This window comes from Tachyglossus aculeatus, chromosome Y3 (assembly GCF_015852505.1).
Source record: "Tachyglossus aculeatus isolate mTacAcu1 chromosome Y3, mTacAcu1.pri, whole genome shotgun sequence".
NCBI classification, from domain to species: Eukaryota; Metazoa; Chordata; class Mammalia; order Monotremata; family Tachyglossidae; genus Tachyglossus; species Tachyglossus aculeatus.
This window is the reverse complement of record NC_052095.1, coordinates 709,096-853,274: the sequence shown is the minus strand read 5'-3', so window position 1 is coordinate 853,274 and position 144,179 is coordinate 709,096. Positions and strand designations below refer to the sequence as shown.

The window sequence follows — 144,179 nt, the reverse complement described above, 5'->3', positions numbered from 1 at the left end:
GGGAAAGTAAAACTGATTTAGCAGACGTTCTCTACCCACAAGGAGCTTAGAGTTCAGAGAGGAGGACAGACACCAAGAAATAAACTGCAAATATGTGGGGTTGAGGGTGAATGAATATCAAGTGCTTACAGGGCACAAATCCACATACATAGGTGACACATGGGAGAGGGAGTAGGGAAATGAGAGTTTAGTTGAGGAACACCTCTTTAGAGGAGGAGAAGTGGTTTTAAAAAGATGTGGAAAGTTGGGGGTGAGTGGTGGTCTTTCAAAAATGAAGGGGGAGGGAGATAGTTCCATGCCAAAGGATGAACTAGGATTCTGGCATGAAGATGGACAAGCTCTAGATATAAGTGAGTAGGTTGACACTGAAAAGAATGAAATGAGCCCCTTTTAGACTGTGAGCCCACTGTTGGGTAGGGACTGTCTCTATATGTTGCCAATTTGTACTTCCCAAGCGCTTAGTACAGTGCTCTGCACATAGTAAGCGCTCAATAAATACGACTGATGATGATGATGATGATGAAGTGGGCTGGCTGGGCTATAGTAAGCAATCAGGAGAGCAAGATATGAGGGGATTTAAAGATGATGGTATGAAATTTCTGTTTGATATGGAGGTGAATGGGCAACCACTGGAAGTTCATGAGGTGCGAAAACATGGACTGAAATTTTTTTTAGAAAAATAACCCAGGCAGCAGGGTGAAGTATGGAATGAAGTGGGGAGAGAAAGGGGTTAGCAAGTAGACACCTGCAGTATTCAAGGCAAGATGGAGTAAATATTTGGACCAGCATGAAAACATTGCATGGAGCTGAAAAGGTGGATTTTAATTATGTACACACTGTGTATCTGGGTTGAATGAGAGAAATGAGTGAAGACTACAGGTGTGTGAGATAGAAAGGTGGTGATGATGTCTGGTGACAACAGCCCAGCTTTTTACATTACCATCAGCTGCCTGTCATCACATTAACCCACATCTATGTTTACTCCTAAATATTCTTTATTCTCAAAGAACCAAAGATCTGCTTTAAATTCAGCAATTTAATCACGGAAGTACTGGATTAAGATGTTGACAATCTCTCTTTATTACCCCTAAGTGACCCCACCAAGTCTCCTCAATGCCCTCCCTCCAATCATCCTGTCCTCCCTTTCCAGCACCACCCCATCCTCCTCCAACCAGCCCCTCCCCATCCCTTGTGGTACTCCATCCCCCCTTCCAATACACATTATCCCGTTTCCAAGCTGCCTCTCATCCCACTTCCCACCATAATCCCTGGGCCAAAATGTCATCTTACTCCAACGGCTAAATCTGCCCTTTCCTCTCCATCCAAACTAATACCACACAATATCCAGGCACTTATTGTATCTGAACTTGACTATGGATTCAGCCTCCTTGCTAATCTCCCTGCCTTCTGTTTTTCCCCTCTTCAATCCATACTTCACTCTACTGCCCGCATCATTTTTTCCTCAAAAACACTCATTTAGTCTATGTTTCCCTACTCCACAAGAACTTCCAGTGGTTGCCAATTCACCCTGCCATCAAACAGAAACTCTTAACCATAGGCTTCAAAGAACTTCATGCCCCCATCTACCTTACCTACCCAATTTCCTAGTTCTACCCAGCCAGCATATTTTGCTCTCCAAAGCCAACCTACTCATTGTACCTCAATGTCACGTACTCTCCCCTAACCTCTCAGCTACCTGATGCCTCTGGCCCACAAGTGTCTCTCTCTTCAACAAGAACATGGATGAAGGATAGTTTTCCCATAATGAAGCAGGAGTTTCAAAGGCGACAAATGGCTAAGGCTACTGGGAGGAAGTTCAGATGAAGGGGACGGGGAAGGGTTGGGGAAGTGTTGGATGGGATTGACCTGACAGGGCTGAAATGGGGTGAGGGAGAAAAGAGGCAACACTAGGATAGGATAACAGAATGGAATGGAGAGTCAGTGGGAAGGGCTTTGATAAGCAGAATTGAGTAGGGATGCTGGGAAGGAGGAACAGATTGGGTTGATTAGGGTGGAGACTGAAGGGACAATGTGGGGCCAGATAATTTTTAGGGATATAGGTGAGAGTGTCAACTCCTTAATCAAGAGGCTGTGTTGATTAACTGCTGAACTGAATGCAGGTCCCAGACTGATTGATTATAAACTCCTGGGTCACATCAGCCATGTGTTTTGGACAGATGTTATGTCAAAAAAAGGTAATGAATCAGCTTGCACCAGGGATGTTAAGTTCGTAGTGATAACACAAAGCTAATTTGCTGCCCCAGAATTCTGCCTCCTAGACAGCACGACTCATGCGACACTAGACAAGAGAGCAGAAAATTTCAACAAGAAAGCCAGCATGTACTGGAGACAGTAAAACAGTATGTACCAGGAGCCAGTCAAAACTAAAATCCTTTTAGAATTGTAGTTCTGTCCTACCATTTCAAACGCTGAGAAAACTGGACTCCATGTAGACTCAAAAAATGTCTCCTTAAGAAATTCCATTAGTGTCATAAGCTGTTCTCAACAGCAGATTGTAAGAAAGGATGAAAAACAATAGAGTTCTTTATGAATTATGTGACCCACACCTCTTCACCTGCCTTTGTCCCACAACCACTCCCCTCAAATCTGTTTCCTCACAGAGACCTCTGATCTTTTGATCCCATCCAATTTTCTCATCATCATGCACTGTTTAGTCTCCATACCCAAATTACTTTCTCTTGACACACAAATTAACACTCAACACCTCCCTCTCCACTGAACTCTACTCACTCCCTGTCCCTCCACCGATTTTGTACTACTAACCAACAGCCCTAATCACCTCCACAGTACATTTCATCTGCTCTTGTAGATGAGCTGAGAAGCAACACTGGCAGAAATCTGGACACCAAGCTGATCTTACCCATCTTAGATTCATTCTCACCTGTTTTAATTCTGCCCTCTCTTAAGACTGACATTATTTCTTCATACTTCATACTTATTGACAACCCTTGCCAATTGCCTATGACAGTTAACTCCCTCCTCAAAAGCCCAACTCTTCTATTACCCATCTCTTATTAATACTACTATCTCAATCCTGAAAAAAAAAACCCTTTCTTGACTCCCATCTACTTCCTCTCACTAGAGTGGTGGGGAAAAAGAGATAAAGAGAGATAGGCATCTCAGCCAGTCATAGCTCTCTCCTGCAGTGTTAATCCATTGGATAGGGCTGGGGATACATTTGCCATTTGCCCATCCCCACTCCAATTATAATAATGATGATGGTATATGTTGTGTGCCAGGCACTACACTATGTCCTTTCCCCCCCTTCTAACTGCTACTACATTAACGTAAGCACTTATCCTATCCTGCCTTAATGATTGTACCAGCCTTCTTGCTGACCTCCTAGCCTCCTGTCTCTCCCTACTCCAGTCCATACTCCGTTCTGCTGCCCAAATAATTTTCCTTCAAAAACATTCAGACCACGTTTCCCCAGTTCTCAAGAAACTCCAGTGGATGCCTGTCCACCTCTGTTTCAAACAAAAATTCCTCACCATTGGCTAAGAAGCACTTGCCCCTCCTAACTCAACTTGCCCCCTCCTAACTCAACTCACTACATTCCTATTACAACCCAGCCCACACATTTTGTTCCTCTAAATGCTAAGCTTCTCACTGTACACTGATCTTGACTATCTTTCCACTTACCTGTTGCCCACAGTCTACTTCTGGCCTGGAACACTCTTCCTCTTCACATTAAACAGATAATTGCTCTCCCCCATTTCAAAACCTTATTGAAGGCACATCTCCTCCAAGAATCCTTCCCTGACTAAGCCCTCCTCTCCTCCTCTTCCTTGCTCCTTCATTCATCCACCCTCCCATTCTTACAGCACACATGTATATATCTGTGTGTATTCATATTATTTATTTATTTGTTCTTTTATTTATTTATCTACCTATCAATCTATCTATTTATTTATATCATTAATGTCTGTCTCCCCCTATAGATTGCCAGCTTACTGTGGGTGGAACATGTCTCTTTGTTGTTATACTGTAATCTCCCAAGCGCTTAATAGTGCTTTGCTCAATACATACTATTGAATGAATGAATTAGTACAAGTAAATTGGGTTGGGTATAATCCCTGTCCCACCTGTGGCTCACAGTCTCAATCCCCTTTTAAAGATGAGGTAACTGAGACCCAGAGAAGTGAAGTGACTTGCCCAAGGCTGCAAAGCAGATAAGTGGGAGAGCTGGGAATAGAATCCATGATTGTTCTGACTTCCAGACCCATGCTTTATCCATTATGCCATACTACTTCACTAAAGATGCCAATGGGCCGGCTATTTCAAGGATTTAGTTTTCCGCCAAGAAAGCAGTAAATGGCAATTGACTTCCCCTGACCTCACCCTGGGCTTCAAGGCTGTCCATCACCTCGCCCCCTCCTACCTCACCTCCCTTCTCTCCTTCTACAGCCCAGCCCACACCCTCCGCTCCTCCGCCGTTAATCTCCTCACCATACCTCATTCTCGCCTGTCCCGCCATCGACCCCCGGCCCACGTCATCCCCCAAGCTAGCTCTCTTCCTCCCTTCAAGGCCCTACTGAGAGCTCACCTCCTCCAGGAGGCCTTCCCAGACTGAGCCCTTTCCTACCTCTCCCCCTCGTCCCCCTCTCCATCCCCCCATCTTACCTCCTTCCCTTCCCCACAGCACCTGTATATATGTATCTATGTTTGTACATATTTATTACTCTATTTATTTATTCATTTTACTTGTACATATCTAGTCTATTTTTTTTTATTTTGTTAGTATGTTTGGTTTTGTTCTCTTGTCTCCCCCTTTTAGACTGTGCACCCACTGTTGGGTAGGGACTTTCTCTATATGTTGCCAATTTGTACTTCCCAAGCGCTTAGTACAGTGCTCTGCACATAGTAAGCGCTCAATAAATACAATTGATGATGATGATGATCTCTTACTGCCAGACTAGAGTTGAGAGGAAGGGTGTGGGGACAGAACAAATTTTAAATGGGAGGGGCTGGGTGGGTAGCAGGTTGGGAATGCTGAAGGATTGGGAGGAAGGAACTGGGAGAGGGAGGAGCCCTCAGATCCAGTCTCTGTGCCTCCTGACCATCACTGAAACCTGCTCTCCACAACCATATTGTCTCCCCTGCTGCTCTCTCCTGACCAGACCTCATCTTCTCTCACTCCTAATCATTAGAAAAGCGAAGAGAGTTGGCCTCCTTAACCCAGTGATACTTGCTCACCATCTCTTCCTCTCTCATTTTCTATTCTTTTGAAGACCATATCATCCGTCTCTATCTTCCACTCCAATTACTGGCTGTCATTATCTACTGCTCACCAATTTTCTGAATCCTTCTGATGTAATTCTTAAATTCCTTCTTCCCTGCACTGAGCTTCAGAAAATTCAATATCCTTGGGCGTGTTCCTAACTGCCCCCTTCCCTCACTCTACAATTCAACCAACCTCATGCTCTATCCTTCTTCATATATTCATCAATTTGTACACATGATCTTTAGTCACCTTACAATCTCACCAAATTTGAAATCCCACTCTCCTTCAGGCACCCTCCACACAAAACTGTTCCTTTCCCACACAGAGACCTCATCATCTCCCTCCTTGCAACTCAGGCAATCAAATGCTTCTGATTTCAAGACTGTAAGCTCACTGTGAACAGGAACTGTGTCTACCAACTCAGCATTCCCATGTGCTAAACTGCTATGCATCATTAAGCGCTCAATGTCAATGATTGACCAATTGACTTCCACAACATCATCATCATCGATCGTATTTACTGAGCGCTTACTATGTGCAGAGCACTGTACTAAGCTCTTGGGAAGTACAAATTGGCAACATATAGAGACAGTCCCTACCCAACAGTGGGCTCACAGTCTAAAAGGGGGAGACAGAGAACAAAACCAAACATACTAACAAAATAAAACAAATAGAATAGATATGTACATAGAAAATAAATAAATAAATAAGCAGAGTAATAAATATGTACAAACATATATACATATATACAGGTGCTGTGGGGAAGGGAAGGAGGTAAGGTGGGGGGGATGGAGAGGGGGACGAGGGGGAGAGGAAGGAAGGGGCTCAGTCTGGGAAGGCCTCCTGGAGGAGGTGAGCTCTCAGTAGGGCCTTGAAGGGAGGAAGAGAGCTAGCTTGGCGGATGGGCAGAGGGAGGGCATTCCAGGCCCGGGGGATGACGTGGGTCGGGGGTCGATGGCGGGACAGGCGAGAGCAAGGTACGGTGAGGAGATCAGCGGTGAAGGAGCGGAGGGTGCGGACTGGGCTGTAGAAGGAGAGAAGGGAGGTGAGGTAGGAGGGGGCGAGGTGATGGAGAGCCTTGAAGCCCACAATTGTTCTCACTTCTCTTGATGCAAAATCCACACCCTCACCTCCACTCTCTCCACTGATGTATCATCTACCTCTAATACCCACTCGAACTATGAGTCATGGTCACCTACTGCCCCCTAGGCTGCTCCCCCAACTTTCTGAACCATTTTGATCCCTTTATCACATTCCTCTTCTCATTCTCCAGTCCTGTTGATCCTTGGGTACTTCAATACTCATGTGAATGTCCCCTATGACTCTTCCACTATCCAACTCTTCTCACTCCTCTTCTCCAGTGACCTCCTACTCCACCACAACTCACAAACTCATGAACTGGGCACACAACTGATTTTAAATCTCTGCTCACCCCACTCTTCAAAAAACTCCAGTGGTTGCCCTTCCACCCCAGCATTAAACAAAAACTCCTCACCACTGGCTTTGAAGCACTCCACCACTTGGCTCCCTCCTATCTTACCTCACTACTCTCCTCTACAACCCAGCTCGCACACTTCGCTCCTCTAATGCCAAACTTCTCACTGTGCCCCAGTCTTGCCTATCTCACCGCCAACCGCTATCCCACATCTTGCTTCTGGTCTGGAACACCCTCCCTCTCAAATCCAACAGATAACTACTCACCCCACCTTCAAAGCCTTATTGAGGTGCATCTCCTCAAAGAGATCTTTCCAAACTAAGCCCTCCTTTCCTCTTCTCTCACTTCCTTCTATGTCCGTCTGCCTTGCTTCATTTGTTCTTCCCCTCTCCCAGCACCAGAGCACTTATGTATCTGTCACTTATTTATTAACGTCTGTCCCCCACTTTAGGCTCACTATGGGCAGGGAACGTGCCTGTTTATTGTTGTATTGTATTCCCAAGTATTAGTACAATGCTCTGCACACAGTAAGTGCTCAGTAAATATGCCTGATTGAATGAATGACTGCTCACCGATTCTACCCTTACTAATTCTGAAATTCCTCTATCAGAGCACAATCTCCTTACTTGCTTTCTTTTTCATACACCCCTTTCTGCAAATCTGTCCTCTTCCCCAACACATTACTACATTATTTTGATCCCCTCCAATATTCTATAGCCATCCTATTCCATTTGTTCTCCATACCCAAACTAACTTCTTGTCTTGTGCCTCTTGGAGGAGTTGTGCCTTCACTGAGCCTTTGAAGAGAGGGGAGAGTAATTGTTTGTTGGCTATAAGGAGGGAGGGCATTCCATCGAGTCATCTTCGACCCATAGTGATGTCTTGGGCACACCTCTCCCAGAACACTCCACCTCCATCTGCAATCATTCTGGTCGTAAATCCATAGAGTTTTCTTGGTAAAAATATGGAAGTGTTTACCATTGCCTCCTTCCATACAGTAAACTTGAGTCTCCGCCCTCCATTTTCTCCCATGCCGCTGCTGCCCAGCAAAGGTGAGTTTTGACTTGTAGCAGATGGCCTTCCACTCACTAGCCACTGCCCAAGATAGGAATGGAATGGATATGCCTCTGTCTGACTCTCCCTCCCACAGTCGAGACTGGGAGTACTACCTTCACTGACACATAAATTGATGACCTCAACATCACCCTCTCCACTAAATTCTACTCCCTTGTTCTCTGGAAACAGGCAGAATCTCCTCACCCTCGGCTTCAAGGCTCTCCATCACCTAGCCCCCTCCTACCTCACCTCCCTTCTCTCCTTCTACAGCCCAGCCAGCACCCTCCACTCCTCTGCCGCTAATCTCCTCACCGTGCCTCCTTCTCGCCTGTCCCGCCGTCGACCCCGGCCCACGTCATCCCTCTGGCCTGGAATGCCCTCCCTCCGCACATCTGCCAAGCTAGCTCTCTTCCTCCCTTCAAGGCCCTACTGAGAGCTCACCTCCTCCAGGAGGCCTTCCCAGATTGAGCCCCCTCCTTCCTCTTCCACTCACCCCCACCTCCATCTGCCCGTCTTACCTCCTTCCCTTCCCCACAGCACCGTATATATGTATATATACTGGTACATATTTATTACTCTATTTATTTATTTATTTTACTTGTACATATCTATTCTATTTATTTTATTTTGTTAATATGTTTGGTTTTGTTCTCTGTCTCCCCCTTCTAGACTGTGAGCTCACTGTTGGGTAGGCACTGTCTCTATATGTTGCCAACTTGTACTTCCCAAGCGCTTAGTACAGTGCTCTGCACACAGTAAGCGCTCAATAAATACGATTGATTGATTGATTGACTTCACAGATACGCTCCTCTCCTGACTTTCCTCTTCTCTTTCTGAATCCTCCTTCTAAGGGTCCTCCTCTATTCCCTACCCCAAAACTTTGGGATTGTCTTATGGCTTAGTTATGGATACTCTTCTATTCTCCCTTTACACCCACTCCTTTTCATTCATTCATTTATTCAATCTTATTTATTGAGAGTTTGCTGTGTGCAGAGCACTGTACTACACGCTTGGGAAGTACAAATAGGCAACATATAGAGATGGTCCCTAATGAAGCAATCAATCAATCAATCAATCAACCAATCAATCATATTTATTGAGCGCTTACTGTGTGCAGAGCACTGTATTAAGCACTTGGGAAGTACAAGTTGTCAACATACAGAGACAGTCCCTACCCAACAGTGGGCTCACAGTCTACAAGGGGGAGACAGAGAACAAAACCAAACATATTAACAAAATAAAATAAATAGAATAGATAGGTACAAGTTAAATAAATAAATAAATAAATAGAGTAATAAATATGTACAAACATATATACAGGTGCTGTGGGGAAGGGAAGGAGATAAGACGGTGGGGATGGAGAGGGAGGCGAGGGGGAGAGGAAGGAGGAAGGAGTCTGGGAAGGCCTCCTGGAGGAGGTGAGCTCTCAGTAGGGCCTTGAAGGGAGGAAGAGAGCTAGCTTGGCGGATGTGGGGAGGGAGGACATTACAGGCCAGGGGGATGACGTGGGCCAGGGGTAGACGGCGGGATAGGCAAGAATGAGGCACGGTGAGGAGGTTAGCGGCAGAGGAGCGGAGGGTGCGGGCTAGGCTGTAGAAGGAGAGAAGGGAGGCGAGGTAGGAGGGGGTGAGGTGATGGAGAGCCTTGAAGCCGAGGGTGAGGAGTTTCTGCCTGATGCGCAGATTGATTGGTAGCCACTGGAGATTTTTGAGGAGGGGAGTAACATGCCCAGAGCGTTTCTGGACAAAGACAATCCAGGCAGCGGCATGAAGTATAGATTGAAGTGGGGAGAGACACAAGGATGGGAGATCAGAGAGGAGGCTGATGTTGTAGTCCAGACGGGATAGGATGAGAGCTTGAACGAGCAGGGTAGTGGTTTGGATGGAGAGGAAAGGGCGGATCAATGGGCTCACAGTCTCAAAAGGGGAGACAGACCAAAAAAAAAACAGTAGACAGATGTCAATACCAACAGAATAAGTAGAATTATAGCTACATATACATCATTAATAAAATAGAGTAATAAATATGTATAAATATGCAAAAGTGCTGTGGGGGGGAAGGGTCAGGGGGCAATGGGGAGGGGAGGAGGAGGAGGAGAGGAAAAAGGGGGTGCTCAGTCTGGGAAGGCCTCCTGGAGGAGTTCAGCTCTCAGTTTGGCTTTGAAGGGAAGACTTTTAGACTGTGAGCCCACTGTTGGGTAGGGACTGTCTCTATATGTTGCCAATTTGTACTTCCCAAGCGCTTAGTACAGTGCTCTGCACATAGTAAGCGCTCAATAAATACGATCGATGATGATGGAAAGAAGAGAGCTAGTTTGGTGGGTATGTGGAGAAGGGCATTCCAGGCCAGAGGTGGAACGTGGGCCAGGGGTCGAAGGCAGGACAGGTGAGAATGAGACACACTGAGGAGGTTAGTGGTGGCAGAGGAGCGGAGTGTGCAGGCTGGGCTGTAGAAGGAGAGAATGGAGGTAAGGTAGGAGGGGGAGAGGTGATGGAGAGTTTTGAAGCCAAGAGTGAGGAGTTTTTGCTTGATTCAAAGGTTGACAGGCAACAACTGGAGATTTTTGAGGAGGGGAGTGACATGCCCAGAGCATTTCTGTACAAAGGTAATCCGAGCAGCAGAGTGAAGTATAGACTGAAGTGAGGAGAGACAGGAGGATGGGAGATCAGAAAGGAGGCTGACGCAGTAATCCAATCGGGTTAGGATGAGAGACTGAACCAGCAAGGTAATGGTTTGGATGGAGAGGAAAGGGTGGATCCTGGCATTGTTGTGGAGGTGAGACAGGCAGGTTTTGGTGACAGATTGGATGTGTGCGGTGAATGAGAGAGCAGAGTCAAGGATGACACCAAGGTTGCACGCTTGTGAGACGGGAAGGATGGTAGTGCCATCTACAGTGACCAGAAAGTCAGGGAGAGGACAGGGTTTGGGAGGGAAGATAGGGAGCTCACTCTTGGACATGTTGAGTTTTAGATGGCGGGCAGACATCCAGATGGAGATATCCTGAAGGCAGGAAGAGATACGAGCCTGGAGGGAAGGAAAGAGAACAGGAGTGGAGAGGTAGATTTGGGTGTCATCAGCATAGTTGAAGCCGTGGGAGCGAATGAGTTCACCAAGGGAGTGAATACAGCTGGAGAAAAGAAGGGCACAGCTTCAACTCCACACAGATGACTTGCAAATCTTCTTTCTTCACCCTGGTCTCATTGTTCATTAGTTCATTTAGCCATTCAATCATATTTATTGAGCAGTTACTGTGTGCAGACCACTATACTAGCACTGGGGAGAGCACAGTACAACAATGAACAGATATGTTCCCTGCCCACAATGAGCTTAAAGTCTTCAGAGAGAGACAGACATCAATACAAATAAATTACAGATATGTTCATAATTGCTATGGGGCTGGGAGTGGGGATAAATAAATGGAGCAAGTCAGAGTGACACAGAAGGTTTGGGAGAAGAAGGGAAGGATCAGTCAAGGAAAGCCTCTTGGAGGAGTTATGCCTTCACTAAGCCTTTGAAGAGAGGGGAGAGTCACTGTCTTTTGGAAGGAGGGCTTCCAGGCAGAGGCAGGATGTGGGAGAAATGTTGGAGGTGAGATAGATGAGATTCAGGCACACTGAGAAGATCAGCATTAGAGGAGCAAAGTGCTCAGGGTGGATTGTAGCAGGAGAATAACGATGTGAGGAAGGAAGAGGTAAGGTAATTGAGTGCTTTAAAGATAACAGTGAGGAGTTGTAGTTTGATGAGGGGAAGAATGGGCAACCAGGGCTCGCTGTCACCTCACCCCCTCCTACCTCACCTCCCTTCTTTCCTTCTACAGCCCAGCTCGCACCCTCCACTCCTCCGCTGCTAACCTCCTCACTGTGCCTCATTCTTGCGTGTCCCACCGTCGACCCCCGGCCCACGTCCTCCCCCTAGCCTGAAGTGCCCTCCCTCCGCACATCTGCCAAGGTAGCTCTCTTCCTCCCTTCAAAGCCTTACTGACAGATCACCTCCTCTGGGAAGCCTTCCCAGACTGAGCCCCCTCCTTCCTCTCCCCCTCCTCCCTCTCCCCATCCCCCCACATTACCTCCTTCCCCTCCCCACAGCACCTGTATATATGTATATATGTTTGTACATATTTATTACTGTTTATTTATTTATTTTACTTGAACATATTTATTCTATTTATTTTATTTTGTTAATATGTTTTGTTTTGTTATCTGTCTCCCCCTTCTAGACTGTGAGCCCGCTTTTGGGTAGGGACCGTCTCTATTTGTTGCCAACTTGTACTTCCCAAGAGCTTAGTACAGTGCTCTGCAAACACTAAGTGCTCAATAAATACGACTGAATGAATGAACCACTAGAGTTTCTTGAGGAGTGGGGACACATGATCTGAATGTTTCTGTAAGAAAATGACCTGGGCAGCATACTGAAGTATATACCGGAGTGGGGAGAGACAGGAAGCAGGGAGGTCACCAAGGAGGCTAACAGAGTAAACAAGGCAGAACAGGGTAAGTGTATGGATTAATGAGGTAGAATTTGGGATGGAAAGGAAAGGGCAGATGTTGCGGATGGTGATGTTGTGAAGGTGGGACCAACAGGATTTAGTGATGGATTGACTCTGCAGGTTGAATGAGAGAGGAATCCAGGGTAACGTCAAGGTTACGGGCTTTTGAGACAGGAAGGATGGTAGTGCCGTCCACAGTGATGGAAAAGTCATGGGGAGCACAGGGTGGGAAGATAAGAAGGACAAAATTATCTGTACCTGTTACCCCATCTGCAAAATGGCAATTAAGACTATGAAACTTTACTTAAGGGATACATATCCGAATGGAGAAGTGATGCAGAAGGGAGAAGGAGTTGGAGAAAAGAATGGTTAATACTGCATAGCATAGTGGATAGAGCTAACCATTATCCATTATCCACTAGGGCCTGAGAGTCAGAAAGTCATAGGTTTTAATCCCAGCTCTGCCTCTTGTCTGCTGTGTAGCCTTGGGCAAGTCATGTCACTTCTCTTTGCCTCAGTAACCTCATCTGTAAAATGGGGACTAAGACAGTGAGCCCTATGCAGGACAGGGACTGTGTCTAACCCAATTTGCTTGTATCCACCCCAACACTTAATACAGTGTCTGGCACACAGTAAGCACCTAAGGATAATAACAATAAGGCTGTGAGGGTGGGGAGAGTGATGGTTTAGCACATCTGGAAGGGGAGGGAGTTCCAGTCAAGACAGAAGACATGGGAAAGGGGTCGATGGTAGAACAGACAAGACTGGGATACAGTAAGCAAGCTGGGCTCTGTAACATGGGACATGGACTATTTCCAATGTAATTAGTATGCATCTATCTCAGTGCTTAATACAGTGCTGGCACTTAGTTATCACTTAACAAATCCCATAAAAAATAAAATTAATTAAAAAAAAACAAAAAAACTAAGACTATAGATGGCAAATTTCTGTGGAAGGAAGGAGGCACATCACAAACTACGAAGATACGTTTTCATTATTATTGTTTGAAACTTATCCCTGCAAAGTCTGAAGTGTTCCCACACTCTGGCATAACGGGGTTGGTTCATGTTTATTATGCTGGGTACAGTCCCTGTCCTGCAAGGTGCTCAAAGTCTACATAAAAGGAAGAAACACAGTTAATCCCCATTTAACAGCTGGGGAAATTGAGGCACAGAAGAGTTAAGTGACTTGTCCATGGTCACCCAGCAAGCAGTTGGCAGAACTGGATCTAGAACCAAGGTACTCTGATTCCCAGACCCGGGCTCTTTCCACTGGGCCACACTACTTCCCCTTTCCAAATGGCAAAGTGGTGATGCCCCACAACTGGTGAGAGAGTGGGAAAATGGTATGCCTCAGCTTTGGGAAAAGGGGAAAATGATTGGGAGAGTGTGGGGGGCGAAAGGCGGGGAGAGGAATTTTCTGACCCTCCCAGTCAGAAAAATTGCGGATGAGTTGTTCAATATTGGTTTATACAGAAATTTAGGGATGTAGAATAGAATGGCTAGAGGTGTCAGATGGCCAGTCCATAAGATGCAAATCAAGGAGGGCATCACACAATTCCATCAGACATCATGTTCCCACTGTTACAAACACATTGGGCTAATATAGCACTACACTTGTGCAGTAATAATAGGGCTATGTTCTTCAAATTAAGATTTAAACCCAGCAGCATTCAGGCTGGAACTCATTCTTACCAAACACCAAATTTTAAATTAAGAGAGAAAGTGAGAGAGACAGAGAGAGTGTGTTTGTGTGTACCCTTGTGGGTGAACTCTCTCTCTCTCTTTCTCTCTTTTAATTTCAATTATATACATATATTCACCATTTTCTGTAGCTCTTCTGCTCCTTCCAGAATTCTCTCACGGTCATTGCTATCAACAACAAAAATGAGACCCTAAAAGAAAAAAAGTGCTTTTAATAAACACGTAAAATCACATTTAAAGGGGGAAAAAGCCACACTATTTCCTTTTAGTCTTAATACTACTACTAATAATAATGATGGCATTAGTTAAGTACTTACTATGTGCCAAGCACTGTTCTAAGTGCTGAGGAGGATACAAGGTAATCAGGTTGTCCCACAGTGGGCTCACAGTCTTAATCCCCATTTTACAGATGAGGGAACTGCTCTATGCACTACGCCTGTATCTCCCTCCAATTACTCCATCACGGTCCTCCACTGCTGCCCCAAATTCCAGTCAACTCCATCTTATCCAACCTTTCCTGACTCCTTGGACCACAAATCTCTTTTCCATCCTGACAGCCAAACAGTCAACTAATCAAACAATCAATCAATGGCATTTATTGAGCACTTACTTTTAGAGGGCACTGTACTAAGGACTTTAGACTGGACAATAAGTCTCTGTCTTTTGATGCAAAAATGAGAAGCACCATGGCTTAATGAGTAGAGCACGGGCCTGGAAGTCAGAAGTCTAATCTCGACTCCACTATTTACCTGTTTTGTGACCTAGGGCAAGTCACTTAACTTCTCTGTGTTTCATTTACTTCATCTTTGTAACAGGAATTAAGATTACAACCACATGTGGAACAGGGACTGTGTCCAACCTACTGGACTCAGGGAGTATTTCCCTACTCCCTGACACCTAGCACTTAGAACAAACAGTGCCTGACACAAAGTAAGCACTCAACGAATACAATAACAAAATCCATGCCCTCAATCCCTGCTCCCGAGGAATTTACCATCCACTTGGGGAGACACACACTGAAATAAGTTACAAGTTAAGTGAAGGTGATGTATTCAAGTACAGTGGTGGGGAGGGACTGAAAAGAATACCTAGATGCTTAGCCGATGGGACTAAGTGCATGGATAGGTAAAAGGGAGGGAAAATAGAATCAGGGATTGAGAGTTTAGTTCAGGAAGGATTCTGGAAGAGATACAACTTCAGTCCCAACCAAATGCAGCCTGTGAAACTCGTGCTCTAAGGTAAGCACGCTCCCCTTCATCCTTAACAGGTTGAAGATCCAGTCACTGCTCCTCTTCCCCATCACTGATTCCTGGCTCTCCCCAGACAACACCTTTCGCTTTAAACTCTCTCCCAATGGGTAAAAATAATAACAGTATTTGTTGAGCGCTTACTATCTGCCAAGTACTGCTTTAAGCCCTGGGGTGAATGCAAGCAAATGGGATTGGACACAGTCCCTGTCCCACATGGGACTCACAGTCTCAATCCCCATTTCACAAATGACGCAACTGAGACTCAGAGAAGTGAAGTGGCTTACCCAAAGTCACACAGCAAAGTGGCAGAGTCAGAATTAGAATCCATGAAGACTCTGATTCCCAGGCCAGCACTCTAACCACTAAGCCAGGTTGCTTCTTTTCTGTACTATACTGTACTTTACTATACTAAGTGCTTGGGAAAGTACAATACAACAATGAACATTGACATTCCCTGCCCACAATGAGCTCAAGTCTAGAAGTCGGGGAGACAGTCATCAATACAAATAAATAAAATTACAGATATGTACATAAGTGCTTTAGGGCTAAGAAGGAGAAGAGCAAAAGGATAAATAAAGTTACAGATACACACATAAGTGCTTTGGGGCTGAGAGTGGGGAAGAGGAAAGGGAACTAGTGAGCGTGACGCAGAAGGGAATGGGAGATGAAGAAAAGTGGAGCTTAGATGGGAAGGCCTCTTGGAGGGGATGTGCCGTCAATAAGTCTTTGAAGCAGGGGAGAGTGGTAGTCTGTCGGGTTAGTGGAGAGACAGGATGCTTCAAGCAAAAAGCAAGACAGGTCGGCTACAAGACAGGTGAGACAGAGGCACAGAAGATTAGCACTACAGGAGAGAAGTGGGTGGGCTGGGTTGTAAAAGGAGAGAAGTGAGGTGAGCTAATAATAATAATAATGGTATTTGTTAAGCACTTACTATGTTATGTGCCAAGCACTGTACTGAGCGGTGGGGTGGATACAAGCAAAGAGTGGGCAAGATGATAGAGGTGGATGAGCAACCACTGGAGTTTTTTGAGGAGTGGGGTTACTTGTCCTGAACGTTTTCATAGAAAAATGATCTGGGAAGCAGAGTGAAATATGAACTGGAGTGGGAATAGAAATGAGGCTAATGCAATAATGCAGGTGGGATAAGATGAGTAACTGTATTAGTATAGTAGCAGTTTGGATGGAGAGAAAAGGGCAGATTTTAATGACACTGTGAAGGTGAGACCGACACAATTTGGTGACAAACTGAATATGTGGGTTGAATGAGAGGAGTCAAGGATAATGCCAATGTTATGGGCTTGTGAGACTGCAATGATGATGGTGCTGTCGACAGTGATGGGAAAATCGGGGGAGTACAGGGTGGGACCCCATCCCAGTTCTCCTTTCTCATCGCTACCCCTCTTCCCACTGTCCCCGCCCAGGCCCCTGCCAACTCATCCCAATCCAAACCCTCCCCACCCCTCACACCCTTCCCCCCACCCCCTCCCTCCACAGCTGCTGCCAAGTGCGTGGCCTTTGGAACCCTCGCTCCATTATAGGTAAGCTCCTTTTCATCCTGGACTTATAGGAATAGGTCTCTATAGGTCTCCCTTCCAGCTCTCTACTCCTTCTCGCCCTAACTGAAACTTGGCTGTCTCCGGATGACTAGGTCTCTTCTGCTGCTCTCTCCAGTGGAGGACTCTTCTTCTCCCAACTCCCCCAGACTCACCGGAAAAGGAAGTGTCGGTTTCCTTCTTGCCCCCCAATGTCGCTTTCGCACTATCCTTCCCCCTGCTTCCCTTTCCTTCGCTTCCTTTGAAGCCCACATTATTTGCCTCTACCACCCCCTCCAGATTCTTGTAGCCGTCATCTACCGCCACCACTGGCCCCACCTCCAACTTCTTTAACGATTTTGACCCCTTCCTCACCATCCTTCTCTCCTTTTCCATGCCCACTCTCATCCTCGGGGACTTCAACATCCACATGGATATACCTGGTGACTCCTCTGCTGCCCGCCTTCCATCTCTCCTTGACGCTTGCCAACCTCCTGCTCCACCCCACGTCGCCCACTCACCAACTTGGTCACACCCTCGACCTCATCATCTCCCACTGCTGCACTATCTCCACCCAACCAACTCTAAAATCCCTCTCTCTGATCATAACCTTCTCACCTGCCTCCTAACTCACACTCTTTTCCCCTGTAAATGTATATTACTACCTCACAGAGACCTCTGCTCTCTTCACCCCATACACCTTTCTGAGCGCCTCCCACCCCACCTTGCCTCCCTTTCCTCTCTACCCAATCCTGATGATCAGATTACTGCTCTCAACTCTACCCTTTCTACTTAGCTCGACTCCCTCGCTCCCCTTTCCTTTCGCCGCTCTCGTACCACTAAACCACAGCCCTGGATCACTGTCACTGTCTGCCTCCTTCGCTCTTATGCTTGAGCTGCTGAACGCTGCGGGCGAAAGTCTAAACACCAAACCAACCACGTTTACTTCAAGTTTATCCTTTCCTGCCTTAACTCTACCCTCTGCTCTGCCAGACAAAACTACTTCTCCTCCCTTACTGACACTCATGCCCATCATCCCCGTCAGCTCTTCCGTACATTTAACTCCCTTCTCAGGCCCCCTGTTCTTCCCCCTCCTCCTCCCCTCACCCCCAACGATCTGGCCTCCTACTACATTAGTAAAATTAACTCCATCAGGTCTGAGCTCCCCAAAGTCACTCCTCCCCCTTCTCCAACTCCCCAGCTCTCAACCCTCTCCGCTACTCCCCCATCCTTCCCAGCAGTATCCTCAGATGAGATCCCCGGCCACCGGTGCTTCTGACCCCATTCCCTCTCATCTTATGAAATCTCTCACCCCGCCCCTCCTCCCATCCTTAACTTCCATCTTCAACTGCTCACTCCCCACTGGTTCCTTCCCCTCTGCCTTCAAACATGCCCAGGTCTCCTCCATCCTAAAAAAACCCCTCTCTTGAGCCCACCTCCCCTTCTAGTTATCTCCCTATCTCCCTCCTACCATTCCTTTCCAAAGTCCTTGAATAAGTCACCTACACCCGCTGCCTTGAATTCCTCAATGCCAACTCTCTCCTCGACCCCCTCCAGTCTGGCTTCCATCCCCTACATTCCACCAAACCTGCCCTCTCAAAGGTCAACAATGACCTCCTGCTTGCCAAGTCCAATGGCTCCTACTCTATCCTAAGCCTCCTCGACCTCTCAGCTGCCTTTGACACTGTGGACCACCCACTTCTCCTCCACACTGAGGGACGCAGGCACCCGGGATGGACCCCCACCGTGGCCTTCTTGATCCCGGAATTTTCCCGGAGGGCCCCGCAGACCGGGGGTGGCACTGAGCTCCAGTCCAGCCCCACTTCCAGCACGGCCTTCCTAGGCTGAGTCCCCTTTTTCCTCTCCTCCTCCCCATCCCCCTGGCCCTACCTCCTTCCCCTCCCCATAGCACCTGAATAGATGTTTGTACAGATTTATCACTCTATTTTACTTGTACATATTAACTATTCTATTTATTTTGTTAATGATGTGCATTTAGCTTTAATTCTATTTGTTCTGGTGACTTGACATCTGTCCACATTTTGTTTTGTTGTCTGTCTCCCCCTTCTAGACTGTGAGCCCATCGTTGGGTAGGGACCATCTCTATATGTTGCCAACTTGTATTTCCCAAGCGCTTAGTCCAGTGCTCTGCACATAGTAAGCGCACAATAAATACGATTGAATGAATGAATGAATGAACACACTATTCAACCTTGGCTTCACAGACTCTGTCCTCTTCTGGTTCTCCTCTTATCTCTCCGGCCATTCATTCTCAGTCTCTTTTGCAGGCTCCTCCTCCCCGTCCCATCCCCCTACTGTAGGGGTTCCTCAAGGGTCAGTTCTTGGTCCCCTTCTGTTTTCTATCTACACTCACTCCCTTGCTGAACTCATTCACTCCCATGGCTTCAACTATCATCTCTATGCTGATGACACCCAAATCTACAACTCCCATGGCTTCAACTATCATCTCTATGCTGATGACACCCAAATCTACAACTCTGCCCCTGCTCTCTCTCCCTCCCTTCAGGCTCAGGTCTCCTCCTGCCTTCAAGACATCTCCATCTGGATGTCTGCTCACCATCTAAAACAAACATATATACATATAAACAAACATATATACATATATACAGGTGCTGTGGGGAAGGGAAGGAGGTAAGATGGGGGGATGGAGAGGGGCACGAGGGGGAGAGGAAGGAAGGGGCTCAGTCTGGGAAGGCCTCCTGGAGGCGGTGAACTCTCAGTAGGGCCTTGAAGGGAGGAAGAGAGCTAGCTTGGCAGATGGGCAGAGGGAGGGCATTCCAGGCCAGGGGGATGACGTGGGCCGGGAGTCAACGGCGGGACAGGAGAGAATGAGGCACGGTGAGGACATTAGCTGCAGAGGAGCGGAGGGTGCGGGCTGAGCTGTAGAAGGAGAGAAGGGAGGTGAGGTAGGAGCGGGTGAGGTGATGGAGAGCCTTGAAGCCGAGGGTGAGGAGTTTCTGCCTGATGCGCAGATTGATTGGTAGCCACTGGAGATTTTTGAGGAGGGGAGTAACATGCCCAGAGCGTTTCTGGACAAAGACAATCCAGGCAGCGGCATGAAGTATAGATTGAAGTGGGGAGAGACACAAGGATGGGAGATCAGAGAGGAGGCTGATGCTGTAGTCCAGACGGGATAGGATGAGAGCTTGAACGAGAAGGGTAGCAGTTTGGATGGAGAGGAAAGGGCGGATCTTGGCAATGTTGTGGAGCTGAGACCGGCAGGTTTTAGTGATGGCTTGGATGTGAGGGATGAATGAGAGAGCGGAGTTGAGGATGACACCAAGGTTGCAGGCTTGTGAGACAGGATGGATGGTAGTGCCGTCAACAGGGATGGGAAAGTCAGGGAGAGGGCAAGGTTTGGGAGGGAATACAAGGAGTTCAGTCTCGGACATGTTGAGTTTTAGGTGGCGGGCAGACATCCAGACGGAGATGTCCTGAAGGCAGGAGGAGATGCGAGCCTGGAGAGAGGGGGAGAGAGCAGGGGCAGAGATGTAGATCTGGGTGTCATCAGCGTAGAGATGATAGTTGAAGCCGTGGGGGCGAATGAGGTCCCGTGGCTCAGTGGAAAAAGCCCGGGCTTTGGAGTCAGAGGTCATGGGTTCAAATCCCTGCTCCACCACTTGTCAGCTGTGTGACTTCGGGCAAGTCACTTAACTTCTCTGGGCCTCAGTTCCCTCATCTGTAAAATGGGGATGAAGACTGTGAGGCCCACGTGGGACAACCTGATCACCTTGTAAATTCCCCAGCACTTAGAACAGTGCTCTGCACATAGTAAGCGCTTAATAAATGCCATTATTATTATTATTAAGGGAGTGAGTGTAGATCGAGAACAGAAGGGGACCAAGCACTGAACCTTGGGGCACAGTAAGCGGATGGGAGGGGAGTAAGGGGATGGGAGCGGAGGGGAACTCCACAGAGTTCCTCCTCATTGGCGGTCTCCAGGGAAAAGTGCCCAAACTAGATTACAAGAAGTCAGAGTTTCCAGGAAGCTGCAAGGTTGATGCAAATGGAGAAGGAGAAAAATGAAGAGCAGAGAGGAAAAAAAGGCCTCTGGGAAGTCCCAGAAGGCACTGTGAAACGTTTCCACTGGTACAGAGAGTCTCCAGAAAGCTGGAGGGAGAGGAGGAAGCGGGCAGGGGTGATGGGGAAGGTTGGCTATATTTTCCAGCTGTTTGACTTTTTCTCATTTTCTACTGGTTTTTGATAACCATCTCCCATTGTCTTTATAATGCTGTGTACTTCCTCACTACTGCTGGACCTGAACCAAACAGTGCTCGGCCTTCTGCACTTTCACACTGAGGAGTTTCTCACATACAGTTTCAGGGATGGCTTCCCGTTTCTGATCCCTTTCCAGAAAGGTTATAATTCCGGGCATCCCATATCTTCTTTTTCAGATGATTGAGAAGTAGTATCTTTAGGTCATTATGCAGAGCAAATCAGCCACCTCCTGCTGAACAACCTTGTAGTATTCTCCTTGCTGGATGTCCTCTGGCCAGAGTCCACTGACTGCCATCCCATACTCGGTCACCTTTCCCACTGACATACTTGACATAAAGTATGGTGAATGCTGCCATTTTTCCCTCTCTTGGTTTTCTTTCCATTTCCCATTGCTTCACCGGAGCTTTTGCCAAGCATGATTTTCCTACCTTTTGAAGTTTCCAAAGGAGCAGGTGCCTTGGCAGATTTACTGCCTGGATGGTCTGCAGGATCATCTGGCCTTGGGCTTCTAATTCCTTTCTCAGGTGAAATTGCCTTGCCGTTCTGAGGACTAGGTTTGTGTGGTTTCTTAGAACCTAATTGGGAGGTTGGAGCACTATCCAGATCTGGTGTTTTTTGTTTCAGGAGTTCTTGCAGTCCTCTCTGTTTCTGAGGGTCAAACCACTTTAACTTTAATTAAGTAGGAGGGAGAACAGGAGAACTGAGGTATAGAGGAGTGAAATGATTGCACACCAAGCAATCGGTGGAACTGGAATTAGAACACAGGTCCTCTAACTACTAGGACTGTGCTCTTTCTATTACTACTACTACTAATAATAATTGTGATATTTGTTAAGCACTTACAATGTGCCAGGCACTGTACTATGCATTGGGGAGGGTTCAAGCAAGTAGGATTGGACACTCTCCAATGGGCTTATCTTATAACTCCCCCAGAACTTGGCACTCTGTTATACTGGACTTTCCTAAGCATGGAGCAAAATGCCCTGCATACAAAAAGTGCTCAATAAATATCAGTGATTGATAGTAAGCCTTTAACAAATGCCACAACTACTCCTCTAGCTTATTGTAAGCAGGGAACCTGTCTACAAAATCTACTACACTGTATTCTCCCAAGTGCTAAGTACAGTGCTTTGCATATAGTAAGTGGTCAAAAAATACCTGATTGATTGATTTGTACATTTTACATACATCACCCTCAGCCCCAAAGCATTTATGATCATATCCATAATTTATTTATTTATATCTTTGTCTACCTCCCTCTCCAATATGAAGATCATTGTGGGCAGGGAATATATCTAACAACTCTGGAATACTGTACTCTCTCAATCACTTCGTATAACAGCTTTGCACACATTAAATGCTCAATAAATCAAATAAATGAATTGGCAGCAGAATGGCCTAATGGATACAGCACAGGCCTAGGAATCGGAGAGAACTGATTCTAAACCCAGCTCTGCCAATTGTCTGCTGTGTGATCTTGGGCAAGTCACTTAACTTCCCTGTTCCTTGACCACTTTATCTCTAAAAAGGAGATTAGTACTGTGAGCCCCATGTGAGACATGGCCTGTGTCCAATCTCAATAGCTTATATCTACCCCAGTGCACAATGTCTTGAAGATCTTAGGGTGCTTAATGAATACGATCTAAAAAAAATCCACTATATTAAACAAATACAACTGACTGAAAGTATGGTCTGAATTGCCTTATATGCTTCTAAAATAAGCTTTCATGTCTAAGATTAATAAAAATACTAATTTTTATTGTTATAAAATGGGTAAACTTACTAAAGGAGGAAAGATAGTGGTGAAATGGGTGGAGGATGCTTGAGCAGCATGACCTGGTGGACAGAGTATAGGCGAGGGTGGAAAGAGCACAGGCTTGGGAGTCAGAGGACATGGGATCCAATCCCGCCACTGCCTACTGTCTGCTGTGTGACCTTGGGTAAGTAACTCAACTTCTCTGTGCCTCAGTTACCTCATCTGTAAAATGGGGATTAAAAATTTGAGCCCCACGTGGGACATTGTGATTACCCTGTATCTACATAGGAAGGGCTTAATAAGTACCATAACTATTATAGGGATTCATAGGACTTGGGTTCTAATCCAGGCAATGTTACTTGTGTGCTGTGTGATTTTAGATAAGTCATTTGTCCTCTCTGTGCCTTAATTCACTCATCCACAAAAATGTAGATTTAATAACATTCTCACTTCTACTTAGATTGTTAGCCCTATGTGGGACTTGATTAACTTGTGTCTATCTCACTGTGCTTGGCACATTCTAAGTACTTAACAAATACCACAGTTATTATTATCATTATTATTATTATTTTGGTCCCATTTTATTTTCTGTCTATTCCAACTCCCTTATTAGTATTAATAACTAAAATAATGGTATTAGTTAAACACTTACTATATGCAAGACACTGCACTAAGTAAGTGCTGGAGTAGACAGAAGATACTCAGGTTGGACACAGTCCCTTGTCCCACATAGATGCTCCCAGTATTTAATCCCCATTTTACAGATGAGGTAACTGAGGCACAGAGAAGTGAAGTGACTTGCTCAAAGTCACAAAGCAGACAAGTGGCAGAGCCAGGATTAGGGCTCTGGTCCTTCTGACTCTCAAGCCAGTACACTAACCTCTAGACCATGCTGCTTCTCACTAGACTAGAAGTGCTTATCTCACTTCTCTGGAGAAATCATTCATTACCATGGTTTCAACTACCAACTCTGTACAATGATTCTCAAACTTACCTCTCTAATCCTGATCTCTCTTCTTCTCTGTGGTCCTGAATTTCCTCTTGCCTTCAATAAATCTCTACTTTGATGGTCCACTGGCACCTCAAACATAGCACATTCAAAACAGAACTCTTCACCTTCCCACTCAAATCCTGTCCTCCCCGATTTTCCCATCACTACAGACAGAATCACCATCCTCCTTGTCTCATAACCCTATAATCTTGGTAATAACCTTGACTCATCTTTCATTTAGCCCATATATTCAATATCCTACCAAATCCTGTCAGTGCTACCTTCACAACATCACTAAAATCTGCCCTTTCCTCTCCATCCCAATGGCAACTACATTGATCCAAGCAATTATCTTATCCCACCTTGACTACTGCATTTGTCTTCTCCTTGATCTTCCTGCCTCCTGTCTCTCCAGTCCATAATTCACTCTGCTGTCTGGGTCATTTAAAAAAACAAAAATTTTTCAGTCCAGGTCTCACCACTCCTCAAAAAACTCTGGTGGTTGCCCATCTAAAACCGCACCAAACAGAAACTCCTTACTATCAGCTTTAAAATACTACTTCAGTTTGCTCCTTCTTATCTTATTTCACCAATCTTTGCCGACAACCCAGCTAATTGAGCTTGCTCAGAGAGTAATGTCACTCTGCACCACTCTTTAACTTTGTAAAGCAACATTACATCTCCATCATTATTGACTTCATGCCTACTGCCCTCACCAGTTGTTTCAGATGTTTTACTCCCTCCTCAAACCCTGCCCCTCACACCTATTGCTCCTAACTATAATAATAACAATAATGATGGTATTTGCTCAGTAGGGACCATCTCCATACATTGCAGACTTGTACTTCCCAAGTGCTTAGTACAGTCCTCGGCACACAGTAAGCGCTCAATAAATACAATTGAATGAATGAATGAGTATTCACTCACAATTCTCACAATTCATTCATTCAATCGTATTTATTGAGCACTTACTGTGTGCCGAGCACTGTACTAAGTGCTGGGATAGATACAAGGTAATCAAGTTGACTCACTTGGAACTCACAGTCTTCATGCCCATTTTACAGATGAGGTAACTGAAGCACAGAGAAGTTAAGTGACTTGCCTAAAGTCACACAGCTGATAAGTGGCGGAGCGAGGATTAGAACCCACAACTTCTGATTCCTAAGCCCTTGCTCTTTCCATTACGCCACACAGCTTATCGCTGTTTCCTAATGACCTGGCCACATACTTTATTAAGAAAGTTGCAATAATCAGATTGATGTCCTTACAATCTCTCCTATTCCTCGCCGGTCCCTCCTCTTCCTGCCCCTTCTTCAATCTCCCATCTTTCTCAGCAGTTTCTCAAGAGATCTTCCACCTCCTCTCAAAATCCATCCCCTCCAACTATGCCTCCAAAGCCACTCTTCACACCTTATCAAAGTGTCTCCCCACTCATTTCTCCCCTCCCTGCCTAGCACCCTCAACTGTTTGCTCTCCAAAGGCTTCTTCCCTACTTTCAAATATATTCATGAAAAAAATCTATTCTAAAAAATCCCTTGTTTGAACCTAAGGTTCCCTTCAGTAAGTGCTCCATCTCCCTCCTACCACGCCTCCCCAAACTCCTTAAACAAGTTGTCTATACTGACCGTCTCCACTTTCTCTCCCGCAGTTCTCTCCTAGGATTCTCCGAATCTGGCTTCCACCCCCTTCACTCCAAAAAAACTGCCCCAAGTCATCAGTGATTTTTTTCTTGCCAAATCCAATGGCCCTCTACTCCATCCCAAACCTCTTCAACCCCTCAGCTTCCTTCAAAATTGCTGATTACACCTGTGACTGCACTGATGGTGCCCACTCCTGATTTCCCTCAACTCTCTGGCCATTTTTTTTCAGTCTCTTTCCTGGACTTCTACTGCCGTCCACACGCTAATAATGTGGGAGTCCCTCACGACTCAGTTCTGGTCCCCTTCTATTCTGTTTACACTCACTCCTCTGGAGAATGCATTCAGTCCCATGGCTTCAACTACTATTTCTATGTGGCTGATGATTCTTAAATCTACGTCTCCAGCCCTGATCTCTTTCTCTCTCTATCTCTGAACATTTCCTCCTGCCTTCAGGATATCTCTACATGAAGATCCACTGACACTTCAAACTTAAAATGTCTAAGACAGAACTCTTCATTTATTCATTCATTCATTCATTCGTATTTATTGAGCGCTTACTGTGTGCAGAGTACTGTACTAAGCGCTTGGGAAGTACAAGTTGGCAACATATAGAGATAGTCCCTACCCAACAGTGGGCTCACAGTCTAGAAGGGGGAGACAGACAACAAAACATAATAACAAAATAAAATAAATAGAATAAATATGTACAAATAAAATAAATAAATAGAGTAATAAATATGTACAAACATATATACACATATGCAGGTGCTGTGGGGAGGGGAAGGAGGTAAGGCAGGGGGGATGGAGAGGTGGAGAATAATAATAATAATAATAATAATAATAATAATAATAATAATAATAATAATAATAATAATAATAATAATAATGGTATTTGTTAAGCACTTACTATGTGCCAACCACTGTTCTAAGCGCTGGGGTAGATACAAGGCAATCAAGTTATCCCCCATGGGGCTCAGTCTTTAATCCCCATTTTACAGATGAGGGAACTGAGGCATAGAGAAGTGAAGTGACTTGCCCAAGGTCACACGGCAGACAAACGGCAGAGCTGGGATTAGAACCCACGCCCTCTGACTCCCAAGCCTGGGCTCTTTCCTCTAAGCCATGCTCCTTCTCATGTGCACAGCACTGTACTAAGCGCTGGGGTAGATACGAGCTAGACTGGACACAGTCCACGTCCCACTTGAGGCTCTCAGTCTTAATCCCCATTTTACAGATGATGTAACTGAGGCACAGAGACATGAAGTGACTTAGCCAAGGTCACACGGTAGAGAAGCAGAGGAGCCAGGATTAGAACCCACATTTAGATGATCAGTTACTGACTCCACATCATCATCATCATCATCAATGATATTTACTGCACACTTACTATGTAAAACTAGACTTCTAGACGTGAGCCTGCTGTCAGGTAGGGACCGTCTCTATATGTTGCCAACTTGGAATTCTCAAGCACTTAGTACAGTGCTCTGCACACAGTAAGCGCTCAATAAATACAACTGAATGAATGAATTTAGATAATCAGTTACTGACTCCACATCATCATCATCATCATCATCAATGGTATTTATTGCACACTTGGACTGTGAGCCCACTGTTGGGTAGGGATCATCTCTATATGCTGCCAATTTGCACCTCCCAAGCACCCAGTACAGTGCTCTGCACATAGCAAGCGCTCAATAAATACGATTGAATGAATGAATGAATAATAATAATAATGATGGTATTTATTAAGCACCTACTATGTGCAAAGCACTGTTCAAAGCACTGGGGAGGTTACAAGGCGATCAAGCTGTCCCATGGGGGGCTCACAGTCTCAATCCCCATTTTACAGATGAGGTAACTGAGGCACAGAGAAATGAAATGACTAGCCCAAAGTCACACAGCTGACATTTGGGAGAGCCGGCATTCGAACCCATGACCTCTGATTCTTAACTAGACTTCTAGACTGTGAGCCCGCTGTCGGGTAGGGACCGTCTCTAGATGTTGCCAACTTGGACTTCCCAAGTGCTTAGTACAGTGCTCTGCACACAGTAGGTGCTCAATAAATATGAATGAATGAATGAATAAATGATGAGCACTGTACTTCCTACCCAAATCCTGTCCTCCTAGACAATCCCATCACTGTAAACAGCACACCATCCTCACTCACTCACAAGCTAAAATTCTGTTTATTCTGATAGTTTTGACATCTGTCTACTTGTTTTGTTTTGTTGTCTGTCTCCCCCATCTAGACTTTGAGCCTGTTGTTGGGTAGGGACTGTCTCTATCAGCTGCCAAACTGTACTTCCCAACTGCTTAGCACACTGCTCTGCACACAGTAAGCACTCAATAAATATGGCTGACTGAATGAATGAATGAAGCCTGTAAGCTCAGTATTATCCTCAACTCACCTCTGATTACCTTGTTTCTACCTTAGCACTTAGTACAGTGCCTCCAATATAGTAAGTGCTTAACAAATTCATTCATTCATTCATTCAATCATATTTACTGAGCACTTACTGTGTTCAGAGCGCCGTACTAAGTGCTTGGGAAGTACAATTCAGCAACAAGAAGAGACAATCCCTGCCCGGGGATGGGCCCTCGACAAGGCCTTGATGGTGGGGACAGTAAGTGTCCTCTCATTCCTCAGGGACTTGTGTAAAGGCCGCTGGCCTGAGTTCCGCCCCAGGCCCACCGATTCCACCCACTTCCCCTTCTCCAGACACCCAGCATGGCAGAGCCGGAGCCAGACCCTGCTCCGCCGCTGGGGAGAATATCCAGATTATTATTATTATTCAACCCCCATATTCAATCTATATGAATCCATATTCACTCACCAAATCTAGTTGGTTCAATCTTCACAAAAATGCTAAAATCCACCCTTTTCTCTCCAACCAAACTGCTGCCACATTAATTCAATCCCAACTGGATTACTGTATCAACCTCCTTGCTTACCTCCCTGTTTCCTGTCTCTCCACATTCCAGTGCATACTTCATTCTGCTGCCTGGACATTTATCTATAAAAATGTTCAGTCCATTCTTCCCTACTCCTTAAGAACCTTGAGGAGGTTGCCCATTCACCTTTGCACCTAACAAAAACTGCTTATTATTGGCTGTAAAGCATTCAATCACCTTGCCCCATCCCACTTTACTTCACTGGTTTCCTACTACAACCCAGCCCACACACTTTGCTCCTCTAATACCAAACTACTCACCATACCTCAATCTCAGTCTTAACTCCAGTGGTTACCCATCCACATCCACATCAAAAAAGACTCCTCACTACTGGATTTAAAGCACTCAATCACCCTGCCCTCTCTGACCTCACCTCGCTACTCTCCTACTATAATCCAGTCCATACACTTCACTCCTTCCCACACTTCTCCCTGTGCCTCGTTCTCATCTCAACACTGACTCCTTGTCCACAGCCTGCCTGTGTCCTGGAATGCCTTTCCTCCTCAAATCAGATAATTACTCTCCCCCACCTCAAAGCCTTATTGATGGAACATCTCCTCCCAGAATAAGCCCCCTTTCCACTTCTTCCATTCCTTTCTGCATCCCCCGACTTGCTTCCTTCGTTCTTCCCCTGTCCCAGCCCCATTCATTCATTCATTCAATCATATTTATTGAGTGCTTATTGTGTGCGGAGCACTGTACTAAGCGCTTGGGAAGTACAAGTTGGCAACATATAGAGACGGTACCTACCCAACAGCGGGCTCACAGTCTAGAAGGGGGGGACGGACAACAAAACTAAATATACAAACCAAATAAAATAAATAGAATAAATATGTGCAAGTAAAATAAATAAATAAATAAATAGAGTAATAAATACATACAAACAGGTGTTGTGGGGAGGGGAAGGAGGTAAGGCGGGGGGATGGGGAGGGGGAGTAGGGGAAGAGGAAGGAGGGGGCTCAGTCTGGGAAGGCTTCCTGGAGGAGGTGAGCTCTCAGTAGGGCTTTGAAGGAAGAGAGCTGGCTTGGCGGATGTGCGGAGGGAGGGCATTCCAGGCCAGGGGGAGGACGTGGGCCGGGGGTCGACAGAGGGACAGGTGAGAATGAGGCACAGTGAGGAGTGGAGGGTGCAGGCTGGGCTGTAGAAGGAGAGAAGTGAGGTGAGGTAGGATGGGTCGAGGTGATGGAGAGCATTGAAGCCGAGCACAGCACTTACCTACATATCTGTAATTTATTTATATTAACGTCTCCCACAACAAACAGTAAGTTCAGTATGGGCAGGGAATGTGTCCATTTATTGCTGTATTGTTCTCTCCCAAGCACTTAATATAGTGTGCTGCATATAGTAAGCACTCAATAAATACGATTAATTGAATGAATGAATGAAAGCCCTCTCACCCATATCCTGGAACACCCTGCCTCTTCACATCTGGAAAACAATCACTCTCCCCTCCTTCAAAGTCTTATTCAAGGTACGCCTCCTCCATCCCATCCCTTGCCCCCAGTGACCTGGCCACCTACTTTGTTATAAAAATTGACATTACTAGGCGTGAGCTCCCTAAAATCTCCTCTGCCCCTCCATAATCCCTCTCTGCTCGAGTCCCCTCTTCAGCTCTCCCACCCTTCCCAGCAATATCACTAGAAAAGATCTCCTGTCTCCTCTCACAAACTATCCCCATCTGACCATTCCTTCCCTCCTTCCCACCTTAACAACACTCTTGCCCTCTCCCTCTGCTCTCCCTAACAGTCATTCTTCAACTGTTTGCTCTCCAGTGGCTTCCTCTCCACTGCTTTCAAATGCCCTTATCTCCACTATCCTAAAAAAAACCTCCCTTGACCTTACATCTCCCTCCAGGTACTGCTGCATCTGCCTCCGACCATCCCTCTCCAATCTCCTTGATCAGTGTCTACACCCACTTTCTCAAATTCCTCTCCTCCAATTCTCCTCTGGACCCCTTCCAATCTGGCTTCCATCCCCTTAATTCCACTGAAACTACCCTCTCAAAGGTCACCAATGATCTCCTTTCCGCCATATCCAATGACCTCTACTTCATTCTAATCCACCTCACTTCTCAGCTACCTTCAACACTATCGTCCAACCCCTTCCCTTGGAAACATTATCCAACCCTGGCCTCACTGACACTGTCCTCTCCTGGTTCTCCTCTTATCTCTCTGGGCTGTCACTTTCAGTCTCCTCTGTGGGCTTCTCCTCTGACTCCCTCCCCTAACTGTGGGGGTCCCTTAGAGAACTCATTGTTTCCATGGCTTTTATTACCACCTCTGTGAGGATGGTACACAAAACTACATTACCATCCCTGATGCCTGTCCTTCTTTTCAGTCTTGCATTTCCTTCTGCTTTCAAGGCATCTCTACTTGAATGTCCTCCCATTACCTCAAGCTAAACATGTCCAAAACAGAACTCCTTATCTTCCCAACCAAACCCGCCCCTTGGCTTTCCCATCACTGTAGACAGCACTACCATCCTTCCTGTCTCACAAGTCCATAACCTTGGTGTTACCCTTGACTCCTCTCTTTCATTCAACCCACATTTTCAATCCTTTCAGTGCCACCTTCACAATATCACTAAAATCCAAATTACTACTATGTCAATCAATCAATCAATCAATCAATCAATCAATCGTATTTATTGAGTGCTTACTGTGTGCACAGCACTGTACTAAGCGCTTGGGAAGTACAAGTTGGCAACATGTAGATACAGTCCCTACCCAACAGTGGGCTCAGTCTATACAATCATTCATCCTATCCTGCCTGGATTACTGCATCAGCCTCCCTGCAGACCTCCCTAGCTCCTGTCTCTCCAAACTCCTGGCCATACTTCACTTTATGGCCCAGATCATTTTACTAAAAAATGTCCAGGCCATGTCTACCCGTTCCTTAAAAAACACCAGTGCTTGCCAGTCCATGTCTGCATCAGGAAGAAACTTCTCATCATTGGCTTTAAGGCATTCAATCACCTCGGCCCTTTCTACCTCAACTCGCTCCTGCCCTAATATAACCCTCCGCACTCTTCACTTCTCTAATTCTCCCTCATTCTGCTTCGATCTCATCTATCTCACTGCCAATCCCTCGCCCATGACCTGCCTCTGGCCTGGAATGTCCTCCCTCCTCAAATCCAACAGGCAATTATTATCCCCCACTTCAAAGACTTATTGAAGGCACATCTCTTCCAAGAAGCCTTACCTGACTAAGCCCCCTTTCCACTTCTCCCACTCCTTTCCACATCAGCTTGACTTGCTCCCTTTGTTCTTCCCTCATCCCAGGCCCACAGCATGTATGTACATACCTGTAATTTATTCATTTGTATTAATGCCTGTCTCCTCTCCTCTAGACTGTGAGTTTGTTGTGACAGGGAATGTGTCTGCTTATTGCTGTACTGTACTCTCCCAAGCACTTAGTACAGGGCTCTGCAAATAGTAGGCACTCAATAAATGCAACTGAGATAGATGGACGGATGGAAGAATGAATGAATGAAGAGGATTTCCCTAATTAAACCCTCATTCTTTCTTCTCCCACACCTTCAGCATTGCCTTTGCACTTAGATTTGCACCCTTTACGTCTCTCAAGGCCGCTGTTATTCATGATTTATTAATTTACATTAATATTTGTCTCCCTGTCTAGACTGTATGCTTGATGTGGGCAGGAAACAATCTATTAACTCAGTTATATTGCACTCTCCCAAGCATTTAGTGTAGTACACTCTAAAGAGTAAACTCCCCCCAAAGATTAATACATTGATAAATGCTAAATAGTAGTCCTGAATATATAATACTTAACCTACAAAGGAAGAAATTAAATGAAATTAAATCATACCTGTGTATTTTGGAAGTAATGTCTCCAAAGAGGTCGAATTTTATCTTGGCCTCCAACATCCCACACTGTGAAACAAATGTTTTTATATTCTACTGTTTCAACATTAAAACCTATGATGAAAACAAAAAGTGGTCATTTCAATACCTAGATTTCGTTTGTAAGTCCTAATGATTTCTTGGAATTAACTGAATCAAATTCCAAAAGTTCTCAGATTTTTGACAAAATTGGTAACTATAAACTGTATAAATATGAAACACTGAAAGTTAGAGCCATAAGGAATATAATTAACAGGGAGCTTGATTCTTGAATAAAATTATGAATTACTGTAGCAATGAATGCCTACTCGATGCATGAAACTGCAATTAAAATATGAAGAAAAATAAAGGAACAAGTTTCAAAATCTCAAGGAGCTTATCCTCTAATGGGAGGGACAAATATAAAGATATATTCATCAAAGGAGATTTACCGCTCCTTTATTATGGGCAATAACAGAATAAAAAACTAGCTGCTGTGTGGACAGTTGAAATTGGGAAACTGAAGCAAGGAGGGAAGAAGAAAAGCTTAAGAACTTGGTAAGAAGGAATCCCAGGCAACTGCTATCCATGTTCCAGCAGAAACCTGGAATCTGTCTGTCCATCCATTCAACCAGACAATCATATTTTTGGAGCACTTCCTGGGCGCAAAGCACTTTACTAAATGCTTGGGACAGTATTCACTCATTCATGCATGCATGCATTGATTCATTCAATCGTATTTACTGAGCACCTACTGTGTGCAGAGCACTGTATTATGCACTTAAGAAGTACAATTCAGCAACAAATAAAGACAATCCCTGCCCACAATGGGCTTACAGTCTAGAAGGGGGGTAGACAGGCATCAAAACAAGTAAACGGGCATCAGTGGCATCATTATAAATAAACACTATTATAGATATATGTACATCATTAATAAAATAAATAGAATTATAATTATAAGTATGTACATTCATTCATTCATTCATTCAATTGTATTTATTGAGCACTTACTGCGTGCACAGCACTGTACTGAGCGCTTGGGAAGTACAAGTTGGCAACATATAGAGACAGTCCCTACCCAACAGCGGGCTCACGGTCTAGAAGGGGGAGATGGACAACAAAACTACACATACAAACCAAATAAAATAAATATGTAGAAGTAAAATAAATAAATAAATAGAGTAATAAATATGTACAACCATATATACATATATACAGGTGCTGTGGGGAGGGGAAGGAGGTAAAGCAGGGGGCATGGGAAGGGGGAGCAGGGGAAGAGGAAAGAGGGGGCTCAGTCTGGGAACGCCTCCTGGAGGAGGGGAGCTCTCAGTAGAGCTTTGAAGGGAGGAAGAGAGCTAGCTTGGCAGATGTGCGGAGGGAGGGCATTCCAGGCCAGGGGGAGGACGTGGGCCAGGGGTCGAAGGAGGGACAGGCGAGAACGAGGCACAGTGAGGAGATTAGCGGCAGAGGAGCGGAGGGTGTGGGCAGGGCTGTAGAAGGAGAGAAATGAGGTGAGGTAGGAGTGGGCGAGGTGATGGAGAGCCTTGAAGCTGAGGGTGAGGAGTTTTTGCCTGATGTGTAGGTTGATTGGTAACCACTGGAGATTTCTGAGGAGGGGAGTAACATGCCCAGAGCGTTTCTGCACAAAGACGATCCGGGCAGTGGCGGAGGGGAATAATAAAAATGATAATAGTGATGGCATTTATTAAGCCCTTACTATGTGCAAAGCACTGTTCTAAGTACTGGGGAGGTTACAAGAAGCATTCATTCATTCATTCATTCAATCATATTTATTGAGCGTTACTGTTTTCAGAGCACTGGACTAAGCGCTTGGGAAGTAGAAGTTGGCAACACAGAGAGACTGTCCCTACCCAACAACGGGCTCACAGTCTAGAAGAAGTGAGAAGCAGTGCGGCTCAGTGGAAAGAGCGCAGGCCTTGGAGTCAGAAGTTGTGGGTTCCAATCCCAACTCCGCCAACTGTCAGCTGTGTGTGACTTTGGGCAAGTCACTCAACCTCTCCGGGGCCCAGTTCCCTCCTCCACCAAATGGGGATGAAAACTGAGAGCTCCCCGTGGAACAACCTGATCACCTTGTAACCTCCCCAGTGCTTAGAACAGTGCTTTGCACATACTGCTTAATAAATGCCATTATTATTATTATTATTACAAGGTGATCAGACTGTCCCATTGAGGGTTCACAGTCTCCATTCCCATTTCACAGATGAGGGAACTGAGGCTCAGAGAAGTAAAGTGACTCTCCCAAAGTAACACAGCTGACAAGCGGCTGAGCTGGGAACCCACGACCTCTGAATCCAAAGCCCGGACTCTTTGCACAGAACCATGCTGCTTCTCAAAGAGGGGAGGGGAAGAGAGGATGGAAGAGAGAAAGAAATGGGGGGAGGGGAAAGATGGGAGGGGGGAAGGAGGGAGAGGGGAGGGGGAGGGGGGAAGGGAAAAGAGGGAGGAGTGGGGAGATAAAGAGGGGAGGGGGACAGAGGAAGGGGAAGAGAGAAAGAGGGGAGGGGAAGGGGGAGAAAGAGGGGAGGGGGACAGAGGAAGGGGAAGAGAGAAAGAGAGGAGGGGAAGAGAGGAGGGGAGAAAGAGGGGAGGGGGACAGAGGAAGTGCAAGAGAGAAAGAGGAGAGGGAAAAAGAGGATGGAGAGAGGGAGAGAGAGAGAAAGCGGGGAGAGGGCAGATGAAGGGGGACAGAGAAAGAGGGGAGGGGGAGAGAGAGAAAGAGGGGAGGGGGACAGAGGAAGGGAAAGAGAGAAAGAAGGGAGGGGAAGAGGGGATGGGGAGAAGAGAACGGGGAGAGGGGAGGGGGAGGGACAGAGAGAGAAAGAGGGGAGGGGGACAGAGGAAGGAGGAGAAAGGGGGAGGACAGATGAAGGGGGACAGAGAAAGAGGGGAGAGGACAGGAAGGAGGAGGGAGAGGGGGGAGGGGACAGAGGAAGGGGAAGAGAGAAAGAGGGGAGGGGAAGAGAGGAGAAGAGAGAGAGACAAAGAGGGGGACAGAGGAAGGGGAAGAGAGAAAGAGGGGAGGGGAAGAGAGGAGAAGAGAGAGAGACAAAGGGGGACAGAGGAAGGGGAAAAGAGAAAGAGGGCAGGGGAAGAGAGGAGGGGAGAGAAAGAGGGGAGGGGGACAGAGGAAGGGAAAGAGACAGCACACAAGTGCTGTGGGGTGGGGAAAGTGCTTGTGGAACAGGGAGTACAAAGTGCTTGAGAAAAAGCTTTATAAGGAACATGAAAAAGACAAAATAGACACAGGGTCAAGTCCTGGGAAAATAGGCAGGCTACCATAAAAAATAGCTGCTTGTGTGCTCAATAAGGACAGGAGTATTACTACACCATGTTGGCCTTTTCACCCTCAGAGGCACACTCAGGAAAACTGCATATATGAGAATTAGTAAGATAAATGATTTGGCTCAGAGTCCTAAGAACTTAATAAGGAAAGATTTGGCAGAAGAGTTGAGATTTAAGGGAAATGGGGAGGGGGAGAGCTGTGGTCTGTGTAATGTAGGGAGAGAGGGATTTTAAAGTTGAGGAAGGGAATGGGTGAGCCAAGAAAACACAGCAGGAGAGTCTAAAGTGGGACAGCAAAATGGCTGGCTTGGGAGGAGCAAAAATAAAGAATTGGGGCACAGCAAATGAGGACAACAAACAGAAAAAGATGAGTTATGAAGTGGGAAGCCTTGAAACAGGTGAAGGGTTTTGAGGAGATGAGAAAATCTCCAGAGCTAATGCTACAAAGGAAGCTACTGCTATTAAGCTGGTCAATGTGCTCTGAAATTAAAACTGTATAAAATATGATAAACTGTCATTACTCTAAACTCAGCACCTCTAAATCAGAATTATAACTTGTTTGGACTAACTAGAAACTTGTCTGAATTTTAAAATCCTTCCATTTTTATTCAGATAAGTAAAATAAACCTTTACAGGGAGAGATTAATTATTATCTTCTTACCTATAGTCGGAATAGTCGTAACGATCTCCCCTAACTTCAGTTTATAAAGAATAGTTGTTTTGCCAGCAGCATCCAAACCAACTAAAGAACAAGAAAAATTAATTTTAGTTCCAAAGAATGCATTTTACTTTGCAACATCTACTGTGCTTGTACTTTGAAAAGGGGCACATATCGTCTCCAGAAATAACTGATCAAATGAGAATTATGGTCTTACTTTTTTCTGATTCCCAATTTCAATGCATACTTCAAAAATAAGGATACAAAAAGTAAACTGAAGCTTTTATTCTACACCTGAACAACTTTTGATTTTAAAGTGTTTGTAACAACAAACAGACTTATCAAAATTAACAAATCTGTGCTTTCAAGACGCTATAAAGATTTGGGACATGAAAATGTAAGGCATAACCCATTTCATCCCACAGGATCTCCACAATCACATACTGCCAGGACCCTAAGCTCAATAATAATTAGTAGTAGTACTAGTAATAATAATAATGATAATAATAATAATAATGTTTATTGTATGGTTACTGAGTGTAATGCACTGGTTCTGGCATTTGTGAAAGTACAACAAAAATACATCACACATTTCCTGCTCCAAAATATGTTTACATCTTAGAAAGGGAAACAAACACCAATGGCTTTTGGAAGGAAAACGTTATGTACACCAAGTTTGCTAGGGCACGAGGGGATGTGTGTACTAAAATTATTGTACTAGACTGTGAGCTCACTGTGGGCAGGAATGTGTCTATTTGTTGCTATATATACTCTCCCAAGCGTTTTGTACAGTGTTTTGCACACAGTAAGCATTTAATAAATACAACTGAATGAATGAATGAGCATGAGACCTCTCTCCTTCTACTCATTCATTCATTCATTCATTTATTGAGTGCATACTATGTGCAGAGCTCTGTGCAGGGCTCCGTACAGTTACATTCCCTGCCCATACCAAGCTTACCCTCCCGTGGGCAGGGTTTGTGTCTATCAACTCTTTCATATAAATACTCTTCGAAGCACTTAGTATAGCACTCTGTACACAGGAAATACCACTGGTTGGTTGATTGATTGACTTATTCTGGACAGTTACGCATTTCCTCCTGCTTTCAGGACATGTTGTTGCCTGTCCTGCTGAAAACTCTTTTTTTGTGGCATTTGGTCAGAACTTATACTATTTTCCAGGCACTATGTGTCAGGCTACATTCCTTTCTGCTGCCTGCTTATTTTCCTAAAACACAGTTCAGCTCATATTCCCCCACTCCTCAAACCTCCAGTCGTTGCCCATTCAACTCTTTCATTCATTCAGTTGTATTTATTGAGCATTTACTGTGTGCACAGTACTGTACTAATAAGCACTTGGGAGAGTTCAATATAACAATAAAAACTGACACATTCCCTACCTACAAGGCGCTTACTTAAAGTTTATATGGGAAGACAGACATTAATATAAAATAAATTACAGATAAATACTAAATGCTGTGGGGTTCGGATGAGGGATAAATAAAGGGAGCAAGTCTGGATGATGAATAAGGATGATGAATAAGGGAGTGGCAGAAGAGGAAAGGATGGCTTATTCGGGAAGGCCTCTTTGAGATGTGCCTTCAGGAAGGCTTTGAAAACAGAGAGAACAATTATAAAACCTCCTTATCCTGGACCTTATGGCACTAAATTAGCTCTTCCTCTCTCTCCTTCCTTACCTCTCTGATTTCCAACTACAACCCAAACCACTTCACTCCTCTGACATCCAAGTACTGACAGCACCTCGATGTTGATTTGAAAAGCAGCATGATTTAGTGGAAAGAGCACAGGCTTAAGAGTCAGAGATCATGGGTTCTAATCCCGGCTCCACCACTTATCAGCTGTGTGACTTTGGGCAAGTCACTTAACATTGGGCAAGTCACTGGGTCTCAGTGACCTCATCTGTAAAATGGGGTTTAAGACGGTGAGCCCCACATGGGACAACCCGATTACTTTGTATATCCCCCAGTGCTTAGAACAGTGCTTGGCACATAGTAAGCACTTAACAAATACTATTATTATTATTATTCATTCAACTGTATTTATTGAGCACTTACTGTGTGCAAAGCAGTGTATTAAGTGTTTTATTATCTGTCTTTCCAAGAACACTTCCTTATATACTAACTCTAGGGGTTGGAACTCCCACCTCCTTCATATCAAACAGCTACAACTCTCCCCAGCTTCAATGTCCTTCTAAAATGACCCCAGTCCATGAGGTTTTTCCCCTTAACTAGCCCCCAGTTCTATTTGCCTTTCCTTCTGTGTTGCTTATGCACTTGGATACCTCCCCCTTAAACACGTGCTATTTAACCCAACACTGTGGCTACAAGACTTACGTATATATGTCCTTACACTCTCCCATTTCCCCTACGAGAATTTTTTTCTGTCATTAAAAAAATTATTGTATTTGTACTTTCCAAGCGCTTAGTACAGTGCTCTGCACACAGTAAGTGCTCAATAAATATAACTGACTGAACGAATTGAATGAATGAAGGAAGGAAGGAAACAGGGAATTCCTCATGAGTAGGAAATATGTCTATCACTGTACTGTGTTATTTTCTCCCAAGTGCCTATTACAGGGACAAACTTTCTCCTTAAACTCCCTAACCCCTTGCCCTCTTCAAGTATCCCTCATCCTAAAAAACACTCCCTTGATCCCTCCAATTATCAGCCCATCATCCTGACCCCACTTTCTTTCCTCCAACAATCTCCTGTAATCAGACTTCCTCCCCCTTCACCCCATGGAAACCACTCTTACTATGGTCAACAATAACCTTCTTCTTGCCACACCCTTGGTCACTACCCAATTCTAATCCTCCTCTACATTTCTGCTGCCTTCGACATTATGAACCATTTCAACAACACTGTCCAGGAGTATAGCAGGTAGATGCTCCTCACAGATATGTCTTTGTTTTCCTATAATAACAACAATAGTAATGCTGGTATTTGTTAAGCACTTACTTTGTGCCAGGGACTATTCTAAGCACTGGGGTTGATCCAAGGTCATCAGGTTGGACCCAGTCCCTGTCCCACATGGGACTCAGTCTTAATCCCCATTTTACAGATGAGGTAACTGAGGCACAGAAGTGAAGTGATTTGACCAAGGTCACACAGCAGACAAGCGGCGGAGCTGAGGTTAGAACCTTCATCCTTATCATTCCCCAGCCCATGCTCTATCCACTAAGCCATATTACCGTGCACCTTAATTTGTTCTGAAGAGTTCTTAGATTTGGGAATGTTAAAAATGAAGATCCCTCTAAATTTCACTGAGATGTGTAGAAAAAGATGGTTATTCATCTTTTTTCATGTGCATGTATACACATATCCTTCAAAATGATCCTTCTCAGGTACTGAGGACTTGCTGAAAATGATCATTTTTCTAAAAAACATGTTTCCTCACTCCTCAAGAATCAATCAATCAATCGTATTTATTGAGCACTTACTGTGTGCAAAGCACTGTACTAAGAGCTCAAGAACCTCCGGCAGTTGCCTATCTACCTCAACAACAAACTAAAAGTCATTATTCATTACTTCAAAGTACTCAAACACCTTGCCCCATCCCAATTTATCTCCCTGGTTTTCTTCTACAACCCAGGATGTTCCTCTAACCACAGGCTACTCACTGTACCTGGATCTAGTTTATTTTATCCACATCCTGCCTGTGGCCTGGAACTCCCTCACGCTTCAGGGGGTCACTTTTCCCTGCTCAAAGCCTTATAAAAATCTCATCTCCGCCAAGAGATCTTCCTCAACTATGCCCTCTTTTCCTCATAATTAAATATTACAAATTAGTTATTTATACTAATGTCTGTCTCCCCCATTAGGCTGTAAGCTTTTTGTGGGCAGGAAATGTGTTGTATAGTACTCTCCCAAGTGCTTAGTACAGTACTCTGCACATGGTAAGGCTTCAATAAATACCACTGGTTAACTGATTGCTTGATTCTTCTAATCCCTCTCACTTTTTTATAATCCTTGGAGGAAGCATGGTTTAGTGGACAGAGCTTGGGCCTGGGAGTCAGAAGGATCAGGGTTTTTATCCTGGCCCTGCCACATAAGAATAATAATAATAATTATGGTATTTGTTAAGCCCTTACTATGAGCCAAGCACTGTTCTAAGCACTGGGATAGATACCGTTTAATCAGGTTGGACACAGTCCTTATCCCACATAGGGCTTCCAGTCGATTAAGAGGAGGTAATTGAGGCCCAGAGAAGTTAAGTACTTTCCCAAGGTCACACAGCAGAATGTGGTGGAGCCGGGATTAGAACATAGATCCTTCTCTCAGGCCCAGGCTCTATCCTCTAAGACATGCTACCAATGTCTGCTGTGTGACCGTGGGCAAGGACTGATTAACCTGTATTTTCCCCAGCACAATAACAGTGCTTGGCAAATAGTAAGCACTTAACAAGTACCCATAATTTACTTAATGGCAAATGATATTTGTGAAGTGCTTACTATATGCCAGGTAGTGTACTAAGGGCTGCAGTAGACTCAATCAGATTGGACACAGTCCCTGACTCACAGTCATAATCTCCATTTTAAGGATGATATAACAGGCACAGAAAAGTTAAATGACTTATACAAGGTGAAAAGGCAGACAAGTTGCGGAGTCAGAATTAGAACCCAAGTCCTTCTGACTCCCAGGCCTGTGCTCCATTCACTAGGCCACATCTGTTTTTCCCTCTAGTTGATAAGTTCCTTGTGGGCAGAGAATCAACTCTGTTATATTGAACTATCCCATATGCGTAGTACAGTGCTTTGCATACAGTACGCTTTCAATAAACACCACTGATTGATTGACTGATTACCCTATTACCACTCACTTTCGTGTCATACTTGCACTTGGATTTGTACCCCTTATTTACCCCAACCTCAGCCCCATAGAACTTACAGTAAGTACTACTGACTGACTGACTGAATGCTTGCATATTGTAGTAAATGAGAGGAATTTTGGTGCAGTTTTGAAGCCACTCAAATGAGAAGTGCCCTCTCCCCTTCCACTTTCTAAAAGACTTTGATAAGTTTTAAAAGCAGTGTTTTATTATTAATAATAGTGATAATAATAATGATGATGGTATTTCTTTAGAGCTTACTATGTGCCAAGCACTGTTCTAAGCACTGGGGTAGATACAAGGTAATCAGGTTGTCCCATATTCATTCATTCATTCAATCACATTTGAGTGCTTACTGTGTGCAGAGCACTGTACTAAGCACTTGGGAAGTACAAGTTGGCAACATATAGAGATGGTCCCTACCAACAATGGGCTCAGGCTCATCATCATCATCAATTGTATTTATTGAGCGCTTACTATGTGCAGAGCACTGTACTAAGCGCTTGGGAAGTACAAATTGGCAACATATAGAGACAGTCCCTACCCAACAGTGGGTGCACAGTCTAAAAGGGGGAGACAGAGAACAAAACCAAACATACTAACAAAATAAAGTAAATAGGATAGATATGTACAAGTAAAATAAATAAATAAATAAATAGAGTAATGAATATGTACAACCATATATACATATATACAGGTGCTGTGGGGAAGGGAAGGAGGTAAGATGGGGGGATGGAGAGGGGGACGAGGGGGAGAGGAAGGAAGGGGCTCAGTCTGGGAAGGCCTCCTGGAGGAGGTGAGCTCTCAGTAGGGCCTTGAAGGGAGGAAGAGAGCTAGCTTGGCGGATGGGCAGAGGGAGGGCATTCCAGGCCCGGGGGATGATGTGGACCGGGGGTCGATGGCGGGACAGGCGAGAACGAGGTACGGTGAGGAGATCAGCGGCGGAGGAGCAGCGGGTGCGGGCTGGGCAGTAGAAGGAGAGAAGGGAGGTGAGGTAGGAGGGGGCGAGGTGATGGAGAGCCTTGAAGCCCAGGGTGAGGAGTTTCTGCCTGCTCACACTTTTAATCCTCATTTTACCAATGAGGTAACTGAGGCACAGAGAAGTTAAGTGATTTGCCCAGGTTCACACAGCAGACAGGTGGCGGAGGTGGGATTACAACCTACATCCTCAGACTCCCAAGCCCACGCTCTTTCCACTAACCCATGCTGCCTCTCTTTTCTTATATAAAATCAATTTATCAGTTCTTGTAAGAAGATCACAAATATGAAAAATGGAATAACTGATTTGGTAGCATAATGATACCTATGTGTTAAAACTTAGGTGTTGGATGCTTTTAAAATATAGATTTTCAGAAAAATACTTTCCACAGCTTTATAAATTTATAAAAATCCTTCACAGAAATATCATCATCATCAACAACATATTTACTGAGCAAGGAATGCAGAGCATTATACTAGGTGGTTGAAAGAGTACAGTACAATAGAGTTAGTAAACACACTCCCTGCTCACAATAGCTTTACAGTCTTGTGGGGGGAGACATACATTAATAAAATATAAATAATTTACAATACGTAATTTTCAAATTTGTACATAAATGCTGTGGGGTTGAAGGTGGGATTGAAAGTAAATCCTACAAATTAACCAAAACCTAACATCAACACTGTCTTCCTGATTTCAAACTACTCATATTAGCTTTTTTTAAAGTCCAATATTTTTTATTTGTTTCTAAGACCTGCAGAGAAATGGAATATCAGGAAGGAAAAAGGAAGCAGATTGATAAACCCTGGGCCTAAAAGCCAGGGAACCTGGTTTTTAATCCCAGCTTTGCTATTTGTTTGCTACGTGCAAGTCACTTAACTGTTTCCTGCATTCACCTGATCGTATTTATTGGGCACTTACTGTGTGCAGAGCACTGTACGAAGCACTTCAGAAGTACAAGTCAGCAACATATATAGACAGTCCCTACCCAAAACCGGCTCACAGTCTAGAAGGGGAAGACAGACAACACAACAAAACATGTAGACAGGTGTCAAAATCGTCAGAATAAATAGAATTATAGTTATGTGCACATCATTAACAAAATAAACAGAATAGTAAATATGTACAAGTAAAATAAATAGAGTAATAAATCTGTACAAATTTATAAAAGTGTTGTAGGGAGGAGGACAGGAAAAAGGGGGCTCAGTCTGGGAAGGCCTCCTGGAGGAGGTGAGCTCTCAGTAGGGCTTAGTTTCATCAACTGCAAAATTGGGATTTTGCTCTCCGATAACAAGGCCATATTAACTTGTATCAACTCCACCTTTAAACAGTGCTTGACACACACTCTACCAGCTTAATAAACACCCAAACGAACAAATACCCAAAGTACATATGTTTCTCCCTTCCCTAATGAAGTAACATAAAGTCTTGCCATTACTCCGCTTTGCTGAAGCCCAACTGACTGAAATTGGTATATGTGGAGATAGAAGAGTTACACTTCAGAAGTGTACTGAAGGCACCTAAACCCTGGCCCTATATACACTGCTCCTGATGTTGAATGATGAGGCACACACTTTAATCACTTTTCGGGAGCCATGTTAGCTTCTTCTACAAGGAGCAAGAAGCTGGGCTTCCAGGCAGCAATGGAAGGCTAATCTCCACTGTCTCTCTTCAAGGGCTACTCTAGTTCATGGAAAGGTATGGTAATTACGTATGTATGTTACGGATTGGGGCTACTGCCCTCACCCATAAGGAAGTCCCACCCTCAACACTTGCAAATATATATGTATATCTAATTGATTTATTAACTTCATCTATTTTAGTTCTTTTCCACAATGTATTACGTTGCTAAGAAATTTCAAGTATGGCCTACATTCCAATATCATTCAAACCCAAATTTGCTGTTTGCCTTCTACACTGCCATTGAAACATTTCTCATACAGTTAGCTGGGGGCTCTAGTCAGGCACTTTTCTAAGAAAGATGTATAGCCTAGGAAGGCAATTCCCTGATATTTAAACATATTGCATAAAAAGTGGAGACTTCAATCCATTAAAGTTTTTTCCCATCATTTCAATTCCTACAAATCAAAAAAAGAAAAAGGTTTAGGATACTTTTCAAGAGCCACAATCCTTTTGCAGTTATATTTTAGCTTTAGAACAATCAACCAATCAAGGTATTTATTGGGCGCTTACTATTACTTTTACTGAGAAGCAGTGTGGTTCAGGGGAAAGAGCCCGGGTTTGGGAGTCAGAGGTCGTGGGTTCTAATCCCGGCTCCCCTACTTGTCAGCTGTGTGACTCTGGGCAAGTTAACTTACTTCAGTGTGCCTCAGTTCCCTCATCTGTAAAATGGAGATTAAGACTGTGAGCCCCCGAGGGACAACCTAATCTCCCTGAAACCTTCCCTGCGACTAGAATAGTGCTTTGTACATAGTAAGTTCTTACTAAATGCCATCATTATTGTTATTATTATCCTCTGTGCCTCAGTTCCCTCATTTGTAAAATGGGGATGAAGCCTGTGAGCCCCATGTGGGACAACCTGATCACGTTGTATTCCCCCCAGCGCTTAGGACAGCGCTTTGCACATATTAAGCGCTTAACAAATACCATTAATCATTCAATCGTATTTACTGAGCGCTTACTGTGCGAAAAGCACTGTAATAAGCCTTTGGGAGACACAAAACAACAGAATGCCTATTTTCACTTTCAAAAGCCGTAACTCCACCCAATCCTGTTTACCCATATAGCAACAATGTCATGAGAAAACGACGCGGGGGCTAGAGGGCTCAGCCGGAATATCAAATTGGCAGGAGTTCGGCCAATAGAATTATCTGAACTCTAATCGGACGACATTACCTACTTCTTCCTCTCCATAGGTCTTAGGTTCCAGCATTCCCTGACACTCACCCATTAGAATGCGCATCTGCTTCTTGCCGAAAAGCCGGGAAAAGAGGGAGGATATCGTGAGGCCCATCTAAAACAGCGCGAATCGACGTCGCAGTTGGCGGGGAATCTCCTGGTTTTCTCACTTGGTTTCTTGGGAGAAGTAGGAGGAAAGAAGCGCAATACCGTTGCTGTGAAAGGCGCTGGGAAACTCCGTGAAACCGTAAAATGGGTCTCCGTAAAGCTAAAGCTACTACTGCATTGGCGAGTTGAAGCTACTGCTGAAGATGGGCCCTAACGCCGGCACTCTCTTCAAGCTCGTCACGTCACAGCAGCAATGAACGCCTTAAGCGTGGTTTCCTTTTCCTCAACACTTCCTACGTTTCACTTGAATGCATTAGAAGCTCATACGCCTGCGCATAATTACGCCACGTGTCCTTCGTTTCAGCTATTGGGTAGAGGAGGAAGGGAAGTTGCAGAATGGAGGAAGGACGCAACGTAACCGGGGAAAGAAGTACGCCAGTGTTTTCTCCCTTTGGAAGATGATTAGATTTGACAACATCGCCAGACTACAAGTTTAGTTATTTTTAATGGTAAATGTTAAGCGATTACTATGTTCATTCAATCGTATTTATTGAGCGGTTATTATGTGCAGAGCACTGTACTAAGCGCTTGGGAAGTACAAGTCGGCAACATATAGAGACGGTCCCTACCCAACAGCGGGCTCACAGATGTGCTAAGCATTTGGATAGATTCATTCAATTGTATTTATTGAGGGCTTACTGTGTGCAGAGCACTGTAATAAGCGCTTAAGTACTAAGTGCTTAGATGCAGTAGTAATAATGGCATTTGTTCAGCGCTTACTATGTGCAAAGCGCTGTTTTATGCTCTGGAGTGGGGGAATACAAGGTGATCAGGTTGTCCCACATGGGGCTTACAGCCTTAATCCCCATTTTACAGATGAGGTAACTGAGGCTCAGAGAAGTTAAGTGACTTGCCCAGGTCACCCAGCTGATGTGGCGGAGTAGGGATTAGAACTCATGATCTCTGACTCCCAAACCCATTCTCTCTCCACTGAGCCACACTGCTTCTTTAATCAGGTTGCAAGCTAATAATAATAATGATGATGATGGCATTTGTTAAGCACTTACTATATGCAAAGCACTGTTCTAAGCTCTGGGGTGATATCTCTCACAGTCTCTCCTTTGCTGCTTTCAAACGTGCCTAAGCCTTCTGCATATTAAAAAGACCTCTCTGCCACAACCCCTTTAGGGATTGCCCCATATCCCTGCTTCCATTGCTATTTCAACTCTAAGAATAGGTAGTTTACGTCTGTTGCCATTATTTGTGTTCTACCTGCCTTGCCTTTTTTAAATAGTATCAGTTAAGTGCTTATTATTTGTCAAATACTGTTCTAAGTGCTGACATGGATACAGGTGAATTAGGTTGGAAACAATCACTATCCCACATGAGGCTCACTGACAAAGTAGAAGGGAGAATAGGAGACTGTGGCACTGAGAAGTGAAATGACTTGTCCAAGGTCACTCAGAAAGTATTTGGCAGAACTGGGATTAGAAACCAGGCCCAACTCCCAGGTCCATGCTCTTTCCACTTTGCCATGTTGCGTCTTTGCTTTAATTGACTGACTGCTTAGTTCAGCACTGTGCTCACAGTGTGTTCAATAAATATGATTGATTGATTGATTCTTTGCAAAGATTAAGTGCTCAATAAATACCATTAACTAAAAAAAACTTCCCCTCTAAGCTCAGGGAATGCGTACTAAGTCTTTATATTGCACTCCTTCAAAGTGCCCAGTATAGTGTTCCGCACACATTAAATGAATACGATTGATTGATTGATTCTTGGCAGTGGCTATATGGGAAAGCTGGGAAGCAAGATAGAGGAGAATGATGTTTGATATAAAATGCCAGCAAGAAATCCACATTGAAATGTTCTAGAGCAAGAAGAAATGCAAGGTTTACAACTGATATTATGATGGGTAAATTAGGTAGATTTTAGAATTAAACTGATTAATAATAATATTTTCATTAAAGCATCACTAGTGACACATCTCCAAGAGGCCTTCCCTGACCAAGCCCCACTTTCCTTGCCCCCCTCTCCCTTCTGGGTTGTCTATGTCCCCTTGGATCTGTGACCTTTGGATTTCTGATATTTGCCCCTCCCCCACCCCCATGCAAACCCACAGCACTTACGTACATATCTTTAAATTATATACTGTAATTTATTTGTTTATATTGATGTCTCTCCCCTTCTGTAAGCACATTATGGGAACCCAGCAGTGTCCTCAGAGGAGCTCTCCTCCCTCCTCTCAAGTGCTACTCCGGCCACCTGTGCTTCTGACCCCATTCCCTCTCATCTCATGAAATCTCTCGCTCCATCCCTTCTCCCCTCCTTAACTTCCATCTTCAACCGCTCACTCTCCACTGGTTCCTTCCCCTCTGCCTTCAAACATGCCCATGTCTCTCCCATCCTAAAAAAACCCTCTCTTGACCCCACCTCACCTTCTAGTTATCACCCTATATCCCTCCTACCATTCCTTTCCAAACTCCTTGAACGAGTTGTCTACACGCGCTGCCTAGAATTCCTCAACAACAACTCTGTCCTCGACCCCCTCCAGTCTGGCTTCCGTCCCCTACATTCCATGGGAACTGCCCTCTCAAAGGTCACCAGTGACCTCCTGCTTGCCAAATCCAACGGCTCATACTCTGTCCTAATCCTCCTCGACTTCTCAGCTGCCTTTGACACTGTGGACCACCCCCTTCTCCTCAACACGCTATCTGACCTTGGCTTCACAGACTCCGTCCTCTCCTGGTTCTCCTCTTATCTCTCCGGTCGTTCTTTCTTAGTCTCTTTTGCAGGCTTCTCCTCCCCCTCCCTTCCTGTTACTGTGGGGGTTCCCCAACGTTCAGTGCTTGGTCCCCTTCTGTTCTCAATCTACACGCTGCTCTCTCCCCCTCCCTCCAGGCTCGCATCTCCTCCTGCCTTCAGGACATCTCCATCTGGATGTCTGCCCGCCACCTAAAGCTCAATATGTCAAAGACTGAACTCCTTGTCTTCCCTCCCAAACTTTGTCCTCTCCCTGACTTTCCCATCTCTGTTGACGGCACTACCATCCTTCCCGTCTCACAAGCCCGCAACCTTGGTGTCATCCTCGACTCCGCTCTCTCATTCACCCCTCACATCCAAGCCGTCACCAAAGCCTGCTGGTCTCAGCTCCGCAACATTGCCAAGATCCGCCCTTTCCTCTCCATCCATACCGCTACCCTGCTCGGTCAAGCTCTCATCCTATCCTGTCTAGACTACTGCATCAGCCTTCTCTCTGATCTCCCATCCTTGTGTCTCTCTCCACTTCAATCCATACTTCATTCTGCTGCCCGGATTATCTTTGTCCAGAAACGCTCTGGGCATATTACTCCCCTCCTCAATAATCTCCAGTGGCTACCAATCAATCTGCGCATCAGGCAGAAACTCCTCACCCTGGGCTTCAAGGCTCTCCATCACCTCGCCCCCTCCTACCTCACCTCCCTTCTCTCCTTCTACTGCCCAGCCCACACCCTCCGCTCCTCCGCCGCTAATCTCCTCACCGTACCTCGTTCTCGCCTGTCCCGCCATCGACCCCCGGCCCACGTCATCCCCCGGGCCTGGAATGCCCTCCCTCTGCCCACCCACCAAGCTAGCTCTCTTCCTCCCTTCAAGGCCCTACTGAGAGCTCCCCTCCTCCAGGAGGCCTTCCCAGACTGAGCCCCTTCCTTCCTCTCCCCCTTGTCCCCCTCTCCATCCCCCCATCTTACCTCCTTCCCTTCCCCACAGCCCCTGTATATATGTATATATGGTTGTACATATTTATTACTCTATTTATTTATTTATTTATTTATTGTACTTGTACATATCTATTCTATTTATTTTATTTTGTTAGTATGTTTGGTTTTGTTCTCTGTCTCCCCCTTTTAGACTGTGAGCCCACTGTTGGGTAGGAACTGTCTCTATATGTTGCCAATTTGTACTTCCCAAGTGCTTAGTACAGTGCTCTGCACATAGTAAGCGCTCAATAAATACGATTGATGATGATGATGATGATGAAGAGAAAATGTCTAATAATAAAAATAATAATCATGGTATTTATTAAGCACTGACTTTGTGTCAGGTACTGTAATAAGCACTGGGGTGGATACAAACAAATTAGGTTGGGCACAGTCCCTGTCCCATGTGGGGCTCATAGTGTCAATCCCCATTTTGCGGATGAGGTAACAGAAACACATAGAAGTAAAGTGACTTGCCCATGGTCACACAGCAGACAAGTGGTGGAGCCAGGATTAGAACCATATTGCACTGCGCTCTCCTTAGTGTTAAGTACACTGCCCTGCACAGAGTAAGAGCTCAATAAATACCACTGACTGATTGATTGGATGGAGAGGAAAGGGCGGATCTTGGCAATGTTGCGGAGCTGAGACTGGCAGATTTTGGTGACGGCTTGGATGTGAGGGGTGAATGAGAGAGCGTAGTCGAGGATGACACCAAAGTTGCGGGATTGTGAGACGGGAAGGATGGTAGTGCCATCAACAGTGATGGGAAAGTCAGGGAGAGGGCAGGGTTTGGGAGGGAAGACAAGGAGTTCAGTCTTGGACATGCTGGGTTTTAGGTGGTGGGCGGACATCCAGATGGAGATGTCCTGAAGGCAGGAGGAGATGCGAGTCTGGAGGGAGGGGGAGAGAGCAGGGGCAGAGATGTAGATCTGGGTGTCATCAGCGTAGAGATGATAGTTGAAGCCGTGGGAGCGAATGAGGTCATCAAGGGAGTGAGTGTAGATCGAGAACAAAAGGGGACCAAGAACTGAACCTTGGGGAACCCCCACCGTAAGGGGATGGGAGGGGGAGGAGAAGCCTGCAAAAGAGACTGAGAATGAATGACCGGAGAGATAAGAGGAGAACCAGGAGAGGACGGAGTCTGTGAAGCCAAGGTTGCATAGCATGTTGAGGAGAAGGGGGGTCCACAGTGTTGAAGGCAGCTGAGAGGTCAAGGAGGATTAGGATAGAGTATAAGGCGTTGGATTTGGCAAGCAGGAGGTCATTGGTGACCTTTGAGAGGGCAGTTTCCGTGGAATGTAGGGGATGGAAGCCAGATTGGAGGGGGAACAAGACAGATTTGCAGGGAGGGAGTGGGTGGGAAAGCAGGCAGGTTGGGGAGGTGGTCAGATAGAGGGATTTCACAGCTGGTGAGTTTAAGGAGGCTGCAGTATTGAAAACATGGGCACAAACAGATAAGCTTAGAGCTGCTGCAACAGTGAATACATGCACACAGATAAGCTTTAGGAGGCTGCAATACTGAAAACATGCCCACAGATAAGCTTATGGAGGCTGCATTGACTGTTGAAAACATGCCCACAAATGAATACGCTTAAGACGGCCTGACAGTGAAAACATGCAAACAGGTAAACTTAAGGTGTCTGCAACATTGAAAACATGCAATCAGATAAGTTTAAGGTGCCTACAACATTGAAAACTTGCAGACAAACAGAGAAGGCTTTGGCAGTCACCACCTCGAAAACACACGAACAAATGGGTAAGCTCAAGGCGGCACCCGATCACAGAGTGTCCGAGGAGTGGAAATTTGGCTCAGCCAGCACAGTAGCAAATCAAGGTGATAGAGAAGGGAGTGAGAAGAGGAAAAGAGGGCTTAGTCAGGGAAGACCTCCTGGTGGAGATGTGCCTTCAATAAGGCTTAGAAGTTGGGGAAAGTAACTGTCTGTCAGGTATGAGAAGGAAGAGCATTCCAGGCCAGAGGCAGGATATGAGTGAGAGATTGGCAGTGAGATAGACAGGATCATTCATTCATTCATATTTATTGAGCACTTACTGTGTGCAGAGCACTGCACTAAGTGCTTGAAAAGTAAAATAAAGACAATTCCTGCCCACAGTGGGCTTACAGTCAAGGGGGGGAGAGAGACATCAAAACATGTAAACAGGCATCAATATAAATACATAGACTGTAGATATACCTCTCTTATGAATCATGCCTTACTGTGGCAGAAGAGTTCATGAAGTCCAATGAAGCTTAGAGCTATGCCATTGAGAGATACTCTCACTAACGTTTCCCATAATGGAAAGGTCTAAGAGGAAGCGTCAGACAAAGTTAATTCACCTGTGCTGGGCAGCAGCAGTATGGGAAAGCATCAGAGGTAGTTGATCAAATGATCAAAATGTTAATCAAAAACAACACCAGACTCAAGTTTTCACTGTGTGGAGGGAGGCAATGGTAAAACTACTTCTGTATTTATACCAAGAAAACTCTGTGGATACACATTCCAGAATGACTAGGGATATAGTGCTGGAGGATGAGCCCCTGAGGTTGGAAGGCACTCAATGAACTAGTGGGGAAGTGCACACAATGTATCAGAGTGTTGTAAGTGTTTACGACATGGCCAAAATAAAGCCTTCAGGACCTCTGGTCGCTGATGTTGCCATATGAGTGATCCGAGGCTGTAACGACAGCCTTATTATTGGAACATGGAATGTGTGTAGTATGAACCAGGGAAAGTTGGAAATAGTCGAGAATGAAGTGGACTGATTGAAGATCAACAGCCTAGGAGTAAGTAAAGTGAAATGGACTGGTATTGGGCATTCCCAATCGAATAAGCATATCACCTACTACTCTCCCATGCTGAAAAAAGAAGAATTGGTGTAGCTGTATTTGTGACAAAGAAAATTGCTAAGAAAGTTATCAGGTATAATGCTGTCAATGACCAATTGATATCTGTTTGATTCAGGGGAAAACCATTCAATATGAGGATACTTCAGGTGTATGCCCCAACAATAGATGCAGAGCAAGAAGAAATAGATAGGATTATCGATGAAGTGCAGAGAGAGATTGAGAAAAGCTATCAGCAAGGTGTGATGATTATCATTGGGGATTGGATGCAAATTTAGTAATGGTATGGAAATGAAGGTTGTGGGAAAATATGGCCCTGAAAATTGGAATCAAGCCAGGGACTGATATTGGTTTCTGTGAATCAGATTATTTTTTATTGCCAACACCTTCTTTATCCAACCTAAACGATAACTGTAAACATGGAGTTCACCACATTGACTATATAGAAATCAGATAGACTATATTATTTGCAGAAAGAGATGGAGGAGTTCTATTTTGGCAGCAAAAACATGGTCTGGAGCTGACTGTGGAACAGATCATGAGCTGCTAATGTGTAAACTCAGGCTAAAATTTAGAATGATCAATTATGCCTTATGGCTGCCCAAGTATGATCTGAAAAATATCCCCTTTATATTTAAGGATCATGTAAAAAATAGATATGAGGCACTTAATCTCACAGACAAGGTACCAGAGAAAATGTGGACGGAGATTAAAAATGTCATTAAGGAAGAAAGTGACATAGAATTGCAAAAGGTCAGGAAGAAGAAAAAGCCAAAATAGATGTCAAATATAATTCTGGAAGTAGCCAAAAAAAGGAAGGAAGCAAAAATCAAATGACAAAAGAACCTGGTTAAAGAACTGAACCGAGAATTCCAGCGCTCTGCCAGGAAGGGCAATCAGGAATAATATAACAGCATATGTAAAGAAATGGAAGTCAATAACAAATGTGGGTGGACAAGATCACTATTTCAGAAGATTAAGGAAATTGGAACATTTTGTCCTCATATTGTCTTTGTCAAAAACAAAGATGGACTGACAATAAATGATACCAGTGGAATCAAACAGAATTGGAAAGAATACACACAGGAACTGTACTAGAAAGACAGCAATGTACAAGAGGTATTTGAAAAAGCTTCTTTTGAATTAGAGTCACTCATCATAGAAATTGAAGTTAGATCAGCTTTCAGTAAGGCACCTGGCTTTGATAGGCTTCCTATTGTGGTGTTTGAGGCAGCTGGACAGGAATCAGTTAAAGTCCTTTCTAAATTATGTCAACAGGTATGGCTAATCATCCAACAGCCATCTGACTGGAAGAGATCAGCTTATGTTCCAATACTGAAGAAAGGAGATACAACTAAATGCGACAATTATAGTTTCCTTGATCTCACAAGACAGTAAAGTACTGCCAAAAGTTATATACTGTCGAATGGAGACCTACATGAAACGTGAGTTGCCCAGTGTTCAAGCAGGATTCCGGAAAGGACGAGGGACACGAGACATTATTGTTGATGACCGTTGGATAAGTGAAAGGACAAGCAAGTATCAAAAGGAAGTCAGCATATGCTTTATTGATTATAGTAAGGCCACTGACTGCTTGGTTCATGAGAAACCAAGGAAAATGGCATGCCAGACCATTTAATTGCATTAATGTGGAACCTTTATGACAAACAGGAAGCTACAATAAGAACAGAATATGGAGAAAAAGACTGGCTTCCCATTAGTAAGGGTGTGAGACAAGGAAGTATCTCATCACCTTATCTGTTCATCCTTTACACCAATTACCTAATGAGAGAAGCCAGATTGGATGAAGATGAATGGGGAGTAAAGATTGGAGGAAGGAATATAAACAACCTTCGTTATGCTGATGATATGACCCTACTAGCCTAAAGTGAAGAAGGTTTGAAGGGCTTATCATTAAAAGTTAAGGAACAGAGCAAAAAGATGGGCCTATATTTAAATGTCAAGAAAACAACAGTCATGACAACTGGAAGCTTTAATGCATTTGTAGTTGGACAGAGAGAAGATTGAAATAGTTGACAATTTTTCTCTCCTGGGATCGATATTCAATAATAAAGGAACTAGTAGCCAAGAAATATATTGAAGATTAATGTTAGGAAGACTTGCTATGAAAAATCAGGAAGAAGTCATGAAATGTGCTGATGTTACAATTGCCACAAAAATACAAATTCATTCATTCATTCATTCAATCGTATTTATTGAGCGCTTACTGTGTGCAGAGCACTATACTAAGCGCTTAGGAAGTACAAGTTGGCAACATATAGAGATGGTCCCTACCCAACAACGGGCTCACACTCTAGAAGGGGGAGACAGACAATAAAACAAAACATGTGGACAGGTGTCAAGTCATCAGAATAAACAGAAGTAAAGCTAGATGCACATCATTAACAAAATAAAGAGAATAGTAAATATGTACAAGTAAAATAAATAGAGTAATAAATCTGTACAAACATATATACAGGTGTTGTGGGGAGGGGAAGGAGGTGGGGGGGGGGATGGGGAGGGGGAGAGGAAAGGGGGGCTCAGTCTGGGAAGGCCTCCTGAAGGAGGTGAGCTTTCAGTAGGGCTTTGAAGGGAGGAAGAGAGCTAGCTTGGCAGATGTATGGAGGGAGGGCATTCCAGGCCAGGGGGAGGACATGGGCTGGGGGTCGACGGCGGAACAGGCGAGAAAGAGGCACAGTGAGGAGGTTAGTGGCAGAGGAGCAGAGGGTGCTGGCTGGGCTGTATAAGGAAAAAAGGGAGGTGAGGTAGGAGGGGGCAAGATGATGAAGGGCCTTGAAGCTGAGAGTGAAGAGTTTTTGTTTGATGCATAGGTTAACTAGTAGCCACTGGAGATTTTTGAGTAGGGGAGTAACATGCACAGAGCATTTCTGCACAAAGATGATCCAGGCAGCAGCTTGAAGTATAGACTGAAATGGGGAGAGACAGGAAGATGGGAGATCAGAGAGGAGGCTGATACAGTAATCCAGTCGGGAAAGGATAAGAGATTGAACCAGCAGTGTAGCAGTTTGGATGGAGAGGAAAGGGCAGATCTTGGCGATGTTGTGGAGGTGAGACCGGCTTGTTTTGGTGACGGACTGGATGTGAGGGGTGAACGAGAGAGCAGAGTCGAGGATGACACCAAGGTTGCGGGCTTGTGAGATGGGAAGGATGGTAATGAATGTCATCTACAGTGATGGGAAAGTCAGGGAGAGGGCAGGATTTGGGCAGGAGGATTGTCAACTCTATGGTGCTTCCAGTAACAATGTATGGATCCTCCGTGAAAAAACAGGATAGAAAGAACATTGATTCTTTTGAAATGTAGTGTTGGAGAAGGCTTTTGTGAATACCATGGACTGTCTGAAAAACAAATAAATGGATTTTGGAGCAAATTAAACCAAACTGGTCTTTGTAAGGCCAGATGACTCGACTTATTTTGGACACATAATCAGGAGGACTGGAGAAGACAATAATGCTAGGAAAAGTCCAGAGAAAATGTGGAAGAGGAAGACTAGCAGCTAGATGGATAGAGACCATAATAATGATAACAGAAAAACAATTAGAGAGGTTACAGATTATGGTAGAGGACAGGATATTCTGGAGAAAGTATATCCATAGAGTCTCTATGAATCAGAAATGATTCAACATCTCTAAATAATAATAGATATATACATTCCTCTTTCCTTTCCATCCAAACCGCTACCTTGCTGGTTCAGTCTCTCATCCTATCCCGACTGGATTACTACATCAGCCTCCACTCTGATCTCCCAACCTCCTGTCTCTCCCCACTTCAGTCTATACTTCACTCTGCTGCCTGGATCATCTTTGTGCAGAAATGCTCTGCGCATGTAACTCCCCTCCTCAAAAATCTCTAGTGGCTGCCTGTCAACCTAAGCATCAAGCAAAAACGCCTCACTCTCGACTTCAAGGCTCTCCATCACCTCACCTCCTCCTACGTCATCTCCATTCTCTCCTTCTACAGCCCAGCCTGCACCCTCCGCTCCTCTGCTGCTAACCTCCTCACTATATCTCATTCTCGCCTGTCCCTTGTCAACCTGCGGCCCATGTCCTTCCCCTGGCCTGGAATGCTCTTCTTCCACACATCCACCAAGCTAGCTCTCTTCCTCCCTTCAAAGCCCTACTGAGAGCTCACCTCCTCCAGGAGGCCTTCCCAGACTGAGCCCCATTTTTCCTCTCCTCATTCCCATCCCCCCATCCTACCTCCTTCCCCCCCAACAGCACTTGTATATATATTTGTACAGATTTATTACTCTATTTATTTTACTTGTACATATTTACTATTCTATTTATTTTGTTAATGATGTGCATTTAGCTTTAATTCTATTTGTTCTGACGATTTTGACACCTGTCTACATGTTTTGTTTTGTTGTCTGTCTCCCCTTTCTAGACTGTGAGCCTGTTGTTGGGTAGGGACCATCTCTATATGTTGCTGACTTGTACTTCCCAAGTGCATAGTACAGTGCTCTGCACACAGTAAGTGCTCAATAAATACGATTGAATGAATGAATACATATATACATAAGTGCTATGTGACAGGTGCAGGGGGAGAGCAAAGGGACCGAGTCAAGGTGGTGTGAAAGGGAGGAGGAGCAGAGGAAAGGGAGCTTAGTCTAGGAAGGCCTCTTGGAGGAGTTGTGCCTTCAGTAGGGCTTTGAAGGCGGGAAAAGTGATTGGTGGATTTGAGGAGAAATGGTGTTCCAGGCCAGAGATAATACAGTGAGAAGATCAGCATTAGAGGAGTGGAGTGTGTGGGCTGGTTGTAGTAATAGGGAGATTAGCACAGTCAGGTGGGAGGGGACAAAGTGATTGAGTGTTTTAAAGCCAAGGTTAAGGAGTTTCTCTCTGATGCAGCAGTGGATAGGCAGGCAACCACTGGAGGTTCTTGAGGAGTGGGAAAACTTGATCTGAAAGTTTTTTCAGAAAAATGATCTGGGCAGAAGAGAGAAGTATGAACTGGAGTGGGGAGAAACAGGAAGCTTCTCCATCTGCTGCAAAGATCATTTTTCCAAAAATAGTTCATCCGTGTAATGTGTCCAAAACAGAACTCCTTATCTTCCCACCCAAACCCTGTCCACTCCTTGACTTTTCCATCACTTTAGATGGCACCACCATACTTCCTATCTCACAAGTCCATAACCTTGGCTTTATTCTTGAATCTTCTTATTTAACCCACATATTTAATCCATCACTAAATCATTTCAGTGTCACCTTCACAACATCGCTAAATTCCGCCCTTTCCTCTTCATCTAAACTGGTACCATGTTAATACAATCGCTCATCCTATCCCACCTGTATTACTGCATCAGCTTCCTTGCAAACCCCCCAGGCTCCTGTCTCTCCCAACTCCAGTCCATGTTTAGCTCTGCTGCCCAGATCATTTTTCTACAGGAATGTTCAGAACATGACTCCCCACTCCTTAAAAATGTCCAGTGGTTGCCCATCCAGAAACTCCTTAAGATTGTCTGTAAAGCACTCAATCACCATGGCCCCTTCTACCTTACCTTGCTACTCTCCTGCTACAACCCAGCCCACACACTTCAATCCTCTAGTGCTAACCTTCTCTCTGTGCCTTGATCTCACCTATCTCATCTCCAACCCCTCACCCACATCCTGCCTCTGGCCTGGAATGCCCTCCCTCCTCAAATCTGACAGTTATTCTCCCCACTGCTCCAAAGCCTTATTGATAGCACATCTTTTCCAAGATACCATCCCTGATTAAGCTCTCCTTTCCTCTTCTCCCACTCCCTTCTGCTTCACCCTGACTTACTCCCTTTGTTCTTCCCACCTCCCAGCTCTACGGCATTTATGTAAACATCTGTAATTTATTTATTTGTACTGATGTCTGTCTCCTTTCCTCTAGACTGTAAGCTCACTGTGGGCAGGGAATATGTCTGTTTGTTGTATTGTACTCTCACAAGCACTTAGTAGTGCTCTGCTCACAGCAAGTTCTCGGTAAGTAGGTAGTGGTTGGTAGGCAGAGAAGGACCCTGTGAAAGAGACTAATGAGAAGCCAGTGAGGTAGGAGGAGATCCAGCACTGGACAGGGTCAGTGTCAATGAAGTGGTTAGATAGGGTAGATAGCTTAGAGAATTAGCATGGCCTAGAAAAAAAGGCCAGGCCTCGGAGTCAGAGGACCAGGGTTCTAATCCTGGTTCAACTACTTGTCTGCTGAATAACCTGTGCAGGTGTCTTAAATTCTTTGTGCTTTAGTTACCTCATCTGTGTAACAGGGATTAAGAGAATGAGTCCATGTCAGATAAAGACAGTTTCCAATCTGATTATTTTCTATCTACCCCAGTGTTTAGCACAGTGACTAGCACAGTAAATTCTCCTCCCAAACCCTGCTGCATTGCCCTGACTCACTTTATTCAACCTCTGTCAATTCACTCATTCAATCATTTATTGAGTGCTAATCTTATTTATTGAGTGCTTACTGTGTGCAGAGCTCTGTACTAACTTGGGAGAGTACAATACAACAATAAACAACAGTCCCAGCCCCACAGCATTTATGAACATATCTGTAATTTATTTATTTATGTTGACATCTATTTCCCTCTCTAGAGTGTAAGCTTGTTGTGGGCAGGGGCTGTGTGTGTTTATTGTTCTACTATACTCTCCCAAGTACTTAGTACAGTAAGTGCTTAATAAATATGAGTGAATCACTCACATTCCTCTCCCCTGTAAATCTGTATTACTACCTCACAGAGACCTCCGCTATCTTCACCCCATACATCTTTCTGAGCACCTCACACCCCACTTCGCCCCCCTTTCCTCTCTACCCAATCTTGATGATCAGATTACTGCTCTCAACTCTACCCTCTCTACTCAGCTCAACTCCCTCTCTCCTCTTTCCCTTGGCTGCTCTCGTACCACTAACCCACAGCCTCGGATGACTGCCACTGTCCACCTCCTTCACTCATGCTTAAGTTGCTGAATGCTGCTGGTGAAAGTCTAAACACCAAGCCAACCTCGTTCACTTCAAGTTTATCCTTTCCTGCCTTAACTCTGCCCTCTCCTCTGCCAGACAAAACTATTTCTCCTCCCTTATTGACACCCCTACCCATAATCCCTGTCAGCTCTTCCGTACATTTAATTCCCTTCTCAGGCCCCCTGTTCTTCCCCCTCCTCCTTCCCTCACCCCTAACGATCTGGCCTCGTACTTCATTAGTAAAATTAACTCCATCAGGTCTGAGCTCCCCAAAGTCACTCCTCCCCTTCTCCAACCACCCCACTCTCAACCCTCTCCACTACGCTCCCATCTTTCCCAGCAGTATCCTCAGATGAGATCTCCTCTCTCCTCTCAAGTACTACTCCAATTTCCTGTGCTTCAGACCCCATTCCCTCTCATTTTATGAACTCGCTCTCCCCATCCCTCCTCCCCTCCTTAACTTCCATTTTCAACCACTCTCTCTCCACTGGTTCCTTCTCCTCTGCCTTCAAACATGCCCACGTCTCCCCCATCCTAAAAAACCCTCTCTTGACCCCACCTCCCCTTCTAGTTATCATCCTATCTCCCTCCTACCATTCCTTTCCAAACTCCTTCAATGAGTCATCTACATGCTCTACCTCAAATTCCTCAATGCCAACTATCTCCTCGACCCCCTCCAATCTGGCTTCCGTCCCCTACATTCCACGGAAACTGCCCTCTCAAAGGTCACCAGTGACCTCCTGCTTGCCAAATCCAACAGCTCATACTCTATCCTAATCCTCCTCGACTGCTCAGCTGCCTTCGACACTGTGGACCACCCCTTTCTCCTCAACACGATATCCAACCTTGGCTTCACAGACTCCGTCCTATCCTGGTTCTCCTCTTATCTCTCCGGCCGTTCATTCTCAGTCTCCTTTGTGGGCTACTCCTCCCACTCCCATCCCCTTACTGTAGGGGTTCCTCAAGGGTCAGTTCTTGGTCCCCTTCTGTTCTCTATCTACAGTCACTCCCTTAGTGAACTCATTCACTCCCACGGCTTCAACTATCATCTCTACACTAATGATACCCAAATCAAATCTCTGCCCCTGCTTTCTCTCCCTCCCTTCAGGATCGGGTTTTCTCCTGCCTTCAGGACATCTCAATCTGGATAATCTGCCCACCATCTAAAACTCAATATGTCCAACACTGAACTCCCTACCTTCCCTCCCAAACCCTGCCCTCTCCCTGAATTTCCCATCACTGTAGGTGGCACTACCATCCTTCCCATATCACAAGCCTGCAAACTCAGTGTCATCCTTGACTCTGCTCTCTCATTCACCCCTCATATCCAGTCCGTCCCAAAACCTGCCGGCCTCACCTCCATAGCATCACTAAGATCCGCCCTCTCCTCTCCATCCAAACCACTACCCTTCTGGTTCAATCTCTCATCCTATCCTGACTGGATTACTGCATCAGCCTCCTCTCTGATCGCCCATCCTCCTGTCTCTCCCCACTTCAGTCTATACTTCACTCTGCTGCCTGGATCATCTTTGTGCAAAAATGCTCTGGGCATGTTACTCCCCTCCTCAAAAATCACCAGTGGCTAACAGTCAACCTACACATCAGGCAAAAACTCCTCACTCTCGGCTTCAAGGCTCTCCATCACCTTGCTCCCTCCTACCTCACCTTCCTTCTCTCCTTCTACAGCTCAGCCTGCACCCTCTGCTCCTCTGCCGCTAACCCCCTCACTGTGCCTCATTCTCGCCTGTCCTACCATCGAACTCCGGCCCACATCCTCCCTCTGGCCTGGAATGCCCTCCCTCCATACATCCGCCAAGCTAGCTCTCTTCCTCCCTTCAAAGCCCTACTGAGAGCTCACCTCCTCCAGGAGGCCTTCCCAAACTGATCCCCCTCCTGCCTCTCCCCTTCCCCATCCCCCCACCCTACCTCCTTCCCCTCCCCAAAGCACCTGTATATACGTTTGTACAGATTTATTACTCTATTTATTTTACTTGTATATATTTACTATTCTCTTTATTTTATTTTGTTAATATGTTTTGTTTTGTTGTCTGTCTCCCCCTTCTAGACTGTGAGCCCGTTGTTGGGTAGGGACTATCTCTATACCTTGCCACCTGTACTTCCCAAGCACTTAGTACAGTGCTTTGCACACAGTAAGCACTCAATAAGCTCTGGCCTTCCCAGACTGAGCCCCCTCCTTCCTCTCCCGCTCCTCCCCCTCCCCATCCCCCCACCTTACCTCCTTCCCCTCCCCACAGCACCTGTATATATGTATATGTTTGTACATATTTATTACTGTATTTATTTATTTATTTTATTTGTACATATTTTTTATTTTACTTTGTTAATATGTTTTGTTTTGTTGTCTGTCTCCCCCTTCTAGACTGTGAGCCAGCTGTTGGGTAGGGACTGTCTCTATATGTTGCCAACTTGTACTTCCCAAGCACTTAGTACAGTGCTCTGCACATAGTAAGCACTCAATAAATACAATTAAATGTATGAATGAATGAATAAATACGATCGAATGAATGAATGAGTGAATGAATGAATGAATGAACAGACGAACGAAAGATCGAATAAATGTCATAACCAAAATATTTCTAGGAGAAGGTGGGGGACCAAAGGCAGCTCAGTGGTTGAAGAAGAGTAGGATGGAGTACAGGTGAGAGGATTTGAGGAGATCATTTGTGGTTTTAGAAAGGTCAGTTTGCATAGAGTGACAAGAAGGAGTCATCATCAATCGTATTTATTGAGCGCTTACTGTGTGCAGAGCACTGTACTAAGCGCTTGGGGAGGGCATAAACCAAAACCTGTGTGGATCCCCCAGGGATACTGACCTGGCTTTTCCTTCCAAAGAAGACACAATCAAGGAAGCAAGCAGTAGTATTTACTGAGTGCTTACTTTTTGCAGAGTACTGAACTTAAGCATTTGGGAAACTTCATTGTCAGGAGTCATGTCTTTACTTTCAATGAGTTTAAGACCTAGTTGCAGAGATAAGTAGGGAGAAATGAGAATAAGAATACGTATGTAAGTGCATTGGTTGTGAGTATCCAATTGCTTACATGATACTACTACTACTGCAACTAATAATAATAATGGTATTTATTAAATTCTTACCATATGCCAAACACTTGTACTAAGCTTTGGGGTAGATACAAGTTAATTAAGTTAGAAACAGACCCTGCCCTACATAGGGCTCACAGAACAGTTACCAATAAATGTGATTGATATAATCCTCATTTTCATTCAGTCGTATTTATTGAGTCCTTACTGTGTCCAGAGCAGTGTACTAAGTGCTTGGAAGAGTACAATATAACAATAAACAGGCACATTCCCTGCCCACAAGAAGCTTACATTATGGAGTATGACTAGCACTCAATAAATATGATTGAATGAATGAATTGAGGGGGTTGAATAAAGCAAGTCAGGGCAATGCAGAAGGGCTTGGGAGAATTTACTATGTGTCCATTCATTCACTCACTCACTCATTCATTCATTCATTCATTCTGGTGAGAGATACCCGGCACCGAACCTGGGAGCCAGAGGGCAGGAGATGGGCCCAGGGTGAGAAAGTTGGATCTGGGTGAACAGTGCAGGGAGGAGGAGAAGGAGGAAGAGACCATGGAGTTTGGGGAGAGGTGGAGGAGGACCAAGTGTGTACAATGTGGCAGTAGAAGCAGAATGGCCTGGTGTAAAGCCCACTAGGCTGGGAATTAGAGTACCTGGGTTTTTGTCCTTTTGTCTGCTGTTGGACCTTGGGTAAGTTGTTTCACTTCTCGGGCCTCACTTACCTCATCCGTCAAATGGGGATGAAGACTGTGAGCCCCATATGGAACATGGCTTTGTCCAACGTGATTAGCTTGTACCTACCCCAGAGCTTAAGAACACTGCCTGGCACATGGTAAGCACTTAACAAATATTACTTTAAAAAAGGCCCTGAAAGAGCATGGAAAGCTCAATCCTCTTGACAACAGTGAGGCGGGCGGGGGGTCACTTAGGGGATTGATGTTGTTGTGGAAGAGACGGGCTGTAAGGGGTGGTGAGGGGGGCAGGAGCAGGAGAGGAGAGTCCTGGGACATGTGGAAGTGTCTGGAGAAGGGGAATTTGATGTACATAGAAAATACATTAAAAATAATAATGGTAATAGTAAAAATAGATAAAAATAACTAGTGGCAGGTAAAGTGTGTGGTTTGCACCTTGGGTTAACAACATGTTAAGTTTAATGCCCTTGGGCTTATGCTTCCTGGGATCCCAACCAGCCAGCCAGATAGGCTCCATACAGAGATATACCAACAGGGGCCCCAGGTAAGACACCTTTTAAGAATGTAACATAAAGGACCTGAAATTGATAGATTAGGATAATTAGGAGGAACCTAGATGTAACAGTCAACAAGTACAGTATAAAAAACTGGAGGAAACACCTGTTGCTGCTGCTCACTGTTGCACTTGATGTTTTTCTGTATGTTAATAAATGTTTTCTTATTGTGATACTTAATATCGTGGTTTATTCCTTCTGTAAAGTTGTCAGGACTTCCAACCCCATCCCTAATTGATACTACACTGAGAAGTAACAGAAGAGAACAATTGACTATTTTCTATGATATATATTAAGCGCTATGTTGGGACTGAACAGTGTTTGACATATAGTAAGCACTTATTATTATTATTATTATTATTACTACTAAGGCTAGGTAAGACACAAGCCATTCAGATTGGACATCAATCATATTCTGCAGGGGCTCACAGTCTTAGTCTCCATTTTACAGATGAAGTAACAGTGCAATGAAAAGTTACGTGACTTGGCCTAGGTCTAGAACTGTTACAGAGCTGGGATTAAAGCCCAGGTCCTTCTGACTTCCAGCCCAGGGATCTATCCAGTAGGCCATCCTGCTTCTCTATTGTCACATTCACTATTCGTCACATCCTTGTTATTCTACATAAATTACTTATTCTTGTTACTTAATGTATCCTTAAGTTACTTATTCTACTTAAATTACATGTTTTTAGAGAAAGATGAATTAACCAACCTAGACTAGAATCAACAAGGGAAAATAAAGCTGTTTTAGTAAACTCATTTCTCAAGTTCCCGCTGTTAGTGTTCCTCAAAGACTATTTTACAGGAAGAGTACCATTTTATTAGTAACACATTAATAGAAGCTAAAATAATCTTCCACTGAAAGAATCCTGAAACCTGGGTCTGAATAAAGACCACTCTACAATCTGGGTTCCAAAACTGAATGCCAATAGTTTCTTGCTTCTGGTTAAAAAATGAAAAGACCTATTTGCTATTTACCAAGTTTATTAATATACTAAATTTAAGCAATTTGAGATCTTTTCCCCAAAAGAAGTTAACTCAATTTTGGAAGAAGAGGGGGTAGAAAGGGATAAAGAATGGTGATGAAAATCTTACCTGTCCATAGTTCAAGAATACCTAATCTGCCCTGCTAATTTATTTGCATAAACTAGTTGAAGTGGTTGGAGAAAGAAAAGCCATTAATAAGATTTAAATTTATTACATTTTATTAATATCATGTAGGTCTTTTTACAGAAGAGCTTGACCCACTTTTAAAGAACATACACTTCTTGAAAATACAGAGACAAATTTAAGAATCGAACAGCTGCATTACAGGAAAACTGATTTTTTTCACTGAAAAGTCAGATGAAAGGCAATGCTAGGGAAAAGATGAGGAATAGTTTCTGTAACAAGAAAATACCACAACCTACAAAGAAAAAGTGTAGAACATATAGTAAAGCCCTAAAAAATATAAAAAGTTTCTCCCACTAAGTCCTCTGTTGAATACTGATGTAATAATCACAATTTAAGCAGCAGAGAAGAGAATCGTAATTCGTGGAAATGTCTTCTTTTTGCAATTACATCAGCAAACTGTTCAAATAATAATTTGAAAATTTCCATATCCAAAGGCAAAAGACACCCTTTTAAGAAAGTGAAAAATAATTGTGTTTCCTGGCCTCCAAACTTTAAAATTCCTTGTTGCTATTACATCACAATGAACAAAATTCTCTTCTCATTTTAAACACTGTTACAATCCAAGAATGTACTCTTTCAAAGATATACACATTTTTAAATGACTGTAAATATTAAAATGTACCATTAAGAAAGGCAGGCATTAAGTACAGCATGGTAGTAAATAGGTGCTGTAAAAACACCCAATTAGTTAAAAGTAACAAACATTAAAATACATACAAAATAGAATAACTTAATTGGGACAGACTGGTAGTAGTTATCAATCTCCCTGTTTGAATCTCCCTTACAAGTGGTAAGGGAAAAAACACAGGTTTAAAATTTTTTTAAAGTTTCAATTCACAGTAATGGTATTTTTCAATTGAACATTACAGCAAACATCAGAACTGATTTTACTAATGAATAGTTTGGTTATCGATAGACAGATAGGATAACTTGAACTTATGTACTGGATAAGGCATATGTTAGTCATATATAGGGTAATTTATTTATTATAGTTTATTTGACAAGAAATTCTGTTAGACGGCCCAAGTGAAATATTGGTATGTGAAGGAATCTGTTCCACCCAAATACATCTCAGCAGCTACAGCTTTCTGCAGATGGCTTTGCTTGCACATTTTTGTCTAGTTTAATGGGTTCAGGAAATTCGTTGTAAAGTTCCACTTCTGCTTCCTGGATGAGAAACAAGTAGAAAATTTTACTTGGGCTGATTTTAAAAGGTGGTCAAAAGACAATCCTGACCCAACACTTACTTTCCAGCTTCAGGCTTGGCAGTTTATTCCCCCACACTGATGCTGCTCCAGCTGGTTCTGAATCCCAAGTTAGAAGGGTATACTCTACACCCTTGGGGTTGCTTGGCTGAGGTAGGGCCTGGGGCTGGGAATCAGAGCTCTCGGAGTAAAGCAGAGTTGAATCTGAGATCACTTGGGCTCCCTAGCTCTTGGCTACCATTTTGGTGTCAGCAGGACTATACCTCAGGGACAAGTCCATTGTAGTTGATGCAAAAAATCTCAGCGTGGAACTGGTGTCCTGCTTTCTCTTCTCCCAGACCCTTACTTGCTCTGGCTTGCTCCATGTAGGTAGGGTGCTTACTCTCCTCTCCTTCAATTCCTTATTTAACGTTCATTTCTTCCAAAAGACCTTCCCTAACTAAGCCCTTTTTCCTTTCCTCAACTCCCTCTGCATCACCCTTGCTCCCTTAATTAGCTGTGCATCCCGTTCCCACAGCACTAATGTCCATATCTGTCGTTTATTTATTTATATTAATGTATGTCTCCTCTTCTAGACTGTAAGCTCACTGTGGTCAGGAAATGTGTCTGCTTATTGTTTTTTGGTATTCTCCCAAGTGCTTGGTACAATGCTGTGCACACAGTAAGCGTTCATTAAACACGACTGACTGATTGATTGTTGCTTAGTGAAGGTTCCTTAGGGTTTGCCCAGAGGGTAAAGGAGAGGAAGGAGAGGAAAGGAGCAAAGGAGAGGAAGAGGCTAAAAGAGAATCAATCAATCAATCAATCAATCAATCAATCGTATTTATTGAGCACTAACTGTGTGCAGAGCACTGTACTAAGCGCTTGGAAAGTACAAGTTGGCAACATATAGAGACAGTCCCTACCCAACAGTGGGCTCACAGTCTAAAAGGGGGAGACAGAGAACAAAACCAAACATACTAACAAAATAAAATAAATATAATAGATATGTACAAGTAAAATAAATAAATAAATAGAGCAATTAATATGTACAAACATATATACATATATACAGGTGCTGTGGGGAAGGGAAGGAGGTAAGATGAGGGGGATGGAGAGGAGGACGAGGGGGAGAGGAAGGAAGGGGCTCAGTCTGGGAAGGCCTCCTGGAGGAGGTGAGCTCTCAGTACGGCCTTGAAGGGAGGAAGAGAGCTAGCTTGGCAGATGGGCAGAGGGAGGGCATTCCAGGCCCCGGGGTCGATGGCGGGACAGGCGAGAACGAGGCATGGTGAGGAGATTAGCGGCAGAGGAGTGGAGCGTACGGGGTGGGCTGTAGAAGGAGAGAAGGGAGGTGAGGTGATGGAGAGCCTTGAAGCCGAGGGTGAGGAGTTTCTGCCTGATGCGCAGATTGATTGGTAGCCACTGGAGATTTTTTAGGAGGGGAGTAACATGCCCAGAGCGTTTCTGGACAAAGACAATCTGGGCAGACGCATGAAGTAAGGATTGAAGTGGGGAGAGACACGAGGATGGGAGATCAGAGAAAAGGCTGGTGCAGTAGTCCAGACGGGATAGGATGAGAGCTTGAACGAGCAGGGTAGTGGTTTGGATGGAGAGGAAAGGGGACCGGCAAGCTGAGACTCCAGCTGCGGAGCTGGAGTTGTGGAGCTGAGACCGGCAGGTTTTGGTGATGCCTTGGATGTGAGGGGTGAATGAGAGAGCGGAGTCGAGGATGACACCAAGGAGTCAAGGATGACACCAAGGTGGAGGGTGGTGGGGAGGCAGCTTTGGGGAATGGAGCTGTAAGAAAGAAGCGAAGTTGGGGAGAGGATGTAAACAGGAGAGGGAGAAATGCTGGTGATGATAGACGCAGAGAAGGGACAAATTGGTAGACAGAGATGCTAATAGGAGGGGGGAGGGTTGTAGCTACAGAACTCTTCATCTTCACCTGTAAAATAAAGACATCGGCCCTTGCGATGCATTTAGTAATCAGTCAATTGTATTTTCATCCAAATGTGAGTGGACAAGAAAAGGTCTACTGCAGTTGTTTTCATGGACAAAATGTACAAGAGATTCTCTCCCAAAGGTGGTACCAAAAGTGGGGACAAAAATGCATTCTAGGAAATCCTAAGTAGAGCCTTTTTATCCCACTTTATTTCTTTCAGATACATATCTAAAGGGAATTTTGTATTTACATTCATAAATGAGTCCCAAATATCCATTTAAATAAAAAGGCTAACTTAAAACATTGATCCACAGTGATAAATATTTTCTTGAATTGCTGTGATAAAAAGACCCATCTATAATGTCTTTCCTTTATATTATCTCTATTTCTGTTGTTAATTTAAAATAACTTCTTCACGCAGAGCTGTCAACTTCCTCTTGGATGAGAATGTTCGGTTTTATGCTTTTTGTTACTGTTAGCATCATCCAAAAATAATTCAAAGCCTTCCTCTCATTGAAATTCTTTTAGCTGGATAAGTAGAGGCGTCTATAGAGTAATTCTTAATTTTAGCCTAATCCTAATCAGTGGCCTAGGGATAAGGGCCATTAATCCAGATGCCCAAAGCAGAAATTAGATTTGTAATTACTAATTTGTAATTTCCCGTCAGTGATACTTGTTGGGTTTTTTTAAGCTTGTCTGCATCCACATACAGTGCAAAGCAAATCCCAGGGCTGTGCAGCTGAATTCTGATTCTTTTCTTTTTTTTACACCCATTCCTCTTTTATGGAACAAGAGCATCATGGTTGCAAATGTTTAAGATGCTCACGGTTGGTGACTGTTGTTGTTTTTACTGTTGCTATAACATATTGCAAGAGAAGCAGCATGGCTCAGTGGAAAGAGCACGGGCTTTGGAGTCTGAGTTCATGCGTTCATATCCCAGTTCCACCAACTGTCAGCTGGATGACTTTGGGCAAGTCACTTAACTTCTCTGTGCCTCAGTTCCCTCATCTGTAAAATGGGGATTAAAACTGTGAGCCCCTGTGGGACAACCTGATCACCTTGTAACCTCCCCAGTGCTTAGAACACTGCTTTGCACGTAGTAAGTGCTTAACAAATACCATCATCACCATCATCATCATCATTCTAAATGCTTGGAGGGAATAGACAGTCTAGGCAAATGCAATCAATGCCACTGTAACACGGAAGCCAACTCTAGGCTGGGAAAATAGATGTGATTACCCCAACAATACCTGAGCTACAGGAGAGCCCCCCAGACATTTTTGGCCTGTTAGCCCCACACCATTCGATCAGATGGTGCTCCTCTAGCTTAACCAGAAAATGGCATTAGCAGCTTCCCTGGATCTGCCCAGTCCCACTATATACAATAATTTTTTATTATTTTGATATTTGTTAAAAACTTGCTATGGGTCAAGCACTGTAGTAAGCATTGGGATAGATGAAGTTAATCAGGTTGAAAGTCCCTTTCCCACAAGGGACTCCTGCTCTCTACCCCTCCCTCCAGGCTTGCATCTCCTCCTGCCTTCAGGACAGGAGATCTCCTCCCTCCTCTCAATTGCCACCCGTCCAAATGCACTTCAGACCCCACTCTCTCTCCCTTCCCCTCCTTAACTTCCATCTTCAACCGCTCACTCTCCAATGACTTCTTCCACTCTTGTCTTCAAACAGACCCACGTCTCCCCCATCCCAAAAAAACCCTCCCTTTACCCCACAGCTCCCTCCAGTTATCGCTCCATTGCACTCCTACCATTGCTTTGCAAACCCCTGGAGAAGGTCATCTACACTTGCTGCCTTGAATTTATCTCCTCCAACTCTTTCCAGGACCCCCTCCAATCTGGCTTTTACCTGCTCTACTCCACTGAAACCGCCCTCTCAAATGTCACCAATGACCTCTTGATGGCGGTGGCGGCGGTTCTGGATCGCCACCAAGGTCGCCGGGTGACTAAAGAATTAGTCAAAACAGCATGTGACTATTAAAAGTTTTAATGGTTTGTGGGTAAGACCAAATAGGGGGTAAGGCACCCGGCGGGCTCCTTTCCTTAAGGGAAAAGGCGCCAAGTGCCTGATGTTACAAGCTTATATACTGTTGTTGCTAATCACAGTGATTGGTGCAGAATTGGCGCAGTGGGGACTGGATGGGTGCAGATTTGGTGCAGAGCTGGGCGGTGTCTATCTCCTTATTTGGTTTGGTTCCCAGGACCCAGCCAATGGGCTGCAGGGTCTAAGGCCCATACCAAATATGGCAACAGGACCACATACGCTCGAACAATGTCTGCAAGTTTCCATGGTGCATGGGGCCCCATCACTCTTTCTTGCCAAATCCTTCTCCTCCTTGCCATCCTAATCCTCTTCAACCTCTCAGCTGCCTTTGACACTGTCAACCATTCCCTTCTCCTCTCCAGGTTCTCCTCTTATCTTTCTGACCATTCATTCTCAGGTTCCTTCGCAGACTCCTCCTTCTCGTCCCATCCCCCAACTGTAGGGGTTCCTCAAGGGTCAGTTCTTGGTCCCCTTCTATTCTCCATCTATATTCACTCCCTTGGTGAACTCATTCACTTCCATGGCTTCAACTACCATCTCTATGCCAATGATACCCAAATCTATATCTCCTCCCCTATTCTCCCTCCTCCCTCCAGGACTGCATCTCCTCCTGCTTTCAGGACATCTCCACTTGGATGTCCTGCCATCTAAACTTCAATATGCCCAAGACTGAGCTCCTTATCTTCCCTCCCAAACCCTGTCCTCTCCCTGACTTTCCCATCACTACCATCCTTCCCATCTCAAAAGCCCAGAACCTTGGTGTCATCCTTGACTCCACTCTCTCATTCACCTCTCATATTCAATCCGTCACCAAAACCTGCTGGTCTCACCTTCACAACATTGCCAAGATCTGCCCTTTCCTCTTCATCCAAACCGCTACCATGATAATAAAATCACTCATGCTATCCCAGCTGGATTACTGCATCAGCCATCCTTTTTGAACTCCCAAACTCCTGTCTCTCACCACTTCAGTCCATTATTCATTCTGCTGCCTGTATTATATTTCTACAGAAATGTTCTGGGTATGTCACCCCCTTCCTCAAAAATCTCCAATAGTTGACTATCAACATCCGTATAAAGCAAAAATCCCTAATGGCTTTAAAGGTCGCCATCACTTTGCCTCTTCTTACCTCACCATTCTTCTTTCCTTCTACATCCCAGTCTGCACACTCCACTCCACTAGTGCTAACCTTCTCACTATGCCTCATTCTCACCTGCCCTGCCATCAACCCCTGGCCCACATCCAATCTCTGGCCTGGAATGCCCTCCCTCCTCAAATACACCAAACAATCACACTTCCCCCCTTCAAAGCCCTATTGAAGGATTATCTCCTCCAGAAGACCTTCCCAGACTACTGAGTGCTTCTCCCCCTTTTCCTCTGTTCCCACTCTTCTCCCCATCTCGACTCGCTCCCTTTGCTCTACCCTCTCCCCGCTCCACAGCACTTGTGTATATATGTACATATCTGTAATTCTTTTTATATTAATGCCTGCTTACATCTTTTGCTGTGTCTATATCTATAATTCTACTTATTTATACTGATGCTATTGATGCCTGTTTACTTGTTTTGATGTCTGTCTCCCCCCCTTCTAGACTGTGAGCCCATTGTCTCACCGAAGGTCTGTCTCTCTTTGTTGCTGAATTGTACTTTCCAAGCGCTTAGTATAGTGCTTTGCATAAAGTAAGCACTCAATAAATACTACTGAATGAAAGAATGAATGTGACTGTTTATTTCTGCATTGTAATAATCACAATAATAATTTTGGTATTTGGTAAGTGCTTACTATGTGCAAAGCTCTGTTCTTAGTGCCAGGGAGGATACAAGGTGATCAGGTTGTCCTATGTGGGGCTCACAATCTTAATCCCCATTTTACAGATGAGGTAACTGAGGCACAGAGAAGTTAAGTGACTTGCCCAAAGTCACACAGCTGACAAGCGGTGGAGCTGGGACTTGAACTCATGACCTCTAACTCCAAAGCCCATGCTCCTTCCACTGAGCCATGCTGCTTCTCTACAAACACACCCAATAAATACAGTTGATTGATTGACTGAGTGCTTACTGGGTATAGGACACTGTACTAAGTGCTTGATTGAGTACAATATAAAAGAGTTGGGAAACATTTTCCCTGTTCACCAACAAGTTTGTACTCTCCCAAGGATTTAGTACAGCACTCAGGACACAGAAAGCACTCAATAAATATGACTGACTGACTGAATAAATGATTGAATGAATGACTGAATGAAACTCTTGCCCCTCTATTCCACTTATGATCTCTACACTGTTATATTTGGTTGCCTCCCTTTATCTGTAATTTTAGGCTCTTGGACTAATAACTTAGAAATCAGCATGGCTCAGTGCAAAGAGCACGGGCTGGGGAACCAGAGGTCATGGGTTCTAATCCCAGCTCCACCACTTGTCAGCTGCGCGATCTTGGGCAAGTCACTTAAATTCTCTGGGCCTCAGTTCCCTCATCTTTAAAATGGGAATGAAGCCTGTGAATCCCATGAGGGATAACCTGATTACCTTGTATCTACCCCAGCACTTAGAACAGTGCTTGACACATAGTAAGTGCTTAACAAATACCAAAATTATTATTATTATTAATATTGGATCTGCATTCTACACTGTTTTCACAGATCATCTTCCTGAAATCCCATTCAGTCCACATTTCTCTCTCCTCAAAACCCCCGCACAGTTTTCGTATATCCCCTGTAAATAAAAGCTCCTCAGCATAAGCCTCAGGACTCTACCAAATTCTCATTCTAGTCCCCTCAATCAGTGATATTTATTTATTCATTTATTAATTCATTTAATCATATTTATTGAGTGCTTACTGTGTGCAAAGCACTGTACTATGTGCTTGGGGGAGTACAAGGCAACAACAGACACATTCCCTGTCCAAAACAAGTTCACAGTCTATTCATTCATTCATTCATTCAATCGTATTTATTGAGCGCTTACTGTGTGCACAGCACTGTACTAAGCACTTGGGAAGTACAAGTTGGCAACATATAGAGACGGTCCCTACCCAACAGTGGGCTCACAGTCTAGAAGGGAGAGACAGAGAACAAAACAAAACATATTAACAAAATAAAATAAGTAGAATAAATATGTACAAGTAAAATAAATGAATAAATAAGATAATAAATATGCACAAACATATATACATATATATATGTATATAGGTGCTGTGGGGAAGGGAAGGAGGTAAGGTGGGGGGATGGAGAGGGGGAGGAGGGGGAGAGGGAGGCAGGGGCTCAGTCTGGGAAGGCCTCCTGGAGGAGGTGAGCTCTCAGTAGGGCCTTGAAAGGAGAAAGAGAGCTAGCTTGGCGGATGTGCGGAGGAAGGGCATTCCAGGCCAGGGGGATGATGTGGGCCGGGGGCTGACGGCGGGACAGGCGAGAACGAGGCACAGGGAGATTAGCAGCAGAGGATCAGAGGTTGCGGACTGGGCTGTAGAAGGAGAGAAGGGAGGTAAGATAGGAGGGGGCAAGGTGTTGGAGAGCCTTGAAGCCGAGGGTGAGGAGTTTCTGCCTGACGCGTAGGTTGATTGGTGGCCACTGGAGATTTTTGAGGAAGGGAGTAACATGCCCAGAACTTTTCTGGACAAAGACAATCCGGGCAGCAGCATGAAGTATGGATTGAAGTGGGGAGAGACAGGAGGATGGGAGAGCCTAGAGGGGGAAACAGACATTAATATACATAGCTAACTAACTAACTAAAAATAAACAAGGAAATAACAGATATATACATACTTACTAAGAACTTACTATGTCCAGAGCATTCATTCATTCAATCGAATTTACTGAGCACTTACTGTGTGTAAAGCACTGTACTAAGCACTTGGGAAGTACAAGCTGGCAACATATAGAGACAGTCCCTACCCAACAATGGGCTCACAGTCTAGAAGGGGGAGACAGACAACAAAACTAAACATAGGCACAGGTGTCAAGTCGTCAGAACAAATAGAAATAAAGCTAAATAGACATCATTAACAAAATAAATAGAATACTAAATATGTACAAGTAAAATAAATAGAGTAATAAATCTGTACAAACATATATACAGGTGCTGTGGGGAGGGATGGGGAGGAGGAGAGGAAAAAGGGGGCTCAGTTTGGCAAGGCCTCTTGGAGGAGGTGAGCTTTCAGTAGGGCTTTGAACAGAGGAAGAGAGCTAGCTTGGCATATATGTGGAGGGAGGGCATTCCAGGCCAGGGGGAGGACGTGGACTGGGGGTCGATTGCAGGACAGGCGAGAACGAGGTACAGTGAGGAGGTTAGCGGCAGAGGAGTGGAGGGTGTGGGCTGGGCTGTAGAAGGAGAGAAGGGAGGTGAGGTAGGAGGGGGCGAGGTGATGGAGAGCCTGGAAGCAACAGTGAGAAGCTTTTGCTTGAACACTGTACTAAGCTCTTGGGAAAGTCTACTATAAGAGAGTAGACATGTTCCATCACTACAAATGGCTTACTGTATTTAGGGGGAGACATAAAATTAGAGTAAATTTTGGAACTGTCATAGGTACTGTGGGACCTAGGATGGGGTGAATATCCAGTCTTTAAGGGGTACAGATCCAAGGGATCAGCAAGGAGGCTGATACAACAATCAATGTGGTAAGGGATAAGTGCTTGCTTCCATGTAGAAGCAGTTAGCATGGAGGAGAAAGGGAGGATTTTAGCAATGTTGTGAAAGTAAACCTGACAGGATTTAATTCAGCAGAAGCAGCATGGAGAAGCAGCCTGGCTTACTGGAAAGAGTACATTCTTGGGAATCAGAGGTCATGCATTTTAATCCCGGCTCCGCCACTTGTCAGCTGTTTGACTTTGGGCAAGGCTCTTCACTTCTCTGTACCTCAGTTACCTTATCTGTAAAATGGGGATTAAGACTGTAAGTCCCACATGGGACAACCTGATTACCTTGTATCTATCCTAGCACTTAAGATCAGTACTTGGCACATAGTAAGCACTTAACAAATACCATTATTATTATTATTATTATTATTGTTGGATAGAGCATGGGCCTAGGAGTCAGAAGGTCATGGATTCTAATCCTGGCTCTGCCACATGTCTGCATGTCTGCTGTGAGGCCTTGGGCATGCCACATCTGGGCCTCAGTCACTTCATCTGTAAAATGGGGATGATTAATATTATAATCATATTTGTTAAGTGCTTACTACGTGCCAGGCACTGTATTAAGTGTTAGGGCAGGTACAAGCAAATTGAGTTGGACACAGTCACTTTCTCACAGTTTCAATCCCCATTTTACAGTTGAGGTAACTGAGGCAAAAAGAACTGAACTGATTTGCCCAAGGTCACACAGCAGATAAGCAGCAGAATTGGGATTAAGGGTATGAGCCCACTGTGGGACAAGGACTGTGTCCAACCTGACTACCTAGCATCTACCCCAGTGCTTCAAACAGTGCTTGGCACATAGTAACTGCTTTGCAAGTATTCTTATTTTTAAAAAGTATTATTATTTATTTATTCATTCATTCATTCAATCATATTTATTGAGCACTTACTGTGTGCCAAGCACTGTATTAAGAACTTGGCAAGTACAAGATGGCAACATATAGAGATGGTCCCTACCCACAACAGGCTCACAGTATACATGGGGGAGACACACAACAAAACAGAACATGCAGACAGGAGTCCAAACTGTTAGAATAAATGGAATTATAGCTATATGCACATCATTAACAAAATAGAGTAGTAAATACGTACAAGTAAGATAAATAGAGTAATAAATATGTACAAATATATACAAGTGTTGTGGGGAGGGGAAGGAGGTAGGGCGGGGGAGGTGATGGGGAGGAGAGGAAAAAGGGGGCTCAGTCTGGGAAGGCCTCCTGGAGGAGGTGAGCTCTCAGTAGGGCTTTGAAGGGAGGAAGAGAGCTTGTTTGGTGGATATGTGGAGGGAGGGCATTCCAGGCCAGGAGAAAGACGTGGGCCAGGGGTCGACAATGGGACAGGTGAGAACGAGGCACAGTGAGGAGGTTAGTGGCAGAGGAGAAGAGGTGCGGACTAGGCTGTAAAGGAGAGAAGGGAAGTGAAGTAGCAGGGAGAGAGGTGATGAAAGACTCTGAAGCCAAGAGTGAGGAGTTTTTGCTTGATTCACAGGTTGACAGGCAACCACAAGATTTTTGAGGAAAGGAGTGACATGCCCAGAGCGTTTCTGTACAAAAATAATCCAGGCAGCAGAGTGAAGTACAGACTGAAGCAGGGAGAGATAGGAGGATGGGAGATCAGAGAGGAGGCTAAAGCAGTAATCCAGTGGGGAAACGATGAGAGACTGAACCAGCAAGGTACTGGTTTGGATGCAGAGGAAAGGGTGGATCTTGGCAATGTTGTGGAGGTGACACCGGCAGGTTTCGGTAACAGATTGGATGTGTGGGGTGAATGAGAGAGCAGAGTCGAGGATGACAACAAGGTTGCAGGCTTGTGAGACGGGAAGGATGGTAGTGCCATCTACAGTGATGGGGAAGTCAGGGAGAGGACAGGGTTTGGGAGGGAAGATATGGAGCGAGCTCAGTCTTGGACATATTGAGTTTTAGATGGCAGGCAGACAACCAGATGGAGATGTCCTGAAGGCAGGGGGATAACCGAGCCTGGAGAAAGGGAGAGAAAGCAGGGGTGGAGATGTAGATTTGGGTGTCACCAGAGTAGAGATGATAGTTGAAGCCACGGGAATGAATGAGTTCACGAAGGGAGTGAGTATAGAGAACAGACGGGGTCCAAGAATTGACCCTTGAGGAACGCCTTCAGTAAGGGGATGGGAGGGGGAGGAGGAGCCCGCGAAGGAGACTGAGAATGAATTGCTGGAGAGATAAGAGGAGAACCAGGAGAGGACGGAGTCTATGAAGCCAAGGTTGGATAGGTACCTCTCCCTTCCCCCCACCCCTCCTACAATTCCATTTTAAATATGAATCAGTTTTAACACCAGTTATCAGAAAAGGTACATTTCTTTTGGATTTTTTGTGGGGATTAATAAGTCATAAATTTTGCTTTTTGTCCAGTGGGAACTGCTTGACTTGAAGGTCATAAAGACCTTCCAGTATATTTGACACTCAAAACACTTCATATTACTGATGCTGCTACTGATGAATCTCAGTCCAGTCACAAATTCTTGAAGGACTGAGACTCCATTCTGTGGAGTCCACAATAGACTGTGAGCCTGTTGTTGGGTAGGGACCGTCCCTATACATTGCCAACTTGTACTTCCCAAGCGCTTAGTACAGTGCTCTGCACACAGTTAAGTGCTCAATAAATATGACTGAATGAATGAATGATGATGGAACATGTGTTTACTGTGGGTCAACCACTGTTTTGAGCACTGAGGTAGATACAAGTTAAACAGGTCAGATGCAGCCTCTGACCCATATGGGGCTAACAAGCCTTAAGTAGGAGAGAAAACAGGTACTGAATCCCCATTTTACAGATGAAGAAACTGAGGCACAGAAAGTGAAGCATCCTGCCCATGGTCACACAGAAGGCATATGGCAGTACTGTATGTGCCAAACATTATACTAAGTAACCCCTGGGATAGGTACAGTAAAATCATATCAGCTATAGCTTTTGCCCCATTTGCAACTCACACTCTAAAGACAGAGAACATCTTCATTTTACTCGTGAGTGTATGTCACTAAAATGTGAAGTGGTTTGCCCAGTCACCCAGCAGATAAATGGCATAGGTGGGATTAGAAGTCAGGTCCTTTTGATTCTCACGACCAAGCTGTTTCTATTTGGCAATGCTGCTTCTCCATCAAAAGCTCATAATTAATGGCTGATTTTCATAAATGCTGACCACCTGAAATCCCTCCATTTTGTGGTTCCTCTCCTCCTCCCCCTCCCCCCAGGCCCTACCTCCTTCCCCTCCCCACAGCACTTGTGTATACTGGTACAGATTTATTACTCTATTTTACTAGTACACATTTACTATTCTATTTATTTTGTTAATGATGTGCATATAGCTTTAATTATATTTGTTCTGACCGATTCTGACACCTGTCTACATGTTTTGTTTTGTCTGTCTCCCCCTTCTAGACTGTGAGCCCATTGTTGGGTAGGGACCATCTCTCTATGTTGCCAACTTGAAACTTCCTGACCGCGTAGTACAGTGCTCTGCACACAGTAAGTGCTCAATAAATATGATTGAATGAATGAATGTATGAATGAATGAATGAATGAACAGTGTGTTGAGGAGAAGGGGGTGGTCCACAGTGTCAAAGGCAGCTGAGAGGTGGAGGAGGATTAGGATAGAGTAGGAGCTATTAGATTTGGCAAGAAGGAATTCATTGGTGACCTTTGAGAGGGCCGTTTCGATGAAGTCTATTATTTTAATATATAATATATATATGTAATATTATATATTATATATTATTATTATTATTGTATGTGGGTTAAATGACAGAGAGGAGTTAAGGATAATGTGAAGGTTATGGGCTTATAAGATAGGAAGGATGTGGTTTGAGCAAGAAGAAAGGGTTTGGTTGGAAAGATAAGAAGTTCAGTTTTAGCCATATTAAGTTTGAGGCTTCAATGGGGATTCAATACATGTTCTCCCAACTATTTACACTGGGAGTCCCATGTGCAACCTGATGATCTTATATCTACCTCAGCTCTTTTTAAAGTGCTTGGCACATAGCACTACACAGATATAGTTATTATTAACACAATTATTATATGGAGCGGGAGGGACGACTAGGTCAGAGGGAAATATGGTAAAATAGAGATATAGATGAGATTGAGGCACAGTGAGCAAACTGGAGCTAGAAGTATGAAACGTGCAGGTTGGGCTTTAATAGGAAATCAGAGAGGAAAAGTAGGAGGAGGTGGATAATTAAGTGCTTTAAATTCAGCAGCAACGAGTTTCTGTTTGATGTTACGGTGGATGGGCAATGACTGGAAGTTTCTGAGTTGTAAGTAGACTGGACAGATGAACAGATGGATGGATGGATAGATCTGTTGCTGAACTGCACTTTCCAAGTGCTTAGTACAGTACTCTGCACACAGTAAGCGCTCAACAAATATGACTGAATGAATGAATAAATGAATAGTAATTCAGGCAGCCTAGTGAAGTATGGACAGGAGTACGGAGAAACAGGAGGTAGGCAGGAAAATCAGTAAGGAGGATACAGTACAGTACAGTACAGTACAGTACAGTACAGTGATACAGTAGTCAAAACAGGACTAGAATATTGTTTGGATCAGCACAGTAGCAGTTTGGAAGGAGAAGGGTGGGTTTTAGTAATGTGAAGGTTCCACCAACAGGATCTGGTGACAGCTGGAACACGTGGATTGAATGAGAGAGATGAATTAAGGATAATATCAAGGTCACTGGCTAGTAAGAAGGGGGATAGTGGTATTAATTACAGTGATGGGAAAGTCAGAAGGAAGATGGGGTTTGTGGGGAAAGAGGAGGAGTTCTGTTTTGGACATGTTAAATTTGAGGTGATGGTGGGACATACAAGCACAGGGGTCTTGATGGTTGGAGGAAATGCAGGACTGCAGAAAGGGAGACAGATCAGGGCTGGAAAATAGATTTCGGAATCATCAGCAAAGAGGTAGTAGGTGAAGCCATGGGAGTGAATAAGTTCTTCACAGGAGTGGGAGTAGATAGAGAATATAAGGGAACTCAGAACTGAACCTTGAGAGGCACCCACAGTTAAGGGGTGAAAGGCAGAGGAAGAGCACACAAAGGAGACTGAGAATGAATGGTCAGAGAGATTCGGGGAGAACCAGGAGAGGATGGTGTTAGTGAAGCCAACTTTAGACAATGTTTCCAGGAGAAAGACATGGTCAACTGTGTTGAAAACACCTTAGAGTTTGAGGATAATCAGGATGGATTAGAGGCCATTGGATTTGGCAAGGAGATCACTGGTGACCTTTTAAAGGGCAGTTTCTGTAGAGTGAAGGGGATGGAAGCCATATTGAAAGGGATCAAGGAGAGAATTGGAGGAGAGGAACTTGAGACAATGGGTGTAGACAACTCACTCATAGAGGTAGGAGAGGAATGGTAGGAAGGGTGATACCTGGAGGGAGCCGTGAGGTCAAGGGAGGGATTTTAAGGCTAGGGGAGGCATTGGTGTGTTTGAAAGCAATGGGGAAGAAATCTTTGGAGAGATAACAGCTGAAGACAGCTGTTAGGGAAGGAAGAAGGGAGAAGGCAAGTGTTTTGATAAGGTGCTAAGGGATGGGGCCAGATGTGCAGGTGGAAGGTTTGTTTTGTTGTCTGTCTCCCCCTTCTAGACTGTGAGCCTGCTGTTGGGTAGGGACCGTCTCTATATGTTGCCAACTTGTACTTCCCAAGCGCTTAGTACAGTGCTCTGCACACAGTAAGTGCTAAATAAATATGATTGAATGAATGAATGCATGAATGAATGAGGTGGAGGATTTTGAGAGAAGGCAGGAACTCTCCTCTTGACATACTGATGGGAAGCATGGGGGAGTTGAAGAACGGCAGGAGTGGGGAGGGATTGGGAAGGGGCTTCACTTCACTTCTCTGAGCCCCAGTTACCTCATCTGCAAAATGGGGATTAAGACCGTAAACCCCAAGTCGGACATGGCCCCTTTCTCACTTGATTAGCTTGTATCTGTCCTAGTGCTTAGGACACTGCTTGCTTACTGTGGTAAACACTTAACAAATACCATTAAAAAGAAACTTAAAAAATCCCTATGAGTATTCTGGATGTGAATTTAAGGCAACAAAAATAAACAAACAACTTTGGTTTTAAAGCAAAGTATTTTGAGACAATGTATATCTGTTAACATAATCCTGTAATTATACCTATAGCACCCTGCTGTTTTTTGTTTTTACTGTATTTGATGCACATGGTTAGCATCTAATCAATACCATTACTACTACTGCTACTGCTACTGCTACTGCTACTGCTACTGCTACTACTACTACTACTACTACTACTACTACTACTACTACTACTACTACCACCACCACCACTACTATCATTACTAAATCAAGCCCTATCAGTGCTTAGAATGGTGCCTGGCACATAGTACATGCATAACGTGCATAATAAAGCACGGGCTTTGGAGTCAGAGGTCATGGGTTCAAATCTCGGCTCTGCCAATTGTCAGCTGTGTGACTTTGGGCAAGTCACTTCACTTCTCTGGGCCTCAGTTACCTCATCTGTAAAATGGGAATTAAGACTGTGAGCCCCACATGGGGCAACCTGATACGGTTTGTATCCACCCCAGCGCTTTGAACAGTGCTTTGCACGTAGTAAGTGCTTAATAAATGTCATCATTATTATTAATAACAAAAACCATAATTATTATTATATGCTTGCTCCTTAGACTTTCAAAGTCCACCAGATTTCTACCTCATACTTGTCAAAGCAGTAAAAAATGCAATAACAATAGAAATAGGAGTACTTCTTATTAAGTGCTTGCTCTGTTCTAAGCACTGGGAAAGAAATACATGAACAAGGTACAGAAATGGTTCCGAGCCCCGAAGGACTTAGTATCTAAGAATAAGAAAGGAGCAGCAGGATTTCAGACTACTCACCACTCTGACCTACAGCCCTGAAGTTACAACACAAGTGAGGCCAGAGCACGGGTTGATGGAAATTCAGTATCTATTTAGTTTGTATCTTTTCCAGCACTTAATACACTGTCTGGCATAGTATGGTTCAGTTTAAGTGTCTTTTTTTTAAAAAAAAAAAAGAGAAAGAGATTAAAATCCCCAAGAATCAATTTAAGGATGGAGAAAGAGAAGGAATGTGACAAAGAGATATAAATGGTTCAGAAAGTTGGGCAGTGGATGACTTTGACTAGTATCTTAAATGTGACTGCAACTACAACTGCAAATGCAACTGCCATTAAGTTACTGCCAGAATAGCTTGAATATGATATGCGGTTCAGATCTTAACTACAACCAAACTTAAATGACAAGGAATTGGAATCCCTCTCAAATGAGGAACGAATTACAAAAATTTCCATAAAAATGAAGGTTAAAGGTTGCAACCTTTATTGAAGACTTCAAAATTTATGAAAGGGAAGGATTAAACTGTAAGCTTATTATGGGAAGGGAATGTAACTGCTAATGCTGTTGCATTATACTTTCCCAAGCACTTACCATAGCACTGTTCACATGCTAAGCACTCAATAAATATGAGTGATTGATTGACTGACAGGGCAACTGAGAATTGTAATTTTCCGGTAAGAGAAAGTATCCACTGAAACCTAGATTCTGAACAAAAGGAAATACTTCTTAATGAGGGTGAAAGCCTGAAATTCATTAGCCTGTAAACTCCTTGTGTTGTATTTTCCCAGGAACTTTGAACAATGCTCTGTCCACAGTAAGTGCTCAAATATTCCATTCACTATAAGGAAATTATGCCTGACAAAAATTTTATCATTTAAGAAAATCTGGGTGATTTAAGGGATAATTGGTCCACATTCCACTTTCGCACTATCCTTATAATCGACTGCTTCAGCCAACCTGTAATTTATTTTATTCCCTGTCTCCCTCTCCAGATCATATATTTTGACTGCTAATTATTTTACTGTCCCAAGCACTTAGAACAGTGTTCCAAACCAAGTGGATTGTAACCTCCTTATGGGCAAGAATCATGCCTGTTAATTCTATTTTCTCCAAAGTGCACAGCCAACATTCTGCCAGAGTAAGTGTTTATAAATATTATTGACTGACTGAAGATGAATTATAAGAAAAATATGGGGGGAAAAATCTGGGATGTTAGATGGTCCATATCAAACATTAAGATGAATGTCAAAGAGACAAAGAAGACCATCATTTAATATTAACTTCTTTACATAATCAGTCCACCATTGCTAAGAGACCCAGTAGTGAATTACTGCATGCTCTATATGGTAGATATAATTGAATAATTAATAAGACATTGTCTAGAGGAAGTATATTACCTCCCAGATGCCCACCTGTTTAAAAGCATTTCTTGCAATTGTCTGAAAAGCCTGTTCCACATTGATAGCTTCTTTGGCACTGGTCTCAAAGTAGGGGATGTTATTTTTGCTGAAACACCAAGCTTGTGCTCGTTTTGAAGCAATCTGTAAAAAAGAAGAGGAGGTGAAAGCTCTTGCATAAAAATGGTCTCAACAAAATAGAGACCAGTTAAAATCAAACAGAATCTTAATCCATGGGATTTTCCAGAGGGCTTTTCAGGTTATATTCACCTTTTCAAAGGTTTTTAGTCATTATGGAACTGCCCACTACTCTAGCCAGCCTTCTTCCTCCTACCAGTCATCATGGGAGTAGATAACCACACAATGTTAGAATGAAAGGTGATACAAAGCCAGAGCCATGCAATGATGACCTACAAAACTGGCTAAACAATGTCCCAACAATGATGTTTATAATAACATTTAGAACTCTGTCAAGGCTGTGGGAGTCTGAACCAAGGAAAGTGGCTTGGAGTAAGGAATAAACTGAGGGAAGGCCCCTTCTACAATTCTGAGTAACTACCTGGTTTTTACTACTTGGTAACTACTTCTAGACTGTGAGCCCATCTTCTAGACTGTGAGCTGGTTGTTGGGTATGGACCGTCTCTATATGCTGCTGATTTGTACTACCCAAGCGCTTAGTACAGTGCTCTGCACACAGTAAGCGTTCAGTAAATACGATTGAATGAATGGTTTTTAATGTTACTCTGGACTTTTGAATTATTTAAGTTGGTCTTAGTGTAAGTTACTTATACGCATTTTTTTAACATAGCTCCACTTCCCACCAGAATCCATAGGCCTTGTGAGGTTGGCGCAATGTCCAGCTATCAATCTTAACAGCTTTAGTTATCACAATGCTTTGTTCAAGGTGAACACTTAATGAAACTAATAATAATACTGTCCTACTTTGACTGTGAACCCCACAGGCACTGAATATTTTTTTTATGTATTTGTTAAGAACTTACAATGTACCAGGCTCTGTATTAGGAGCTGAGATAGATACAAGCTAAGTAGGTTGGACAGAGTCACTGTCCAACATGGGGCTCTCAGGCTTAATCCCCATTTTACAGATGAGGTAACTAAGGCACAGAGAATTTGTAACTTGCTGAAGGTCACAGAGCAAACAAGAGGCAGAGCCTAAATTATAACTCAGGTTCCCTGAATCCCAGGCCCCTTCCCTGACCTTCCCTTCCCTTTCCTTTCCTTCCTTCCTGCATTCATTCAATCATACTTATTGAGCAATTACTGTGAGCAGAGCACTGTATTAGCTCTTGGGAAAGCTCAACATAGCAATAAACAGACCCATTCCCTGCTCCCAATGAGCTTACAGTCCAGCACTTATTACAGTGCCTGGCATATTGTGTTTAACAAATTCATCATTGTTATTATTATTAGAGGGGGAGACAGACATTAATATAAATACATAATTACAGATAAGTCATGTAGGGTTGGGAAGCAAGTATATAGGAAGCAAGTCAGGTGGACACTGAGAGTGGGAGAAGAGGAAAGGAGGGCTTAGTCAGGGAAGGCCTCTTGGAGGATATGTGCCTTCAGTAAGGTTTTGAAGTGGGAAGAGTAATTGTCTTCTCCATTTGAGAAGGGAGGGTGTTCCATGCCAGAGGCAGGACAAGGGCAGAGAGATAGACAAGACGGAAGAACAAGTGACTAGGTCAGGCTGTTTCTACAATTTAGACTGCAACTAACATGTATCTACCCCAGTGCTTAGATCACTATCTGATAAATAGTAAGTGCTTAACAAAGAAAGTTATGATTATGATTATTAATAATATTTTTTGGAGATTTTTGAGGAGGGGAGTAACATGCCCAGAGCATTTCTGGACAAAGACAATCTGGGCAGTGGTGTGAACTATGGACTGAAGTGGGGAGAGACAAGAGGATGGGAGATCAGGGAGGAGGCTGATACAGTAGTCCAGACGGGATAGGATGAGAGCTTGAACGAGCAGGGTAGCGGTTTGGATGGAGAGGAAAGGGCGGATCTTGGCAATGTTGCGGAGGTGAGACAGGCAGGTTTTGGTGACGGCTTGGATGTGAGGGTTGAAGGAGAGATTGTAGTCGAGGATGACACCAAGGTTGCGGGCTTATGAGTCGGGAAGGATGGTAGTGCTGTCAACAGTGATGGGAAAGTCAGGGACAGGGCAGGGTTTGGGAGGGAAGACAAGGAGTATGCCAACTATACTCCAGGAAAAATAAAGTGCCAGGTTTTCTTATATTTTATGTCCTTTCCTAACTTAAACTATAAGCTCATAAAGGTGTTCCAAAAGATTTGAGATTTTTCTATTTTTAAATGGAATTGTTTTTGCTGACCAAGAACTTACTTGTCTATTTTCTAAGTCAATCTTGTTTCCCAAAACAACAAAGGGGAAATTTTCAGGATCCCTGGGACCGGCCTGAATGAGAAATTCATCCCTCCAGCTATCCAAGGTTTTGAATGAGTTAGGTGCCGTCACATCAAATACCAGAACACAGCAATCTGCTCCTCTGTAGAAGGCTACTCCAAGGGACTGAAACCTTTCCTGACCTGCCGTGTCCCAGATCTGTGGAAAAATCAATCAATCAGTCAATCAATCTTATTTATTGAAGACTTACTGCATGCAGAGCACTGTGCTAAGCATTTGGAAGAGTAAAGTATAACAGAGTTGGTAGAATGTTCCTCACAGCGCCCCCATAGACGCCCCCTGCTTCCACCTCCCCCCCTTTAAGCGACCTTCCTTAAAGTGCCCCCCATCCCCTCCTTCCCGGGTCCGGACCTGACTGACTCTCCCCGCCCCCTCCTCCGGGAAAAAGGCCCTTGTTGTCACTAAGTTAACGACAACCTCATTCGCACCTACTCAGCCCTCCCAAGCTATTTGGCTGTTCACTCCTCTCCCCAGGTATCTCTCCTCCGTGACCCCCCCTTAACAGGTCCACCCTACTCCAGCACACAATAGTTTGTATCTGCTCTCTATGACATCATTATCTGCCAATTTTATTATTGCCACAGCATATTAATCGTTAACTACCCCCTGTGATGCCACCACCTTATTTATATCATTGCTACTGTTTTATTGCTTCTGCACCTCAATTGTTAACCTCCCGCTGTACTGCTGTACTGTAAATCGCCCTGCTGACCTCACCATGAACTTTCAATTCCCTTCCTTCCAACTGCCATTCCCATTCCTCACCTTCCCCTTCCCCTCTCCCACGCATCTTTTTCCCTCCCTCTCCCCCACCAAGACCACTCCCCCTCACCTCCTACCAAGGATCCCTCTGTACCAGCACCAATCCTCCACTCCTCCCTCCCAGCCACCGGAGCCACTGGAGATTTTTGAGGAGGGGAGTAAGGCTCGTTCAAGCTCTCATCCTATCCCGCCTGGACTGCAGTATCAGCCTCCTCTCCGATCTCCCATCCTCTTGTGTCTCCCCACTTCAATCCATACTTCACGCCGCTGCCCGGATTGTCTTTGTCCAGAAATGCTCTGGGCATGTTACTCCCCGCCTCAAAAATCTCCAGTGGCTACCAATCAACCTACGCATCAGGCAGAAACTCCTCACCCTCGGTTTCAAGGCTCTCCATCACCTCACCCCCTCCTACCTCACCTCCCTTCTCTCCTTCTGCAGCCCAGCCCGCACCCTCTGCTCCTCTGCCGCTAATCTCCTCACCTTGCCTCGTTGTCATCCCGCCGTCGACCCCCGGCCCACGTAATCCCCCCGGCCTGGAATGTCCTCCCACCGCACATCTGCCAAGATAGCTCTCTTCCTTCAAGGCCCTACTGAGAGCTCACCTCCTCCAGGAGGCCTTCCCAGACTGAGCCCCCTCCTTCCTCTCCCCCTCGTCCCCTTTTCCATCCCCCCGCCTTGCCTCCTTCCCTTCCCCACAGCACCTGTATATATGTATATATGTTTGTACATATTTATTACTCTATTTATTTATTTATTTTACTTGTACATATCCATTCTATTTATTTTATTTTGTTAATATGTTGTGTTTTGTTCTCTGTCTCCCCCTTCTAGACTGTGAGCCCACTGTTGGGTACAGACCGTCTCTATGTGTTGCCAACTTGTACTTCTCAAGCGCTTAGTACAGTGCTCTGCACACAGTAAGCGCTCAATAAATACGATTGATTGATTGATTGATTCCCCGTCCACAATGAGTTTACAGTCTACAGGGCGACACATTCATTCACTCATTTGTTCATTCATTCAATCGTGTATGGTAGTGCTTACTGTATGCAGAGCAGTGTACTAAGTGCTTGGTAAAGTACACTACAACAGTAAACAGACACATTCCCTTCCCACACGAGCATATAGTCTGGGAGGGAGAGAGACATCAATACAAATAAATTACAGATATGTATATAAGTGCTGTGAGAATAGGAGGGGAAAGAACAAAGGGAGCAAGTCAGGGAGACAGTGGGAGTGGGAGAAGAGGAAAGCAGGGTGTCTAGTCTGGAAAGGCCTTTTAGAGGAGTTGTGCCTTCAGTAAGGCTTTGAAGGGAGGGAGAATAATTATCTGTCAGATTTGAAGAGGGAAGGAGTTCCAAACCAGAGGCAGAACGTGGGCAAGGGGTCGGCAGCAAGAACAGGATCAAGGCACAGTGAGAAGGTTAGCACTAGAGTAAAGTGTGTGGGCTAAATTGTAGGAAAGAAATGTGACTAGGTAGGAGGGGGCAAGACGGTACAGTGGTTTAAAGCCAACAGTGAGGAGTTTTTGTTTGATGCAGAGGTGGATGGGCAACCACTGGAGTTTTCTGAGAAGCAGACTGATTTGATTTGATTTTTGTAGAAAATGAGCCAGGCAGCAGAGTGAAGTATGGACTGGCAGGAGAGAGACAGAACATTGGGAGGTCAGCAAGGAGGCTGATGCAGTAATCCAGGTGTGATAGGATGAGTAACCATATTAACGTGATAAAAGTTTAGAGGGAGAGGAAAAGGCAATGTAGCAATGCTGTGAAGGTAGAACCGATAGGATTTAGTAATGGACTAATTATATGGTTTGAATGAGAGAGAGGCGTCAGGATAACGCCAAAGTTATGGGCACAGACATTAATATAAATAAATAAATTACTGATATGTTCATAAGCCCCTGGGGATGGGAAGGGTGAGTAAAGAGTGCAAGTCAAAGTGCAATGTAACACAGAAGAGAGTGGGAAAAGTGGAAACAAGGGCCTAGTTGGAGAACGTCTCTTGAAGGAAATGTGCCTTCAATAAAGTCTCACCCTAGGAAGTGGAAGGGTGTTTCAGGCCAGAGGCAGGATGCAGGTGAGGGGTCAGCAGCTAGACTAATGAGATAGAGATAATAATAGTAATAGTAATAATAATAATAATAATAATAATAATAATAATAATAATAATGGCATTTGTTAAGCACTTACTATGTGTGAAGCACTGTTCTAAGCGCTAGGGGGATACAAGGTGATCAGGTTGTCGCACTTGGGGCTCAAAGCCTTAATCCCCATTTTACAGATGAGGTAACTAAGCCTCAGAGAAGTTAAGTGACTTGCCCAAGGCCACCCCGCAGACATGTGGCAGAGCTGGGATTAGAACCCACGACCTCTGACTCCCGAGCTCTTTCCACTGAGCCACGCTGCTTCTCACGAGATGAGAAGTAATGAGTAGCTTAGCTTTTGAAGAGTTGAAATGTGTAGGCTGAGTTGTAGGAGGATATCAGGGAGGCAAGGTAGGCTTAGGCTGACTAAGCTGACACACTACTTTAAAGCAAATGGTAACGAGTTTCTGTTACTGAGACGATGGAGGGGCAATTACTGGAGGTTCTTAAGGAGTGGGAAAACACAGTCTGAATGTTTCTTAAAAAAAACGATCTAGGCAGCAGACTGTATACGTGGTATTTGTTAAGAATTTACTTTGAGCCAGTTGCTGTAGGACACTGTGTCCCCCTGCTTTCCCTCCCCCGACCATAAGTGACCTTCTTTGGGGAGCCTCCACTCCCTCCTTCCATGTTAGGACTGGACTGGATGTGACTGATTTCCCCCACCCTCATCTCTGGGGAACAAGGCCCTTGTTCTCACCATTTTACTTTAGCAACTACGCACACTCACTCCTACTCAGGCCCCCCATGTTATGTGGCTGTTTACTCCTCTTCCCAAGCGTTTCCTCTCCCCTGAACCCCCAAACAGTTCTGCCCTTCTCCAGAACTGCCATCCACAGAACTCCATCCTCCAGCACCTCAGAGTCAATTTTGCCAAGAGCCCTTGGACTCTCCTTGCCATTAGCCTTTCTGATTTGATTGACCCATGGACAATTCAACCTTCTGCTCTGGGCATCATTACTGTTGCTACTGCATGTTAATTGTTAACTGCACTCTGGGATGTCATCATCTGGTTATTTTATTGTTGCTATTGCATGTTAACTGTTAACTGCTCCCTGGCTAGGTGGCGAGAACCCGGGCTTGGGAGTCAGAGGTTCTAATCCCAGCTCTGTCACTTGTCAGAGCTAGGCAAGCCACTCAACTTCTCAGCCTCAGTTACCTCATCTGTAAAATGAGGATTAAGACTGTGAGCCCCATGTAGGACGCCTGATTACCTTGTATTCCCCCCAACACTCAGAACAGTGCTTCACACATAGTAAGTGCTTAACAAATGCCATTATTATTATCATCTGTTTATTTTATTGTTGCTATTGCATGTTAATTGTTAACTGCTTGCTGTGCTGTCATTTATCTCGCTGACCTCACCATGAACTATCAACTCCCCTGCTCCAATCTGCCTTTCCCAGTCCTCACCTTCCCCTTTCTCTCTCCCTCCCCGCTCTTTCCCTCCCTTTCCCCCATCCCCACTCCTCCTCCCCACCCCCTCCCCAGAATCCCTCTGTACCAGCACCAACCCTCATCCCCTCCCTTCCAACCCTCTTCCCTCCCCTCTCCCCAACCCGGCCCCATCCCAGTTCTCCTTTCTCATTGCCACCCTTCATCCCCCTCTTCCTGCCCAGGCCCCCACCAACTCATTCCCATCCAAACCCTCCCCATCACTTGCACCCTTCCTCCTTCCTCCCCTCCCTCCACAGCTGCTGCCAAGTGTGGCCTATGGAAACCCCAGCTTATTATAGGTAAGCTCCCGTTCATCCCTGACCTGTTCGGAACCTTTCCCACTGCTTTCTCCTCGCCCTTACTGAGACCCAGATGACATAGTCATCTCACCCCAGATGACATAGTCTCTTCTGCTGCTCTCTCCAGAGGAGGCCTCTTCTCCCACTCCCCCAGACTTTCCAGGAAAGGAGGAGGTGTCAGTTTCCTTCTCGCACCCCAATGTTGCTTTCACACCATCCCTCCTCCTCCTTCTCTTTCCTTCCCCTCCTATAAAGCCCATACTATTCGACTCTACCACCCTCTCCAAATTCTTGTAACTGTAATCCAGACACCGCCCCCCGGCCCTACCTCCACCTTTTTTTTAACGATTTTGACCCCTTTCTCACCTTCCTTCTCTCCTTTTCCACGCACACTCTGATCTTCAGAGATTTCAACATCCACAGTGATGACCCCGATGACTCCTCTGCCACCTGCCTTCTATCTCTCCTTGACTCTACCAAACTACTGCTCCACCCCACCTCACCCACTCACCAATTTGGTCACACCCTCGTCCTCAACATCTCCTATCACTGCACTATCTCCATCCTCACCAATTCTGCAATTCCTCTTTGATCATAACCGTCTAACCTGCCTCCTCTCTCTCACTCCTTCTTCCATAAATCTATATTACTTTCTACAGAGACCTCCGCTGTCTCAACCTCACACATCTCTCTCAGATCATCACACCCCACCTCGCCTCCCTATCTTCTCTACCCACTCTTAATAACCAGATTACTGCTCTCAACTCCACCCTCTCTACTCAACTCAACTCACTCATCCCCTTTCCCTTCGCTGCTCTTGTATCACTAACCCACAGCCTTGGATCACTGCCACTATCCGCCTCCTTCGTTCTTATGCTTGAGCAGCTAAACACTGCTGGCGAGTGTCTAAACACAAATCCAACCCTTTACACTTTAAATTTATCCTTTCCTGACTTAACTGTCCACTCCTCTGCCAGGCAAAACTATTTTTCTTCCCTTATTGACACTCATGCCCATCACCGCAGTCAGCTGTTCCGGACATTTAACTCCCTCCACAGGCCCCGTTCCTCCCCCTCCTCTATCCCTCACCCCCAACGATCTGGCCACCTACTTCATTAGTAAAATTAACTCCGAATGTTAATTGCTAATGCTGCCATCATATGTTGTTAACTGCTGTCTGCGATGTCATCATGTGCTTATTTTTTGCCATCACATGGTAGTTATCTGCCCTCTGTGACATCATCTGCATATTTTATTGTTGCCATAGCATGTTAATTGTTAACTACCCTCTGTGATGCCATCACCTACTTATATCATTGCTACTGTGCTATTGCTTCTGCATTTCAACTGTTAACCTCCCGCTGTGCTGTCATTTACCTTGCTGACCTCACCATAAACTATCAAGTCCTTTGCTCCCAACTGCCCTTCCCATTCCTCACCTTCCACTTCCCCTCTCCCACCCAGCTTTTTTTCTCCCTTTCCCCCACCAACACCCTCACCCTCACCCCATACCCAGGATCCCTCTGTACCAGCGCCAACCCTCAACTCCTCCCTCCCAGCCGCCTCCCTCCCCTCCTCCCCGCCCCCACCCCATCCCAGTTCTCCTTTCTCATCGCCACCCCTCTTCCCAATCTAGGCCCCTGCCAACTCATCCCAATCCAAACCCTCCCCACCCCTCACACCCTTCCCCCCACCCCTCCACAGCTGCTGCCAAGTGTGGCCTCTGGAACCCCCACTCCATTATAGGTAAGCTCCCCTTCATCCTGGACCTATTCGTTTCCAGCTTTCTACTCCTCCTCTCCCTAACTGAAACATGGCTGTCTCCGGAGGACACGGTCTCTTCTGCAGCTCTCTCCAGTGGAGGCCTCTTCTTCTCCCACTCCCCCAGACTCACCGGAAAATGAGGAGGTCATCTACACTGGTTCCTTCTCCTCTGCCTTCAAACATGCCCATGTCTCTCCCATCCTAAAAAAAAACCCTCTCTTGACCCCACCTCACCTTCTAGTTATCGCCCTATCTCCCTCCTACCATTCCTTTCCAAATTCCTTGAATGAGTCGTCTACACACGCTGCCTCAAATTCCTCAACGCCAACTCTCTCCTCGACCCCCTCCAATCTGGCTTCCGCCCCTACATTCCCCAGAAACTGCCCTCTCAAAGGTCACCAATGACATCCTGCTTGCCAAATGCAACAGCTCCTACTCTATCCTAATCCTCCTCAACCTCTCAGCTGCCTTCAACACTGTGGACCACCCCCTTCTCCTCAACACGCTATCCAACCTTGGCTTCACAGACTCTGTCCTCTCCTGGTTCTCCTCATCTCTCTGGCCGTTCATTCTCAGTCTCCCTCGCGGGCTCCTCCTCCCCCTCCCATCCCCTTACTGTAGGGGTTCCTCAAGGGTCAGTTCTTGGTCCCCTTCTGTTCTCTATCTACACTCACTCCCTTGGTGAAATCATTTGCTCCCATGGCTTCAACTATCATCTCTACGCTGATGACACCCAAATCTATACCTCTGCCCCTGTTCTCTCTCCCTCCCTTCAGGCTCGGGTCTCCTCCTGCCTTCAAGACATCTCCATCTGGACATCTGCCCACCATCTAAAACTCAATATGTCCAAGACTGAACTCCTTATCTTCCCTCATAAACCCTGCCCTCTCCCTGACTTTCCCATCACTGTAGAAGGCACTACCATCCTTCCCGTCTCACCATTCTTCCCGTCTCGCAACTTTGGTGTCATCCTCGACTCTGCTCTCTCGTTCACCCCTTACATCCAATCTGTCACTAAAACCTGCCGGTCTCACCTCCGCAATATCGCCAAGATCCGCCCTTTCCTCTCCATCCAAACTGCTACCCTCAATCTCTCATCCTATCCCGACTAGATTACTGCATCAGCCTCCTCTCTGGTCTCCCGTCCTCCTGTCTCTCCCCACTTCAATCTATACTTCACGCTGCTGCCCGGATCATCTTTGTGCAGAAGTGTTCTGGGCATGTTACTCCCCTCCTCAAAAATCTCCAGTGGCTACCAATCAACCTACGCATCAGGAAAAAACTCCTCACTCTCGACTTCAAGGCTCTACATCACCTTGCCCCCTTCTACCTCACCTCCCTTCTGTCCTCCTACAGCCTAGCCCACACCCTCCGCTCCTCTGCTGCTAACCTCCTCACTGTGCCTCGTTCCTGCCTGTCCTGTTGTCGATCCCCAGCCCACGTCCTCCCCCTGGCCTGGAATGCCCGCCCTCCACACATCTGCCAAGCTAGCTCTCTTGCTCCCTTCAAAGCCCTACTGAGAGCTCACCTCCTCCAGGAGGCCTTCCCAGAGTGAGCCCCCTCCTTCGTCTCCCCCTCCTCCCCTTCCCATCCCCCCGCCTTACCTCCTTCCCCTCCCCACATCACCTGTATATATGTTTGTACAGATTTATTACTCTATTTATTCTACTTGTACATATTTACTATTCTATTTATTTTATTTTGTTAATATGTTTTGTTTTGTTGTCTGTTTCCCCCTTCTAGACTGTGAGCCCGCTGTAGGGTAGGGACCATCTCTATATGTTGCCAACTTGTACTTCCCAAGCGCTTAGTACAGTGCTCTGCACACAGTAAGCACTCAATAAATACGATTTAATGAGTGAATGAACTCCATCCAGTCTGAGCTCTCCAGTCACTCTTCCTTCTTCTCCAACCACCCTGCTCTCAACCCCCTCCGCTACTCTCTCATCCTTCCCAGCAGTATCTTCAGATGAGATCTCCACCCTCCTCTCAAGTGCTACTCCATCCACCTGTGTGTCAGACCCCATTCCCTCTCATCTAATGAAATCTCTTATCCCTCTCCTCCTCCCCTCTTTAACTTCCATTTTCTACTGCTCACTCTCCACTGGTTCCTTCCCGTCTGCCTTCACACATGCCCACATCTCCCCCATCCTAAAGAAACCCTCTCTTGACCCCAGTGCCCCTTCTATCACCCTATCTTCCTCCTACCCTTCCTTTCCAAACTCCTAGAATGAGTCATCTACACTTGCTGCCTCAAATTCCTCAACTCTAATTGTCTCCTAAATCCCCTCCAATCTGTACCCTACACTCCACCGAAACTGCCCTCTCAAAGGTCCCCAATGACCTCCTTCTTGCCAAATCCAATGGCTCCTACTCTATCCTATTCCTCCTCGACCTCTCAGCTGCCTTCGACACTGTGGACCACCCCCTTCTCAACATGCTAACCAACCTTGGCTTCACAGACTCTGTCCTCCCCTTGTTCTCCTCTTATCTCTCTGGCCGTTCATTCTCAGTTTCCTTCGTGGTCTCCTCCTGCCCTTCCCATCCCCTTACTGTAGGGCTTCCTCAAGGGTAAGTTCTTGGTCCCCTTCTGTACTCCATCTATACTCATTCCCTTGGTGAATTCATTTGCTCCCATGGCTTCAACTATCACCTCTACGCTGAAGACACCCAAATCTACATCTCTGCCCTTGCTCTCTCTCTCCCTCCTTTCAGGCTCATATCTCCTCCTACCTTCAGGACATCTCCATCTGGATGTCTGCCTGCCATCTAAAACTCAACATGTCCAAGACGGAGCTCCTTATTTTCCCTCCCAACCCTGTCTTCTCCCTGACTTTCCCGTCACTGTGGACCACTACCATCCTTCCCATCTCACAAACCCGCTACCTGGTGTCATCCTTGACTCCGATCTGTCATTCACCCCACACAATCAATTCGTTACCAAAACCTGCCAGTCTCACCTCCACAACATCGCCTTTCCTCTCCATCTAAACCACTACCTTGCTGGTTCAATCTCTCATCCTATCCCGATTAGATTACTGCATCAGCCTCCTCTCTGGTCTCCCATCCTCCTGTCTCTCCCCACTTCAATCTATACTTCACGCTGCTGCCCGGATCATCTTTGTGCAGAAGTGCTCTGGGCATGTTACTCCCCTCCTCAAAAATCTCCTGTGGTTGCATATCAACCTTCAAAGCAAGTAAAAACTCCTCAATCTCAGCTTCAAAGCTCTCCATCACCTTGCCCCTTCCCACCTTACCTCCCTCTCTCCTTTTACATCCCACTCCACACACTCAACTCGTCTGCCGTTAACCTCTTCACTGTACCTCATGCTCACCAGTCTGGGGAAGGGGGTGGGGGGGGGTCTAGGCGGGGGAGGTTTCAGGGCCGCCCCTGAGCTTGAACATGGTGGCGGCTGAGGGGACCCCTGCGGAGCGCCTCCCCCGTCACCTCCCCGCGCCACCGTTGAAGCATCTCACCTCCTTCCCTTCCCCATTCATTCATTCGTATTTATTGAGTGCTTGCTGTGTGCATAGTACTGTGCTAAGCGCTGGGGAAGTACAAATCGGCAACAGCACATCCCCACAGCACCTGTATATATGTATATATGTTTGTACATATTTATTACTCTTGATTTTACTTGCACATGTCCTATGTACTCTTATTACGCTTGACTTTACTTGTACATGTCCTATTTATTTTATTTTGTTAGTATGTTTGGTTTTGTTCTCTGTCTCCCCCTTTTAGACTGTGAGCCCACTGTTGGGAAGGGACTGGCTCTATATGTTGCCAACTTGGACTTCCCAAGCGCTTAGTACAGTGCTCTGCACACAGTAAGCGCTCAATAAATACAATTGATTGATTGATTTACTCTATATATGTACATATGTTTGTACATACTTATTACTCTATTTATTTATTTTACTTGTACATATCTATTCTATTTACTTGTACTCCCCAAGAGCTTAGTACAGTGCTCTGCACACAGTAAGTGCTCAATAAATACGATTGATTGATTGATTCCTCTCCCCCTCGTCACCCTCTCCATCCCCCCATCTTACCTCCTTCCCTTCCCCACAGCACCTGTATATATGTATATATGTTTGTACATATTTATTACTCTATTTATTTACTTGTACATGTCTATTCTATTTACTTGTACTTCCCAAGCACTTTGTACAGTGCTCTGCACACAGTAAGTGCTCAATAAATACAATTGATTGATTCCCAAGTGCTTAGTACAGTGCTCTGCACACAGTAAGCGCTCAATAAATGCGATTGATTGATTGATTGATTGATTGACCCTTGGACAATGTTCTACCTCTGGTCTGGAATGCCCTCCCTCCACACATCCCCCAAACTAGCTCTCTTCCTACCTTCAAAGCCCTACTGAGAGCTCACCTCCTCCAGGAAGCCTTCCCAAACTAAGCCCTTCCCTCTTCCTCTCCTCCTCCTCTCCTCCCTATCGCCCCTCTCCTTCTGTCCTTCCCCCTTACAGCACTTGTTTATATTTGTACATATTACTCTATTTATTTTATTAATGATGTGTATATTTGCACATACTTATTACTCTATTTATTTTATTAATGATGTATATGTAGCTAAAATTCTATTTATTCTGATGGTGTGACACCTGTCTGCTTGTTTTGTTGTGCTGTCTGTCTCTCCCTTCTAGACTGTGAGCCAATTGTTGGGTAAGGACTGTCTCTATATGTTGCCGAATTGTATTTTCCAAGCACTTAGTACAGTGCTCTGCACACAGTAAGCGCTCAATAAAGACGACTGAATGAATGAATAAGTGAATGAACACTGGAGTAGAGATTAGGTAATCGGGTTGGAAACAGTCTCTATCCCACATGAGGCTAACATTCTTAAATACCCATTTTACAGATGAGGGGACTGAGGCACAAAAGTGAAATGACTTGCCCAAGGTCATAAAGCAGACAAGTGGCCAAGTGGCCTAATGGATACAGCAATCAATCAATCAATCAATCAATCGTATTTATTGAGCGCTTACTATGTGCAGAGCACTGTACTAAGCGCTTGGGAAGTACAAATTGGCATCACATAGAGACAGTCCCTACCCAACAGTGGGCTCACAGTCTAAAAGGGGGAGACAGAGAACAGAACCAAACATACCAACAAAATAAAATAAGTAGGATAGAAATGCACAAGTAAAATAAATAAATAAATAAATAGAGTAATAAATATGTACAACCATATATACATATATACAGGTGCTGTGGGGAAGGGAAGGAGGTAAGACGGGGGGATGGAGAGGGGGACGAGGGGGAGAGGAAAGAAGGGGCTTGACAGCACAGGCCTGACAGTCAGAAAAATCTGGGTTCTAATCCCAGATCTGATACGTGTTTGCTGTGTGAACTAGGCCAAGTCATTTAACTTCTCTGTGCCTCAGTTACCTCACCTGTAATATAGGGATTAAGATTACGAGCCCCATGTGAGACAGGGACTGAGTCCAACCCAATTAGTTTCTATCCACCCCAGTGCTTAGAACAGTGATTGGCACACAGTAAGCGTTCAACAGGTACCATAATAATTATTATTATTACTATTATTATTACTATATGGTGGAGGTGGGATTAGAATGGACAACCTTCTGCTTCCCAGGCCCATGCTCTATCACTGTGCCATGCTCCTTGCCAAGAACCTCCGGTGGTTTCCCATCCATCTCTCCAGCAAATAAAAACTCCTTACCATACGTTTTAAGGAACTCCATTATCTCTCTTCCTCATAAATTACCTTGCTGATTTCCTAATATGACCAAACACATCTCTGTAATTTACTCCTCCATTGCCAACCTACTCCCAACCTACTCAGTCTATCTCACCATCACCCTCCTAAGCAGATTCTCCTCTGGCGAGCAACTCCTTCCCCTCTATATCTGACAGACTATTAGCTTCAAAGCCTTATTAAATTCAATTCTCCTCCAAAAGACCTTCCCTGACTAACCCCATGTCCCTCACTCCCCCTTCCCTTCTGCCTCACCCTGGCACTTCATTCATTCATTAAGTCGTATTTATTGAGCGCTTACTGCATGCAGAGCACTGTACTAAGCACTTGGGAAGTACAAATCGGCAATATATAAAGACGGTCCCTACCCAACAATGGGCTAACAGTCTAGAATGGGAGACAGACAACGAAACAAAACAAATAACACAGGTGCATGGTACATACTTGGATCTGTACCCTTTAAGCACTTGGATATTCACCTCACCCTCAGCCCTATAGCACTTAGATATGTATCCATAATTTATTTCAATGCCTGACTCCACTAGTCTGTAAGATCCTTATTAATTGTATTGTTGTACTGTATTCCCCCAAGGACTTAGTACAGTGCTCTGCATACGTACGTGCTTAATAAATACTACTGACTGATAAACGGATTGATTGATTTGAATATGAAATGGCAATAGCCAGAGCTATTCATTCATTCATTCATTCATATTTAGTGAGCACTTACTGTGTGCAGAGAACCGTATTAAGCGTTTGGGAAGTACAAGTCGGCAACAAATAGAGACAGTCCCTACCCAACAATGGGCTCACAATCTAGAAGGGGTAAACAGACAAAACAAAAATGTAGACAAGTTTCAAAACCATCAAAATAAATAGAATTATAGCTATATGCATAAACTTAAATCTCTCCTCTGGAAAAACCCCTTATAATAAATGATGTAAATTTAATTTTAAATTTGGAGTCATTCATTTCTGGAAGGATTGATTCAAATCCTGGATCTGGTCTCTTCCAATTTACTATGACAGACAGCAAAACTGTAACAACAAAAGCAGTTATAAACAACAATAATTGAAATATACAGTGACCTATAAAACTTAATCATAATATTCATTATTATCAGCATCATCATCATTGTCATGTCACGGTATTCGTTAATTGCTTACTGTGTGCCAACCCCAGTACTAAGTGCTGGGAGAGATATAGGAAAATCAGGTTGGACACAGTCACAGGGCTCATAGTCTGAAGGGAAGGAGAACAAGGATTATATCCCCATTTTACCGATTAGGAGAATGAGACAACAAAGAGATTAAGTGACCTGCCTAATGTTAAACAGCAGCAAATAAGCAGAGTCAGGATTAGAACCTGGGTCTGTAACCCTCTTTACACTATATACCTTATTGTGGGTGGGGAACATGTCTACCAACTCTGTTATATTCTATTCTCCCAAGCTTCATTCATTCAACTGAATTTATTGAATGCTCATGTGTGCAAAGCACTGTACTACAAGCTTGGAAAGTACAATTCAGCAACAGAGTGCAGTACTGTGCTCTGCACACAGTAAAAGCTCAATAAATACAATTAATCAATTAATTAAATCCACCTCTGCCACTTGCCTACTAAGTGTTCTTGGGCAAGTCAAATAAATTCTCTGGCCTTCAGTTTCCTCAACTGTAACATGGGATTTAAATAAATGCCTGTTTCTGCCCCCTTCTCTCCCCACATAAGAAACTGTCTATGTTCCTTAGAATGTGGGTCCCAAGTGGACCATAATCTGGCTACCTTGTACCCAGTCCAGTGCTTAGAACAGTTCTTAAAATGGTAAGAACTGAACAAATATTAAACAAAATTATTATTATTTGTATGTCTCACTCTTTAGCTAGTAAACTACTTAAGACTAAGGTTAGACTGTAAGGTCACTGAGGTCAGGGAATATGACACAAGCACATAGTACACTACTCTGCACACACTAAGTGCTCAACAAATGCAACTGAATTGATGCTGTATGCATGCCATGGGCGGCCCTATTGAGAGGGAATCCAACCAGCAGATAGAACCTAGTTGGCATGTTTAGCATGATTTTCAGCACCTGCGTGGGCTTGAAATCTAGGGGGACCTACCCGAGTAAGTACTCATTAAAACAGAACCTAGTTCCCGAAAACTAGTTCATAAATGGCACCTTCTGTCACAATTCAACCCCCTGTCTAGACACAAGTGCCATATCAACCTCTCCCTCACCTGCGTTAGTTCTACCTTCTCCTCTGCCCCAAAACAACTTCTCCATCCTTGCTGACACTGATAATACCCAAAACAGAACGCCTCCCCTTCCCACTCAAAACCAGCTCTCTCCTGTCTGTCTCTCCTTCCTACCACTGTCGACAAAGCTATAATAATAATAATAATAATAATAATAATAATGGTATTTGTTAAGCGCTTACTATGTGCAAAGCACTGTTCTAAGCGCTGCAGAGGTTACAAGGTGATCAGGTTGTCCCACGGGGGGCTCACAGTTTTCATCCCCATTTTACAGATGAGGTAACTGAGGCACAGAGAAGTTTAGTGACTTGCCCAAAGTCACACAGCTGACAGTTGGTGGAGCTGGGATTTGAAGCTATCATTCTGTCTATATAACAACTCCATAGCGTTGGCAAGAGCCTTTGCTCTACTGCCTCAATCAATCCACATATTGAGTCTCTCACCAGATCCTGAAGATATGTCTCCCTGACAGTGCTAAAATCTGCTTGTTCCTCTGCAGAGCAACTGCTAAAATGCTCATCTAAGCACTTATCATAGGTTTCACCTTCATTACTGCAGCAGCCTTCTAATGTTCTCCCAACCATGACAACAGTTTCAAGACCCACTGTAATGCACTGCTTGGTTCCAGGTTGTTCCAGGCCTCAAGGCAGTGCACATCTTGGCCCGATCGACTTCATGGGAATGTGAATGTGAATGTGAATCACATTCAGGTGACTCTTCCATAAGCTGCCTGATCAGGAGAGCTCATATCTGGAAATACGGGGACAGTGTGAATTTAAGGGTCCCATATCCACACGATAACAGTCGTGTTGTATGTTCACCATTTACTATCTATTCACCCTGATGTCCTCTCCCATGCACTTGGTCCTCTGCCCTACACATAGTTGGTTCTAAGCTCCATCAGCGCAGTGACTACCTCTAGTAGACCCTCCAATATGCCCTGAACAGCGCCCATCTCAGAGTAAATGCTCCATAAATACAGTCCATTAACTACTATATCCCATGCTCAGCACCAATACAATCATTTTCCACGGAACTTCACTCTAAACGCCGATTTGTACTTCCCAAGAGCTTAGTAGAGTCCTCTGCACATAGTAAACGCTCAATAAATACAGTTGAATGAATGAATGAATGAATAAATGAATGGTCTGCAAATTCTAAGCATCCAAGCCAGCAAATCAAAAATGTAGACAGAAAGGACGCGAGCCTGAAATCAGAGGACTTGGTTCTAATTCCCGCTCCATTACATGTCGATTTTGTGACATGTGACCATTTTGGTTTTCGGACATGTTGACCAAATTGACAAGTCCATTTTGTGTCGACTTTGGTAAAGGCGGTCCCCTTCACTGTATTCTGGCAACTCTTCTGTAAAATGGAATTAAGACATGAAATGTGTCCAATTTAATCAGTTTGGATCTACCTCAGAGCAGAGTACAGTGTTTGGCCCATTGTAAACACTAAGCAGAAAGCATGCTTCACAGGAAAAGAGGGGAATGTGGACTGCCATTTCCAGACGAGGGAAGCCAGCTGGAATGTCCACTGATCGTGAAGTCCAGAGCCTCCCTAAATAGGAAAGACCATCTGGACCCAGAACTCTCTTCCTCTCTTCCAAGCTCTCTTCCTCTACCAGACTGAGCCCCCCTTCTCCCTCCCCTCCTCCTTCTCCTCTCCCCATCGCCCCTCCCACCTCGTTCCTACCCCCTTCCTCGCACCACAGCTCTTGTATATTTTTCTATATATTTATTACTCTATTTTATTTGTACATACTTACTATATTTATTTTATTAATGATGTATAAATAGCTATAATTCTATTTATTCTAAGGGTATTGAAGCCTGTCTACTTGTTTTGTTTTGTTGTCTGTCTCCCCCTTCTAGACTATGCGCCCGTTGTTGGGTAGGGACCATCTCTATATGTTGCCGATCTGTACTTCCCAAGCGCTTAGTTCAGTGCTTTGCACACAGGAAGTGCTCAATAAATACAATTGAATGAATAAATGAACTGAATGGATGAATTTTGTATCCTTGTAAAACTATACTCTCTTTAAGAGGAAAAATTGATATGGGATGTTAAGAGAGAGAAATGACTTTTCTTTTTCCTCTCTTAGTATGATTCAAAATAAAATAATATCCTTTCCAAAATACCTTGTCGTAATCTTTTAAAGGGTAGTTGTTGTTGTGATGCTGAGAGCTTCAGATATGCCTGAACATTTTATAGAAATTATGAAGCAGCTGTTTGTTTTTTTCTCCCTCGCCTATTTTCATCTGCTCTTGCTGGGCCCATCTTAAATAGTCACTGCTTAGATATAGAGCTGCCCGTTTCCTAATACTCCTTTTCTTTATCAAACACAAGACCAAAAACCTCATGTTAAGGGCCTTAAGATACTGAACACCAAAATAAGAGGGGGAGAGTTATAGTGTTGAAACTAACACCACCCTATGATGTCTAAAATAAAGAAATGTAATATAGTGATATTTCACCTGCAACAAAAAACAGGTTCACAGGAACATTTCAGAGCTATATCACTAAAAAATATGGTGCTCCTTACCTGCATTGTAACTAGTCTGTCATCCACCATCACCTCCTTTGTCAGAAAGTCTGCACCTATTGTGGCTTTGTATTGATTACTGAACTTTTTGTTTACATACTGATTCATGAGGGATGTCTTTCCCACCCTGTACCAAACAGAAAAAAGAGGGTTTGCATGAGATGAAACGTTTACATGTACTGATGTTCAGTATTAATTACAACCAGCTCTTCTATTTTGATGACATGCTTTTTCAACAAGAAACTCTGCATCAAAGAATATTCACTGCTAGAATCTTCTCCGAAGGTAAGCAATCACTGATACCCACATCAGATTTAGTTTAACCTTTCTTCTCCCCTGGTTATAGCTTAAATAACCTTGTGGGATCAGCATGGTTTAGTGGAAAGAGCACGGGCTTGGGAGTCATAGCTCGTGAGTTCCAATCCCAGCTGCTCCATATCTTATCAGCTGTGTGACTTTGGGCGAGTCATTTAACTTCTCTGCGCCTCAGTTACCTCATCTATAAAAAGGGTGATTAAGACTGTGAGCCCCACATCGGACAACCTGTTTACCTTGCAACTACCTCAGCACTTAGAACTGTGTTTGGCACACAGTAAACACTTAACAAACACCATCACCATTATTATGAGAAGCAGCATGGCTCAGTGGAAAGAGTATGGGCTTTGGAGTCACAGCTCCGCCACTTGTCAGCTGTGCAACTCTGGGCACGTCACAACTCTGTGCCTCAGTTACCTCATCTGTAAAATGGGAATTAAGACTGTGAGCTCCACATGGGGCAACCTTATTACACTGTATCTCCCCCAGCGCTTAGAAAAGTGCTTTAAGCATAGTAGGCACTTAACAAATACCATTATTATTATTATACAACTAGGTCACACACAGCTGACAATTGGCGGAGTTGGGATTGGAACCCACGACCTCTGACTCCAAGGCCCACGCTCTTTCCACTGGGCCACACTGCTTCTCACTGCTTCTAGACTGTGAGTCCGTTGTTGGGTAGGGACCGTCTCTCTATGTTGCCAACTTCTACTTCCCAAGTGTCCAGGGCTCTGCACACAGTAAACGCTCAATCAATATTATTGAATGAATGAATGAATGCTTCTTGTAACCTCCCCAGCACTTAGAACAGTGCTTTGCACATGGTAAGCACTTAATTAATGCCATCACTATTATCATTATTATTATTCCCCTCTGCCGCTGCCCGGATCATCTTTGTGCAGAAACACTCTAGGCATGTTACTCCCCTCCTCAAAAATGTCCAGTGGTTACCAATCAATCTACACATCAGGCAAAAACTCCTCACCATCGGCTTCAAGGCTCTCCATCACCTCACCCCCTCCTACCTCGCCTCCTTTCTCTCCTTCTACAGCCCAGCCCGCACCCTTCTCCTCTGCCGCTAATCTCCTCACTGTGCCTCATTCTCGCCTGTCCCGCCATCGACCCCCGGCCCTCATCACCCCCCTGGTTTGGAATGCCCTCCCTCCGAAAATCCGCCAAGCTAGCTCTCCTCCTCCCTTCAAAGCCCTACTGAGAGCTCACCTCCTCCAGGAGGCCTTCCCAGACTGAGCCCCCTCCTTCCTCTCCCTCTACTCCCCCTCCCATCCCCCCCACCTTACCTCCTTCCCTTCCCCACAGCAACTGTAAATATGTATATGTTTGTACATATTTATGACTCTATTTATTTTACTTGTACATATTTATTCTATTTATTTTATGTGGTTTATATGTTTAGTTTTGCTGTCCATCTCCCCCTTCTAGACTGTGAGTCCGCTGTTGGGTAGGGACCGCCTCTATATGTTACCAACTTGTACTTCCCAAGCGCTTATTACAGTGCTCTGCACACAGAAAGCGCTCAAGAAATACGACTGAATGAATGAATGAATGAATGAATTTGACAGTACTCCCCCTTCAATCCATATCACTTATATACATTCGTAATTAATTTTATCATTTGACTCCCCTTCTAGACTGGGCAGGGAACATGTCTACCAACTCTACTCTGTTACACTTGCCAAGTACATGCTTAGAGGGTACAGATCCAAGTGTATGAGCAAAACAGAAAGGAAAAGAGTAGAGGAAATGAGAACTTAGTTGGGGAAAGGCCTCCAGGAAGAGATATGACATGTTACAACTGGCCAGAGCATCCTCAAATGATAAATACTTACCCCGAGTCTCCTAGGATGATAACTTTCAGCAATACCTTCTTCCTAGATGTCATCTTCAAACTAGAAAACCAAGAGAGAAGTACTATAAGTCTGATACATAGCTGAATTATATATAATAATAATAATAATAATGATGATGGCATTTGTTAAGCACTTACTATGTGCAAAGCACTGTTCTAAGCGCTGGGGGGATACAACGTGATCAGGTTGTCCCACTTGGGGCTCACAGTCAATCCCCATTTTACAGATGAGGTAACTGAGGCTCAGAGAAGTTAAGTGACTTGCCCAAGGTCACACAGCAGACATGTGGCGGAGCCAGAATTCAAACCCAAGGCCTCTGACTCCAAAGCCCGGGCTCTTTCCATTGAGCCACGCTGCTTCTCTAATATAATATAATATATAATTATATATTACATAATATATATTATATATTATATAATAAATAATTATAATATATTATAATATATTATATGATATATAATTATGATATATAATTATATATTGTATAATTATATTATAATTATTGAATTATAATATAATTCAATCAATCAGTCAATCATTGGTAGTTATAGAGTGCTTTCTGTGTGCAAAGCTCTGTACTAGCATTTAGGAGAGTACAATAACAGAGTTGGTAAAAATGTTCCTTGTCCACAAGGAGCTTACAGTCTAGCAAGAGTAATTATACTCTGGTTTTCAATAGTACTTTTATTCCCAAAGCACTCTCATACTATTTAGCTTATTTTTGCCCTCATAACAACCTATTAAGGTAAGTAAGAAAGGCAAGTATTTTTATACAAATTTTGCAGATGAGAACACTGAGGTACAGTGAAGTTTAGTCACTTGCCCACAGTCATAATGTAAGTTAGAGTTACAGCTCATACTTGAACCTAGGTCCTCCGGCTCCTAGACCAGAGCTTTACCATTTCATTATGTTGCTTCTCCTAAACTTGGGCTGAGAAGGACACAGTATTTTGAAAACTGAAAGGATGATCAGAGCTACCTACCTCATTTTTCTGATTCTGTTTTGATCAGACTGGGTAAGTTAAACCTGTTAATGATTCAACAATTAAGACTACATGAAAACTGACTATCAGAAACACTTGAAATTTTAAAACAAAGAACTTGAGCACTAAAGAACTGGAATATAGAACATGAAGTAGGATTAGACAGATGTAGTGTTCTCTCCTAATTCCAGTCAAAATTTAAAAAGTCATGTGATTTTGACAGTTTAAAGCTATAACTGACTTTAGGCACTGGAAATTATGGAGCCTATATGGGGTTTACAGTCAAAGTGAGAGGGAGACTGTAACTGTAGACTGGACGGTGTCCAATCTGGTTAGCTTGCACATGGCCTTTGGAAGTCCCGCTCCATTATAGGTAAGCTACCTTTCATCCTGAACCTATTCCTTTCCAGCTCTCTACTACTCCTTGCCCTAACCAAAACATAGCTCTCTCTGGATGACATGGACTCTTCTGCTCTCTTCAGTGGAGGCCTCTTCTTCTCACAGTCCCCCAGACTCAATGGAAAAGGAGGAGGTGTGGGTTTCCTTCTAGCTCCCCAAGGTCACTTTCAATCAATCAATCAATCGTATTTATTGAGTGCTTACTGTGAGCAGTGCTTTCACACTATCCCTCCTCCCCCCTCCTTTTCCTTCCCTTCCTTGTAGCCTATTCCTCTGCTCTCCCGACCCCATCTATCTTTCTCAGCACATCACACCCCACCTCACCTCCCTTTCCTCTCTACCCTATCTTGATGATCAGATTACTGCTCTCAACTCTACTCTCTCTACTCAACTCAACTAGTTCGCTCCCCTTTCCCTTCGCTGCTCTCGTATCACTAACCCACAGCCTTGGATCACTGCCACTACCCGCCACCTTCCTCTTATGCTTGAGCTGCTGAACGATGCTAGTGAAAGTCCGAACACCAAGCCAACCTTGTTCACTTCAAGTTTATCCTTTCCTGCCTTAACTCTGCCCTTTCCTCTGCCAGGCAAAACTATTTCTCCTCCCTTATTGACACCCATGCCCATCATACCTGTCAGCTCTTCCATTCATTTAACTCCCTTCTCAGGCGCCCTGTTCCTTCCCACCCCCTATCCCTCACCCCCAACGATCTGGCCTCCAACTTCATTAGTAAAATTAACTCCATCAAGTCTGAGCTCCCCAAAGTCACTCCTCCCCCTTTTCCAACCGCACTGCTCTCAATCCTATCTGCTACTCTCCCATCCTTCCCAGCAGTATCTTCAGATAAGATCTCCTCCCTCCTCTCTAGTGCTACTCCGGCCACCTGTGCTTCAGACCCCATTTCCTCTCATCTATGAAATCTCTCGCCCCTCCCCTCCTCCCCTCCTACACTTCCATCTTCAACCACTCACTCTCCACTGGTTCTTTGCCCTCTGCCTTCAAACATGCCCATGTCTCCCCCATCCTAAAAAAAACCCTCTCTTGACCCCACCTCCCCTTCTAGATATCGCCCGATCTCCCTCATACCATTCCTTTCCAAACTCCTTGAATGGGTCGTCTACATGCGCTGCCTTGAATTCCTCAACACCAACTCTCTCCTCGACCCCCTCCAATCTGGCTTCCATCCCCTACACTCCCCAGAAACTGCCCTCTCAAAGGTCACCAATGACAACCCGCTTGCCAAATCCAACAGCTCCTACTCTATCCTAATCCTTCTCAACCTCTCAGCTGCATTCAACACTGTGGACCACCCCCTTCTCCTCAACATGCTATCCACCCTTGGCTTCACAGACTCTGTCCTCTCCTGGTTCTCCTCATCTCTCTGGCCGTTCTTTCTCACTCTCTTTTGCGGGCTCCTCCTCTCCCTCCCATCCCCTTACTGTAGGGGTTCCTCAAGGGTCAGTTCTTGGTCCCCTTCTGTTCTCTATCTACACTCACTCCCTTAGTAAACTCATTCGCTCCCACGGCTTCAACTATCATCTCTACGCTGATGACACCCAAATCTACATCTCTGCCCCTGCTCTCTCTCCTTCCGTTCAGGCTCGGGTCTCCTCCTGCCTTCAAGACATGTCCATCTGGATGTCTGCCCGCCATCTAAAACTCAATATGTCCAAGACTGAACTCCTTATCTTCCCTCGCAAACCCTGCCCTCTCCCTGACTTTCCCATCATTGTAGACGGCACCACCATCCTTCCCATCTCACAAGCCTGCAACCACGGTGTCATCCTCGACTCTGCTCTCATGTTCAACCCTCACATCCAATCTGTCACTAAAACCTGCTGGTTTCACCTCCGTAACATCGCCAAGATCCGCACTTTCCTCTCCATCCAAACCGCTACCTTGCTGGTTCAATCTCTTATCCTATCCCGACTGGATTACTGCATCAGCCTCCTCTCTGGTCTCCCATCCTCCTGTCTCTCCCCACTTCAATCTATACTTCACGCTGCTGCCCAGATCATCTTTGTGCAGAAGTGCTCTGGGCATGTTACTCCCCTCCTCAAAAATCCCCAGTGGTTACCAATCAACCTATGCATCAAACAAAAACTCCTCACTCTCGGCTTCAAGGCTCTCCATCACCTTGCCCCCTCCTACCTCACCTCCCTTCTCTCCTTCTACAGCCCAGCCCGAACCCTCCGCTCCTCTGCCGCTAACCTCCTCACTGTACCTCGTTCTCCCCTGTCCCGCCGTCAACCCCCAGCCCAAGTCCTCCCCCTGGCCTGGAATGCCTTCCCTCTGCACATTCGCCAAGCCTTCCTCCCTTCAAAGCCCTATCGAGAGCCCAGCTCCTCCAAGAGGCCTTCCAGGACTGGGCCTCCTTTTTCCTCTTCTCCTCCCCATTCCCCCCACCCTACCTCCTTCCCCTCCCCCACAGCACCTGTATATATGTCTGTACAGATTTATTACTCTATTTATTTTACTTGTATGTATTTACTATTCTATTTCTTTGTTAATGATGTGCATCTAGCTTTATTTCTATTTATTCTGACAACTTGACCCCTGTCCACATGTTTTGTTTTGCTGTCTGTCTCCCCCTTCTAGACTGTGAGCCTCTCCACTTGTTGCCAACTTGTACTTCTCAAGCGCTTAGTACAGGGCTCTGCACACAATAAGCGCTCAATAAATAAAATAAAATAAATAAGTTAAATGAATGAATGAATACTAAGCACTTGGGAAAGTACAATTCAACAATAAAAGGTGATATTCCGTGCCTAGAATGAGTTTACAATTTAGGGGGTGCAGGGGAAAAAAGGCAACAAAACAAATAAATAAAGTTACAGATATGTACATAAATGATGCAGCGCTGAGAGGTGGGAAGAGCAAAAGGAGCAAGTCAGGGTAATGCAGAAGGGAGTGGAAGATGAGGAACAGTGGGGTTTAGTCTGGGAAGGCCTCTGGAGGAGATGTGTCTTCAAAAGGCTTTGAAGGCCATGAGAGAGTGATTGTCTGTTAGATTTGAGGAAGGAGGGTGTTCCGGACCAGAGGCAGGATGTGGGTGAGGGGTCGCCAGCAAGACAGGCAAGATCACAGCAAAGTGAGAGCTTAGCACTAGAGGAGTGAAGGTTAGAACTAGAGGAGTGAACCGTGCCCATTGGCCTCACCAGTTCTAGATATTTAATTCCCTCCTCAAACCTCCTTTCCCCCTGCCTCCAATATCCCTTAATCCTAATCACTTGGCCACCAAAGCTACTGAAAAATTTACACTATCAGATATGACCTCCCTAAAACCTTCTCTGTCCCCACGCTTCCTGCCCTTCAACTCTCCAAAATAATAATAATTTTGGTATCTGTTGAGCACTTACTATGTGCCAGGCACTGTATTAAGCACTGGGGTGGATACAAGCAAATCAGGTTGGACAAATTTCCTGTCCCACAAGGAGCTCACAGTCTCAATCCCCATTTTACAGATGAGGTAACTGATGCACAGAAGTGAAGTGACTTGCCCAAGGTCACATAGCGGACAAGTGGCAGATCCTGGATTAAAACCCATGATATTCTGATTTCCAGGCCCGTGCTTTATCTATTATGCTATCCTGCTTCTCCACCTTTCCTAGCAGAATCTCTAGAGGAGATTGTCTGCTTTCTCTCTAAATCTACCTAAGCATCTGACACCACTCCTTTCTTCCTTAGTGAAAAGAAGTTAGGCTTGAGTCAGAGGTCGTGGGTTCTAATCCCGGCTCTGCCACTTGTCTGCTGTTAGACATTTGGCAAGACACTTAACTTCTATGGGCCTCAGTTCCCTCATCTGTAAAAGGAGGATTAAGATTGTGAGCCTCAGGCGGGACAACCTGATAACCTTGTATCTACCCCAGCACTTAAAAACAGTGTTTGGCACATAGTAAGCACTTAACAAATACCATCATCATCATTATTATTATTACTATTACCAAAACATTTGACCCCTCCTATTATCCCTCCCTAACACTATATTCAACTTGTTTGCTCTCCAAAGGCTTTTTCCCCTTAAACACATTCATGTCTCCCCTATCCTAAAGAAACCCTCCCTCAACCCCATGGCTCCCTCCAGTTATTGCTCCATCTCCCCCATATCATTCTTCCCTAAACTCCTTGAGTGAGTTGTCTACAACCACTATCTCAAGTTCCCCTCCTCCAATTCTCTTCTTGACCCCCTCCAATCTGGCTTCCACAGTATGTTGCCAACTTGTACTTCCCAAGTGCTTAGTACAGTGCTCTGCACACAGTAAGCACTCAATAAATACGATTGATTGATTGACTGATTCACTCTACAGAAACTACTCTCTCAAAGGTCACAAATGATTTCCTTCTTGCCATATCCAATGACTACTTCTCCATTCTAATCCTCTTAGTCTACCCAGACTGAGCCCCCTCCTTCCTCTCCCCCTCATCCCCCTCTCCATCCCCGGGTCTCACCTCCTTCCCTTCCCCACAGCACCTGTATATATGTATATATGTTTGTACATAGTTATTACTCTATTTATTTATTTATTTATTTTACTTGTACATATCTACTCTATTTATTTCATTTTGTTAGTATGTTTGGTTTTGTTCTCTGTCTCCCCCTTCTAGACTGTGAGCCCACTGTTGGGTAGGGACTGTCTCTATATGTTGCCAACTTGTACTTCCCAAGAGCTTAGTACAGTGCTCTGCACACAGTAAGCGTCAATAAATATGATTGATTGATTGATTGACATTGATTTTAGCAGCCTTGGCAGTGTGGACTAAACACCATGCGAACCTCGTTCACTTCAAGTTTATCCTTTCCTGCCTTAACTCAGCCCTCTCTTCTGCCAGACAAAACTATTTCTCCTCCCTTATTGACACCCATGCCGATCACCCCCGCCAGCTCTTCCGTACATTCAACTCCCTTCTCAGGCCCCCGGTTCCTCCCCCTCCTCCTTCCCTCACCCCCAACGATCTGGCCTCCTACTTCATTAACAAAATTAAATCCATCAGGTCCGACCTCCCCAAAGTCTCTTCCCCCCTTTCTCCAACCCCCCGGCTCTCAACACTCTCTGCTACTCTCCCATCCTTCCCAGCAGTATCCTCAGAGGAGCTCTCATCCCTCCTCTCAAGTGCTACTCCAGCCACCTGTGCTTCTGACCCCATTCCCTCTCATCTCATGAAATCTCTCGCTCCATCCCTTCTCCCCTCCTTAACTTCCATCTTCAACCACTCACTCTCCACTGGTTCCTTCCCCTCTGCCTTCAAACATGCCCATGTCTCTCCCATCCTAAAAAAACCCTCTCTTGACCCCACCTCACCTTCTAGTTATCGTACCATATCCCTCCTACCATTCCTTTCCAAACTCCTTGAACGAGTTGTCTACACGCGCTGCCTAGAATTCCTCAACAACAACTCTCTCCTCGACCCCCTCCAGTCTGGCTTCCGTCCCCTTCATTCCACGGAAACTGCCCTCTCAAAGGTCACCGATGACCTCCTGCCTGCCAAATCCAACGGCTCATACTCTGTCCTAATCCTCCTCGACCTCTCAGCTGCCTTTGACACTGTGGACCACCCCTCTCCTCAACACGCTATCTGACCTTGGCTTCACAGACTCTGTCCTCTCCTGGTTCTCCTCTTATCTCTCCGGTCATTCTTTCTCAGTCTCTTTTGCAGGCTCCTCCTCCCCCTCCCATCCTCTTACTGTGGGGGTTCCCCAAGGTTCAGTGCTTGGTCCCCTTCTGTTCTCAATCTACACGCACTCCCTTGGCGACCTCATTCGCTCCCATGGCTTCAACTATCATCTCTACGCTGATGACACCCAGATCTACATCTCTGCCCCTGCTCTCTCCCCCTCTCTCCAGGCTCGCATCTCCTCCTGCCTTCAGGACATCTCCACCTGGATGTCTGCCCGCCACCTAAAGCTCAACATGTCCAAGACTGAACTCCTTGTCTTCCCTCCCAAACCTTGTCCTCTCCCTGACTTTCCCATCTCTGTTGACAGCACTACCATCCTTCCTGTCTCACAAGCCCGCAAACTTGGTGTCATCCTCGACTCCGCTCTCTCATTCACCCCTCACATCCAAGCCGTCACCAAAACCTGCTGGTCTCAGCTCCGCAACATTGCCAAGATCCGCCCTTTCCTCTCCATCCAAACTGCTACCCTGCTCATTCAAGCTCTCATCATATCCCGTCTGTACTACTGCACCAGCCTTCTCTCTGATCTCCCATCCTCGTGTCTCTCTCCACTTCAATCCATACTTCATGCTGCTGCCCGGATTATCTTTGTCCAGAAACGCTCTGGGCATATTACTCCCCTCCTCATAAACCTCCAGTGGCTACCAATCAATCTGCGCATCAGGCAGAAACTCCTCACCCGGGGCTTCAAGGCTCTCCATCACCTCGCCCCCTCCTACCTCACCTCCCTTCTCTCCTTCTACTGCCCAGCCCGCACCCTCCGCTCCTCCGCCGCTAATCTCCTCACCGTACCTCGTTCTCGCCTGTCCCGCCATCGACCCCCGGCCCACGTCATCCCCCGGGCCTGGAATGCCCTCCCTCTGCCCAACCGCCAAGCTAGCTCTCTTCCTCCCTTCAAGGCCCTGCTGAGAGCTCACCTCCTCCAGGAGGCCTTCCCAGACTGAGCCCCTTCCTTCCTCTCCCCCTCGTCCCCCTCTCCATCCCATCTTACCTCCTTCCCTTCCCCACAGCACCTGTATATATGTATATATGGTTGTACATATTTATTACTCTATTTATTTATTTATTTATTTTACTTGTACATATCTATCCTATTTATTTTATTTTGTTGGTATGTTTGGTTTTGTTCTCTGTCTCCACCTTTTAGACTGTGAGCCCACTGTTGGGTAGGGACTGTCTCTATGTGTTGCCAATTTGTACTTCCCAAGCGCTTAGTACAGTGCTCTGCACATAGTAAGTGCTCAGTAAATACGATTGATGATGATGATGATGGACCATTCCCTTCTCCTGGAAACATTATCCAATCTCAGCTCACTGATATGTTCCTCTCTGGTTTTCCCCCTATCTGATCAATTATTCTCCATCTCCTTTAACTCCTACCACCTAAGCATGGGTGTCATTCAAAGTTCAGTTCTGGGTGCCCTTCTATTCTCCATCTACACTCACTTCCTTGGAGAGCTCATTCACTCACATGGCCTCAACTACCACCTCTATGCACATGATACCCAAATCTCCACCTCCAGCCCTGATCTCTCTCCAACTCTGCAGTCTCACATCTCCCCCTACACCACAAACACACTGGACATTCCAACGTAATACTGATTGACAACTGAGTAGCTCAAGCTGGGGCGTCGGCAGGCTTAGGGAACAAGCAGTGCCCAAGGAGCTTATTCCAGGACAGGCCTCTGCCCACTGCCCCTCATTACCCTGTTCTCACCTTGAGGACCCCTTAATCTTGTCTGGCAGGTCCTTTTGAAGTCCACCTGTCCCTTCTCTCCTGCTTATCTACATGGCACTGTAGGTGTAATAATTTAATCAGTTTCTAAATCTGCACTACTTAAATAGCCATCACGATCAATCACCATTTTAAAAATAATAATAATAATAATAATGGCATTTGTTAAGCATTTAGTATGTGCAAAGTACTGTTCTAAGCACTGGGAAGGATACAAGGTGATCAGGTTGTCCCACGCGGGGCTACCAGTCTTAAATGCCCATTTTGCAGATGAGGTCACTGAGGCCCAGAGAAGTGAAGTGACTTGTCCAAGGTCACACAGCTGACAAGTGGCGGAGCCGGGATTTGAACCCATGACCTCTGACTCCCAAGCCCGGGCTCTTTCCACTGAGTCACGCTGCTTCTCCATTTTCAAGTTCAGCCATAATGTGTGTTTCACTACATATTTTTATTAGGATATGCTGACCAAATTAGGTAGCATTCTTCCAAAATATGTCTAGATACACTATGGTGTGATGTTTACAAAAACAATGTATACTCAGAAATAGACATTCATTCATTCATTCATTCAATTGTATTTATTGAGTGCTTACTGTGTGCAGCGCATTGTACTAAGCGCTTGGGAAGCACAAGTTGGCAACATATAGAGACGGTCCCTACCCAACAATGGGTTCACAGTCTAGAAGGGGGAGACAGACAACAAAACAAAACATGTAGACAGGTGTCAAAATCGTCAGAACAAATAGAATTAAAGCTATATGCACATCATTAACAAAATAAATAGAGTAGTATATATGTACACGTAAAATGGAGTAGTAAATATTTACATATATATACAAGTGCTGTGGGGAGGGGAAGGAGGTAGGGTTGGGGGGGATTGGGAGGAGGAGAGGAAAAAGGGGGCTCAGTCTGGAAAGGCCTCCTGGAGGAGGTGAGCTCTCAGTAGGGCTTTGAAGGGAGGAAGAGAGCTACCTTGGTGGAGTGTGGAGGGAGGGCATTCCAAGCTGAGGAAGGATGTGGGCTGGGGGTCAATGGTGGGACAAGCGAGAACAAGGCATCATGAGGAGGTCAGCAGCAGAGGAGCAGAGGGTGCGGGCTGGGCTGTAGAAGAAGAGAAGGGAGGTGAGGTAGGAGGGGTGATGGAAAGTCCTGAAGCCGAGCGTGAGGAGTTTTTGTTTGATGCGTACTTTGACTGGCAGCCACTGGAGATTATTGAGGAGGGGAGTAACATGCTCTGAGCGTTTCTGTACAAACATATTCTAGGAAGCAGAGTGAAGTACAGACTGAAGTGGGGAGAGACAGGAGGCTGGGAGATCAGAGAGGAGGCTGATGCAGTAATCCAGTCGGGATAGGATGAGAGATTGAACCAGCGAGGTAGCGGTTTGGATGCAGAGGAAAGGGAAGATCTTGGCAATGTTGTGGAGGTGAGACTGGCAGGTTTTGGTGATGGATTGGATATATACATATCTGTAATATATATCCCTCTCCTAACTGCAAGCTCATTGTGGGCAGGGAATGTGTCTGTTATATTGTTATATTCTATTCTCTTAAGCACTAAGTACACTCCTCTGTACATAATATGCATTCAATAAATACGACTTACTGTCTTTTCAACCACTCACTCCTGCATCGCTGTGACTAGCTCCCTTTGTCCATCCCCTCTTCTAACCCCACAGCACTTATGTACGTCTGTAATTTTATTTATTTATATTAATGTTTGTCTCCCCCTCTAGACTGTAAGCTTGTGGTGGGCAAGGAACATATCAGTAATTGTTATACTTCACTCTCCCAAATGCTTACTACAGTGTTCTGCACACAAAAAGCACTCAATAAATATTTAAGCCACTAAATATGGTCAGTTCTATCGTCACAACACCAAAATCCGCCCCTTTGTTTCCATCCAAACTGCTATGACACTAATGCAAGCACTTATTCATTCATTCATTCATTCATATTTGTTGAGTGCTTACTGTGTGCACAGCACTGTACTAAGCGCTTGGGAAGTACAAGTCAGCAACATATACAGATGGTCCCTACCCATCAACAGGCTCACACTCTAGAAGGGGGAGACAGACAACAAACAAAATATGTAGACAGATGTCATACCTATCAGAATAAATAGAATTATAGCTCTATGCACATCATTAATAAAATAAATACAGTAGTAAATATGTAGAAGTAAAATAAATAGAGTAATGAATATGTACAAATATACACAAGTGCTGAGGGGAGGAGAAGGAGGTAGTGCAGAGGAGGGGGACGATGGGGAGGAGCATCCCACCTTGATTATTGTATCAGCCTCCTTGCTGACCTCCCTGCCTCCTCTTTCCACTCCAGTCCATAAACCATTCTGTTGCCCAAATAATTTTAATAATAATGATAATAATAATAATAATAATAATGGCATTTGTTACGCATTTACTTTGTGCCAAGCACTGTTCTAAGTGCTGGGGTAGATACAAGGTAATCAGGTTGTCCCACGTGGGGCTCACAGTTTTAATCCCCATTTTACAGACAAGGTAATTGAGGCACAGAGAAGTTAAGTGACTTGCCCAAAGTCACACAGCTGACAAGTGGCAGAGTTGGTACTAGAACGCACATCCTGATTCCCAAGTCCGTGCTCTTTCCACTAAGCCACGCTGTTTCTCAGTTTTTCCTTCAAAAATGTTCAGACATTTCCCCACTCCTCAAAAAACTCAAGGATTGCCCAATCACCTCCACATCAAGCAAAAACTCCTCTCCACTGGCTTTAAAGCATTTACCCACCATACCAGCTTCTACCTCAACTTGCTGCTCTCCTACCACAACAGAGCCCGCACACTTCGCTCCTCTGGTGCCAACATTCTCACTGTATCTCGATCTCATCCATCTCACCCTTGATCTCTTCCCCACATCTTTCCTTTGGCCTGGAATGCCCTCCCTCCTCATATCAGATAACTGCTCTCCACTTCAAAGCCTTACTGAAGGCACATCCCCTCCAAGAATCCTTCCCTGAGTGAGCCCTCCTCTCATCAGTCCCTTCTGCATTGCTTACTTGCTCCTCCATTCATCCACCCTCCCATCCATAAAGCATATTGTATATATTTGCATATATCTGTAATCTATTTATTTATTTATATTAATACCTGTCTCCCCCTCTAGACTGTGAGCTCATGTGAGCAGGAATGTGTCTGTTTGTTGTTCTATTGTACTCTTCCAAGCGCTTTGCACACAATAACCACTCAGTAAATATGAATGAATGCATGAATGAATGAATGAATACGACTTACTAGCTGACTTCACCACCAGTGAAAAGCACTGCCTCCTCACCCCTGCTAGGGAGAGAATGAAGGGGGCAAGGGAGATTTTAGGGCATTTAGGTCTTATGGTTTCCATTTTACTAATAGTGTATGTGGGCAGGTCATTAGGAGATGAACATGGGGTAAAGGAATGGGGAGTTTGGTGGGAATTATTGGTCTGAAACAACTAGCAAGGAAAATGGGCATGGCAGACAATAAGGATGGAGAAATAATGTTGCTGGACAAGGAGAGGGCAGAGTTAAAGATGGTAAAGATAGATATCAGGTGTGTAAGATAAGCCTGATACCTAGATTTCTGCCACCAGTGCTCCACAGCTTGTGCAGAGAAGTGGAGGAAGCCTTCTGTGGAGGTGATCCAGTGTTTACAGTGCTCTGCACATAGTAAGCGCTCAATAAATACGATTGATGATGATGAGCAAAGGATCAGGGAAACAAGTGACTGACTTCACTGTAGAGGGCAGTGTTGAGGACCTCAATTTGGGGTTTTTGTAGTTTGGATGGGGAAAAAAATTGGATTGAGTCCAAAGACTGAAGGTCTCTGTGGGGAACAGAACAGATTTGCGGGGTGAGACACAGGGTATGGGAAGGAATCCTAATCCTCCTCGACCTCTCAGCTGCCTTTGACACTGTGGACCACCCCCTTATCCTCAACACGCTATCAAACCTTGGCTTCAAACCTTGGCTTCACAGATTCCATCCTCTCCTGGTTCTCCTCTTATCTCTCCAGCTGTTCATTCTCAGTCTCCTTTGCGGGATCCTCCTCCCCCTCCCATGCCCTTACTGCACGGGTTCATCAAGGGTCAGTTCTTGGTCCTCTTCTGTTCTCTATTTACACTCACTCCCTTGGTGAAATCATTTGCTCCCATGGCTTCAACTATCATCTCTAGGCTGATGACACCCAAATCTATATCTCTGCCCTTGCTCTCTCTCCCTCCCTTCAGGCTCAGATTTCTTCATTCATTCATTCATTCAATCGCATTTATTGAGCACTTACTGTGTGCAGAGCACTGTACTAAGCGCTTGGGAAGTACAAGTTGGTAACATATAGAGACGGTCCCTATTTATTAAGTGCTTACTATGTGCAAAGCACTGTTCTAAGCACTGGGGAGGTTACAAGGTGATCAGGTTGTCCCACGGGGGCTCACAGTCTTCATCCCCATTTTACAGATGAGGGAAATGAGGCACAGAGAAGTTAAGTGACTTGCCCAAAATCACACAACTGACAATTGGTGGAGTTGGGATTTAAAACCACGACCTCTTACTCCAAAGCCTGTGATCTTTCCACTGCACCACACTGCTTCTCCTGCCTTCAAGACATCTCCATCTGGATGTCTGCCTACAATCTAAAACTCAATATGTCCAAGACTGAACTCCTTATCGTCCCTCCCAAACCCTGCCCTCTCTCTGACTCTCCCATCACTGTAGACAGCACTACCATCCTTCCCTTCTCACAAGCCCGCAACCTTGGTGTCTTCCTCTACTCTGCTCTCTCGTTCACCCCTCACATCCAATCTGTCATCAAAACCTGCCAGTCTCACCTCCGCAACATCGCCAAGATCCGCCCTTTTCTCTTCATCCAAATGGCTACCCTGCTTGTTCAATCCCTACCCAACAGTGGGCTCACAGTCTAGAAGGGGGAGACAGACAAAAAAACAGAACAAGTAGACGTGTCAATAACATCAGAATTAATAGAATTATATCTATATACACATCATTAATAAAAATGCATAAATATACACAAGTGCTGTGAGGAGGGAAAGGGGGTAGGGCAGAGGGAGGTAAGGGGGTGATGGGGAGGAGGAGGAGGAGAGGAAAAAGGGGGGCTCAGTCTATGAAGGCCTCCTGGAGGAGGTGAGCTCTCAGTAGAACTTTGAAGGGAGGAAGAGAGCTAGTTTGGCGGATGTGTGGAGGGAGGGCATTCCGGGCCAGAAATAGGACATGGACAAGGAGTCGATGGCAGAACAGGTGACAACGAGGTGCAATGACGAGGTTAACAGCAAAGGAGCAGAGTATGTGGACTGGGCTGTAGAAGGAGAGATGGGAGGTGAGGTAGGAAGGAGCAAGGTGATGGACAGCTTTGAAGCCCATAATAAGGAGTTTTTGCTTCATGCGAATATTGATAGACAACCACTGGAGATTTTTGGGAAGGGGAGTGACATACCATGCTCTTATCTCTCTGGCCATTCATTCTCAGTCTCCTTTGTGGGCTCCTCCTCCCATCCCTTACTGTAGCGATTCTGCAAGGGTCAGTTCTTTGTCCCCTTCTGTTCTCTCTCTATACTCCTTTGGTGAATTCATTCATTCCCATGGCTTCAATTATAATCTATACACTGATGACACCCAAATCTACATCTCCGCCCCTGCTCTCTCTCCCTCCTTCCAGGCTCGTATCTCCTCCTGCCTTCAGGACATCTCCATCTGGATGTCTGCCCGCCATCTAAAACTCAATATGTCCAAGACTGAATTCCTTATCTTCCCTCCCAAACCCTGCCCTCTCCCTGCACTATCATCCTGCCCATCTCACAAGCCTGCAACCTTGGTGTCATCCTGACTCTGCTCTCTCGTTCACCCCTCACATCCAATCTGTCACCAAAACCTGCCAGTCTCACCTCCGCAACATCGCCAAGATCTGCCCTTTCCTCTGCATCCAAACTGCTACCCTGATGATTCAGTCTCTCAACCTATCCTGACTGTATTACTGCATCAGCCTCCTCTCTGATCTCCCATCCTCCTGTCTCTCCCCACTTCAGTCTATACTTCACGCTGCTGCCCAGATCATCTTTGTGCAGAAATGCTCTGGGCATTTCAAAAAAATCCTCCTCAAAAATCTCCAGTGGCTACCAGTCAACCTACACATCAGGCAAAAACTTCCTATTCTTGGCTTCAAGGCTCTTCATCACCTCACCCCCTCCTACCTCACCTCCCTTCTTTCCTTATACAGCCCAGCCTGCACCCTCCACTCCTCTGCCGCTAACCTCCTCACCGTACCTCATTTTTGCCTGTCCTGCTACAACCCCGGCCCACGTCCTCCCCCCTGGCCTGGAATGCCCACCCACTGCACATCTGCCAAGCTAGCTCTCTTCCTCCCTTCAAAGCCCTACTGAGCTCACCTCCTCCAGGAGGCCTTCCCAGGCTGAGCACCCGCTTTCCTCTCCCCCTCCCCATCCCCCCGCAATACCTCCTTCCCCTCCCCACAGCACCTGTATATATGTCTTTACGGATTTATTACTTATTTATTTTATTTGTACGTATTTACTATTCTATTTATTTTGTTAATGATGTGCATCTAGCTTTACTTCTACTTATTCTGATGACTTGACACCTGTCCACATGTTTTGTTTTGTTATCTGTCTCCCACTTCTAGACTGTGAGCCCATTGTTGGGTAGGTACCGTCTCTATGTTGCCAACTTGTACTTCCCAAGTGCTTAGTACAGTGCTCTGCACATAGTAAGCACTCAATAAATATGATTGAATGAATGAAAGTTGGGGATAAGGCTGCGGTCAGATAGACGGGTTTCAGAGTCGGGGAAGGTAGCGTTTGTACAAGGAGTTGAAGAGTGAGAAGAAGCAGGCAATGGAAAGGACACTGGGAACATCCACATGGATATAAAAGTCCCCAAATATCACTGTAGAAATGGAGGAGAGAAGTGTTTAGTACAGTGCTCTGCACATGGTAAGCACTCAATAAATACCATTGACTGGTTGATTTAATGTCTGTCTTCCTTTGTAGACTGTAAATTCCTTGTGGGCAAGGATCATAACTACAAACTATGTTGCATGGTATTTTTCCCGCTGCTTAAGTACAGTGATTTGTACACAGCCCAAGTGCTTGATGAATACCACTAACTGAACAAATTTTCAGAAAAATATATTAATCTATGAGAGTATTTGTTAATATTTACAATGTGCCAAACACTAAACTAAGCACCTAGGTCTATTAGGATGGTCTGGTTTTCATCTTAGGCAGTACCTGATGAGATACTAAAGACTGAAATACCAATTATAAAATACCTCAGCCCTACAACAAATCAGCTTTCACATAACCAGCATGGCACAGTGGGTAGAACACAGCCCTGGGAGTTAGAAGGTTATGGGTTCTAACGCTCTGGGCATGTCACTCCACTCTTCAAATATCTCCAGTAGTTGCCTGTCAACCTACCAATCAAGCAAAAACTCCTCACTCTCAGCTTCAAGGCTCTCCATCACCTCACCCCCTCCTACCTCACCTCCCTTCTCTCCTTCTACAGCCTAGCCCGCGCCTTCCGCTCCTCTGCTGCAAACCTCCTCACTGTACCTCATTCTCCCCTGTCCCACCGTCGACCCCTGCCAACGTCCTTCCCCTGGCCCGGAATGCCCTCCTTCCACACATCCGCCAAACTAGCTCTCTTCCTCCCTTCAAATGCCTACAGAGAGCTCACCCCCTATAGGAGGCCTACCCAGACTGAGCCCCCTTTTGCCTCTCCTCCTCCCCATCAAGCCCCCCGACCCTACCTCCTTCCCCTCCCCACAGCACTTATATATATTTGTACATATTTATTACTTTATTCATTTTACTTGTACATATTTATTATTCTATTTTATTAATTATGTGCATATAGCTATAATTCTATTTATTCTGACGGTTTTGACACCTGTCTACTTGTTTTGTTTCGCTGGCTGTCTCCCCATTGTAGACCGTGAGCCCGTTGTTGGGTAGGGACAGTCTCTATATGTTGCCGACTTGTACTTCACAAGAGCTTAGTACAGTGCTCTGCACAAAGTAAACGCTCAAAAAATACAATTGAATGAATGAATGAATAATCCCGCTCCACCACTTGTTCCCTGGGTGACCATGGGCAAGTCAGTTTACCTCTCTGTGGCTCAGTTATCTCATCTGTAAAATGGGGATTGAAACTGCGCCTCATAAAGGACTGGGACTGTGCCCAACCCAATTTATTTGTATTCAACCCAGTGCTTAGTTCAATGCCTGGCACATAGTAAGTGCTTAACAAATACCCTAATTATTATTATTATAACCAATTAAACAATCAGTTGTACTTAATCAGCATTTACTCTTTTGGAAGCACTGTAAAGAAGCACTGTGATTTACTAGATAGAGCACAGGCTTGGTAGTCAGGGCCTGGGTTCTACTTCTGGCTCTGCCACATGTCTGCTCTGTAATCTTGGGCAAGTAACTTAATTTACGTGGGGTTCAGTTACCTCATCTGTAAAATGGAGGTTAAGAGTGTGAGCGTTATGTGGGGCAGAGACTGCCTCCAACCTATTTAACTTGTATCTACCGTGTTCTTAGAACAGTGCTTGGCACATAGTGTTTAACAAGTACCATAATTATTGTTATAAGATAAGGACAATACAAAAACTGACTGGAAGATGAAAAGACTATGTAAGAAGGTGCAGGGGAAATTTTGGGTAAACCACACCTAACAGATCATCTTTCACCTAATAAATAATAATAATGGAATTTAAGTGCTGACTATGTGCCAAGCACTGTCTAAACACTTGGGGGGGATACATGGGGCTCACAGTTTATCCCCATTTTACAGATGGGGTAAGTGATGCACAGAGAAGTGAAGTGACAAAGTAACACAGCAGACAAGTGGTAAAGCCGGGATTACAATCCACGCCCTCTTGACTCCCCAACCCGCGCTACATCCCAATAACTAGGCGATTCCTGCTTCCAGAGTTCATTCATTCATTCACTCAATCGTATTTATTGAGCGCTTACTATGTGCAGAGCACTGTACTAAGCGCTTGGAAAGCACAACACGTCAACAGATAGAGACGGTCCCTACCCAATAATGGGCTCACTGTCTAGAAGGGGGAGACAGACAACAAAACAAAACCGTCAGAATAAACAGAATTATAGATAGATGCATATCATTAATAAAATAAATAGAATAGCAAATATGTACACGTAAAATAAATAAAGCAATAAATCTGTACAAATATATAAAAGTGCTATGGGGAGTTCGTTTAAGCGCCTCTAAAATAGTAAGATTATTTTCAACGCCAGGTACATATTTTCGGTCCCAATCAGACGCACTGATAGCCACTGACAAACTTTTTTGTTATTCCAAGTACTGTACTGAATAGCACTATAGATGAAAACGTAATATCACTGGCTCACGACCGGCGCTCTACACTAACGACTTTCAACACCTATAATGAAGGGAAAAATCCAAAATGACCTCCGAAGCACCGGATAAAGTTGCCAACTGGCCCTGTCTAATCCTTATTTCCACAGGGACTTGACCTTTCCTGTCCGTAATGAGAGAAGGGGAAAGAGAGTTACGCCTACAGATCTAGGACGCCTGCCTCATCCCTGATATAAAAAGGACAGGAGTAAAATAATTTCATTCTAAGAAACTCGTTAACCACTGATTGAGTAGATATGAAGAAGGATCCGCATCTTACCGTATAAAGTTTTGCTGAGTGGCCGTACGCTAAGGAGTCGTTTCGAGTCGAAAATTCCAGCAGTTACTCGTGTACCTATTATACGCTCTTTGCACGTCTACAATGTCCCTAATCGGAGGTTTTACAGTTCAACCCCTGACCTCGCTCACTTCCGCTCTGGCCCAACCCCAAGCGGAAATGACTGTTACGGGACTTCAAACCTCAAGTCTCGCGAGTTACGTCACTGTCAAGAGCTTAATGATTGGACTTTGAATCTCGACCGATTTTACTATCCACAGCGCAGCACAACTTGAGTTTGTTTGTAGACCAAGGAGAAAAGTGGTTGGGGAAATTTTGCCAAACTTTTCAATGAAATTAGGAGTCTATATTTGACACACGAGAGCTATGGAGTGGGAGGGAATCATGAACAATACTTTCCTGGATCCATAGTTTCAAAGAAATTGTTGAAGCACTTTTTTATAATGGCATTTATTAAGCACTTATTATGTGCAAAGCACTGTTCTAAGCGCTGAGTAGGATACAAGGTGATCAGGTTGTCCCACGGGGGGCTCACAGTCTTCATCCCCATTTTACAGATGCGGTAACTGAGGCACAGAGAAGTTAAGTGACTTGCCCAAAGTCACACAGCTGACAGTTGGCGGAGCTGGGATTTGAACCCATGACCTCGGATTCCAAAGCCCATGCTCCTTCCACTGAGCCACGCTGAAAGCATTTTTTTCTCAGGCCATTACCCGTGATGTTTCCCTCCGACGCTCTCATACCACTAACCCACAGCCCTGGATCACGGCCACTGTCCGCCTTCTTCGCTCTTATGCTCGAGCTGCCGAACGCTGCTGCAGAAAGTCTAAACACCGTGCCAACCTCGTTCACTTCAAGTTTATCCTTTCCTGCCTTAACTCAGCCCTCTCTTCTGCCAGACAAAACTATTTCTCCTCCCTTATTGACACCCATACCCTTCACCCCCGCCAGCTCTTCCGTACATTCAACTCCCTTCTCAGGCCCCCTCCTCCTTCCCTCACCCTCAACGATCTGGCCTCCTACTTCATTAACAAAATTAAATCCGTCAGGTCCGACCTCCCCAAAGTCACTTCCCCCCCTTCTCCAATCCCCCGGCTCTCAACACTCTCTGCTACTCTCCCATCCTTTACAGCAGTATCCTCAGAGGAGCTCTCATCCCTCCTCTCAAGTGCTACTCCAGCCACCTGTGCTTCTGACCCCATTCCCTCTCATCTCATGAAATCTCTCGCTCCATACCTACTCCCCTCCTTAACTTCCATCTTCAACCGCTCACTCTCCACTGGTTCCTACCCCTCTGCCTTCAAACATGCCCATGTCTCTCCCATCCTAAAAAAACCCTCTCTTGACCCCACCTCACCTTCTAGTTATCGCCCCATATCCCTCCTACCATTCCTTTCCAAACTCCTTGAACGAGTTGTCTACACGTGCTGCCTCGAATTCCTCAACAACAACTATCTCCTCGAGCCCCTGCAGTCTGGCTTCCGTCCCCTACATTCCACGGAAACTGCCCTCTCAAAGGTCACCAATGACCTCCTGCTTGCAAAATACAATGGCTCATACTCTATACTAATGCTCCTCGACCTCTCAGCTGCCTTCGACACTGTAGACCACCCCCTTCTCCTCAACACGCTATCTGACCTTGGCTTCACAGACTCCGTCCTCTCCTGGTTCTCCTCTTATCTCTCCCGTCGTTCTTTCTCAGTCTCTTTTGCAGGCTCCTCCTCCCCATTCCATCCCCTTGCTGTGGGGGTTCCCCAAGGTTCAGTGCTTGGTCCTCTTCTGTTCTCAATCTACACGCACTCCCTTGGTGACCTCATTCGCTCCCACGGCTTCAACTATCATCTCTACGCTGATGACATCCAGATCTACATCTCTGCCCCTCCTCTCTCCCCCTCTCTCCAGGCTCGCATCTCCTCCTGCCTTCAGGACATCTCCATCTGGATGTCTGCCCACCACCTAAACCTCAACATGTCCAAGACTGAACTCCTTGTCTTCCCTCCCAAACCCTGCCCTCTCCCTGATTTTCCCATCTCTGTTGACGGCACTACCATCCTTCCTGTCTCACAAGCCTGCAATCTTGGTGTCATCCTCGACTCCGCTCTCTTGTTCACCCCTCACATCCAAGCCATCACCAAAACCTGCCAGTCTCAGCTCCACAACATTGCCAAGATCCGCCCTTTCCTCTCCATCCATACCGCTACCCTGCTCATTCAAGCTCTCATCACATCCCATCTGGACTACTGCACCAGCCTTCTCTCTGATCTCCCATCCTCGTGTCTCTCTCCACTTCAATCCATACTTCATGCTGCTGCCCGGATTATCTTTGTCCAGAAACGCTCTGGGCATATTACTCCCCTCCTCAAAACCTCCAGTGGCTACCAATCAATCTGTGCATCAGGCAGAAACTCCTCACCCTGGGCTTCAAGGCTGTCCATCACCTTGCCCCCTCCTACCTCACCTCCCTTCTCTCCTTCTACTGCCCAGCCCGCACCCTCCGCTCCTCCGCCGCTAATCTCCTCACCGTACCTCGTTCTCGCCTGTCCCGCCATCGACCCCCGGCCCACGTCATCCCCCGGGCCTGGAATGCCCTCCCTCTGCCCATCCGCCAAGCTAGCTCTCTCCCTCCCTTCAAGGCCCTGCTGAGAGCTCACCTCCTCCAGGAGGCCTTCCCAGACTGAGCCCCTTCCTTCCTCTCCCCCTCGTCCCCCTCTCCATCCCCCCATCTTACCTCCTTCCCTTCCCCACAGCACCTGTATATATGTATATATGGTTGTACATATTTATTACTCTATTTATTTATTTATTTATTTTACTTGTACATATCTATTCTATTTATTTTATTTTGTTGGTATGTTTGGTTTTGTTCTCTGTCTCCCCCTTTTAGACTGTGAGCCCAATGTTGGGTAGGGACTGTCTCTATGTGTTGCCAATTTGTACTTCCCAAGCGCTTAGTACAGTGCTCTGCACATAGTAAGCGCTCAATAAATACGATTGATGATGATGATGATGATCCAACTTGTACTTCCCAAGAGCTTAGTACAGTGCTCTGCACACAGTAAGCTCTCAATAAATACGACAATGAATGAATGAATGAAAGGGAGTAAGTCAGGATGATGCAAAAGGGAGTGGGAGTTGAGGAAAAGTGGGGCTTAGTCTGGAAAGGCCTCTTGGAGGAGACATTGTCTTCAATAAAGCTTTGAAGCTGGGGGCAGTAATTGTCTATCAGATATGAAGAGGGAGGGCATTCCAGGCCAGAGGAAGGATGCGGGTGAGAGGCTGGTGGTGAGATAGACAAGATCGGGGAACAGTGAGAAGGTTAGAAGGAAACAAACTACGCAGGCTGGGTTGTAGAAGGAGGGAAGTGAGGTGACTAGCCAGGGGCAAGGTGATGGCAAATGGTAATGAGTTTTTGTCACTGGAGATTTTTGAGAACAGTAGTGACATGTCTTGAACATTTCTGTGGAAAAATGATGAGGGCAGCAGAATGAAGAATGGACTGGAGTGGGGAGAGACATTCCATTCCAAACTCCTTGACTCAGTTGTCTACAATTACAGCTTTCATTTCCTCTCCTCCAACTCTCTCCTCGACCCTTTGTAATCTGGCTTCTACCCTCTCCATACTAAGAAAACACAGCCTGCCCCACTTAAAAGTCACTAATGATCTCTGTCTTTCCGAATCCAACAGTGTCTACTTCATCCTAATCCTCCTTGACCAATTAAGCAATCATGTTTATTGAGCACTTACTGTGTGCAGAGCACTGTACTCAGTGCTTGGGAAAATACAATATAACAGACACAATCTCTGCCCACAGTGAGCTTACAGTTAGGTAAGGGGGAACACACTTAAATATAAATAAATAAATTACAGATATGTACAGAATTACTGTGGGGCAGAGAGCGGAGGTGAATAAAGGGAGCAAATCAGGGTGACTCAGAAGGGAGTAGGAGAAGAGGAAAAGAGGGGCTTAGAAAGGAGGGGCTTAGTCAGTAAAGACCTCCTGAAGGAGATGTGCCTTCAATAAGGATTTGAAGGTGGGGAGAGAAATCATCTGTCAGATTTGAGGAGAAAGGATGTTCCAGACCAGAGGATATAGGTGTGGGGTTGGTGACGAGACAGACAAGACTGAAGAAGAGTGAATAGGTTAGCATTAGAGGAGCTAAGTGTGTGGGATGGGTACTGAGAAGTGTGCGTAGGACAGTAGTGAGGTGAAGTAAGAGGGGCAAGGTGATTGAGTGCTTTGAAGCAAATGGTGAGGAGTTTCTCTTTGTTACAGAGGTGGATGGATGGGCAACCACTGGAGTTTCTCGAGGTGTGGGGAAACATGTCCTAAATGTTCTTGCAGAAAAATGATCTGGGCACCAAAGTGAATTATGGACTGGATTGGGGAAGATAAAGGCAGCTGGGAGGCCAGCACGGAGGCTGAGATAATAATCAAGGTGGGATAGGTTAAGTGAATGTATCCCAAGCGCTTAGTCCAGTGCTCTGAGCACAGTAAGTGCTCAATAAATATGATTGAATGAATGAATGAATGCTTCTTTTAACCTCCCCAGCGCTTAGAACAGTGCTTTCCACATAGTAAGTGCTTAATAAATGCCATCACTATTATCATTATTATTATTCCCCTTCGCTACTGCCCATATCATCTTTGTGCAGAAACACTCTGGGCATGTTACTCCCCTCCTCAGAAATCTCCAGTGGTTACCAATCATCCTACGCATCAGGCAAAAACTCCTCACCCTCGGTTTCAAGGCTCTCCATCACCTCACCCACTTCTACCTCACCTCACTTCTCTCCTTCTACAGCTCAGCTGCACCCGCCACTACTCTGCCGCTAATCTCCTCAGTGTGCCTCGTTCTCGCCTGCCCCTCTGTCGACCCCCGGCCCACGTCTTCCCCATGGCCTGGAATGCCCTCCCTCCGCACATCCGCCAAACTAGCTCTCTTCCTCCCTTCAAATCCCTACTGAGACCTCACCTCCTCCAGGAGGCCTTCCCAGACTGAGCCCCCTCCTTCCTCTTCCCCAACTCCCCCTCACCACCCAGAGTTCCAGAGAGCCTAAATCCCCACCATAGACTGTGTTCCTTTGTCTCATTCGATGGATTATCAAGTAAAGCCAAGAGATTTTGCCCTTGTTCAGCCTTAAGATTTGTTAATGTACAACAGATTCCAAAGTGTGAGTCAGATGTTCTGTACCTTTCTTATGTCCAATGTGTATTTTTAGTAGGACTTCTAGATAACTAATGGTGGAATTAGGGATTGGGGATGGGATTAGCGTGGCTCAGTGGAAAGACCCCGGGCTTTGGAGTCAGAGGTCATGGGTTCTAGTCCCAGCTCAACAACTTGTACTTCCCAAGCGCTTAGTACAGTGCTCTGCACACAGTAAGCGCTCAATAAATACGATTGATTGATTTACTGATTGATTGATTGACTGAATGAATGAATGAGTTTGGAGAGGAATGGTAGGAGGGAAAGGGGGAGCATACTGGAGGGAGCCATGGGGTCAAAGGAGGATTTTTTTAGGAGAGGAGAGACATGGGCATGTTTGAAAGTAGTGAAGAAGAAGCTTTTGGACAGCAAAAAATTGAAGATGACTGACAGGGAGGGATGAACTGTTTTGATAAATTGTGAATGAATGTGGTAGGATGCACTGATATTTAATAATTATGGTAATAATTATGGTAATTGTTAAGTGCTACTATGTGCCAAGCACTTTTCTAAGACCCGGGTGATACAAGGTAATCATTTTGGACACAGTCCCAGTCCCTGTCACTCATGGGGCTCACAATCTTGACCCCCATTTTACAGATGAGGTAACTGAGGCACAGAGAAGTTAAGTGACTTGACCTTTCAACTGTCTTTCTGTCCACCCCATTTTCCTGGAAACATTATCTAAGCAGTTTGGCCTAGTGAAAAGAACACCAGCCTAGGAGTCTAAGGGCCCTTTTTTTCTTAATCATATTTGTTAAGTGCTTACTATGTGGCAGGCACTATTCCTGGTACTGGAGAAGATGCAAGTTAATCAGGTTGGACCGAGTCCTTGACCAACCTGGAGCTCACAGTCTTAATTCCCATTTTATAAATGAGGGAATTGAGGCACAGAGAGGTTGAGAGACTTGCCCAAGATTACACAGTTGACCTTTGGTGGAGTCTCAGTGTAAAGAGCACGGGGTTGGGAGTCAGACATCATGGATTCTAATCCCGGCTCTGCCATGTCTGCTGTGTGTCCTTGGGCAAGTCACTTAATCCTCTGAGCCTCAGTTACCTCATCTGTAAAATGGGGATGAAGACTGTGAGTCCCACATGGGACAACCTGATCACCTTGTATTTCCCCCAGCACTTAGAACAGTGCTTTGCACGTAGTAAGCGCTTAACAAATGCCACATTATTATTATTATTATTATTCTGACTGCCAATAAATGGGGAAGCAGTGTTGCCTAGTAGTTAAAGCGTGGGCCTGAGAGCTAGAGGACCTAGGTTCTAATACCAGCTCTGCCATTTGTCTGCTGCGTGACCATGGGCAAGTTGCTACATTTCTCTGTGCCATTGTTACCTCACCTGTGAAATGGGGATTAAGACTGTGAGCCCCAAGTAGGACATGGACTGTGTCCAACTTGATTATTTTATATCTACCCCAGTGCCTAGTACAGTTTCTGGAAGGCCTCTTAGGAAAGGTATTACTTTAGGAAAGCCTTGGGAGTGGGAAAATGGAAGTCTCTTGGATATGAAGTTGAAGGGATGTCCAGGCTAGAAGAAAGATGGGGGCAAGGAGTTGGTGGTAAGATAAATGAGATCAACAGAAAGTGAATAAATCAGCATTAAAAGAATGATATGTGTTGGCTGGTCTGTAGTAAGAGGTCACTCAGAGAAGGAGGGGGATTGCTGGTTAGTGCTTTTAAGCTGATGGTAAGGAGTTTCTTTTTGATGAGGAATTAGAATTAGAAATGTTTGACGTAATGAAATTAGAAATGTAAGCTGTGGTCTGAATTTCTTTTAGAAAAATTATCCAGGCAGCAGAGTGAAGTATGGATTGGTGTGGGGAGAGACCAGAGATACGAAGGTTAGCAAGGATCCTGATGAGTTACGGCAGAGTAAGATAAGTGCTCCAGAGTAATTATGCTGTTCTTCCTCCAACTTAGAATGTGAGCCCCATGTGGGAGAGGGACTTTGTCTGACCTAATTATCGTGTATCTATCCCAGTGCTTAGAACAGTGCTTACCAAATATCATAATAAGCACTTAACAAATAGCAGCAGCAGCAGCATGACCACAATTTGGATGCATTCAACTGAAATCCTAGGACACTCATGAAGGACAGGGAAACAATAAATTTTGATTCTCTCTTCCCCAGACCATGAAAGGAAATCCCTGAATACAGCTCTAAGCAGACCCCCGGGGAACAGGACTTATTTAGGAGGATTAATCAATCTTATTTATTGAGCATTGGCAAAGTGTAAAGCAGTGTACTAAGCACTTGGAAGGGTACAGTACAGCCGAATTAGCAGCCATGTTCTCAACCCAGGCCTTGTATGGAAAGTAAGGCTTTTTAGATAATAATAATAATAATAATAATGATGGCATTTGTTAAGTGCTTACTATGTGTGAAGCACTGTTCTAAGCACTTGGGGGGGATACAATGTTAACAAGTTGTCCCATGTGGGGCTCACAGTCGTAATCCCCATTTTACAGATGAGCTAACTGAGACACAGAGAAGTTAAGTGACTTGTGCAAGGTCACACAGCAGACATGTGGAGGAGCCAGGATTAGATCAATGACCTCTGACTTCCAAGCCTGTGCTTTTTCCACTGAGCTATGCTGTAGTGTTGTCTATGTCATGAGCCTGTCTCACAAAGTCAGGCACTTATTCTATATGGCCGTCCCTGGTACTATTTCACCCCATCAGGCACTATCCTACAGGTCCATCACTGGTACTGTCTCACTCCATCAGGCACTCAATTACAATTCAAACCACAATAAAACCAAACCACCATGGTATATAGCAGAAAGCTTTATTCAATTCTCAGTTGAATTGAAGGGGTTACTGCATATGTTGGAGGAGTTGATGCATATGTTGGAGGGGTTAATGCAGGTGTGTGGGCGCATGCGTACACACACACACACATGCATGCACGCACACACGCAATCGCGCATACACACACACACACACACACACACACACACACACACACACACACACACACACACACACACACAGTGTTACCCTGTCTTATTCTCCAAGTTCCATTCAGATGGTCCCACGTTGTAGAGGTTTGAGGAGTCAGCTGCTTGCAGCACATCATCTTGGTGCAAGTCTTTAGGCATTCCTTGGCGGCCATGCCATAGGCATCTTGGCTCAGGTGGTTTTTGCTATGACCTGGGGAAGGATTCTTCAGCTCTTGGTGACTACCTGCTTCAGTTGTTCGGTCCCCTTGTTTGGCGGTTGTTCGGCTTGGCGTGGCATGACACCACATGAAATGACACAAACATGACACTAACACTATGGTCTGGCTCTTCCCCCTTTTATCCACTTATGTTGTTTGTGTCAGAGGGGTCACAGAGGGTCCTGATTTGCTGCTTCAACTTGCCTGCTGTCTCTAGCCCTATACCAGGTAAAGCCTGGGGGGAACAGCTACCCCTACCCCCAAGCCCACCCCACAGGCTGTTTTTGAAAGGTAGCTTATCTCATGTACCACTGGCAGTCCTCCTTTTGCCCGATGGCAAGATGGTTCTGTGTATCCTTTAAGGTCGTCCTTCTATGTCACTGGTCCCTCCCAAAATTCCTCCTTCTAGGTTGTTGTTCACAGGTTCAAATGATAGTTGCTCATAAAACAGCTTCTGTGTTACAAAGTGGAGTAACTCTTGCTCACCAAAGTTTATTCATTCTTTCAACTGTATTTATTGAGTGCTTACTGCATGCAGATCACTGTACTAATTGCTTGAAAAGTACAATTCAGCAACATATAGAGAGAGTCCCTACCCAACAATGGGCTCACAGTCTAGAATGGGGAGATGGACAGCAAAACAAAACAAGTAGGCAGGTGTCAATACCATCAAAATAAATAGAATTATAGATTTATACACATCATTAATAAAATAAATAGAGTAGTAAATATATACAAATATATACAGGTGCTGTGGGGAGGGGAAGTGGGGAGGGTAGAGTGAGGAGCCCACTGCTGGGTAGGGACCATCTCTATATGTTGCCAACTTGTACTTCCCAAGCATTTAGTACAGTGCTCTGCACACAGTAAGCGCTCAATAAATATGACTGAATGAATGAATGAATGAGTGGGAGCGATGGAGAGGGGAGGAGGAGCAGAGGATAAGGGGGGGGCTCAATCTGAGAAGGCCTCCTGGAGGAGATGAGCTCTCAGTAGGACTTTGAAGGGAAGAAAAGAGCTAGTTTGGAGGATGTGTGAAGGGAGGGCATTCTAGGGCAGAGGTAGGATGTGGGCCAGGGATCAACAGTGGGAAAGGCAAGCACAAGGCACAATGAAGACGTGAGCAGAAGAGGAGTACAGTGTGTGGGCTGGTCTGTAGAAGGAGAGAAGGGAGGTGAGGTAGGAGGGGGCAAAGTGATGGAGAGCTCTGAGGCCCACAGTGAGGAGTTTTTCCTTCATGTGAAGGTTGATGGTCAACCACTGGAGATTTTTGAGGAGGGGAGTGACTTGCCCAGAGTGTTTCTGTAGAAAGATAATCCAGGCAGCAGAGTGAAGCATAGCCTGAAGCGGGGAGAGAAAGAAAGAAAAAAAAAGGAAGGAAGGGATGGAGGGAGGGAGGGAGGGAGGGAGGGAGGGAGGGAGAGAGAGGCAGGGAGGGAGGGATTAAGGGAGGGAGGGAGGGAGGGAGGGAGGGAGGGAGGGAAGGAGGAAGGAAGGAAGGAAGGAAGGAAGGAAGGAAGGAAGGAAGGAAGGAAGGAAGGAAGGAAGGAAGGAAGGAAGGAAGGAAGGAAGAAGGAAAGAAAAAGAAAGAACGAAAGGAAGGAAGGAAGGAAGGAAGGAAGGAAGGAAGGAAGGAAGGAAGGAAGGAAGGAAGGAAGGAAGGAAGGAAGGAAGGAAGGAAGGAAGGAAGGAAGGAAGAAGGAAGGAAGGAAGGAAGGAAGGAAGGAAGGAAGGAAGGAAGGAAGGAAGGAAGGAAGGAAGGAAGGAAGGAAGGAAGAAAGAGAAAGAAAGGAAGAAAGAAAGAAAGGAGGAAAGAAAGAAAGAAAAAGAAAGAAAGGAAGAAAGAAAGGAGGAAAGAAAGGAAGAAAGTAAGGATAGGGAAGAAAGAACGAAGTGGGGGCAAAAGTTCTGATAAGGCACAAAGGAATGGGGTCAGATGAGCAGGTAGAGGGGGTGGATTTGAAAGGATGCAGGAGAGCTCCTCTAGGCAAACTGCTAAGAAGGTTGGGAGAGTAGAAGAGGGGGCCGGAATGGGGATCTCCCATTCTCCTGTCTCTCCTCATTTCAGTCTATACTTCACGCTGCTGCCCGGATCATCTTTGTGCAGAAATGCTCTGAGCATGTTACTCCCCTCTTCAAAAGTCCCAGTGGCTGCCTGTCAACCTATGCATCAAGCAAAAACTCCTCACTCTCAGCTTCAAGGCTCTCCATCACCTCGCCCCATCCTACCTCACCTCCCTTTTCTCCTTCTACAGCTCAGGCCACACCCGCCACCCCTCTGCCGCTAACCTCCTCACTGTACCTCATTCTTCCCTGTCCCGCTGTCAACCCCTGGCCCACATCCTCCCCCTGGCCTGGAATGCCCTCCCTCCGCACATCTGCCAAACTAGGTCTCTTCCTCCCTTCAAAATCCTACTGAGAGCTCACCTCCTTCAAGAGGCCTTCCCAGACTGAATCCCCTTTTTCCTCTCCTCCTCCCCATCCCCCCGTCCTACCTCCTTCCCCTTCCCACAGCACTTATATATATGTTTGCACAGATTTATTACTCTATTTATTTTACTTGTACATATTTACTATTCTATTTATTTTGTTAATGATGTGCATTTAGCTTTAATTCTATTTGTTCTGACAACTTGACACCTGTCCACATGTTCTGTTTTGTTGTCTGTCTCCCCCTTCTATATCGTAAGCCCGTTGTTGGGTAGGGACCATCTCCATATGTTGCCAACTTGTACTTCCTAAGCGCTTAGTACAGTGCTCTGCACACAGTAAGTGCTCAATAAATAGATTGAATGAATGAATGAATGGGGAGGGACTGAAGAGGAGCGGGGTGATTCTGGGGAGCTCATGTCTGATAGTGTCATTCAGTATCAACCTGATTGCCTTGTATCTACCCCAGCACTTAGAACGGTGCCTGGCACACAGTAAATGCTTAGCAAATATAAAAAATTAGATTGGCATTTTGGAGTGGAGATTATGGGCAAGGATTTGGTAGCAAATTAGGGAGAGGAGGTATGAGGTAGGAGGGGGGCAAAGTGACTGAATGCTTTATAGCAGATGTTAAGGAGTATCTGTATGATGCAGAGTTAAATGGGCAACCACTGTAGGTTCTTGAGGAGTGGGGGAATATGGACTAAATGTCTTTGAAGAGAATTGATCCATGCAACAGAGTGAAATATAGACTGGGTGGTGAGAGACAGGAGGTAGGGAGGTCAGCAAGGAGCTGATGCAGTAATAATGATGGGATAGAATAAGTGCTTGGATTAATGTGGTACCAATCTGGATGGAGAAGAAAGTGTGGATTTTAGCGATGTTTGTTAAGGTTGAACTGATAGGATCTGGTGACAGACTGAGTGAGTAGTTTGAATGAGAGAGATAAATGTAGGATAATGCCAAAATTAATTAACAGGGAGTATTGTGGTGTTGTCACAGGGAGGGTGGGGTTTGGGTGGGAAGAGGAGTAGTTCTGTTTTGAGCAGGTTAAATTTGAAGTGCTATTAGGACACCCAAGTAAAGATGTCCTGAAGGCATGAGGAAATGTGGAACTGCAGAGGTGGAGACAATACAGGGCTGAAGATCTAGATTTCAGAATCATTTGCCTCTAGAAGGTGGTTGAAGCCATGGAAGTGAATGAGTTATCCACAGAAGTGGGTATAGATATAGAAGGAATCCAGAACTAAGCCTTGAGGGACTCCCACATATAAGGGGTGGGAGATAGAGGAGGGGTCCACCAAAAAGACTGAGAATGAGTGGCCAGAGAGATAGGAGGATAGTATAGCTCCAGGTTCACCAACACACCCCTCACATAGGGAAGAAACTGCTCTTCCTCTTGTGATCATCCTGGGTTCCTGCTTTCCCAGCTTCATGGGGAAGTCCCTCCTCCTTCTCCTCTGGCTACCCCTTTTGTTCACCTGACCATGTAACCTAGTAATTCCATATGGAATTTAGACTGTGAGCCCACTGTTGGGTAGGGACTGTCTCTATATGTTGCCAATTTGTACTTCCCAAGCGCTTAGTGCAGTATTCTGCACAGAGTAAGCACTCAGTAAATACGATTGATGATGATGATGATATGGAAAACAATCACTTGTATTTACTGACTGCTTTCAGTGTGCACAACACCAGTCTGGCTTTGGGAAACCACAAAACTACAGAATTGGTAGACACATTCCCAGGCTACAGTGAGCTTACAGCCTGGATTAAGCTAAGTAAGCTTAATAAATGCTTACATTTTACTGTGGTATATTTACCTCATTGTTCCTATCATTTCTACCTTACCAATATTTCTTAGTACAGTGCTAAGTGCTTAGTACAGTGTTCTGCACACAGTAAGCACTCAATAAATATGATTGATTGATTTCTAGAATCCACCTTTTCTTCTCCATTCAAACAGCTACCACCTTGATAATAATAATCATACTTATTATTATGGAATTCGTTAAGCACTTACTATTTGTCAGGCACTGTTCTAAGCGTTGGGGTGGATATAAGCAAATCAGGATGGACAGTCCCTGTCCCACATGGGGCTCACGGTCTCAGTCCCCATTTTACAGGTAAGGTAACTGAGGAAAAGAGAACTGAAAGAACTTGCCCAAGGTCACAAAACAGACAAGTGGCAGAGTTGCAGTTAGAACCCATGACCTTCTCACGTCCAAGCCCATGCTCCATCTACTGTGCCATGCTGTTTCTCATAATTTCTCTTGCTGCTTCATCCAACCACTTATCTATCCTGCCTTGGCTACTGCATCTGCCTCCTTGTTAACTTCCCTGCCTCCTATCTTTCCCCTTTCTGGTCCTTACTTCACGCTCCTGCCTAGAGGACATTAAAAAAAAAAAAATCCAGCCCATGTACCCACTCACAAAAAAATCTCAAATAATTGCCAAACCACTTAAATTTCAGACAGAAACTATCATCAGTCAATTAAGGAATCAGTCACTCATTCAATCAACAAGTCATATTTACTGAAAACAATGTGTGGAGAGAACTGTACTAAGCACTGGTACAATACTAATACAATACTAAGTACAATATAACAGAGTTGGCAGACACATTACTACCTACAGATGCTATATAATCTAAACACGGAGGCAGCCATTAATATAAATAAATCAATTATAAATATGTACATAAGTGAGCTGGGGATGAGGGAAGGGTGAAAAAAGCATGCAAAACCAAGAATAAGGGCAATGCAGAAGGAAGTGGGAGAAGAGGAAATGAGGGCTTAATCAAGGAAGGCCTCTTGAAGAAAAGCAGCGTGGCTTAGTGGAAAAAGCACGGGCTTTGGAGTCAGAGGTCATGGGTTTGAATCCAAACTCCACCACATGTCTGCCTGTGTGACCTTGGGCAAGTCACTTAACTTCTCTGAGCCTCAGTTACCTCATCTGTAAAATGGGGATTAAGACTGTGAGCCCCATATAGGACAACTTGATCCCACTGTATCCCCCCCAGTGCTTAGAACAGTGCTTTGCACATAGTAAGTGCTTAACAAATGCCATTATTATTATTATTATTATTATTAAATGGGCCTGTTGTTGGGTAGGGATTGTCTCTATTTGTTGCCAGATTGTACTTTCCAAGCGATTAGCACAGTGCTCTACACATGATAAGTGCTCAATAAATATGATTGAATGAATGAATGAAGTAAGGCTTTGAAGGTGTAGAGAGTGAATCTGTCAACTATTAAGAGGGAAGGCATTCCAGGCCACAGGCAGGAAATGGACAAGAGATTGGCAGCAAAATAGATGAGATCAAGGTATAGTACGTAGGTTGGCATTAGAAGAGTGAAATTTGTGGGTTGGGTTGTAGTAGGAAATCAGGGAGGTAAGGTAGAAGGGGCAAAGTGATTGAGTTCTCTAAAGCCAATGGTTAGGAGTTTCTATTTGATGTGGAGGTAGATGGGTAACCCCTGGAGGTTCTTTAGAAGAGGAAACATGGATGTTTCTGTAGAAAAATGATCCATGTAGCCAAGCAAGTATGGTCTGGAGTGTGGAGAAACTGTAGACTGTAAATTCATTCAACCTTCATATTCAGGGAATTCATGGAATATGTGACAAGGAATATGATTGTTTACTGCTTCCTAGTGCTTAGTACAGTGCTGTTCACATAGCAAATTGCTCAATGAATACAAATGAATGAATGAATGAAATGTGATTGAATGAATGAATGACAGACAGGAGGCAGGGAGGTCAATAAGGAGCAATCAAGTAATCAATGCAGTAATCAACACGATAAAATAAGTGCTTGGATTAATGTAGTAGCAGTTGGGTTGTACAGAAAATGGTGGATTTTAGTGATGTGAAGATTGAACAGGCAAGACTTAGTAACATTTAATACGTAGGTTGAATTAGAGAGATGAGTAAAGGATACTACCAGGGTTACAGGCTAGTGAGACATGAAGGATGGTGCCCTCTTACAGGAGGAGGATAGGGTTTAGGTGGGAAGATCAGGAGAAGATGGGTAGCCACTGGAGGTTCTTGTTTTGGATATGTTAAGCTTGAAGTGTCAGCAGGACATCCAAGTAGATATGTCCTGAAGGCAGGAGGAAATGCAAGATTGCAGAGGAGAGAGATCAGGTCTGGAGATGTAGATTTGGGAATCATCTGACAGAGACGGCCGTTGTGGCCATGGGAGTGAATGAGTTCTGTAAAAGGAGTGGATGGAGATGGAAAGTAGAAGGGGACCCAAAACTAAACCTTGAGGGACTCCCATATTTACGGGACAAGAGACAGAGGAGAAGCCCATGAAAGCGACTGAGAATGAATGGTCAGAGAGATAAGAGAAGAATCAGCAGAAACAGTCAGTGAAGTCAAGGATGGATGTTTCCAGGATAAGGGTGTTGAACGCAGCTGAGAGATTGAGGAAGATTAGAATGCAAGACACGTCATTGGATTGGGCAAGAAAGTCACTGCTGACCTTTGAGGTGGCAGTTTCTGTGGAGTTAAGGTGGGGAAGACCGATTGGAAGGGGTTAAGGAGAGAACTGGATGAGAGGAACTTGAGATGGCTGGTTTAGAAAGTTTCCATTCCTTCACACCTTAAAATAATAATAATAATGACGGCATTTATTAAGCACTTACTATGTGCAAAGCACTGTTCTAAGCACTGGGGAGCTTACAAGGTGATCAGGTTGTCCCACGTGGGGCTCACAGTCTTAATCCTCATTTTACAGATGAGGTAACTGAGGCATAGAAAAGTTAAGTGAGTTGCCCAAAGTCACACAGCTGACAAGTAGCAGAGCCGGAATTTGCACCCATGACCTCTGACTCCAAAGCCTGTGCTCTTTCGGCTGAGCCACACTGCTTCACTAAAACTCTTGCCCATCTCCCTTTTTCCCTCCCCAACAGCCATCTTTAACCATTCACTCTTCGATGGCTTCTTCCCCACTGCCTTCAAACATGCCCATGTCTCCCATATCCTAAAAAGACCCTCCTTGACCCTAATACTCCCTCCAATTATCACCCCCATCTTCATCCTACCATTCCTTTCCAAACTCCAAACATCTACTGCCTCAAATTCCTCTGCTCCAATTCTCTCCTTGACTCCCTCCAATCTGGCTTCTGTCCCCTTCATTCCACAGAAACCACCCTCTTAAAGGTCACCAATGAGTTCCTTCTTGCCAAATCCAATGGCCTCTACTGCATCCTAATCCTCCTTGAACTTTTAGATGCCTTTGACATTGTGGACCACCTGGAAACATTATCCAACCTTGGCTTTACTGACTCTGTCGTCTCCTGGTTCTCCTTTTATCTCTCTGGCCCTTCATTCCCAGTTTCCTTCATAGGCTCCTCCTCTGCCGCCCCACCCACTAACTGTGGGGTTCTCTCAAGATTCAGTTCTGGGTCCCCTTCTTTCTCACTCCCTTGGAGAGCTCATTTGCTACCATGGCTTCAACTACCACCTATATGTGGATGACACCCAAATCTTTATCTCCTCCCCGACCTCTCTCCTTCTCTCCAGGCTCACATTTCCTTCTGCCTTTCAGACATCTCTACTTGGATGTCATCCCATCACCTCAAACTTAACATATCCAAACAGGGCTACTTATCATCCCACACAAACCCTCTCCTCTCCCTGACTTTCCCAACACTGCAGATAACACCACCATCCTTCTTGACTCACAAGCTCATAACCTTGGTGTTAGTATTGACTCCTCTCTCTCATTTAACCTATATATTCAATCCTTCACCAAATCCTGTCAGTCCCACCTTCACAAAATCACTAAAATCCACCCTATCCTCTCCATCCAAAATGCTACCATGTAAATACAATCACTCACCTTATCCCGCCTGGATTACTGCATCAGCCTCCTTGCTGACCTCCCAGACTCCTGTCTCTCCCCACTCCAGTTCATATTTCACTCCACTGCCTGGACATCTCCCTACAAAAAACATTCAAGACACGTCACCCCCTTCCTCAAAAATCTCCAGTTGTTGCCTATCACCTTTGCATCACACAAAAACTTCTCACCACTGGTTTTAAAGCACTCCATCATCTTGCCCCTCCTACCTTGCCTTATTTCTCTCCTTCTTCAACCCAGCACTCAACTTTGCTCCTCTAGTGCTACCCTTCTCACTGTGCTCCAGTCTCATCTATCTCCCCACAGACCTCTACCCCACATCCAGCCTCTAGCCTGGAATACCCTCCCTCTTCATATCTGACAGACAATTATTCTAACCCCCTTCAAAGTCTTATTGAAGGCACATCTCCTCCAAGAAGGCTTCCCTGACTAAGCTCCACTTTTCCTCAACTCCCACTCCCTTCTAAATTACCCTGATTTTCTCCCTTTCCTCTTCCCCCAACTCCCAGCCCCACAGAACTTATGTATATATCTGTAATTTTATTTATTTGTACTGATGTCTGTTTCCCCTCTCTAGACTGAGAGCTTACTGTGGGCACAGAATGTTGCTGTTAACTATTGTACTGTACTTGTCCATGCGCTTAGCACAGTGTTTTGCACACAGTAAGTGCTTGACAAATGTGATTGAATGAATGAATGAATGAAAAGCAGTGAAGAAAAAGGCAATGGAGAGTGAGCAGTTGAAAATGGAAGTCAGAGAAGGAAGAAGTGCGGGGGAAAGTGCCTTGATAAACTGCAAAGGGATAGAGATGGAGGCACAGGTGGAGTGGGTGGATTTTGAGAGGTGAGAGATCTCTTGAGATACCACTGGGAAAGATGGGAAAGTTGAAGAAGGGGCAGGAGGAAGGGAGGAACTGGAGTGAAGAGGGGGAGATTTCAGGGAGGAACACGCCAGATGTTTTCAATTTTCCCAATAAAACACATGGCCAGGTCATTAGGGGCAAGAGATGGGGAAGATTGGAAGACAAGGACTTTGATGTGAGAGTTAAAGTTCTTGCAGTCCACCATCCTCCTTTTGGCCTGAAACTCACTCCCCATCCATGTGTGCCAGTCAACTTTTCTTCCGACCTTCAAAGCCTTAATAAAATCACATTACTCCAAGAGGCCTTTCCTAACTAGGCCTCTTTTTTAATGGTATTTGTTAAGCACTTATTATGTGTTAAGAACTATTCTAAAGCACTAGGTACACAAAATAATCATATTCACTTCCTGCCCTAGATGGGGCTCAGAGTTTAAGTGGGAGGTAGAACAGGTATTGGATCCCCAGTTAGCAATTGAGGAAACTGAGGCACATAAAATTAAATAATCAATGATATTTAATAACAATAATAATAATTATGGTATTTGTTCAGTGATAACTATGTGCCAGACACTGTACTAAGCGGTGGGGGGGGGTACAAGCAAAATCAGGTGGACAGGTTGGACACCATCCCTGTCCTATGCAGGGCTCACAGTCTCAATCCTCATTTTAAAGATGAGGTAACTGAGGCACAGAAAAATGAAGTGACTTGCCCAGGGCCACATGGCAGACAAGTGGTGGAGCAGTGATTAGAATACATGATCTTCTGACTCCCAAACCCATGCTGTTTCAGAACACTTACTTAATAAGCACTGCACTAAATGTTTGGGGGAATATAATTCAACAGAATTGGTAGACACATTCCCTGCCCACAACAAGCTCATTGTGTAGAGGAAATAAAAAGCATATCTTCAAGAGGCCTTCCCTAAGCCCTCATTTCCTCTTCTCCTACTCCCTTCTGCATCACCCTTTGCACTCGGATTTGCATCCCTCCTCAGTCTTACAGCACTCAGAACTTAGAACTTGGCTCATAATATGCGGTTAACAAATACCATAATTATTATTATTATTATTGAAATGCAGGGGAGCATGTGCAACCCCTGCAGATTGATGAAGAGGGGGGTAACAGGAACTGAATGTCTTGTTAGAGGAATGATCTAAGCAGCAGAATGTAATAAGGAATGGAGTGGAAAGAGAGAAGACAAACAGGTCAATGAGGAGACTGATAAAGTAATCAGGGTAAGATAGGGTAAGTACTTTGATCAACACAGTAGCAGTTTGGATGGAAAGGGGATTTTAGTGATGTCGTGAGTTTGAATTGACAGGATTTGGTGACAGATTGAATATGTGGGCTGAATGAAAGAGATAAATAATAATAATGGTGTTTCTTAAGCGCTTACTATGTGCCAAGCACTGTTGTAAGTGCTGGGGTAGATACAAGGTAATGAGGTTGTCCCACAAGGGGCTCACAGTCTTCATCCCCATTTTACAGATGAGGGAACTGAGGCTGAAAAGCTCCTTTTCATCCTTGACATGTTCCTTTCCCGCTCTCTCCTTCTCCTCCTTCTCCTCCTCCTCCTCCTCACCCTTACTGAAACTTGACACACCCCGGATGACACGATCTCTTCTGCTGCTCTCTCCAGTGGAGGCCTCTTCTTCTCCCACTCCCCCAGACGCCCCGGAAAAGGAGGTGGTGTCGGCTTCCTTCTAGCACCATAATGTCACTTTGGCACTATCCTTCTTTCTCCTTCCCTTTCCTTCCCCTCCTTTGAAGCCCATATTATTCACCTCTACCATCCCCTCCAGATTCTTGCAGCCATCATCGACCACGCCCCTGGCCCCACCTCCAACTTTTTTTAACGATTTTGACCCCTTTCTCACCTTCCTTCTCTCCTTTTCCATGCCCACTCTGATCCTCGGAGACTTCAACATCCACATGGTTGTCCCTGGTGACTCTTCTGCCGCCTTCTATCTCTCCTTGAAGCTGCCAACCTTCTGCTCCATCCCACCTCACCCACTCACCAACTTGGTCACACACGACCTAATCATCACCTACCGTGGCACTATCTCCACTGTCACCAACTCTGAAATCCCTCTCTCTGATCATAACCTTCTCACCTGCCTCCTTACTCACACTCCTTCCCACTGTAAATCTATATTACTACCCTACAGCGATCTCCACTTTCTAGACCCCTTCCATCTGTTTCAGCGAATCACACCCCAACTAGCCTCCCTATCCTCTCTACCCACTCTTGACCAGATTACTGCTCTCAACTCCACCCGCTCTACTCAACTCGCTCACTCCCCTTTCCCTTCTTTGTCCTCACACCAACCCACAGCCTTGGATTACTGCCACTGTAGGCCTCCTTCACTTTTATGCTCGAGCTGCTGAACACTGCTGGCAAAAGTCTAAACACCAAGCCAAGCTTGTTCACTTTGAATTTACCCTTTCCTGCCTTAACTCTGCCCTCTCCTCTGCCAGACAAAACTATTTTTATTCCCTTATTGACACCCATGCCCATCACCTACATCAGCTGTTCCGGACATTTAACTCCCTCCTAAGGTCCCCTGTTCTTCCCCCTCCTCCATCCCTCACCTCCAACCATCTGGCTTCCAACTTCATTAGTAAAATTAACACCATCAGGTCTGAGCTCTCCAAAGTCACCCCTTCCTCTTCTCCATCCCCCCCGCCCCCGCCACACTCAACCCTCTCCTCTACTTTCTCATCAGTATCTTCAAATGAAATTTCCTCCCTCCTCTCAAGTGCCACCCCATCCAATAGTGCTTCAGCCCCCATTCCCTCTCATCTTATGAAAACTCATGCCCCTTCCCTCTTCCTCTCCTTAACCTCCATCTTCAACAGCTCACTCTCCACTGGTTCCTTCCCCTTTGCCTTCAAACATGCCCACATCTCCCCATCCAAAAAAACTCTCTCTTGACCCCACTGACCCTTCTAGTTATCACCCTATCACCCTGCTACCCTTCCTTTCCAAACTCCTTGAACAAGTAATCTACAATCGCTGCCTCGAATTCCTCAACTCCAACCCTCTCCTTGACCCCCTCCATTTCCGTCCCCTATGCTCCACCGAAACTGCCCTAAGGTCACCAATGACCTTCTTCTTGCCAAATCCAATGGCTCCTGCTCTATCCTAATCCTCCTCGACCTCTCAGCTGCCTTCGACACTGTGGACCACCCCCTTCTCAACAAGCTATCCAACCTTGGCTTCACAGACTCCGTCCTCTCTTGGTTCTCTCTTCTTATCTCTCTGGCCGTTCATTCTCAGTCTCCTTCATGGGCTCCTCCTGCCCCTCCCATCCCCTTACTGTAGGGGTTCCTCAAGGGTCAGTTCTTGGTCCCCTTTTGTTCTCCATCTATACTCACTCCCTTGGTGAACTCATTCACTCCCATGGCTTCAACTATCATCTCTACGCTGATGACAGACACCCAGATCTACATCTGCACCCCCGTTTTCTTTCCTTCCCTCCAGGATTGTATCTCCTCCTGTCTTCAGGACATCACCTGGATGTCTGCCTGTCTCCTAAAACACAACATGTTCAAGACTAAGCTCCCTATCTTCCCTCCCAAACTTCCCTCCCTGACTTTCCCATCATTGTGGACGGCACTACCCATCCTTCCCATCTCACAAGACTGCAACACTGGTGTCATCCTTGATTCTGAGCTCTCATTCACCCCACCCAACCATCTATTACCAAAACCTGCCAGTCTCACCTCCACAACATCGCCAAGATCCTCCCTATTTTCTCCATCCAAACTGGTTCAATCTCTCATCCTATCCCGACTGGATACTGCATCAGCCTCCATTCTGATCTCCCAACCTCCTGTCTCTCCCCACTTCAGTCTATACCTCACTCTGCTGCCCGGATTATCTCTGTACAGAAATGCTCTGGGCATGTCACTCCTCTCCTCAAAAATATCCAGTGGTTGCCTGTCAGTCTTCAAATCGAGCAAAAACTCCTCACTCTCAGCTTCACGGCTTTCCATCACTCGCTCCCTCCTACCTAACCTTACCTCCTTCTACAACCCAGCCCACACACTCTGCTCCTCTGCTGCTGCTAACCTCCTTAATATGCCTCGTTCTTGCCTGTCCCGTTGTCGACCCCTGGCCCTCGTCCTTCCTCTGGCCTGGAATGCCCTCCAAAGTTTTAAAGTTGATGGTGAGGAGTTTCTGTTTGAGGCAAAGGTGGGTGGGCAGTCACTGGAGGTTCTTCAGGAGAGGGATATGTGCAAGGAATGTTTCTGTAGAAAAGTGATCTGGGCAGCTGAGATCTGTTTTGGAGATGTAAAGTATGAGGTGTTGGCAGGGCATTAGAGTAAAGATGTCTTGAAGGAAGGAGGAAATGACAGACTGTATAGAGGAAAAGAGATTAGGGTTGGAGATGTAGAGGTGTAATTAAAGCCTTGGAAACAAATGAGTTCTCCAAGGGACTGGGTGTACATGGAGAAAGAGATGAACCCAGAATTGAGCACTGAGTGACTTCTGCAGTTACAGTATGGTAGGCAGAGGAGAAGCCTGCCAAAGAG

The 144,179-nt window shown here is 45.0% G+C and overlaps 2 protein-coding genes across 3 annotated transcripts in view; both read right to left on the bottom strand.

Annotated features, from left to right (window-relative positions):
* LOC119946753 (ADP-ribosylation factor 4-like) overlaps nt 1–45,168 on the bottom strand; it is a 50,118-nt gene extending 4,950 nt beyond the window's left edge. Inside the window, exons 1-4 of one of the 2 annotated variants that reach the window (XM_038768201.1) lie at nt 44,826–45,168; nt 36,094–36,174; nt 32,116–32,180; nt 14,045–14,116 (exon numbers count right to left, since the gene is read on the bottom strand). In XM_038768201.1, the coding sequence (XP_038624129.1) occupies nt 14,045–14,116; nt 32,116–32,180; nt 36,094–36,174; nt 44,826–44,892 (285 nt within the window). In that variant the 5' untranslated portion in view covers nt 44,893–45,168. Of the gene's footprint in view, nt 1–14,044; nt 14,117–32,115; nt 32,226–36,093; nt 36,175–44,825 lie in introns of both variants that reach the window. The other variant, XM_038768200.1, reaches the window with a different exon arrangement.
* An 18,740-nt stretch (nt 45,169–63,908) lies between these two features.
* LOC119946730 (ras-related protein Rab-7a-like) lies at nt 63,909–122,229 on the bottom strand. The gene is made up of 6 exons (XM_038768149.1): nt 122,087–122,229; nt 103,559–103,618; nt 101,394–101,520; nt 84,350–84,568; nt 81,993–82,121; nt 63,909–65,066 (listed from the first exon to the last, which is right to left on the bottom strand). Exons 2-6 carry the CDS (start codon nt 103,609–103,611, stop codon nt 64,971–64,973), a joined length of 624 nt encoding a protein of 207 aa, XP_038624077.1. The 5' UTR covers nt 103,612–103,618; nt 122,087–122,229; the 3' UTR covers nt 63,909–64,970.
* Between the last annotated feature and the right edge of the window lie 21,950 nt (nt 122,230–144,179).

What these genes read in the sequence shown, in the direction of transcription:
- LOC119946730 (XM_038768149.1), bottom strand. Translation starts at nt 103,611, where the DNA reads ATGACATCTAGGAAGAAGGTATTGCTGAAAGTTATCATCCTAGGAGAC. An exon ending in ACAGACTAGTTACAATGCAG is followed by an intron (nt 84,569 to 101,393) that starts GTAAGGAGCACC and finishes ATTTTTCCACAG; the next exon opens with ATCTGGGACACGGCAGGTCA. An exon ending in TTGACTTAGAAAATAGACAA is followed by an intron (nt 82,122 to 84,349) that starts GTAAGTTCTTGG and finishes TCTTTTTTACAG; the next exon opens with ATTGCTTCAAAACGAGCACA.